Source organism: Phodopus roborovskii, unplaced genomic scaffold (assembly GCF_943737965.1).
Source record: "Phodopus roborovskii unplaced genomic scaffold, PHOROB, whole genome shotgun sequence".
NCBI classification, from domain to species: Eukaryota; Metazoa; Chordata; class Mammalia; order Rodentia; family Cricetidae; genus Phodopus; species Phodopus roborovskii.
Genome location: NW_026126517.1, coordinates 51,702,845 through 51,847,023, shown reverse-complemented (window position 1 = coordinate 51,847,023; position 144,179 = coordinate 51,702,845). Strand labels below are relative to the sequence as shown.

General features: G+C 36.5%; 1 protein-coding gene across 1 annotated transcript; it reads left to right on the top strand.

Annotated features, from left to right (window-relative positions):
* Positions 1-49,342: 49,342 nt before the first annotated feature.
* On the top strand, positions 49,343-140,209 carry Hcrtr2 (hypocretin receptor 2). The gene is made up of 7 exons (XM_051197969.1): positions 49,343-49,926; positions 114,140-114,318; positions 117,458-117,701; positions 122,263-122,378; positions 133,391-133,611; positions 136,741-136,862; positions 139,907-140,209. Exons 1-7 carry the CDS (start codon positions 49,704-49,706, stop codon positions 140,131-140,133), a joined length of 1,332 nt encoding a protein of 443 aa, XP_051053926.1. The 5' UTR covers positions 49,343-49,703; the 3' UTR covers positions 140,134-140,209.
* The last annotated feature ends 3,970 nt before the right edge of the window (positions 140,210-144,179 follow it).

Genomic DNA, 144,179 nt, shown 5'->3' with positions numbered 1-144,179 from the left:
TTCCTTGTTCACGATATATTAAAAACATAATTATTTCTATATTGTTAAATTGTGTAGCATTCATATTCTTTCCTATAACCACAATTTGCATAATTACATTCTCACAACTAGTCTCATTAGCATAGTGTAATATTTCTCTGTTGCTATCTTTTATGTGGTTAGAATTCATCATGAAATAGTCCTTTCAGAAAGGATTTGTAGACCTCCAAACTCATTGGGTTCTTTTATATTTGGAAGATTCTCACTCAGCTTTTAACCCAATGATCCTTTCTTGAGTGTCTGCAGTACACAAGCCATTACTTTCATGGTGTTACATGCATTAAGAAATGGCATTCGATGTGAGATACATATTGCTATGTCATGTGTCTAGAGTAAGAAAAGTGAAATGAGGGCAAGCTAAGTTCATGATTCCAGAATGAGGCTATGTCAAAGTTCCTAATTACAGCCCTTTCTTCTCTGAGAACTTCTGGGTCATGTTTACCCACTCTCTAGCACTGAACAGAACTGTTAGGGTATCCTTCCTCACACATGGTTTCAGTCACTTGTCTTGAAATTATGTAATTGTTGAATGTGGGGACTTTTACTTTTAAAAGTGAAACTCTCCATTTTCTTTTCCTAAATACTTGAAATGTTTTATTTTATTTTGTTCCTTCTATAATTTTTTTCTGATACAAATTTATTAAAATTTATTCTTATAAATTGAAAGCATGCTCACACATATTTGTTGCTTCCTACATTCATTCTGATAGCTGCAAGAAGATTCATTTCTCATCTCCTGCTTCTTCATCGCATCTCCTTTCTCTTCCTGCTCTTCCTCATTTATCTTTCTTTGTTTTTCATAGTCTGTTCGAAATTTGAGATTTCCTTTGCATTATAGAAATGTAACTCCAGTCCTGCTTCTATCTTCATGTGGATCTTTCCTGCTCCTCTGTATCTCAGGCCCCTGACTTCTCTTTCTTATAAGTCATTGGACTCAGTGACAGCTATAATTAGTGTAATTGCATCTGCAAAGACCCCGATTTCCAAAGGCCACATTCAGTGGTACAAAGATTATGGTTGAGGTGAATATTTTGAGAAAACTATTCCATCCACTACACATTGTGAACATTTTTATTGTTACTATTATTATTATAATATTTATATAGTTAGTACAATTTTGGCTATTTCTACCAGTATTGCATTTTCTTGACACAATGCAGTAGCACTTTGAATAAAAGATTACAGAAAAATTAATTGATCATGTTCTTGAGTTTTACATGTTTTGTCCTTTCTGAATTATTAGAAAACATGCTGCTTATGTGTCAGATACCTTCATTCTCCATTTGTATATGCTGTTTCTCCTGTCTGCTTCCCTAAATTCTTCATATTAGGGCAAACATTCATGTTATGGATGTGTTTTGGATGTGTATGTGTGTGTGAGCAAAGTGCCTCTGTGTGTGTGTGTGTGTGTGTGTGTGTGTGTGAAAAGAGAAAGAGAGAGAATTCCTGTGTCTATGCACACATTCATGGTATGTGTGTGTGTGTGTGTGTGTGTGTGTGTGTGTGTGTGTGAAAAGAGAAAGAGAGAGAATTCCTGTGTCTATGCACACATTCATGGTGTGTGTGTGTGTGTGTGTGTGTGTGTGTGTGTGTGTGTGTGTGTGCATGTGTATCCTAGTGCCTGTGGAGGCCAGAGTCAGAGTCATCAGGTCCTACTAGAATTGGCATTACAGATAACTGTGAGTCTGAGTCACCCAGTATGGGTGCTAGGACTTTAACTCAAGTCATTTGCTAGACTCCATATCTCCAGGCCCTTCTTTATGTTTTCTTTTTAAAAATGATTTGTACTATTTTTCTTAGTTCTTTAAGAGTTTTTTACAATGAGTTTTGATCATATTTACCCTTCCTGCCCAAACTCTTTCCAAGTCTTTTCCCTTTTCCCTTCCCATCAAATGTTGGTATCTTTTTATATTCCTATCAAGGCCATTTTTTTTTTGCCCAGTTATTCTTGGATGTGTGACTTTCCACTGGAGTTTGGTTGACTTATCAGGGAAAAAGTGACCTTTCTCTCCATACCACTAACATTTGTCAGCAGCAAGAGTTGGAAATCTGGATTCCAGGAGTTCAGGTCATTGTGTAGCTATGAGTGTCTGCTTCTGTTTCCATCAACTACTAGATGAGGGCTCTATGATGGCAGATAAGTTAGTCATCAATCTCATTAACTGGGAGCACATTTCCCATGGAGGGATACTCCCTTAACCTAGAAGCAGGAGAGAGGGCCTAGTCCCTACTCCAAATGACTTGACAGATTTTGTTGATCCCCCATGGAAAGCATAACCCTTCCTATGGAGTGGGGGGCATGGTATGGGAGAGGGTAGGGGGGCATGGGATGGAGGAAGGAAGGGAGAGGGAACTGGGATTGATATATAAAATTACAAAAAGTTGGAAATCTATCCCCAATATTTCTCTCTTTTGCTGGCATTTGGTATGGTTTTGGCTTGCATAGGTCTTGTACATGCTGTCTGTCACAACCACTGTGAGTTCATATATGCAGCTGCCTGTAGTGAGATATTTGTTTCTTCTGATCCTTATTAAACATCAATAGCTGTCCTTCTGTGTCGACACATATTATAAAAGTTTTATATCCTCAAATATAAGATATGGATTCATTATAAAATGTATAAATCTTTTCATGTTTTGATATGAGGATTTAATTTCAATATTTGCTATTTTAACTCAACTGTGGTATCATTTGTGGAAGATCATTGCTACGCATGCCTATGTCTTTCAGGTGATGAGCAAAGTATTATTTTTTCTTTTTTACTTTCATGCCTATTGCTGTGAGATTTTATATTGATTTTATTATTGTGCTATCATTATATATGTTGTAACCAAGACATTCAAATCATCTAAGTTCTCCATCTTAACAGTGTTTTGGCTCTGTATCTTCACATGTCTCTCTGTCTCATGTCTCTCTATGTCTTTCTGTCTATTACTCTGTATTGATCACTGTTTATCTTTTGATTAATCTTATATAGATTATACCCATATGGGACCCCATTCTGTATCTTGGAATTTAGTATTTCTGTGTGTGTGTCTATTTTCCTCCCATCTGGGAAAGCATCCTCCATCCCAACATTCCATAGGAACTTTGCCCTACAATGACAGATTCTCCAGACTCTCTGAAATAGGATCTATTAACTGAGTGACACCACAGACATGTCTACTAACTATGTGACACCACAATCTATCAGCTGAGTGTCACTGTAGATCTGTTCATCAATCAGCTAAGTGATACCACAGATCTATCAGATGAGTGACAACACAGAATTAGTATCCCATTTGCCAAGCTGAGGCTCAGGAATCTCATATGTCTGCTAATCCCCTTTATTCTGAGAGCTCACTCTCACATAGGTCAGTAAATGGAAAGCGTTATTTCATACATCTCTAAATTTCAGATTATGTGTTTCCTATTATCTTCTAATAACTGAAAATACAAAATTTTAGGTTCTGCATTGTTTATGCTTGTCTATAACCACTTTCTTAATTATTGCTCTGTCTTCGAGTTCCAAGCATTTTCAAGTACTTCAAGTACTTACATCTGGAATTTGTTTTGGGTTTCTTTAAAGCTTCATTTATGCCTCTCTTTTACTACAATGGATTCATCTGCTTCTTTTGTTGTTATGCTCCATAATGATTCCTTTCTTCTCTGTGGTAAATGAATGAGGTGGCATTATCTAAGCTTTGTTTCATATCAGATACTGTTTTGCTTATAATTACTAGAAAATTTTGTATTTGGATCACACACCCTTTTCATACTTGTAATGATAGCTAGAGTGGGGTTGCTTGCATGGTCATTCTATTTGATCATTACATCATAAAAACATTTTCTTGAAAAGTTTGCTGTGTTCTCTATATTGGTAAATACTTTTTCTCTTCTTTTTTTGTTGTAATTTTGAGCTTTAATCTTAGGCATCTCAGACTGTCTCAAATTTGAGGTACTTTTGTCTTAGAATCCTAAACATTGACAATATATAGCTATGTACCACCACTTCAAATTAGTGTTTGAGTAATTTTTTCTTTTTTACTTTCTATGCTTGTTCATGTATGCATGTCTGTATGATTATATACATCAGATCCCCTGGAACTAGAATTATAGGTGGATGTGAATTTTGAAACTTGAACCCCAGTTCTTTGAAACAGCATCAAGTACTCTTAAATGATAAGCCATCTCTCAAGCCCATAAGTACTTGCCCCATAAATACTCATTTCATTTTATCTACTCAAAAGTTTGCAGTGTAATTTATGTCTTGCAAGTAATAGTCTTTAAGTTTACACTTTGTCTATTTTCAACTCTTCCTGATCTGTAGTCCTTTTGTCTCTCCACCCAATATATATCCACTCAGTTTATTTGATTGAAGTATTCAGACTGAAAAGCACAATCACAGATGCCCTAATTCAGTCAATGGTAAAGTTAACACACACACACACACACACACACACACACACACACACACACACACACAAATCCTTCTTGTGTTCTTAATGAAAGTTTATTTGTTATCTTAACATATTTTTACTTGCATTAAGGGACATACATCTTACTATGATTTGGAAAAGTATTCAATTGTGTCCTTAATTATCTCACTTGCACAACTGGAACAGTTTTATTATGATTTAAAATTCTGACTCTCTCTTTTACTGATTCCTGTCTCAACAAAATGTTTGTTTGCTTCTTTTTGCTATTTTTCTTGGACCTTTGGTATGTAATCTCTACCAGAACAAATTTGTCAGTGCATTTAACACACAAAAATGGCCCACTGAACACTGACCAACTTTGTAAAGCATGACTAATCTTGCCTTTATAAGGTAACTTTATGATTCACATAGATTTGTCAAATACATTCAGAAAGTACAGTTACTTATTTGTCTTGATTTTGAGAAATCAAAATACCAACAATTAAAATGCTACTTTCAGTGGACAGTGTACTTGTATGTGCATCTGGAATGATGGGTTAGGGGAGACAAAAACTGCTTCTGCTTCATCAAAGATAACGTTTTGTTGTTGTTGTTGTTGTTTTATATCCTTTCCCTCCCTCTTCCCCTTCCTCCTTCCCTCCCATGCCCTCCCCGACCACCCTCCTATCCCACCCCCCCTCACTCCACAGGGAAGATGATGCTAACAGCTTTCCATTAAGCCTTGTGCTTATTTATAGTATTATCACAGATTGGAAGTCCACTCTATATTCTTTTGGGGCATGACGAGATTGTATTGATGCCTGTGTACTACAACTATCTCATCTCCTGAGCATTTATCATGCTTCTTTGGGCTGGAAAGACTGAGTTATTGGTAGGCTTTTGACTCCTGGGATCTTTCAAACTTACGAGAGCCTACGGCATCTCCATCTTGTGCTTTGATTCCATCTTGATTTAAGATTAGAGAGTTGAAGCTTGTTTTCACTCCTTCAGGGCCAATCCACAGGATGTTTGGGCCAACGTGTAGTTGCTGTATGTCTTCCTTACATAACAGAATGTTTGGCTAAGTGTGTGATTGCAAGATATTTTGCTCCTCAATAGCTAATAACAGGGCGTTTGGCTTCAGACATAGCTATTAGATATTTTGAGTGCTCTTTGTATCATGGAAAAGGAGTCTTTTTGCCTTCCACTTTGGCTTGGGGTATAAAAGGACGCTGAAAAATAAACTTGGGGTGAATTCAGTATTCATTGTAATGCCCTCCCATCTCTATTCTGTGGCCCTGTAATTTCTTTAGTATCTTTAATTTTCTACCTGCCATTTCTCAATCCACACTCCTCCTTTCAAGCACAGACTGGATTAGTTGGGCAGGAACTGACACAAAATAATATCACATGAGCCGCTGCACATTTATTTATTAGTGCTCTAGGCATTATTCACTTACAAGGTCTTTGGAGCCTTGTCTTTATTATTTCAAAATGACTATAGTCAGCCACTTTTGTAATCCTATGCCAGACATTTCAAATAATAAATTGTTCAGATCTTACAGATGAATAAGCATCTATTCAACTATTCCATCTAGACCTTCATTTTCAAAGGATCTAATTGTCTCCAACGTATATCTTTTCAGACAAAGGCTTTATAAAATGAAGTTCATTGGCAAAAAAGGAGAACAAACCACAGATGAATATCTTTTAGAACAATACTAGCCATGTAGACTCACACCATACTAATTACATTAAATAACAATTTAGGTGAGGGAAGGAAGGTGAAGAGGGGTTTTGGTTTCAGGTAATGTCATATTTATTATCAATCTAGATATTAGTGTTATATTTTTAAGTGAATAGTCTGTTTTTAGTTTTTCTTTACTATCATTAACTGGGGAGATGAAAACTGTGTGACTTATGTTTACACATAGACTGAAACATAGTCTTATGCAGTCTTGATGATCTGAAGTAGAAGTGTATCAGATTTGGTTAGAGAAGAAAAAGGGAAGAAAGGAAAATGAATGAATAATATTTTTACATGGTAAAAAGAATATTGAGAAATATAGACAGACATTAATGAAAAAATACAAAAGAATGCACTAAATTTAAATTGCAAAATAAGAAAACAAGGACACATATACACATGTGAGAGAAAGAGAGAAAACAAGAACAAAAATTAGATTGTTAACAAGAAATTTTCAGGTTTTTACAATGGAGAGACAATGAAAATAGTTTAAATATTATGGCTCAAGGCATATGATTGTCTCTATTGTTGCAGAAGCTAAATTAGAGGGAGTACATAGTTCTCTCTGGATATAGCTTCCATTAAAAAAAAATGTTTTTTTTCTTATTAATGTATTATTTTAACAGACTTTTTTTTTTTTACAAAGTTCAGGATTAAAAACAGGGTCTTAAAAGTGTTAATCATTCAATGTATTCATGAGCTACATCTCTAGCTCACATAGAATCTTTACATTAGAGCCGTATGCTCTTCCATTCCTCAAGGCTAATGTAAACTGTTAATAAAGGTGTCATAGGTTCTACATGATGATAGAAGATATAATTCTTGCTTTTTGGCTGATGTTCAAACAAATTTCTAATATACTTATAACAAGATATTTACCATTAAAATGTTAGAGCTAAAGTGGCACATAGGCAATTTTTACAATATTTCCTGATAAATGAAGATATCCAGAGCTTGAAACCTTGGAGGTAAATAAAAACATGTCATCATTGTCAATCTGTCAGATTAATGTATGAGATTTATGCTTCAGAGATACATTTAATTATCAGCATTCCTTCCTAAGAAGCCAAGTGCTCACTTTCTTTGGGTACTTGTAAGGATCTCAGTGTAGTTTCATGAATATGCTCATTTAGCATAGTTTAGTATGTGGTATTCTGAGAGCCTCTAATATAAAATTACAAATTAGAATAAAGCCACAGAATACCATTCTATCACTTCAATAACCCACTGAAAATTTAAGCTTCTTTCTGGATTAGCTAATGATATACAAAGAGAACCACCCTGAGCAATAGATGCAAAATGGAAGACTTTGGAATGCTCAGAGATCATTGCACAAGAGAGAGTGGAAAAATATGTGAGTCAGAGGCAATGGATGGCTACAACAAAAACAGTGTTTTCTAAACACAGCAGGGCAGCTGTAGATACAGACTCATGGTGTGACAGCATGCAGAAAACCTGTGGAAGCCCAATAACATACAAAATCGCACCATAGAGAGGGGAAGAGGACACAAATTTTCACACATATCTGAGAAGCTATTAGCAACTATTAGCTGCCGGAAATGGGACAGTCAATTTTCTTTAAGGGTTTGGCTCTTCATAGATTGATCATGATTCAACGGAAGGCAACATAGCCTAGAGCAAATGGGTAGAACAAACTATACTTGATTTCTTCGACTCCATCAGCTTCTTCCTCTTCCTTAGTCTCCTCCTTCTTCTTTTTCTCCTTCTCCTTCTCTTCTTTTCTTCCCCTTCTCCTTCTTCCTTTAAATGAAGATGGCACAAATTTCCATTGGTAGGAAAAAGGGGTGATACTGAAAGGAGTTACAGAAGGATATGATACATTCAAAATACATTGTGTTAAATTCTCAAAGCACTAACAAAACCTTGAAACAACAACAGAAGACCCTGCAAACTGTCTAGAATACATTTTTTTTGGCAGAGCATCCCCCTTTATGTGGAGGGGTGACAAAGCAGGCTCAGTGCTGAACTGACCTGGGTTAATATAATATCTGCAACATCATATCAGAGAACCAAAATATGTTATATACATGTATGAGAATATCAAAATGGAATCCAGGAATACACATAATACAAATATATATTAAAACACCCAGAAAAAATATGACTTTTTTAAATGATTGATTTAGGATCAATTATAAATTATTAAATAGTGTTATTCCTGGGCCAGTGATATGACTTAGTAGGTATGAGTGCTTGTTGATAAGCTTAACAACCTGAGTTTGATCACTAGCACCCAAACATGGAAGGAGAAATTACATTTCTACAAATTGTCCTCTAATGTCCATATAAATGTCATAGTATATATGAGTAAAGAGTTACACAACAGTAAACAAAACAATGTAAAATATTAAATTATTATTTTGATGAAGCAAAAAGGAAGCAGAATATTAGTAAGCAGAGGTACTCACTGAGGGTCCCCTTTTGTGCAAATGATGCTGGATGGTAATTACATAATCTATTTGAAATGGGTTTTAGGGAAACAATGAGTGATTTAATACTTTTAACATCATATGAAAGCAATTATGAAAAACGCTAATTAGTAGCCAACAAAAATAGTGTGGGAGGAAAATAACAGGTGCATGATTTTTTTTTTAATTTTATTTTCTGTGAAACTTAGGACATGAGCACTGTATCTGTATTACTTCAATTACCTTCTGTGTCTACTCCAACCCAAATTTATAGTCACTTTCTAATTTTAATTATATATATTCACTCATATATGTACAACTTGCTGAGACCGTTTAGCATTGTTCATGCTCATGTCCTAGGCATTGGGCTCTTGGCCTTATTTTCGAAAATTATTTTTATTATTTTGTGTGAATGAGTGTTTTCCTCACATGTATGTCTTTCTACGTGTACGTAGCTTACTTGGAGGCCAGAAGTGTATTGAATGCCCTGGGACTATAGACAGTTGTGAGCTACCATGTGGATTCTGGGGATCGAACCCAGGTCCTCTAGGTTAGTGCTGTTAATCACTTTCTGGCCCTGCTGGAGTTACACTTAATGACACTGACCTCATTCACAAGTACTCTGCCTTATGATATGAATAGTTCCTGGTTATCTGGCCCTCATACTACTACTACATTTGAGATTATGCTGCAGCATATACATTTTTAAAGAAACAAATCCTTAAAGCAGTGGTATGGTAGGAAATAGAGAGATTTGAGGGAAAGAAGATGTTTGAAAATACATTTAAATTGAAAGTATATGGAGATAGAAGTGCTGTAAACAAAATTTTGAATATTAGATGATACAACTTTGGGAAGACCAAATATCATAAAATTAAATGCTTGCAAGAACTAGTCAAGCCCAGGGAAGTATGGCAGGTTGTAAGACGGAAGAGCTTAATGCTCACCAGCTCTACACACTGGGACTTGGAGTTACCAGGTGCCCTTATTTGCCAACATAAAGAGAAAAGTCAGACATCATTTTTATTTGGATGGTGGTAAACAAATCAATCTTTAAATAAGGTTAACCCTGCTTGTTTGGAAAATTCCATTGATATATATTCTGCATAAGTTGTAGGGGGAGAGCTAATGATGCCAGGAACAGGGAACAGGGCTTTTTTTCTTAGGATTTGAGGCATTGCTGTCCATTAGTGGTTCTTGGTCTTGTTGGGACTTAGTGAGCTCCTATTTTACAACCTAAGAATGCAAGAACAAAGGAAGACAAACCCATTTGCATGCTTTTTCTCCTGTCTTTTGAAGTTCTAAATGTGTCATGCTTTTGAATGTTTTTTCAGGGCTTTTGTGTACAATTTCAGATGAACTATATTACATAACTAAGATACTGATCTTTTTCATGTCTGGCACAAAATCAGGAAAAGCTGTGATATGTATGCCTTGCCTTGATCTGTTGAGTGCAGCTAGACGCTCTGTAATTGTCTGGAAATGCAAATCCACTGGGGGCGAGGGGCAGCACTTTGTAGAAATGGAAACAAAAGGAACATTCATTCCTATGGGGGAGATTTTTATTGATTAAACAAATATTTGATTTTATAAGAAGAAGGATCAAAAGGCTATGTGGGTATGTATTGAAAGGTGTGCTTTCTTACTGTGTTGAGGGTCAATATGGAAGGTGCTCACCTAAGTGAAAAGATATATTTTTGTGATGATGGAATTCTCTCCCTGAGAGATAAGTGTATCGTTATGTGTTGCCATTAGATTCTTTTTAAACTGTGCTTCTTTTGTATTAAGCTCTGACTGTACACTTTTCTCCACATTGTTCCCCAATTTTATCATGGGCCAAAGTGGAGGCAAGCCACAGTAGCATCATGCCTGCCAGAGTGTTCTTAGTCCCTCTAGCAAGAAGTGTTATACTGTCCAGAAGAACAACAGAGTATCTTATATATTGTGTACATATACCTGATGAGTCTATCAATGCCTAAGGTGAAAGTAGTACCAAATTCTAGGTTCTGCTTTGAAGTTTCTATACAATGCCTTATGCAGAACCGTCAGCTCACTGTGTATTCAGTGCCTCCCCAATACTGGGCAAGAGTTTGTCCACCTTAGAGAATTTACTGAACCATGTCACAGATGCAGCTGCTTGTGATTTGCCTTGATGTTACAGGACTTGAAGAGTTCTAATGCATATAAACTCATGGAAACAAACTGTTTTTCACGGTTTCATACTGTGATGTGGTGGTCATAGAGGAGCCAGTGCTGCATTCTGAAAAGGTCGGGGCAATCAGCAGCCTCAGTTTCTTGCTCAAAATCTTACTGAAAGCAATCTTCATTGAGAGTTGAGCCACTCAAACTCATACAATATACCTGTTGGAGCTGCCTCCAGGAAATCCCAGCCGGAGTATACACTTCAAGTTGTATATTGATTTATTCTGGGCTTATGCATGAATTAACCCCCAAGTTACTAACTTACGAGAAAGATCATTCCAAATTTGAACCTAAAGTTTCTGTTTCTGTCTTCAATCTTTTTCAGTCTTTCAACTCTCCCCTCCCCCCATCTCCGGGGCTCCTCCTTTCTGTTTTTCCCTGTTAGACATTGAACCCAGGACCTCAAGTCTACCACCACTGTGCTTTATCCCTTGGCCTTCTCTACGTTTTATTTACATTACAGCTCAGGCTGTCCTTGAATTTGTGCTTCTCCAGTCCCATCCAGGAAACATGCTGGACTACCAGTCGTGACCCACTAGGCCCAGTTCTAGTGTACCCCCACCTAATTGGGATTATTTTGTCAATGGAAGGTTATGTAAAACAGAAGGATTATTATAATGTCTATGTGTTAATGGAAACAGTTTTGAAAAACACCCTCATTGAATTGGCCAGCTGTGGGCTATTTTACATACTTTTAAAATGCATGCTGTTATCCACTTCATATGGCTCTTGTCTCTTTATAACAAACATTTTCCCCCTTGGCAACATAATAATTCAACCTTGAGTTTCACAGCTCTTAACAGTACCTCCCTGAGCCAATCTCTCAGAGGAGAGGAAACTCAAGGTCAGTGTAGATAGGATTACAGATCAAGTTCCTGTAGAAACCACTCCTTTTGGCTAAATGAAAGCACTGAAAAGTGAATAGAGTGAAGGGAGGCATTTCTCATGAAATGGCAGCTTTTCAGCATTCAAGGTATATATTTAATCCATTCATTGTGAAATTTTCTTGCTTATTTAAAGATGAATTCATCAAATATTTGTTGAGTAACCACCACACTTGAGAAAACATCCCAAGGGCTGCCAGAAAATGCATGGGAGATGCTAGTCATTAAGCACCTAACATTTTATAAGTTCTGTTTTCTTATGCACCATCATGAACACATCGAATCAGCCCCAACAAAACTCAGCTTTAAACCCAGCCCATCCAATGCCAGTCCATGGTCAGTTCTGGATCTCCTTCCCATTGTCCTCATTCAAGCCAGTGCTGTGCACAGATACAGCTTTTTACAAAGTAACGCATTTGTTTTCATCTCAAACACATATGACCTTATCTGTAAGTCGAAGAGTCATCAAAGAACATTCTGTTCTGCAAGCTTTCTCCTTCCAAGGACCACAAAGTGCCCACAAATGATTTGTTTATTCATATTTGTTTCTAGAATAGATTTTCTGTTCAAGGGTACACATTTTTGCAATTATTTTTCAAAATCTATACCACTAATTATTGGATAATAAATAAAATAATATATTCTTAATTAAAAATGAAAATTAGCATTCACATGAAGATGCTCACATTACAAAGGGTTTTGATACAAAGGGAACATCCTTCTTATCTCCTATTCTTTGATCTCCAAAACAATTAGCTTCCTTGTTTCCAAAAAAATCTATATCCACAAGAATTTAAGACATCTTTCTCACCACTGCTCTCCATGTGAAAATAGATATATACCTGAACTGCATGAGTATATCCTTTTTATTTTTTCTTATTTACCTTTACTTTGTTCTTATTACATCCTCACAACACATTTTCAGAAACACAATTTAAAGGGAAGTTTAGATATGAGTATACAGCAAGAAAGAGAGCATGGCAGAGTGTTTGCTTTGCTATAGGTTTCTCACTCAAGACATCTAGTTCTCTATACACTAAGATTTCAGAGTGAGTAAAACCAATGTCTTAAATGCATGTCCCAATATAACCTTAATCCCCTAAATAGTGGCTCCTGTTACTTTGCACGGGGTCTGTGTATGGAGAAATATAATATAATAGCTATTGAAATATTTCAGAATTCTTCTAAATGACTTTCATATTATGCATATTCAGTGAGTTTTATGCTTAAAGCCTTCCTGTTTTAAGTTATCCATCATAATTTCAGTAGGAAATACTTTAATTTTGCCTAAACTATAAATGCTAAAAAATATTGATATCAAATTTGAAAATAAGGACCCATGTTAGCATTTGTGTGTTTATCAGTATGTTCATGGGGATGAGAGGTAAAATCAATTGTAATTGCATTTAAAATTATTTCATGATGGTAGTGAATTTATTAGGAAGGCAAGATTTTTTTTGATTGCTTCCCTGATAAACTTATTTTATACTTTGACAAACAAAACAACAATCTATCTCTGAGCATCCCCAGTACTCTTTCAGAAAGCTATATACTTTCTTTTCCACTCACTGACTCAGTATTAGTCAGCTCACCAGCGCTGACTCCTCCTCCACAGTGCCCTGACAGCAGCTTCCTGACACAACCCAGGTGACAACAGGAATTATCTAAACATTTAAATGCAGTTCATAAAATCCCCTCTGTATAGTGACAACACTCAACAACTTACAACAAAAAGAGAAGGAAATTTCTATTCTTTCTGTTGTCCATAACAGACTAATTTTAAAGTATTAATGTATTTTCTCATTCCCTTCAGAAGTGATAATTCCACAAGGAAAACACCTCATTCCACTGATGGCACACTACTGTCTTTAGACTTTGGCCTGAACTGTTCCAGCTGCTTGTATAATATAGAAATATGAGTATTTTCTGAAGGGATTAGAAGATGCCAACCCTATTGAAACACATGATGTAGCAGTGAAAGTGATGGTTAATTGGAAGAAGATGAGGGCAAGTGAATCTTTGCTTCTAACGCTCCAACTTACCAGTGACAGCTCCTTGCTTCGTTGAGATGCCCAGGCATAATTACAAATGAACAAGTCCAAGTCTTAGGAGGATAGGTCAGATAGGAACATAGGCGACAGTTCTCCAACAGTGGTATTGAATCTCTGTTGGTCATATGTACATACATAGTACCAGACATAGTCTTTAAAATGTAAGAAATATTTTAGGTGTTTAATCATTATCCAGTGAATTTTATTAAATGTAAAGATACTGTCATGTCAACATGACTGCTATGTAAAACACTGAGACACTGGCTATTTCTTAAATATTAAATGATAGTAGATGAATCACAAGTAGATGAAACATAAATAATACATAGAGATGTTAAAAATATTACTACAAGTTTGTGTTTAAATATATCATTTGTATTTTAAATTACTCATTTTCTTTTAGGTTTTTATTGATTTCTTCTTAATACATATATAATCATGTATGTATAAGTTGCTTCCAATCCCTCAATATGTTGCCACAGAACTTCACAATGCCTCAAAATTCAAGAATTTTTAATCAGAATTCAGAATTTAAACTGGCCAGAGATTATTTTGTGCTAAGATTTATTTCCAATTTTGGGTAAGTGTTAGAAAATGGCAACATGTTTATTTGTCATTTGGCTAAAATTAAAAATTTGCTTATACCAAAGAGAAACGGAATTCTTTGTAATGTGAGAAGCATCCCACCTGAATGATCTGAGTCCAGTACAGAATTATTTCTCATTGTCGACCAATGAAGCAGAGTTTGTCAGAGTTCAACAGGTATTAATCATCAATTTTGGGCATATGTGATCATAAGACTATATTGATTTCATTAAATCAGCTTACATATATACATACATATATATATATGCTTAATCATAAAGTATCTGATTAGTTCCAACAAAGCCAAGGATTAAATATCTAGTATACACTAGTATACATATACAATAGACATTAAAGCTAAAAGATCAAAATATGACTAGGGAGAAAGAGTGAAGGAGTAGGCAATTTGAAGGTGAAGAAAAATGAAGATGGCTTTAGAGCTCCTTCCTTGTCCTTTCTAAACAAACTATTTCTACTCCATTCCCTCCTTGGAAGGATTGGCTTTTCCTTCATCTCTCCTCGTGGCAACTGCCAGGATTTTGCCTAATCTGTACTATGATTTTTCTCTTAATATCTACTAAAATTCTCCCTGAGAAAAGTGGAAAAAGTGCAGAAGAGAAAAGGAGAGAAATAAGAAAGAGTAGAAAATAACAACACTCAATTCCAATTGAACATATGCCTTCCTGAAATAACGGGAATATAACTGATACAGAAGAAACTCTAATGATGCATTCAGTTAGATCTGGACACATGCTTCTGAAGGATCATATTTAAAAGTTAATTATTATGAATAGGATTGTAAAGGGTGAAAAAAATCAAACTCATATTCCAGTGGCTGCTGTTTATTCAGGAGCTGCCACTTGATGGCATTCTCTGAGAGGGTCTAAGAGTCTAAGTGATATGAGGTCCAAGTGCTTAAGTAGTTTCACAAACTATTGAGAACTATAATTGCCTAAAAAGGGAGAGTATGAGGTTGTAGGCCACAGAGAGCAGATTCCCATCAGAGCTAAATGGTTTTCTTTCTCATCAGATATTGTGCTTTAAATAAAGCATCACACAGACAGACTGGAACATCTGTCTACAGTTAAATATGAATGATAGACTCAAGCAGAATACATTTGCAATATGAGGTCAACTCATCAAATAACTTTATTAAACATATAGAGAATGGCTGCTCATGATTATTTTCCTAACGTGGGTATTGCTTAGACAATGTTTAAGAATTCAGATCTAAGTAGAAAAAATTTAAAGATAATAAAGTAGCAAAAATATGTTTAATTCTTATGTACAAAATTATACTTGTATGAAGCACCCTGAAAATATTTTGCTGCATTTGATATTTAGCATAGTTCTAAATGACAAATAGACAGGAACAGTATCATAGCTGTCAGTCATCATCTTATCTCACAAGAAAGAGACTGTGGTGCTGAATCTGGAATTCTAAACAAGGGATCAGTGTGATGGTTCATGACCCTCACTCAGATCAGTCATAATATTCTACCCTCTCTCTTTTTCACATGGATTATCTGTTGTAATCTTTCTATAGAAATGAGGTCCTGCAGAACCTTACCCCATGCTGCATGGCTTTCTTGGTACTGATTTAATAGAGTACAATTACCATAAAGAGCTACAGAAAATCCCACAAAATAATAGAGATTCAAGTGTCATACAATCTATGACTCCAAACCACCCACCTCTGTTCCAAGTTTGATGCTAAAACCCTCATTTCTAAAAACATTTAATGTTTTCTTAAGGTTTCTTCAACAACTCTGGTCTTTATGTTTTTCTTGTGACATGACAATTTGTTTCTCAGCCTCAACCTTAAAAAAAAAAATGTGTTCCTCAGTAAATCATTGGCCACTGCTTTGTTCACATCACTCACACAATTTTATCAATTACCCTACTTTTTGACTATACTTGTTCATGAGTCAAATATTCTCCCCAGTCCAAACATAGCCCTAAATTATCTCATTCACATCACAAAATCTGGATGATCCCCTTATCAAAATAATCTCAAAATTACAATGTTCAAAATTAAAATTTCTCACCAATTTATGCCACCATCTATAAACTTACCCCAATAGGTAAGTATAAAACATTTCTTATTCAACTGTACCTAAAATAAATGAATTTTGAAACATTAAGAGTAGTTACATAACCAAGGTATATTAGTTGTTTATTGCTGAAAAGAAATCTGACAAAAGCAATTTAATGATGCATACTTTTGGCTCACAATTCCAGGGTGCAGCCCATCATCACTGGAAAGCCATGCAGCCCGAGGAAGCTGTCCACACTATTGTGGTTTAATAAGGATCAGGAAAAACAAATAGGCTAAATAGATGTTTATTCAGGGAGAAACAACTTACAACAGAGACAGATGAACACCAGCAGGTTCCTGGTCCCAAGGATGCCTTCAGATGCTCTTCTGTCCCCATGCTGCAAGCAAGAGAGCTCTCAGGAACCCCTTCCCCAGACCTAGTACCTCCAGGTGTGGCCAGTGCCACAGCTACAGACAAACTGGATATCTCATTGCAATTCTCCTTTTAGTCTAAAGAAAAGATTTAGGTTTGATACAAAACTATATATAAAACAGTGAATTGTTAGGAGTAAAGTTTTTCCAATGGTCTGGTCCCACCACCATGCCAGCCCCAAATAACACACACAGACTCTGTATTTGATATTATGCTGTTAGCCAGTTACTAATTTCTTGTTGGCTAGCTCTGTCTTTAATTTTAACCCATTTCTATTAATCTAAGTATTTCCACGTGGTCTCATCTTACCAGAGAGTGGGGCCGTCGTTCTGCTCTCTCCAGTCTCTACATGCTGACTCCTCCTTACTACTTCCTTTCTCCTCCTTTCTTCTAGCCCCTCCTAATTTCCTTTCCTATTGGCCAACAGTGCTTTATTCATTAACCACTAAGAGAAACATATTTACAGGATGACATCTCCCATCAGTGAATAACAAGTGTGCACTAAGAAAAGGAAAATCAAGAACATACAAACTTAAGAACTAACTATCTAGTCCTAAGGTGAAGGCATAATGGAGTTTATAATAGTGTTGTCCTAAGCTGGAAAGCTTAAGTCTAGTAACTAATATATCTAACTAGGAAGAGAAAAGTAGTTGTGATAGTTTAATCTTCAACCTCATCAAAGACCTGAGAAGGACGATAACAATACTAGGGTAGGCAAGAAGTACAGATGGGCAACTTCCAAATGGTGCAGCAAGGACAGAAACAGCAGGCTACCTGGACAGTCACCCAAAGTCTCACAGCAATGTAGGTACAACCAGTTTTGGCTAAGGCCTAGAGTATCTGACAGAACACAGGAGGTGGCTGGCGGTCTAAATTAATTTTATGCTATCTATATTGCCAAGCTCCCCTGAATTCCCACAACCAGGACCAGAGGTGGCTAATCGTCCAAATGTCGGTAATATGATCTGTATGACTGAGAACATGCCAGATCCTTCCCAAGCCCCTTGAACTAATACAGCCTATCTCTAAAATCCACCTTCTTAGAAGAAATGACATGTACTTTGTGTTGAATTTCAATGTAATTATGTCTCAATGTACACCTGGGATTGTGCTATACCAGGAAACTTTTTTCCCAAACTGTACAATGTTTAAATATCCTGTCAATAAACTCCCTAAGTTTGATCCATTCTGTTGAAGTCAAGTTGAACCTAGATTTCATTCTTACCTCTTTACAAAGATTCTCTACCTGCCATGATACCCACAGGAACTGTCACAATTCACATTTTCAATAAGCATTGGTCAATTCTACTGACTTGTACACTTTCATCGCTAGCACAACATTACTCTAAATTATGAACTTCTATATATTTTGTATATAAAGTCTTCATTTGTGAATCTCAGAGGTACAGATTCATTGTGACTGACAGGAAGTGTATGGACTTTGTTTTTAATACTTTTCCTATTTCAGTGTTCTCCATGTGGGTAATGACACCCCTCTGAAGCCACTTGTAGTAAAGGAAAATAATAGACAGTATTGCTTCTACTTGCATAGAAATTATATATATCTATATGCATATATACATATATATGCTTTTATGTGATATAGCATTTCTTAATTTGATTAATATTATTTCTAGATACATCCATGTTACTACAAATGAAATAATTTCAACTTTTTTATGACTGAAAACATTCATTTCTGTTTACTTCCTACATTTTCTCCATCCATCCTTTTGTTTCTGGTCAGAAAGGATGGTTTCATAACTTTGCTATTAAATGGGGTTACAATAAGAATTCAGGTGCAACTCTCTGTTTCAATTCTTCAAGTAAATATATAGCTAGAATCAGTATTGCTAGCACATAGGTAAATATTTTTGTTGTTTTGGAGATATGGTCATATTAAGTGTACTATTTGATTTATTTTTTAGTTATTTATATATCATCGACACTATAGAAAACTAATAATTTTTGATAAATAAATATTCATCACATAGGTTTTTTTTCTAAAAATGCAAAAGTAAATGAGGATTTCTCTAATATAATTTGTGATAATAAACAGTCACAATAAAAATACAATCAAGTATACCTCATGCATTTTTGAGTTAACACAAAAATATTTTTTAAAACAATAAGAAAGTTAAGACTAACAGAAGAGTTTAGCCATGAATGACTGTCAAAGGTCATCAGAAATAATGATGCAGATTCTAAAGAGGCCGAAAGTGCAAAATGATGTGGTTATTGATTGTTTATCTATACTTTTGCTATACTTCTGACCAGTGTGTTTTCCATTCCTGGAGAAGTTTAACAGAATAGATAATGCAAGATAACCCTCAAGAACAGGAAAGTAGATGTCAGTGCTACCATAAAATCAAATGTGTGAACAATCATCCACTAGTGAGGAAGTTCAATACTACACCCATGCTTTTACTGTCAGCACTTGTGCCTGAGTTAAAGAAGGATATTGAAGTGCAATGAAAAGAGAAAGAATGTCTCTGGCGCAGAACAATACACCAATATCGTTAAATTCATCAGGTAAATAAACAAATATATAAAAGAATTTTGAAAGTGTATTGCTTTGTGTGTAATTAACATTGACTTTCATGAATTATGTTTTATGGTAGAAATAAAGCAATACTTTTTACATAAAATATTCAGACCCATGATAGAATTTTTTAAGTTATAGGAAAATTAGAATCTGTGTTTCATTGTGAGGATCCTACAGTTTTACTCTTATGTAAATCTCTGAACAATGAAATTCTAAATGTAAATAAGGAAATAAAAATTGTAAGGGTATTGGGTGTCTGGGCTACCTAGTTTTATGTCAATCCTTTCAAAGCTAGCACAGATAATAACTACAGAGGAAAGCCTCAAGTTCTGAGATCCACTGAGCTATAGTCCTCTTAGTTTGGTGGAATGACAATATGTGGCTAATTGTCAATAGATGAAACACATTTATGCTAAATATAAAATTAAATTCCTATATTTCTGGTTGTTAGCCTAGCCTTTAATGGCTGAGTCATCTATGGGACCTCTGACAGTGAAACCAGTATTTCTCTCTATTGCACAAATGAAATTTGGGAGCCCGTTCCCTGTGGAGGGACACTCTGTCAATCTAGATACACGGGGGAGGGCCTAGGCTCTGCTCCAAATGATATGACAGACTTTGATGATCCCCCATGGATCTCCCTGGGGAGTGGATGAAGGGTGGGCCAGTAGGGAGGCATGGGAGGGGGCATGGGAGGATGGGAGGAAGAGGGAACTGGAATTGATATGTAAAATAAGATTGTTTCCAAATTTAATTTTTTAAAAAATCAAATTCCTACCAGTATATGTAATGGTGGAGCTTACTTTAAGGTAATAATTTTTTTTCACCTTGGTAGAGCATGTTTGCTATTTCTTATCTCTTTGCTCCTGTGTTTTCATTCCCTTTGCTCATTTTTATGTATGCAAAATTGAAGTTGACAGGCATATTCTTACCACTTGCTTGCTTTCCATATTTGCATACATTTATATTTGTTGGGAAAAGGACATAGGTATACACACACACAAAAGTAGTGCTTATAACACAAAGAAAGCATACAGAGTGAATCAAAAATAACACATGCCCAAGTTAAAACTCTCCTGTCCCTCTGAAAGCATCCTTCAGTTGGTGCATAGTCATCTGAAATTCAGGAATAATTTATTGACTATGAACCCAAGGCTAGCATCTATTTTCATCCTAGCATCTGTTGGTGATGATCAATCACTGTAGCCCTAAGAACAATAGGAGCACTATTATTTATTTTTCTGTCTGCTTGCTACTTTTTAAATTCAAATACAACTTACAATTTCTAAATAAAATTAACTCTTAGATACTTAAAATGTCTCCTATTCAAATAATTAAATAATTTAAGTGAGAGTGGTAGATTCAGATATAGTCTATTTAAATGTTATCTGGTTTTATGCTATTACTTCAAACATCACAGAAAATTAGGTATTTAAAATCATTTTCTTATTCTGGAATTGTGAAATTTCTATTTACTCAATAGATCTAAATTTAGTAAGTAAATATGGTTTTCCTCATAAAAAAATTCAGAACTTTTGAGAATTCAAAATATTCTTATTTTTTCTTTGAGTTCATACTTCTTATGAACAATGTTTACAATGGTTAAAACTCTTTTTAAATTATACATGTTTCTGTAAGTTATAATTAAATTAAAATGCATATATCTGAGGGAAAACAATACACATAAACATTTGAAAGAACCACCACAATTAAGTTAATTAACATACCTATTATCTCACATAGTCACTATTTTAGAGTGTAGTGGAGGATAAAACAGATTATTTTCTCTTCCAAATCTCAGTTTATGGCAAAGCAGCTTCCTTCTCGCTCATCCTGAATGCCCCCCCCCTTTTTGGCATGTGCCCTGGTGTCCATGAGAACCCTTGCTGGCTGGTTGATCTTCTCCATCTGGAAGCTGAGGCCTCTTCAGCTGCTGAGGCAAGGGAAGTGCTCAGAGGGGCCTGGTAGCAGTAAGTAAATTCCTCATCATGTCTTCTCACAACCCATTATCCAGAAATAATCACATGAGCCAGAGGAGGGAAAATCAGATTGTGAGTGAGTGCTAGAACACTTCCGTCATGATGACCTTGGATCATAAGCTGAGCAGTTAAAAAAAAAAAAAAAAGACAAAAATCATGATGAAATAATTCCCTATAGTTAGATTTCCTGAAATTAATTTCTATCTTTTGACAGAGATGACAGAATCAAGAAATAAAAACCCTTTAGAGTATGCTATCAGTATTTAAAGTGCTGACAGCCTGACTGGCAGCCAGCTGAATCCTTCCTTCCATGGTAAAAATTTACATGCATCAGAGAGAGAAACAGGTAATGTCCTTCATGACAAAACAGGGAGAAAGAATAAACACAGAAGCAAGCTTGTTCATTAATTGTTTCCTCAAATAGCAAAATGTTAAGGACTCCTGAGATCTATTTTGATGCTTCAGACATGCAGAGCCATGTCTTTGTTCTTGTTTTTTATAATCACAAGAACTGGGCAAGGAGAAAGCCCAATATCATCTTGAACTCTGGAAGTATGTGCCAGTGAGTACATAAATGATTTTAACAATGTTACACCTTATCATCAAAGAAATCAGCTGTAAAAACAGTGTAAAAAATAACATTTCCTGGTCATCGTGAGGGGCCTGTAGTTTTAATCTTATGGAAATCTTCTCTGAGCTACAAAATACTAAATATAAATAATAAAAATTGTAGATGTTGCCACAAATGTATTGGGTGGCTGTGTTACCTAGTTTTATGTCAACTTGATACAAATCACAGTCATTCAAGTAAATAGAAGGAACCTCAACTTAGAAAATACCCACACTAGATTGGCCTGTGAGCAAACTGTAGTGAAAAGGAACCAGCCGAAGAAACACAGCCCGACCAGAGCCAAAGAAGCACATTTTGGCCCTGTAACCAAAGAGAAATGAACCCTGACCCTGAAACCAGTGCCAAAGAAACATGTTAGCACTGGAATCAGAGCTAGTGAAGGAAATATGCTGTGCCCCTGAAATTAGAGCCAAAAAAAGTCTAAAAGGGGCTAGTGAAAAGAAATATACTTTGGTCCTGAAGCAAGAGCCAAATCTGCCCCTGACCAACTAAGCAGAAAACCAACCAATCCCTGAACAGCATAAACAAATCAGTCTTTGAGCAGACAAACCAGCCAGTCCCTGAGCACAAGATCTAGTCAATCTAAGCTCAAGGGACTGAAATCCGACCAATTCCCACCCTGGAAATCTTCTTGGAAAAACTCTGTACCTAAGAAGCTTTATAAAAACCCTGTACATGTTCATCTTTTGGCTGTCCAGCTGTCTTCTTCCACCCTGGCAGAGGCAACCACTCTCCTAGAATCTTCCCTCCCAGTAAATTTCTTGATTGAGGTTTGGGTTAAAACTTTCACTGGGGAAACCTTACCCTACCAGAGTGAAGTTACTACACTCCAGGGACCCTAGCAGAACTGTAACAACTTTGCTGGGGAGACCCTTCCATGCCTGTTGCACTTTTCCTTGAGTAGGGGTATAAGCTGTTATGCTTTCTGTGACCTGTGGTATTCCTATGCTTTCTGTGACCTGTGGTATTCCTTGGTTCAGAATACATTTCCATCCTAGCTGTAATGCTTACACAAACCTGGAGGGCATTTTCTTGATTTATGATGATTGGGAAGGACCTAATTCATTATGGGCAGTGCTCCCCAGGGGCAGGTGTTCCTTGGTGTTATGAGAAAGAAAGCAGAGCAAACCTAAAAGAGCAAGTCAGTAAACAGCATTCCTCTGTGGCTTCTACATCAGTTTCTGCCTCCAGGATCTTGGCCTGACTTGATTCCCTGATGTCCTTCAATGGTGGACTACAAACTCAAAGTTCAAACAAACCTTTTTTTCTCTTTACCACAATAGCAATAAAAACCCAAGAACAGAAATGTAAAGAAAATGAAAGACCAAATCAAATTCTGTGAACAGTAATGTTTGGTAAGTGGCTTAGATAGTGGGCACTACCTTTGCTAAACTTCCATAATCAACAGTCATTCTCCAGGAACTAGCTTATTTCCTTACCATGGGTCACATCCATGAAGCATCTCCCACCTCCACTGAATAAATAGAGCTGTCTTGAGCTGCTTGGAATGACACAGGGCAGAACCTTACCTCCATTTGCGACTTCAATTGACTCCTTGGATCTGACAGACTCTGGATTGCAGCCACTGTCATTGAGGCTCCTCAATCATACCTCTCTGTTGTGAGAGGCCCTGGTCTAGAGGAGCCTGGAATTACATGCAGCTGTAATCCCCAACCCCCCCCCCCCATTACATCTTCCTCAGCCTTTCCTGGATGATGTGGAAGCCCCAGACTAAGTGAACAATATCCATCTCTTGCACATTTTCCTGTTGAAAAAAACAGCTTGCTCTAGGGACATGATTGCCAACACCAAGACAAGCTTAGTCTTTTTATTTGGCTATTTTAACACTAATACATTTTGTGAACTGTTGCTCAGTCTTTAGAGCCATTCTCATTAGCCTAGAACTTAGCTTTTATCATTTTTTTTTCTTAGAAAGTCCAGCTGAACATGCTTCTTTCCTTATTTGGCTTCAGGTGAGCCAAACAGATTTTTTTTTCTCCTTTAACCTTTAAAAAAAATCTCTTTAAGACTGTTTTGTAGAGAGGGACCTGGAGGCAGAACAAAGCACCCAGGTAACACTGCGATTTCTGTCTTGCCCCTGTACCCTCTGGGAGAAAGGAGAGGAGAGAGCCTTGAACCCATACCAAGCAGGAGAGGGAGAGACCCCAAAGTACCCACTGGAAGAAGATATGGGAAGGTGTCAGATAAAACACATCCAACAACAGACTATATGACACCAACAGAGTCTAAGGATTCTGCACCAGGAAGACCTGCACAACCCAACTCAGAGGAGAATGACATTAAAAACAAGTCAATAATAGGGGCCCTCAAATTCCTTAAAGAAATGGAAAAAAATAAATAAAAATGCAAGAAATCAATAAATCTCTTAAAGAAAACCAAGAAAAAATAAACAAATAAAGGAAAAAAATTCAAACAGTTCATGACCCGAAAATTGAAATAGAGAAGATAAAGGAAACCCAAACTAAGGGAATGCAGATGCAGAGAGGAAAGACAAGACCAGTCTACAGGAACCCACAGAGACAGCTGACCTCAACAAGGGGGAGCTAATGGATCCCCAGACTGATAGCTGGTAATCCAGCATGGGCCTGACTCAGATCCCCTGAACATGGGTCTCAGTTAGAAGGCCTTGGCAGTCTAAGGGACCTCTGACAGTGGAACCAGGATTTTTCTCTGGTGCACAAAAGGACTTTGAGAGCACATTACCCAAGGAGGGATACTTCCTTAGCCTAGAGCCTACTCCAAATGACTTGACAGATTTTGTTGATCCTTCCTGGAAGGCATCACCCTCTCTGTAGAGTGTGTGGGGAGGAATGGGATGGGAGGGTGGTCAGGGAGTATGAGAGGGAGGGAGAAAGGGAAGGAGGGAGAGGGAACTAGGATCGATATGTAAAATAAGAAAGAAAGAAAAAAAAAAAAAACCTCAAAGCTCACATAAAACCTCACACACTCATAGTGGGAGACTTCAACATCCCACTCTCACCACTAGACAGGACCATCAGACAGAAACTTAACAAAGAAACAAAAGAACTTACAAAACTAAGTCCCAATTGGATTTAACAGACATCTATAGGGCATTCCATCCAAATACAAAAGAATGTACCTTCTTCTCAGCTCCATATGGAACCTCCTATAAAACTGAGCACATACTCAGCAACATAGAAAATTTAAATAGGTACAAAAAAATTGGAATAACATGCTCTATCTTATCAGACCACTATGCTTTAAAGTTAGAATTCAACAACAACACAAATTTCAGAAACCTACAAACTCATGGAAACTGCACAATGTGCAATTGCACCATTCCTGGGTCAATGAAGAAATAAAGAAAGAAATTAAAGACTTCCTAGAATTCAATGTGAATAAAGACACAACATACCCAAACTTATGGGACACTTTGAAAGTAGTACTAAGAGGAAAGTTCATAGCACTAATTACCCACATGAAGAAACTGGAGGATAATCATGTTAAAGAATTAACAGCAGTACTGAAAACTCTAGAACAAAAAGAAGCAAACTCACCCCAGAGGATTAGATGCCAGGAAATAATCAAATTGAGGGATAAAATCAATAAAGTAGAAACAAAGAAAACAATACAAAGAACAAATGTAACAAAGAGTTTGTTCTTCTAAAAAATCAACAAACTAATATGGGCAAAAAGCTTGCCGGCGTCTGACACTTTCCTCTTAACTGGATCCACTCATTTATTTACTCATGTTTTATTCAAGATGTATTTGTTTGCAAGATATGTTCCTAGGAGCTAGAAATAGAAAACCAGGGGAGACAGGGAGTTAAGAATGAAATTGGGGGACTCTGAAATATACAAGTCTCTGTAAGGAGCTAACAGTCACAGGACCCAAACAGCTACACACAATGGAAGGGTATCATAAGAAGGTGGCAGCTGCATCTAGGAGAGTTTCAGGAAGAAACTCAGAAGCCCAAGTAAAGTTTACCAAACCAGCATAGTACCCCCCTACATTCTAAAGATCTGTCATACCCACAGGGAAATGTAGTCTTCACACTTAGACAAGGAAACTACTCTTTACAATAGATTTACAGCAAATTACAACCAATCAAAATGCACCATTGTGGATCCCCATTCCAAAGGATACATCTACAAAACAACTTCTGTACCTCTAAGGCTCAGGGAACATTGTAGAAGAGGGAGCAGAAAGATTGTAAGAGCCAGAGGATTCAGTTTGCTGTGAGACTATGTCTGCTAATAAAGTCTCACCAATATAACTTCTGAGACACAAGCTGAACTAGATCAACAATAGATGTGACAAACTGGACTGGGAAAAGACCATGAGGCGTCAACCCTACATAAAGAACTACAGGCTAATAGGGAATGCTTGGAATAGAAGGAAAATAATCTTCCCTAGGAAAGCACAAACCAGTTGATTACCCAATAGTCAACTCTGAAAACATACCAATAGATAGCATAATACATTTATTTAGGAATATATGTGTATATACATTTATTCATGTAATAACAATTAATAAAAAGAAACTTTGAATTGGAAGAGAGCAAGGAGTCATATAGCAAGGTTTTTAAGGATGACATGGAGGGGAAAATAGTGTAATTATGATCTCAATCATGACAATAATAATAATAGACCAGGGGGAAGAAATAAGCAGACACTGTACTGGGTAATGGAATGAAGGAAAGGCTGTGAAGTTCAGATTCTGGTTAGTTCTGGTTAGAACATGTAATATCTGGTTAGATATTAAAATGAGAAAAGGCCTGAAGAATATATTCTGGAGGTCCTCACAGTTCATGATGACAACAGTGATTCCCTCTTTCTATTGAACTAGCTGGCCATTGGCAGTTTGGAAGTAAGGGAATGCGCAGTAGGTAAATGTGTGCTTGAAAAACAACACTGTCTACAGCGTGAAGAACAGACTAGGGAGACTTGGTGTACAAGTAGAGCCAGTAGAGACAGCCGCAACAAGACAGAGCCCATCTTCTTGTACAGAAGACATCCAATGATTGTTACTTGTATGGGACTGGCATAATAAAATAGTCAAAGGCTGGAAAGTCCCATTTCTATATGACTAAACTTTGTGTCTGTTTGATTATGTTTACTTTTCCTTAATGAAGCACACAAGTTCCCAAAACAAAGTCTTTGTTCTACTTTTCAGTAAAATAGTGTCTGGCTTCTCCTCCACATGCAATCCTGCAGGATCAAAGGAAGTAATGTACAATAAAAGCACTGAGTAGACCAGAAGTTTTGAAGCACCATGTTGTAAGGTGCAAGGCATTATTATCCACAATATTAGACCTGATTTCATTTTCAGCTAAATCTTCTTATTTTCTCTATATTGGACAAAGAAAAGCAAGCAACAAGCTAAACCACAGGAAATCATATTACTTAGTCCCCCAACTAAAGTAGGTGGAATCTAATGATCATTTCATATTTTTTCCATCCGAAAAACATGTTTCTTTGAAACTCGGAAGGCACAAAAGTGACCGATTTTGAAATACAAACAGCTGTTGAGATAACTTTTTTTAAAATGCTTTCTGTGAGATATCAACCATTATTTTGAAAGCTGGGGTATTTTACTTGACCATCACTCCAAACCTTCACATTCCCACCTATGTCCTAGCCCCTTGGCCTCCTTTTGGAATGATCCCCAGAGCAAATGCAATGGTGCTACAATTTCTAGAATTTAATATAGATATTTTTGATTGAAATTAGTATCAATAATGTGTCTCCATCAGTCTCCCTAGAACAAAATGAATAGCAACAATGAGTCTCTGCAGGTCTCTTTATTTTACTGTCTTTCTACCAAGTCTCTGTTCTCAGTGTATTTTAAATGCTAAAGCTTACAACCAAAACAACTTACTGGTTGTGTCCAGCATTTGGAGAACTCCAGACTACTAGGTTATCCCTTGTTCCAGTGTTTAATTGATTCCTCAGTTTTACTCCAAGCACCTAACACAGATTTTGTGAGGGTTTATTGCGGGAAATTAATTGACAGAGGAAAAAAATCTTTACAAAAATAGACAGAGGTGAAGAGAGAAAAGAGAAACTCAGCTTTAAAAATATTGCTATTATCTTGAAACAGCAACAGGTGCCTTAAATCTGAGCTATTCAAGAAGATTAAGTAGTTAGATTGTTTGATATTTGAGCTTTGAGAGTTCAGGATCAGCCTGGAAAATATACTGAGTCCATCTGTAAAAGTAAGACACACAGACAGAGGGAAGCAGGGGTGTTCCTCTTTACTGTCATCAAGATATACTTGGGGAACATTAAAGCATATCATTTGTAAATATAAGTAGCAATTGCAGACATTTATATTTTGTGTTTTATGTACTTTCTATCTTTTAAAAATATGAATGAGAATTAGTTTTTGCTGAACAAGTATGAGGACCTGAGTTTGATTCCTAGAGCCCATGTAAAAAGACAGACAAGGGGTGCTCGTAATCCTAAGATTGGAAGGCAGAACTTTGAAGCTGACTGGTCAGCCTAGCCAAATCAACCAGCTCCATATTCAAGTAAGTAACTACATCTCGTAAAATAGTTTAAACAGTGCCCAAGGGGTCATACTGAGGTTAATCTCTGATTGCCATACGCAGCATGCACAGACTACACACTCTATGAACAGCTTAACTACTTTTTAGTGCTACAAAAGTATACTGTGGAACCTTAACAGGTCTTTTAAGTCCAAGCTTCTCGTATTGAGTCATAGTTACCTAAAAAAGTAATAGAGCCTCATAAATGTTATTTATTTTCTTGGATACAGATCTATGTAGTCAGCATTTTAAAGCTTTAATATATAAGCTCACATAAATAGTTGAGAGAAAAAATATTTTTTCTTGTTTTTGCTGTAGTACTTCAAGACTTTAATTTAGCATCTTTGGAAATTTTCTTAAGATTTCTTTAATTTATTGTGTATGATTGCTTTGCCTGACTGCAAATCTATGCTCCATGTGCATGATTAGTGCCTGTAAAGGTCAACAGGAGGCATCAGATGCCCTAAAACTGGAGTTATATGTAGGTGCTGGGAGCTGATCCCTAATTCTCTGCAAGAAGTGCTCCTAACTGCTGATCCCTGAATTTACCCTTTTTAAACTAAAGATATTTCACTGGTTCCAATACATACACAAATCTGGAGCAATAGTACATTTTTTTCTGGTGGTGTGTTACCATAACTCAAAGGCTTCCGTATCATTTTTGTTCAAAGAAACACCCAATAACCAAGTTTATTAAAACGGTCAGCCTGAAGAATGAATATGCCAGGGTGTAGAAATAATAATTTTGAGATGTACTACGGAAAATCTTTCTGAATATTTTTTATCACTGATTAATAAAAAGCTGACAGTTTGGTAGCCAGACAGGAAGCTAGAAGGAAAGCTAAGCTGGGAATGATGGGAAGAAGGAGGGCAGAGTCAGGGGACTTGCCAGCCAGACACAGAGGGAGCAAGAATTTAATGTGCCATTCTAATAAAGGTACCCTCATGTGGCAGAGCATAAATATGGAATATGGGTATACTTAAAATATAAGCACTAGTTAGAATAAGCCTGATCTATCAGCTGAGAATTTATAAGTAATGGTAAGTATCTGTGTAGGCTATTTGTGACTGGTGGTTGAGTTGGCAAAGAAACATCCACCTATAGATATGCACATATTTTATAACATATTATAACCAAGATACAATATTCAAACAAATAAGTAGATAAGGGCAGACCATAATTGATAGATGAGTTCATAGATGATTTGTAGATAAAGTAGACAGGTGATAGATATATAGATGATGATAGATAGATGATAGAGAGACAATGATGAAGATAAAGGCAGAGAAATGCCCTTAAATTACATGCAGAATATTATATAAAAATTACTTTATTTCCAGAAAGGTTTACAACTGTGAAACAAAATAATACCCTTTATAAATTTCTAAATTAGTGAAATCTCAGTTTCTAATATTTATCAAGCATTCTTAAGAAATATGCTAAATAACTTGGGAGATCTGCCCCCAAACTCTCATAGAATGTTCTAGATACTTGCCTTTCTCGTTTAGAAACTGCCCTCCTTGTTTATAATGTCTTTTATATTTTTCCTGAAATCAGAATAACTTGATGACCAGTTTCTGTAATTATTTCACTACAACAGATCCCACAGAGCCACTATTTGGATCCTACATGACACTTTTATTCCATTGTTCTAGGACCTGGTACTGGGGTTTGATCTCTGGGCCTTTAACCTTGAATGTGCTAGCAAAGTCCTCCATCCCCAGCTTTCTTTCTGTCTCTTTTAAGCCTCCACTTCCAAATGTTTCATGATGAAATTGAATTTGTAAAATAAGAGAGAGGATCTGGCTTGTTGGTAAGTGTTTTTTTTCTTTACATTTGTGTTATTTGGAATTGTGGGTGGAGCCCTTTAGAACTCGGCAGAATTCCAGTCAATCTGAAAAGCATTTATTTAGAATAAGTACTATTTATTTTATATATTCGTAAATACATTTATCTTATATGTGTATATATACATGTATATATGTGTGCATATTATGCATGTATAACCAATATACAAACTCAAGAAACCTGGCACCTATAATTTGTTGCTTAGCAGCCTCTTCACAATTATTAACGGGATCCTGTCTCAAAACAAACAAACAAACAAACAAAAACAAATAACAAACACAAAACACCCCAAGTTCAAATGGCATTGAGTCTTTGAGTTAGTCATTACCAGTTTTTTGTTATCATATCAGTGCTTTTCCATTGCTTTTATGTTATTTTCTTCAGCAATTAAACATCACATTTGGAAACACTGAAGTATATAAGATGTCTGTTGGCACATCTCATCTTAGTTGTGAACACAGTGTGATACTATGTTCCTTGACACTATTTCTGGAGAGAGTTGACCAAACAAAGAAGGAATCAATGACAAACCAAAGTAACCTGCCTTAGTCTGTTTTCCATATGATAAACACCATGACCAAAAACAACTTGAGGGACCAAAAACACAGTGTAAAGGAATGTTCTACAACATGTCACTGTGATTGGCTTAATAAAAAGCTAAATGCCCAATAGTGAGGCAGGATTTTCGGATCTGAGAGAATTCTGGGAAGAAGAAAGAGAGTCACCATTCAGAGACTGCAGAAGCAGGAAGACAGCATGAACAGGACAGAGTAAAGATAATAAAGCCATGAGTTAGAAATTAAATGAATAGAAATGGGTTTAAAAGTGCTACTTAGAAACAAACCTAAGCTATCAGCCAAGATTTCATAATTAATAATAAATCTCTGGGGAAGACAGAAAAATATACCTACATACCTCCCCAGATTTGGCACCACTTATTGTGAGTTGGGCCCTTGTAAACAGAAGTTTCCTACCCTGACTGCCTGGTCCTAAATAACAAACACAGAGGCTTAATATTACTTATAAACATTTAGTCAATAGTTCGCACTTATTACTAACTAGCTCTTAACATTTTAAGTTAATCTATATTCGTTATTTATGCTCTGCCATGAGGGTACCTTTATTAGCATGGAATGTACATCTCTTGCTCCCTCTGTATCTGGCCAGCATTTCCTGACTCCATCCTTCTCCTTCCTATCATCCTTAGTTTGGTTGTCCCACCTATACTTCCTGCCAGGCTACTGACCAATCAGCATTTTATTAAACCAATTCAAGTGACAAATCTTCACTGTGTACAAAGAGGATTATTCCACAGCAGGCCCTCTCCCATTAAGGTTGACAAAAACAAGCACAACACCAAAATCCAACTTGGTAAGCCATTGTCTTTTATTTGAGTTATCTACAGAAACATGGGTATGGGGTTATTTAACCACAACAGAAATGACTCAAAGACAGCTGCTTCCCCATAGCCAGCTTGAGCATGGATGGGAGGAGGGCAGTGCCACAGGTTTCACTGTATCCTTGCCAGGTAGCTCATGTGCTCTGAGCCTGCTCGGGGCAGCTCAGATAGTCTCTGCTTCTCCTAGGCATTTCAGCTTGTCTGAAAAGTGTCACTCCGAAGTCTTCATTTCTTGCATAAGCTCGGGGAAGGAGGAGTCTGGTGTAGCTGGTCAGTTTCAGGGAAATCCTGAAGGAATTGAGATGTTTATTTCCTGAGCTTTCAGGATAGAATGATTTACTTCTTAGATGATCCTGTTCTTTTACCTCTCTTTTAGCATCTTGTATCATTGAGCTTCCTCCTTAGAATAGCCTGCTGTTTTACCTCCTTTAATAACAATAGCTCTAATAATGGCACTGTAAGTCTTTAAAAAGTGTGTCTGTAAGATAGGAAGTTCCAATGTTACAAAACATGCTACTCAGTCCCATGCTGCGATGTCCTCACTGCAGCACTTTCCTCAATGTCGTTTTCAAAAAATATTTCTCCCCTGTGCTCTGTAAACGTCTATAGCCCATGAGCTCTTAGGCTCAGGACTGCTCCCCACCAATTTCCTGATGTTATGAGCCATTCAGCATCTATGTGCACCAGTGATGTTGAGGTTTTTGATTCTGTGAGCAAAAGAATTGGTATGTATCACTGTCTTCTTGAGCCATAAGGTAATCATGGAAGCATTAAACTCACCAAGTCTCCTTCCTATCCAAATTTTCTGTTCTGTTGTCTTTCAGCCTCACCTTATTATATCACCCAAAAGAAAAGTCCCCAGGATGTACTTGGTCTATCCCATGCTTCACATTCTTAAAGCCACTCCGCCTGTAACCTGACTTGATGTTATTGCTAATATACTTTATGTCTTTATATTCATCTGTGCATATTGTAAGCCTGGCCCAAGTCTCTGGCCCCGAGGGAACCAGGTCTCTCAGGGAAATAAAATCTGACCCAAGACCACAGTATGTTATCTTAACTCCCACAACATACAATTATTTTATGGCTAAAGTTCCCCCTTAAAATTTTCTCTTTATGACAGTTTACATGTTGTAGCTGTTTCCTTTTCTCTTAATACTCTCCCATAACTGGTACTCTCTCGACCAAACTTCAATCAGCCTGTAAAAAGCCCAATTCCATTTGGCACTGCTGATCTCCTTTCTTTCAGAGACAGCTGGGCAGTTCGCACCTAAATAAAGTTTCATCCTCTGGTCTTGGTGCAGCACTGGTGGTCTTGCTTTCCCATTAACTTTACACATATATAGACTATCATGACAAACACCCAATTGGCCCTCTTTGATTATTTATCCAGACCTGTTTCATTTTTAACTTTGAAGTTTTCTTTCCAAAGAAAGTTTGGTGTGGTACTTTCTGCAGGAATGGACAATTTTTTAGTGACATCTATCTACCATTACAGAATCTTTTTTTCATTTGAATACTGCATATATGTATACAATGTATTTGATCATATCCACCCCTCCTTTAATCCCTTTACACTTTTGACTATTTCTTTTTACCCACCAATTGGTACTGTCCTTATATGCATTATCAGGGGTTATCCTCTGGGACATGGGGACCTATCAGTGGCCATATTTCTACAGGAAAATGATTTCCTCCTCCTGTATGCTCTTCTCCTAGGGCTGGGTCTTTGGGTGTCCCTTCCTGTTACATGCTAGAATTTTTACCTTGCTTACTGTGTGTTGATCTCGTATAGGTGGTCATAGCTGCTGAGTCCTGTGTGGAATAACCATGCTGCTCCAAGGGCAGCATTTTACATAGTTCTTCCTAGTGTTCTGTCTCTCATATTTTTCTACTCCTTATCCCTAAGGAGTAGGGATGCTCCCTAAGTTTTGTGGGAGTAGGTTTATACAAATGTGCTAACATGGCTGAGCTCACAAAGTCACATTTTCCCCAACACTTGGACAGTACTGTGTCTCTGCATTAACCACCAGCTACTGTGGTCAGAAGCTTCTCTGGAAAAAAAGTTGGAATCATCACAAATCTATGGGTATGAACACAAAAGTATAGAAAGCAGTTTGATCTTCAAAGATTCGGTGACTTAAATTTCCAATTTAGTGATATATGGCAATAGAAGTGAGCCTTTGCAAAAAATAAATAAATAAATAAATAAAACAAAAAACAAAAAAACAAAAAACAACAACAAGAAAACCTTCCCTGTAAAAGTTTTGGTGCATAATAGGTATTTCACAAACATTATAGAACTAATAATGGATCAAAGATGGGGGATAGTGATTAGATTTGCATGGCACTGACATATATATATATCTCCAAAAGAACAATCTCAACTAAGATATCTAGTTTGAATACAAAATAATACAAAATAACTTGAAAAGAGTACATTGGCATTAATGTAAAAATAATAATTTATCATTTGATGGCACAAGTGCAATCTTGCTATAAAATTTACATTACAATACAGAAAACAGTTTGCAGACATTAATTTTCACAACATGATCTATAAAAAAACCTAGCAATTCAAGGTCAAAATGCTAAATGGATTTTGGGGAAATGGAAGATACTTTATTGGAAAGAGGACTAAATAATTAACATTGCAGATAAAGTAACTGATGTTTGATTAATAATATCTTTCCTTCTTAAGATTGGGTTGTAGCCATTTTTTATACCAATGTGTCTGCGAGAATTAGTTTGTATATGTTGTCCCATTTGGGATTTTTTATCTTTCAGATGTCATACAATGTGATTCAAGCTTCAACAAGAATATGAATTACCTGGGATCCCACTAACAACTGACTCAGACTTGGTAGTCTGGAGTGGCCCTTATTTTATTACATTGCTAGCAAGTTCCTTGGTGGCTCCAATGCTTTAGAGGCATGTACCACACATGAGATAAGGAGAGTTTAGGGCAGAGGCTCAAGTTTTGCTGTGCTCTGGAATAATCAAGGGATCTTTACAAACTACTGATATTTTCTCAGAGTTAATTGGGTTGGGAATTTTCATTGGCTTTGGGATTTAAAAATTGCCCAGATTTTCAAATGAACTGATAGCTTGAGAAACGATAACTTAGAGAATATTTAAAATGATTGCAAGTTATTTTCTCAAAACTGTTAATGACTTACTTTTATTGTTTTTATTATAAGTATATGAATAAAATAATGTGTTTGCTATTTTATTTGTAGTTTATCTATGAATTAATATTTTGGCAAAAATATAAGCTAATTCATTATTTTTCACAAAACGTGTACATACTTGATTAAAATAAATGGTATAGTACAATGGCTCCCTTTTAGCTAATGTACACAAGGACTCTATATCAACAGCATTTAGAAAGAATATCATAAATTTACACATGTACAAACACATATATAGTTACTATTTGATGAATTTATCATCTTGGGTCAGGAGATTGTAAGTGCTTCAAAAATAATTCACAACAACTCATACCAACTTATAAAATAGGTATTGTTATTTTGAAACTATCACACAAATGTCTATTTGCTTCAGGTATGTAACACAACTAGCAAGAGGTCAAACTAGGACTAAAGTAAGAGTGGATTAGCCAGTTGCCCACTAGGACTAATGTAAGAGTGGATTAGCCAATTACCCACTAGGACTAATGTAAGAGTGGATTAGCCAGTTGCCCTCTTTAAATGATTCATTCTTTTCACAAAGTTGCCCTGTTTACCATTTTAATAATAATACTTAGGTGGAATTCATACTTTAGATCTCCTTAGATTATTTACCTTTTTATTTTTTTATTAATTTATTTTTTATTTTTATTTTACTTATCAATCCCATTCCCTCTCCCTTCCTCCTTCCCTCCCTCTTTCCCTCTCTTCCACCCTCTCATGCCCCCTCGCCATCCTCTCCTCCCAAGCCCCTCCATTCTACATGTAGGGTGATACCCTCCAGGAGGGGGTCATCTAATTCTGTCAAGTCATTTGGAACTAGGCCTTCCCTCCTGCCTCTAGGTTAAGGGAGTATCCCTCCATGGGAGATGTGCCTCCAAAGTCCTTTTGTGTACCAGGAATACATCCTGGTTCCACTGGCTGAGGTCCCTTAGACTGCCCAGGCCTTCTAGCTGAGAACCATATTCAGGGGATCTGAGTCAGTCCCATGCTGGGTTCCCAGCTTAAATAATTCCTTTTAATGCTCTGTCCAGTGCACTTGATGTCACCCTCCCGCCCTCCCCCCGATAGAACATCTCTTCAAATTTAGTACTTAACATAGTAATACATGGTTATGTGTAGTAAGGAAAATGCTTGCTTTGTTTCTGCTGTAAGAGTAGGTAGCTTAGGTCTGGTGAAGATATTTCACGGAAATTACCATGGAAGTTTCATTGGATATAAGAGTCTGTAAAAGCAAGGTAGGTAGAAATCTTTTTGGATCATTCCTTTTTTTTTTTTTTTAATAGAAACAAGGAATGTATGTTTCCAACATTGAAAGTAATCCAAGGTTTGCAATAATTGTATTTAATATTAAAAAATATCCTCCAACATTATGGGACTGATTTCAGTGGTAGATTAGTGCAGCTCTTAGACCTCATGAGAGAAGTTTCCTGTGTAATAGGTGGTAGTTATTCAGACCTGGTAGAAATATAGACAGAATAAGTGACTGGAGTTCTCAGTCACAGAAAGGTTATCTATGTCACCTCTCCCCGGGATTCAGGGACCATTACAGAAGAGGGAGAGGAAAGAGTGTAAGACTTGGAGATGGAAAGGATTAGAGGCAAATAGTATCTTCACAATATGGCAGTACCACTGTACTCATACCCTCACACAGCAGCTGCACTTATCTGCATAAGATATGTACAATCAACTGTCAAATTCTAGCACAGAGTGAGAAGGGAGCTCATGGATACCCCCATCTGAGGAGCTATGAAGGGCTGATATCTTCTGGGAAAAGACAGAGTCAGTTTTCTTTAGAGGTGTATTATGATAGATGGTCCCACACCCAGAATATATTGACAGAACAAATTGGAGTTGATGAGATTTTAAGTTTAAAAAGGAGAACATATAATTGTAATGTTAAGGCTGATCTTGGAAGAGTTAAGGGGTGGATTTATAGTGAACATAATCAAAATATATTGTATAACATTTGGAAATATTTTAAAAATATTTATTAAAATATTACAAAATGAAGGGAAGCAGTGATGCACACCTTTAATCCCAGAGCTCAGCAGAAAGAGGCAGATGAATCTCTGTGATTTTGAGACCAGCTTGGTCTTGGTTTACAAGAGCTACTTCCAGGACAGCCTCCAAAGCCACAGAGAAACACTGTCTCAAAAAAACCAAAGCAAAGCAAAACAAAACAAAAACAATAAAACAAAATAAAATGTTACAAAATGGACATGTTACACTGCTCAGTGGTCAAAAGCTTGGCTAGAATGAGTCACCTCCTATATAGAAATATATCTATGTATTTACATGTAAATATTTACATGTAAATATTTATGTTTACATAGATATATTTCTACATAGAATAGTGTATGTATCTAAATAAGAGTATATATGCATTCTATTTGGAGGGGATATAATAAGCTTCTTAAAGTAAATTCTGGCTGAAAAACCATAGGCCATACATTGTGGTACATTAGAAGATGGTTCAGTGTTGAAACTATGAAATGAGAGGTGCCACTAAAGATGATGAAGAGGATAATGATACTTGTCATCTCTATAGCATCTCTCTTCAGAAGCACTCACCTGGATCTGGAATATCAATTGCTGACTTTAAATCACAGGATGTGTATCATTGCCCTTACATCCACTGGCTGTCAGGTAATGACCTACAAATCTCTCCTCTCCTTTTGTTATCTAGGTACTTACTACAAACTTGCTTATTCCAATTTTTGTAGAGCTCAGTGACTAGGATAGCCATTATGATGGGTGATAAGAAAGCCCACCTCTGGGTAAAAATGGAAAGTTAAACTCCTGCTCCAGTGAAATCTGTGGTGACTTTTTTCTTCTTCTTCTTCTTTTTTTTTTTTTTTTCAGTTCTCCTTATGGAAAAATCCTGTCTCTCTAAGGTTCTTCAAATCCTGTACCTGACTAGGCTGAGACTATCAACTTGAAAGTTATGAATAGGTATCACAGAGTATGACACATATTTATATGAACATTTTAATGGGGGGTAGAGTTCATTGTATGTCATTAAATGTACCAACTACCAGACTTTTAAGAGACATGGATAGGGAAAGCCAACTTCATTTCAATTCAATTTTGTAGAGAAATTAAATTCTAAGAAAGAAAAATGGCTATTTCTGGTAGATGTATTCTTTTTTTTAAACCTTATTTTATTCTTTCTCTGTGAGTCTAAAAACTAATCATGACGTCAAAAAATGTCATCAATTGTTCAAAATATTTACATGATACTTACAACTTTGGAGCAAGGTTATTCCTCATCTGGTTGATTACTCTAGTGCAATTGTAACCAAAGAAACCCAAAGAGGAAGTTCCCATGCCAAAGAGACAAGTTCAATTGATTATGTTTGCAATTCCTTCAAATTCTATTCTATATCATAATTTTTATTCCTGAGAAAAGTCATGTCAACTGAAGGAGTGAAAGTGCTCATAATCATTGCTGTGTTTCAAAAGGCATCCTCAGTCCATTTAATGTCTGGACCAGTGTGGACATTCAATAGGCTTGAATAATGCACAGTGGGAATTTGCTCTGACATTGTGCAGCTGTTGCAATGCAATTTCAATATCTTACTAACCACAGCAGTTGCTCAGAACTATGGGTAAGAAGTGAGATGGACAAATTGTCATTACAATTAGTATCAGCTGATGGGAAATGTCATCTTGTAAATATTTCTCTTATTGGTTAATGAATAAAGCCCTGTTAGCCAATAGGAAAGCAAGATGGGTGGGACTAGGAGACAAGGAGAATTCTGGGAGATGTAGTAGAAGAGAGTCAAGATGTAAGAGCTTGAGGGAGGAGGTACAGACCCTCTCTCCAGTAAGATAAGACCATGTGGAAACACTTATAGTGATAGAAATTGGTTAATATGTGTGTTATTTGGGGCTGATGTGTTTATGAAACCATGTTGGCGGGCAAATTGATCGTAACAATCAGCTGTACTTTCTCTTCTCTTCTTTTGATAAACCAGGAAGGACCAACTGAGGATAAGATGGAGTATCTCAAGAATGCCAAACAGATTGTCTAAAGATGAACAAGGATTTAAAATTTAAAGGTGAACGTTTTATTGTAGGCATTTTGAATGAAGTATGTCAAGCAGCATTTATATCATTTAAGGATGTCCTAATATAAATACCAATTCTATTAGCAGTTTAAAAATAAATTTAAATATACTCTAAAAGGGTGTTTACCTATCCTTGTTTCTTATTTATATCTGGCCCAGTATTTGCAAAATGTAGAGTGTACTATTTTCAAGAAATGTTGTATACTACCTTAATAAATTAATCTGGCTTTCAGAACTGGTTGGAAAATGTTTAGAGGATTTGGTAAGTTTGCACTATTTTGGTGTTGTACCTCACTAACATTTAAATTTGTTAATTTGAGAACATTTTATCAAATATTAAAAAAGAAGGGACAATTAAGGGAGAAACCAATTGTTTTCTAATTGTATTTGAGTCTACATTGCAGGAGAGGATTCACATCTGGTATATAAACTTTCTCAAAGGCTCATAGCTATGGAGGTCATGAGGGTAACTTCCTTTTGCTAAGTTGACATAATATCAACCTGCCCAAAAAAAATATCAACCTGCCTTCTGAATGTTTATGAATATAGCTATAAACTAATACTTTTTTGACCCCTGTCAGAGAAGCTTTGATTGGAAGTAATTAATGAATAATGAAGAGACAAATCCCTATACATTTTCATGAATAAACTCAGTAAAAATAACAATTTAAAACCATGTAATAAATTCAGTCAATTTTCAGCATACAAAAAACAGTCTTATCATAGAACCTACATCTAGCAACTGATGGGAGCAAATGCAGTGATCCACAGCAAAGCACTGGACTGTGATCCTGCAGTTCAGTTGAAGAGAGGGAGGAGGAATCACATGAGAAAGGGGGATCAAGACCATGATGGGGGAAAACTAAAGAGACAGTTGACCCAAGCTAGTGGGATCTTGTAGACTCTGTATTGTCAGCTGGGATACCTGCATGGGACCAAGCTATGCCCTCTGAATGTGAGTGATAGTTGTGTGGCTTGAACAGTTTGGAGGGCCCCTGGAAGTGTGACAGGAACTTATCCCAGGTCCATGAACTGGCTTTTTGGAGTACATTCCCTGTGGTGGGATACCTTGCTCAGCCTTGATACCTTAATTTGGTATGCTAGAGAGGAAACTTAACCCCCTCTGAGGAGTGGATGAGCCAATGTAATGGGGGATGTATAAGAGGAAGGAGGGGGAACTGGGGTTGCTATGTAAACTGAAAAATTTGTAAATAATAAAATCAATGTACAAGAATCTGTTGCATTCCATTGTGATAATTATAAAACTATTAGAGTCTGAAATGATGTAAATTCCATTTGTAATGACATAAAACACACACACACACAAAACACTTCCAGGAAAAGAAAGGTTTATATAGTGAAAACTGTAAAACACCAATGGCAGAAATGATAAACATACATGAAGAAATTAAGTGTTAGCATATTTATACTACTTCAAACAATTTGCAAAAATTGATATGAGTTACACATATTTAATTCCTATCAAAATACTAATGATTTTTAACAAAAATGGGAAAAATCAATGAACACAATATGTATAAACCAATAAAATGAATACATGGCTTAGTTACCAATTTATGAGTTTCTTTTCATTTTGTTTTCTGAAATTGTGTTCTTTGCATTTTAAGACATATTCCCTATTTTTTTTGCATTCAATAACAAACACTAAAACCAACAAATGTATTTTGGTTGTTTTTAAGAGTTAAACTTGCATTTAAATAGCATTCTGTGTTAGCACAGAAAACAGTCAAGGATGTTTAAATTTATCCCAATTCACATCCTTATTAATAAATTAAAACTTCAGACAATGATTTTGGTCTCATCTTTCAGGAAACATATTCAGCATTAATGTTAAATGTTTTATGTAAGTGTATGGTATTTTATTTCAGAAAATACTTGTCTGAATTGCCAAGGCCTGAATGCTATTCACTGTTAAAGTATGCGGGGGTGGTGGTCAGGTATTTTCAGCAAGCACCATGCCAGTGACAATTCATTTAAGCAGTAAATAAAAGGCTCTTAAGGAAGTTAATTTTTAAAACAACAGAAAGGTTAATTTTATGGTATTAGAAGAAGAATAGATTTATTCTTAATCTTATTTTAATTTAACCAGTTGGATATTTGAGAAATGCTTATTATTTTGAATAGTGTGTGAAAATATGATATAAGTAAAAAATGATTCATTTCTGTTGTTTAATACTATGTCATAGGATAAACTGTTATTTGTAACTTTTTAGATGTATAACATTGCATCACTTATCCAAACCTTGCACCCCTTATCAGAATTTTAGTTACCATATTCTCTTAAAAATTATGGAGATAAACAGTCCTTTGATAAAAGTGTTATAAGATAAAATGAGCTAATACATATCAAGAGCTTGGGCCTTATTTTGTGTCTCCTTTCATACATATTCTCTAAAATATAAATCTTTTCCCATATTTATTATTACTAACAATAGATTATTGTAGCACAACTGGGAAGGTTGTGCCTGATTTCAAAGATGCTATGACAATGAATAAAACCAATTAATTATAATAATCCTAATTAATGGACAGCTCTTTCCCAAACTTCTGTTTGTTATTTTTCTTATGCTAATATTCCCCATAATATTACAAATTATTGTGATTTAAAGTTAACAGACATATGGAGTGATTAACCCCGAAAAGATCAATCGACATTTCTAAATCATCAATTAAATGTTCCATATTCAGACATTCAATGAAATATAAAATTGAAATAAAAACCATAAAACCTTTCCATGAGGCTAATGCTCTGCTGTTTTTAAAGCCAGTTAAACATATGGCTAGAGAATGACTGAGTAGAATATCTTATGAAGGCATATACAAAGCCATCAGAAATCATGAGCTAATGAATATAGCAGAACATTAAAGACATCTATGACGTGAAGAAATGGGACTCATCCAAGGAAAGCAATGTTGCCTAAACTCATAAAATGAACCCAAGTAACATGCCATAGTAAAAACTGTAAATAACTCATGAACATCACAATGGTCATAAAACAGTCTGACAAAGCAAACAACTTTTCATGATTAAGCAACAGCAACAAACAAAAACATTCATCAAAATTGCATAATAAAAAGGGACATGACCAAAACAACCTCAGCAAAAATCAAATTGTGATATGAAATATTGCAACAGACCCCAATAAGATCTGGACTAGAAAAGGAGGTTCACAAATTATTAGCAACATTATACATATTGTTTTAGCCATTAGGGATAAAAAGGAAAAAAATTGTATAGATCTAGGTTTTTGAAGGGAAAAAATAAAATTATCTCTGGGAGATGCCATAATCACACATACACACACACACACACACACACACACACACACACACACACACACACACAGAGTCACAGTCACACATACAGATATTATTATTAATGAGTCATATAACAATGTAGGACATAACAGCCATACAAGAACACACATATTTCTACACATTATCAGGGAGCAATATGAAAACAAAAATAAGAACATTTCAATTCCAATAGCATCTGGAAAAATAAGAGTTATAGAACTAAATTCAATGTGTTTCAATGTGACTAATATAAAATATTTTAGAAGATAATAAATTGAAAGTTGATGGGAGATGTTATTCTGTAAATATGTTTCTCATACTGGTTCATGAATAAAGCACTGTTGGCCAATAGGAAAGCAAGATAGGCAGGACTAGGACATAAGGAGGATTTGAGGAGGTAGTAGGGAGGAGTCAGCATGGAGAGACTGGAGAGAGCTGAACCGCTGGCCCCCTCTCTCTGGTAAGGTAAGACCACGTGGAAATACTTAAATTAATAGAAATGGGTTAATACTTAAGACAGAGCTAGCCGACAAGAAACTAGTAATTGGCAACAGAATTATATCTAATACAGGGTCTCTGTGTGTTATTTAGGGCTGGTGCGGCTCTGGGCCCAGGTCAGCAAGAAAAACCTACTCCTGTTTCAATGTGACTAATACAAAATATTTTAGAAGATAATAAATTGAAAGTCCTAAATAAATTGAAAGATCCCATGTTCATAGATAGGAAAACTTAAGATGGCAATTTGTTGGAAATTAATCTACAAAGACCCTATTAAAACTTCAAATACTTTTTTGTTTGACATGGACTAGTAGAGTCTAAATTCAATATGGATTTTTAAGGACTCATTAGTAGCAAAATAGCCTTAGAAAGAAAACAAGTCTGGCAGACTTACACTTATCATAAAAATGTGTGACAAAGACACAATACTTTAAAGATTGCAATAAGTAGCATAAAGGTAGACATGGAATAGAATGGAGATGACAGAAATTAACCCATATGTCTATAGCTAATTGATTTTTAACTAGGAGTGCTCACTTTATTAAGTGGGGTATGAAAAATATTTTTGATAAGTTGATACTGGAATAAATTGACATGTAAGCAGGGTAGCTTTAATTCTTCTCCACACCATATACAAAAATGGACCCCACATAAATCAAATATCCAAAGAGCTAGAAATATTAATCTTTTAGGAGGGTACATCTATAATTTTTCATGACCATATATTAGGCAATGATTTCTAAAACATGACACAGAAAACAAACATTTTTAAATGGGTTAATTACACATCGAATGATATTATAAAGAATTCAAAGGGACAGTTGTACATCAGAGAAAATAACTGAAAATTAGGTAGAGTATATTGTCTAGAATACACGTTAAATATAAATACACAGAAACAGAAAGCAATTAATTTATTTTTAAAAACAAGAACATAATTTGAATAATTGTTTAACCAATTTAAGAAACAAAGAGCCAAGTAACCAATGAAAAGATATTCAGTGTAATATGTTTAGTCACAAGAGAAATGAAAGTTAAAAGAACAGTAAACACTATCTCATGACAATCAGGATAGCTAATATCTAAGTTAGAAAACAGTAGAATGAGAAGGTATAGCTGGTAAGATGGTTCAGCTGCCAAAGGTTCTTGCTGTCAACCCTGGTAACCTGAGTTAGATCCCTGGTTGTGCTCTGACCTCCAAACATACTTGATGTCTTACATGTGCTACTCCCCACAATATAAACAAATAAAAAACTGTAATGAAAGATTTAAGAAGAAAAAGGTATGAATATGCCAAAACCATTACAATGCTTGTAAAGAAGTGTCTAATGTGTAATAGAGTGTGGTACCACCTCAGTTACACATAGAGTTTCTATATAATTTTTAAATTTAATTAGCTAATTGCTGATTGTCTTATCTGTGTATAAGTATGTGCACTAACTGCATGCCTAATGCCCATGGGATCTAGATCTGATCATGTGTGATTGGCGTTTAAAATAGTTATTAGTGATTATGTGGGTGCTGGGAATCAATCCCAGATCCTCTGAAAGAGTAGCCACTTATCTTGACAGCTGAGCTATCTCTCCAGACCCTTAGAACTACTACATAAAACTGGGCAATGTGTTTTCTGTGGAAACCTAAAAGGATGGCTTATAATAATAAAGCATGGGGACTCTGTATCCAGCAAGATTTATCATGTCTCATCCAGTGCCAGAGCTGTTTCCACGTAGAGGGTCCAGCATATATGCACCTAATTTAAAGTCTTTCTTGGTTTCTTTCTTCATGTCTGTAGCCAAGATTTCTAGGAAGTCTCCTGATCAAATCTGATCTTTATTAATTTTTAAGAGAGCTATGACTTTTTGTTTCCTGTAGAAACAAAGCTATAATCTCTCCCACAATGCAACATATTTTCTGACTTCCATTTTGAAGTTAAAACATTTTTAAATTATATAGGTTGCTTTGATTTAGAAGTTTCCACAATCCAATCTGTCTCAGTAGTTATTGTATTTTGCACATTAGTATTTAAAAAATTCAAGTCAACCAAACGCCACACAAGATCCAGACACCCTGTGTATTTCCCATCTTTACATGGATTATTCTTTTTATGTTATTTTTTAAAGACTTTACTTATTATTTTAAACAATTTTTATGACTGTATCCATTTTTCATTTATTTAGCATCTAAGCACATTTTTTTTAACATACTGTGCCTTTTTAGAGGTTTTCTGTGTCTGGACATGGCTTTATGATACACTTTCAGTGTTCTCTAATCACATGAGACAAACTTTAAACTGCTATGTCAGCCATTGTGTGGCTCATCTTAGCACATGACAGTGGTGGTTGGCTCTAGCCTACAGCAAGCAGCTGGTGGCCGTGTCTCTGCACCACCAAGCACTGGCTTGCTTGAGAGACTGCAGGACTGGGAAGCCATATCTGGCTCCTTAGTCAGAACTTTCCTCAGCTTTCTAAGGCTCTATGTTTGGATATTTAAGCCCTACATTGGTGGCTTATATAAATGGATTTTTCTTTAGGCTGCCAGCTCACACACAAAAAAAGAACAGGGAGACTTCTTATTAGTTATAAAAGTTTGACCTTTATCTTAGCTAGCTCTTATAACTTAAATTAATCCATTTAATCTACATTCTATCACATGGTGTTAGAATCTTCCATCTTGCACCTTCTGTTTCTTCTTCATGTTGCCTGGATTCTCCTGTGTGCCTAGATTCGTCTTCCTCTTCCTTTCTCTTCCCGGACATCCTGCCTATACCTCCTTCCTAGCTATTAGACATTCAGCATTTTGTTATACCAAATATCCCCCAACAATCATTTCCATGAAAGAGTCATGCGGTAAAAAGCATTTAATAATACAGGACAAGAGGCAAAAAGGAACACAGAACCTTCTGAGAATCAAAAGGGTGTGAGAAATCTTAGTTGTAAAATTCAAAGAGACCATGTGGGAAATGAGATAGAAGCTTCCTTCAAGCTGTATGGCCTTCATAATGCCCAAAATTTCCATGTGGGCTTCTGTGGAAGGAAAGTCAGAAGTCTTTTCCACCTTTGGATCTTGAAACCTGCAATACCAACTTGCCAGGTAAGAAGTGCTTACTGGTGCAGTAGTGGCAAGAATATTTCTGGTTATTCTGAGTCTCACCCCATTTGAGTGAGTTAATACCTAATATTGGGAACCTGGTCAAAGGTTTATGGCTGGGAAGGCCATAAGCACTTTGAGTAAATTGACTACTTTTGTTTCCCTAAACAGACATATTAAACAACTGTTTCCACAATATTTGTATTAATAACTATAGACTGTTTCAGTTTTCAAAGAAGTTATCATTTGCAGTTAATTAATATAGAGACCTAGAGTCAAAATGTGGAGAATATGTGACTGTTGAGTATGCAGCCATACATGGGACACCCACATTCTCCCTTAGAGAACATAGTGGAAGAGGGATTGGAAAGAATGTAAGAGCTAGACAATAGGGAGAAAAACTATGAGATGCTGTCTTTTGAACATGAGATGGCCATGACACTTATGAATCCACAACAGCCTGCAGAGGACTTAAACAAGACTCCAGTCAGTTTCCACAGCCTGGCACAGCCTCTTCCTATAGCACAGCTTTGCAGCTTTGCTAACCCCTCTTTTCTGTCTTTTCAAGATAATTGCTACACTCTTACCAATGATGGTTGCAAAGCCAACCTTGCTTCATTTTACCCCTTTGCTTCTGGTTTTCCAATTTCTTTTGCTTGAAAGCCTTCCTCTTTAGTCATTGGGTGCCTTCCTCTTTGTCCTTTAAGGAGACAGCTGGAGGAATGTTCTGAGGACAAAGCCATCCACTCTTGGTTTGTGCTCGCTGACTGACATATTCCTTCATGACCTTATAGCATCATGTGCTTCTTTCTATCCCAACAACTCAGAGACTTGAAAACCTAAACATTTATCACCCAGTCAACTAACTGGTCACTGCGGGTGATCTTACTCATATCTATGGCATTTGTTTCTAGACAAATTGCTATAAAGAGAGTAAATACTCAGAAAAATATACTGGAATGGATCCATAAGGTTATGTAGGCTTGAAAAAATAAAAACAACAAAATGGTTTCATTCTAGAAATAAGAAAATAGTATATGGAACAGAAAGTGTATTCTGAGTTTGCTGAGCAAGCTAAGTAAAACCACTAGGAAATAATTTTTAAAAAACCTGCTTTTGTGAGTTATTTTCCCCACCCTGACTAATTTGTAATATATTCAGGTCACTAGGAGAGTCAACGATATCTAATAGAAACTATTCTGAGTATTAAAAAAGACATTTCATTTTTATGGAGAGTGTTAATGCAGAAATTTATATGTACAGCAAATAATATTTGTGCTGAGAAATCATATAATTTACTCTGGGTTTTAGACCAAAAGCAATGAAATAATACATCTTAAAATATTATTTTAAAAGCAGATTCATATTACTTCCAAATGCAAGATATTGTTTTGAAAATATTAATTAATTTAGAGAATTTAATGTGGCAACCTTAAAATAAGAAATAATATTGTGTCTTGATATTGGATTGACATCAAATCTTATTCACAGCAGAAAGATTTCAAAGTGAATGGTAGCCTGAGAAAACTGCAAAAGATGTCAGCAGGCATAAAGAAGGGCCCAGTTGGTAACAGTAAGAAGGACTGAGATATTAATCATCTCTCTTGTGCTTAGAGAAATGGAAAGAGCATTATAACTAGGACATTTAGGTGGAATTTTTATGGCATTGGAGTAACACAGACTTTAGCGAAAGAATCTGATAAAGCACAGAGAAGAGGAAATGGAATGTTCTTCGACTGGAGATAAATCTAGGCTTGTTACAGCATAAGGCACACATTGGAATAAAGTCTTGAAGATGCTCTCATCTCTTCCCCCCACTGACAACTGTAACACATGGGCATGATTAATCACAGCAGAAGACTTTTAAATGGAAGACAAGTATAGACAGGTTAAATGCTGTGCAATGACAGCTAATGACAATAACTCAGAAATGGCAGATGGAGCCCGTGTTTATAGATCATCAATAGAAAGGAATCTGCAGACACTAACAAATATAACTCTAATCAAAGGTATTAAAGGTACAACACACCTTCACAGTTGAAATGGATAGTGTAGGAAAGCAAGATTAAATATTAATAAGTCATAGGAAGACACCAGCCCTCAACAGGTACCAGATTTGTATCAGTGGATTTGAATGAAGTCCATAGAAGGCCTGCTCCCCTCTTTCATGGAGGCCAACAGTTCTGGAGGAATGGATGATTCTTTGGATGATAACATTAGCATTTAAATCAGCTCCTTAAAACTCTAACAAAATTAAATTTATACATGAATACATCATCATTTTATTAGTTCTTTGAGAAGTTTGTACTTATTTTTATCGTATTTACTCCCCCTTCCAACTTTTCTAAGAGCTACCCTACATTGCCTACATACCCAAATTTATGTTCTTCTTCTTTTTTCTTTTTTTAACCCATCAAGACTAATTTGATCCCAGATATTTTGGGATACAGAGTCTTTTACTGAGGGTGGGCGCCTTCCAGAGGGTACAGTCTTAGGGGGGAAAATGACCCTCCTAGCAGCTAACAGCAGCCAGTAAGTCTTCTGCAAGGATTGGTACTTTGTATCCAGCTCTCCTCTCCATGCTGGGATTTGTTCTGGCTCAGATTTGCACGGGTCTTGTGCATGTTGTCACAACTACTGTGAGTTCCTATGTGCAGCTGCCCTGCTGTGTTCAGAAGACACGGATTCCTTGCAATCATCTATAGCTCCTCACTCTTGCACTCTTTCAGACCCCTTTTCCCCAAATGATCACTGGGCTTTGGGAGGAGAGGTTGTGTTATAATGTGTTCCTTTTAGGGCTAACTATCTTGCAGTCTCTGATTCTCTCCACCTTGGACAGTTCTGGGTCTCTGCATTAATTGTCTACTGCAAACAGAAGCTCCTCTGATGAGGGTTGAGAGATACATTAATCTATTACGATAATAACTCATTAGGAGTCAGTTTAATACTACATCCATTTAGCAAAGTAATAACAGGTTCTGCTGTTTTGTGACAATTGTCCTTGAAAGTACAAATCCCTGTTAAATACAACCTTCAATTAAAAATGATCCTCTCCTCACTTTTGATAAGGAGTGGCAGGCAGTGCCTTAGCAATCCACCCACTGCCAAATTGGCACATGATAAACAGTGCGATGCTATAATAAATATTAAAATATTTGGATTTCATGACTTTTGCACGGGCTGCTTGAGACTAGAGGGGCTCATGATTATTTCTACATTTGCATAACAAAGACAAGTGGAGCAATGGATCCGTGTTAACCATGTGCTGACCTTTCAGCTATGACCACAGGCTTACGCGTGCCAGTGTATATTATAGAAATTGTATGTAAAACAGGCGGGAAGTAATAGAAAACCCACAAAGGGATCCACAAAGAAGCAATCTAAGGCAATTCTCCTTATCCCCCTCCCCTTTTTTTCTTCTTCAGCTTCATCAGTCTGTCCCTCAGCCCTGGGGAAGGCTATGCGTTGCAGACTCACTGCTGGAATGAAGAGTGATTGAGTTGGAGCTGAGGTCAAGGTAAATCTCTGCTCCCAGTCATTGCTGCAGCCTCCCCTTCCCTTTCCCTAGCTCCTCAGCAGCTTCCCCTGGTGCAAATCCCCTGCAAAGACACCGAAGCAGCCGCTGAAGTTGCCGGGCGCAGGGCTCCGGAGACATTGGCTCAGGAACTTTTCACGTCATTCCCAGCTCCGGAGCCCCTAGTCGCGGCGGCGCAGCCTTTCCCACCGCGGATCCCCGGTGCTCATGGGGCAGGCAGAGACAAGCTTGCAGCAGTAAGCCGAACCGGACCAGTCCGTGATGTCCAGCACCAAATTGGAGGATTCCCTCCCTCGTCGCAACTGGTCATCTGCTTCAGAGCTGAATGAAACTCAAGAGCCGTTTTTAAACCCCACGGACTATGACGACGAGGAATTCCTGCGGTACCTGTGGAGGGAATACCTACACCCAAAAGAATATGAGTGGATCCTGATCGCAGGGTACATCATCGTGTTCGTTGTGGCTCTCATCGGGAACGTCCTGGGTGAGTCTGGTCGTGGGCAACCCTCCAGAAGGGCTGTCACCTCCCCTCCGCCCAGGCTGCAAGGCTGGGAGACCCCTCCCTTCTCCTGGGGTGCAAACAAAGAGGTCGCTGCTCTGGGGTGAGGTGTCTAATAAAAAAAAAAATTGGTTAAGTTTTCTGATTTTACAAACTAGGAAAGCTCTCTAGCATGATTTTTGTGTTTGCCTGCAGAGAAAAGAGGGAAACTGTTTCTGTTTGAGAACCTAGATTACAACAAGCCCAAGGAGAGGGACAAGGACCTCCAGGTGGATTTGCTTAGTGTAGGGGAATCTGTAAGGCTTTTGTGCAGGTTGGGTGGGTTTACCGGGGAGATGAAGTCATGAGGCCTTCATGAGCTCTGTATCATGCTATTTAGCAAGGAGATTTAGGCTCGGGTCAAGAGGTGGTGATGAAGGGACAGAGTGGAGGCAGAGGAGTGCGCTCAATCACAGAAGCAGGGTTAAACAGAAGCCTCTTCTGGAGCAGCAGGAGGAAGGAGGAGCGTCCACGAAAAGTGCTCCGGAGCTAGTCCTCATCACCCATTCATTCATTCATTCATTCATTCATCCATCCATCCATCCATCCATCCAACCAACCAGTACATATTCGCCCCAATGAGTGGTTGTTACCAGTTTCAGAAAAATATTCGCACCAACTGATTCCTTTTTCTTACAATGAGACTAATCTTAATGTCAGAGTCTGTCTAGGTCTGTGTGAACACAGGTTTCCTCGCTCGCTCACTGCTGTTCTCCCCACCACATTTTTTGAGGTACAAAGTGAAGGGTAAAGAAACTACGGGGGCTGTGATGGTGGATTCATTAGGACAGGGGGAGGATCCCTTTCAAGAAAGGGAGCTTCCTTCTGGAGAAGGCTACGACTTAAATTGTGAATGGAAGGAGTGTGTACCTTGATGAATGGAGAACAGGAGGCTTTTCAAATGCAGAGGGCAGTGTGGAGGAAGTCTGGTGAAAATGACAGGAGGAGGCAGGCAGCCTGGAGATGGTGCTATCTCCCCAATAAAAAGGGGAGAGCTGAGCAACATGAAGTGGACTGGGGAGCTGGGGAGAAAAAGGCAAAGATTGTAGCTGCAATGAAGGACAGTAGGGAACTCAGTAGGCTCTCAGCACTACCCAGCTTTACCTTCTCTTCCAATTCACAGTGTAGATAAGCTGACAGTGTGTGACTGAGAGGGGCTCTTTAGGAAGAATGTTAGTCATGAGACGAGAAATCTCTGAAAACTTTAGTTTGCTCTTTATTGTTTTAGGATATTTTGCTGTTTTGATTTTTTTAAGATTAAAAATAAAGACCATCTTCTAAGTCCCCAATGAAAGAAAATGGACATGTGAGGTGATTCAGCCTTTTGCTATAAGAATAAGTCTTTCAGTGGTTGTGTCTGTTCAGTTTCCCACCTTGTCATCTCCAGATTCAGCTATACACAGCACTATGAGCATAGCAGCAATCATTGCATGTGGCCCATACTTATTGCTAAGTGAAATGATCAAAATTGAACATGCATTGGGTATCTACTTTTGCAGAACCACTTGACATATACTCTATTGCTTAAATCTTAAAATAAACCATGCCAGAAGATAAAACAATGATGCCTCATTGGAGGACATGATTCAGATTCATCCCCATTTGTTCTGACCTCAGAGCCAGAGTTCTCAATTGTTATTCTACTCTAGAGCTAGAAAGCATGTAGAGAATAGATTCTCTGTTCTGGGTTGTCTGCAAAAAGCCTATTGGATGGGCTTCCTTTTCTCCTCTAGACCCATGTTCACTGCCAGTAAAGTTCCACTGTCATTCACTTCACACACACACAAATCCCTGTCTAGGAAGGGATGTTACTACTCTTAAATTCAAGAAACATAAATCTTAAAACAAGCAAGAATAACTATAAACCATCACCAATTTCCTCCCCCAATTTTATTTTAGATGTAATATCTGTGATAAATGTGTCCTTATTGATGTATTCAGTTTGCTTTGCATAGACTCTGTGATAAAGTCTTCAAGGCCTGATTGCATAGTTCAGATATATATATATATATATATATATATATATATATATATATATATATTGTTTACACTGGAGTTACTTCATAATGTCAGTGAAGACAGCACTGTCCACAGCCTCAAGTCTTTAAATACCCAGTTCCATCAGTTCCATTTAGCTTAAAATAAAGGTTTACCCAAAGAACTCTAGTCTCTAGATACTGATCCCTCAGGACTGAAATACAACTGAATAACACTGAAATCTCTTGGTGAACTGAAGCGCATGCTTTACTGACATATTCCCTGAAAGATGGTGAGGTTTGGATTTGACATTTAAACAAATGAGCAGTGCCATTACTTACAGACTTCTTGATCTTTGATGTCACTGTCAAATCTGCAAAATGGATTAGAACAAGAATTACCTTCATGCCTCATGGTACAAATAGCTCTATTTCTGGTATCAGGAGAAGTGACACTACTCATGTAAGATTAAGGGATGCCACGTGTATGAGGGAGACACAGCACAGGCAGCAGATGTAATTATTGACCCTCAGGTCCATACAACATGTGCACTTTCATGTAACTGATTGCTTGGAAAATATCAACCTTGTTGAACTTGCAAATGCAAGCCATTAGCTAGAAGTCTTTTCTCTACAATGTTCTTTTATAAAGTGATGCAACAGAATATTGTCTAAGCATAATAGCAAAGACTTGATCACTCAGCCTCTTCTTTTTCCTCCTGACAATCTCTCACCATCATTATGTCCCCCACTTCATTATAAGGATGCTCCTTGCAGAGATAGAAAGCAGTTTCCTGGAAACAAATGACAAAGTCATTCACAAAAAAGGTACAATTACTGTAAATGGGAGTTGATGAGTGTTTGTGTTCCAGCAGAAAGTCATATGCATGTCTAATTATGGAACTTTAAGTCCTAGGAAGCAGTAGGTGGTAAGGTACTATATCTTATAACTAGGTCCACTCATCTACTTATTTAACTGATATATTTTGAGAAATACTTTATTTATGAAATGGAGGTAAGAAGAAAAATGCTTTGAAACACTAAAGTAAATAAATTAGATGTAATCATTAGTCCTTATTCCTTGAGAAGAAAATATTCAATTCTCTGCTTCTTTTCCTCCATGTTCCATAATATTGTTTCACCTGGGAAATTTCAAACTTCCCTATCATTACCTCAGTATGGAAAGAAGAAATCACCCAAACAATGGACATTCACCTAGTTATGCTTCCTGCTGTCTGTGTGTGTGTGTGTGCTATCAAGTTCTGAACTCTCCAACACTCCCCCCCTTTTCTAATTGCAAACAATTGATAATACCTGCTTTTTAAAAGTCATATCACAACTAATACATAAACAATTTCCCCTTGTATAAAGAGGAATGTGCAAACATGTTTTTCTTGAAATAGTAAATACGGATTAATGTAATTTCTTAATCCTTACCGTTCCTTTACTTCCACTAGTGAAGCACTCCCTGTTGAAGTTTGTAAGCATCTTCTGCTGCCATAGCCTATCTTGATCCATGTGGCTCTTTGGCCTGTGTTCTCATCCCATTCCTTAACAGAATGTTTTTCTAAAAGAAATGAGTAAAATGGCATTGGCCACAATACTCTTCCTTTGCACATGAGATCCATATATCCACAACTTTGGTATTGTCTGCTTAACATTGCCTTTCTTTCATTCCATGAAAATCCTTCCTGATTTTTTTAAAATCACAGATTATACTTACTTGCAGCATATCTTCTTTGTTTGTTTGTTTAGTGTAGATGCTGTCAGTAATTAGGTCTATTATTAATAATAATCTAAATAATTATTTATAATATTTTGATTCAATGAGGTTAACTACATTGTCACCTAAGGATTTAATCAATAAGAGTTAAAACAAATTCTATTCATGAGGTGGTGGCATATATGTAATGGAGTTGCTTTCTAGAGTTAATTTGTATATCCGAAAAGTGGTACTGGAAAAGCTACAACTCTATTCCAAGCCACCTTTGCAGTTAATAACAATGTGATGTTACTACATGAGACCCAATTGTCATGAGCATGTGTGTCATATTATATTTTGGTGAAAGAATCAGGATATTGTTTTCCCTAGTCACTCTTGTCCTACCATGGAAACTTTAGATTTACACATCAACTTACCTGAAAATCAAAATTGGGAAGATAAAGCCAAATAAAGAAAAAAGAAATCTATAAGGATGCATAATCTAAAAATTAAACACAATGTTTTAGGTTTCTGTTTTTTCTTTCTGATTTTAGTAGGAGATCATAACTAATGTAATTAAAGAATTTTCCTCATCCAGCATCTCTATTATGTTTGAAATTTTCCCATGATAACATTCTAGCTCACTTAGTTCTCACTGGGTTCTTCACAGTCAAAGCTACCCCGTGCTGATGCTTCTTCTCTAATGGAAGAATATCCATTAGGTTCAGCATTCCAGAGGTCCTTGCTCTGCTAGGGGTATTATCTTTGATAAATAATGACTCACTGGGATAGAGCTGTCAGTAAACATGTGACACGTATGATTAGTGAGTTTATCTCCCATTCCTTTTCTCACTGTAAAGGAAAATGACGACTATTTATTGAATACTCTGAGCCAAGCCCATGTGCTGGGCTCCACTCACATATGTTTCAATGCCATTGTACAATCAAATTAAAATGTAGAAATCAATAACTGTTTAACAAATGAGGTGAGTGGGGAACTGCAATTTTAACCAATCTGAAAGTTCAGTTACACAGTAAGTAGCAGCTCTAAGTCTCAAATATAGATTTGTCAGAATCCATCTTCTAGTATGTCACCTGTCCTCTTTATCATGGGAAGCACTGGAGACAGAAGGGAACAGACAATGGCCCGGTGCCCTCTAGAGAGCTTACAGTGCTGTCCTGGCATGTTGTCACACTGTTTCTCTGACTGACTACACTTCAGCTCTGAGGATGAGCTCACTTGATAAGCCAATCAAGGTCAGGGTAGGGTTACATTACAAGAGAAAGTTTCAAGGTAAAATAGGTACTGCCAAAAATGCTTTTGCCTGCTCTGGAGAGCTGACTCACTGGGGAAAAATGTTAGATAATTATGGCTAAGGATTTTTATGTTATTGAAAGTATTGTTAGACATAACGTAAGACAAAAAACACTTAAAACCTGATATAATCCAGAGAACCTTGTCCTTTTTCTTTATTTTTAAACAGTCATGCTTTTAAATACTAATATTTTATTGAACAGATATTAGTTGTTATTAATTTAACCATGCAGATTTGATAGATATTTTAATTTACATTAAATTCCTATTGTTAGATCTGTTGCCTCGTAAAAAATCTAGCTCCTCAAATTAAATGTCTGTTTTGTTCCTTATTCTCATTTAGCTATCACTGTGATTGAGTCTTTGCTAATAATTTGTTTTCAATAGTAAATGCCCAGAAACCATGTTTAATATTTACAAAACATTTATTCTTAGAAAATCTTACTATATTCTTTTGTTCATTACACATCAGAACACCTTTCTGGGGTAGGTTGTATTTAACTTAAAAGATTGAATTTCTCGTAAATCTCTAAGGAAGAAGAACATGGGACATAGAAATACCCTGTAGGTGTTTGCTCAGAGAACAACTGCCCATTTCCTCTCGTTCCAGAGGGCAAGATCAGGAGCATAGTGACCCTGTCTCAGCCTTCTGTCAAACCATCTCTGATTCCTGAATTTGTCAGTAGGGTGGGAACACATTCACATTTAATGAAACTCAATAACTTGTCAGAATAAGACAAGGATTTCAATGTCTTGTTGTGAAGTAAGAAATATAAGTCCTTTAAAGACCAAAGTCTCTCCAGTCCTCAGTCTTTTTCTGCAGGCAGATTAACATGAAGAGTTTTGCCTTAGTTATTTTTTATTGCTAAGGCAAAATGCTGTAACCAAGGCAGCTTAAAGAGGAAAGAATTTACCTGGGGTTTACAGTTTCAGTAAGTGAGTCCATGACCATCATGGTGAGAAACATGGCAGCAGACAGGCAGGCATGACATGGGAACAGTAGCTCAGAGCTTATATCCTGATCCACAAGCGTGAGGCAGAGAGTGAGAGAACTAGTATGGAATGTTCTGAGGAAAAGAAACCTCAAACCCCACCCCCAGTAACACGCCAACAAAGCAGCACCTCCTAAGCCTTCCTAAGCAATTCCACCAACTGGGGATCAAACATTCAAATATATGAGCCTGTGGAATCAATTTTCATTTAAACCACTTTCAGCTGTGATGGGAATGAATAACCAGGTCCTGCCGTAATAGCAAATAAACCCTGACTTTTTATCTGCATGGCCCTACAAAAGCTTATTGTTTCTTTTTCAGAATTTTAAAACTGTTTATGTGTGTGTACGCCTTTGTGGGTTTATATGTATCACAATGTATGGGCAGGTGCCCTCAGAAACTAGAAGGTGATGCTAAATCCTCTGGGGATGAAGTCACAGGCTTATTGGAAGTGGCATGTGATGTCAGGAACTAAATCCCAGTCCTCCGTAAGAGCAGTATATAATCTTAACCATGCAGCCATTTCTTCAGCCCTGTGTGTATAATGCAACAAACAATGCAGGTTAGAAAGTCCATTACATCCAATGACTCATGGTCCAAGCAGCCACTGTTTGCCACATCCAATACCTGGCATGTGAGGCAACCAGCTACCAAGGTAGCTTCTGATACCCCTGCTTCCTGGTGTTCATACCGTGTCTCCTAAACATTCACATCATCCTTGTTTGGGTCACGGTGGAAACAGCATCCAGAAGATGAGAGAGCATGCTGCTTCCAAGATTACATTTTAAAAGAATAGAAACTTCAGCTAGAGTGCATATTTTCTTTCTTCCTCTGAAGCAAGCCTACCTGTTGTGGGATTAAACTCTCCACCCACAAGATAGAGAGGAAATGAAGATGATTAACAACTTTAGCCACCACATGGTTTCTGGGAATTGAACTTGACCTCTAAAAGAGCAGCCAGTGCTCTTAACAGCTGAGCCATCTCTCAAGCCCCACTTGACTGAATCTTAATGACAGACTCAGAAGCAGAGTTTTCCATCCAAGCTCCATGCCAAAATTTGGCCCCTCTGAAATCCAGAATACACTTTGATTATTTTAAGCAATTAGGTTTTAAGGTAAGTTGATGCGCATATCCTAGTTTCCATGGTATGACAAGAGTAAAGTAAAATAAATAAATAAATATAAAAAAACAGATTTATTTCTTTTTAGCCAACATATGATTTGACAAAGAAACACATGATTATTGAGCATCATCTAATAACATCGCATTGCATCAACCTAATTGTTAAGAAGGCTAGGACTTGTGCATGTCTGTCACAGGAAAGGTATGATACTAAATGATGTTTTAATTTGCATAAAGTCAGAGTAAGAGAAATGAGAGAAATTCAGTACTCAGTGGCACAGCAATAGAGTTAGCAAAAAATATTGAGAGGTTTGATGCATTAGGATCGAGGGTACAAAGAAGAAATCTGAGAGGCATGCACCCCAGTTTAAGAGACAGACATACAAACCATTTCAGTACTATGTGGCAAGAACTCTGTTGGGTGAGGGTGCGTAAAGAAAGAGAAACCCACAAGAAGACTGGTAAGCACCTTTGCATGTTTAGATAGAGAGCCAGGAGAAGAAGACATCTCACCTGAGTTTTAATGAATGAATTCAAGTTACCCGGATAAAGAATATTGGGCAAGGATGTTCCAACCAGAGAAAACAATGTAAAATCAAAGAGACATGAAATAACATGGACTGCAAAGACAATAGTAGCCAGTAACTCCTGAGTAAGCACAGGTAAAGAAAGACTGGAGAGAAGTCTAGGTGGTGATGCATGGACCAAGAATAGCCTGTGCATCACGCCTAAGATCCAGGAGTCTTGATGAACACTTCTCTCTTGGAGAGCAATGTTGTATACTTTTAAATTTCTGAAATCAAGAATAGTTAAAAAAAAAAAAAAAAAAAACGTTTGCTGTTCTTGGTTCATAATGAAAACACAGCAATGATTAAAATTGTACTATCCCAGGTATGTGTAATGGCTCAGTGGGTAAAATGACCAGACCCCAAGCTTGATGACCTGGTTCAGTCTCTTGACTCCACATGGGAAGAAAGCACTGACTCCCACAAGGATTGACCTCTGTGTGCACACAGTGTCAAGTTCACAGCCATATACAAATACACATCAACATGCACACAAAAATAAACATGATGTTATTATACAATTGTAATATTCTTCTCTAGATTTTCAAGGTGTTGACGTTCCCAAACTCAAGGGGGTATTTTTAATTATTACCAGGGTGAATGAACTAACCTTTAAGAAAGTAGAAACACAGAACTTGGCAGTAAGACCCTATTTCTGAAAACACCATATACTTGAATCAGGGAGCATGGAGAAATCAAGTTGCTGCTGGCCTGGAAATTCACCCTCACTAGATAGCTTCCATGGTGAATTCATAGCAGGTGTAATACCTGCTACTGGAGGATAAAAATAAGCAATCTTATCCACCTGAGTGTTACGGTGATAAAGTCCCTCTCCTGGCTAAGAATTACTAGTAATTTATAGCTATAGGGAAAGAGTTCTTTACAAGTGTAGGCCCTGAAAACTTGACCACATTCCAATGCATGTTCTCACACCCAGGAATATATAAGCAGCACAAATTGGACTTTATGTGTTTATTAAAAAGAAATCTGAGGACACAAAGTTGGGCCATTATAGAATGGGCAGTGGATCTAGAAGGAGTTGGATGGAGGAGTAAATGAAATAAAGAAACAGTATGTTAAATTCTCAAAGAATTAAAAAAAAAAACACCTAAGAACACAGAAAAGAGAAATATATACGTTGTATTTATTTATTTATTGTGTTAGGACTGAACTTGGATTTCTACAAATGATAGAGTATAAACTCTATCACTAAAAAACCTCTCAGCCTTACTTCTGTTTCGTGTTTTAAGAAAATATACATATAAAAAGAATTGCATTATATATAAAGCAATTATTGACAGGTACCATTAAGCATCTTTCCCCAGCAGTACAAGCCCTTCTGCAATGCTTAGGGACTTATCCAGGAAACCATCTTGCTCCTCTAGGAAACTTTTAACTGAAATAGTTTAGGCTTTTTTTTTTTCAAGAAAAGTACACCAAGATCTTCCTAAATAATATTCTATATTTCTGCAATATTTGAGGCTACATAATGTACCAAACCTTCACTTAAACTATCTTTGTTTCAAAAATAATCCCTAGTTGCCTTTATGAATCTACAGATACACTTGAGTTCCGTGTTCCAAATGCACGATGAGAACTGAAACCAAATGTCACCATGACTCCAACATCCTGTCAGGCAAGCACATCTTTACCTGAGGACAAGGTGTTTCAAGCATTCCTACAGAGTCTTAACTTGGGAAATACTTCATTATGTACCTGTGTCACAATTAAATCAGACTAATTGTGAATTTTTCATTGTGCAGAAAATTGAGAAAGAGAGAGAGAAAGGGAGGAAAGAAGGGAGGGAAACTAAAGAAATAATTAGAAACAGCTCAAATGTCCAGGGCTCTAATTCCAAGCTCAAGCTTAACTAAAATAGAGGAAAAGGAATAAAAGAAAAAGAAAAATCATACTTCTGATGAAATATAAGCCCAATGTTGATAATTTCTTGATGGTTCCAAAAGTTATTTTTAATGCAAATACAAAACCAATAATGTTCTGACTGATTCTGGTTCTTCATTCCCTGAAATTATATATATATATATATATATATATATATATATATATATATATATACATTCAAAGGTGCAATTTTATCCCAAGAGTAGTATTGCCACTAAGTCTAGCAGACATAAAACAATCAGGACAATCTTCTCAACAATGTTTGTTGTTACTAGTCAGTGAACTCCATTAAAATCTATAGAATTGATTGGTGGGGTATTATATTGCCTTCATTATGTAATTCTCCAATAGAGTGTTTGTAATAGTCTAACTTAGTCCTGCAGCCACAAGTATGACAAAGCTATTACTGGCCCTTCCCTAGGTGGCAACATTCAATGTTAGAGAGTCACTGGTATGTTAGATTTCTGAGTAATTTCTCCTTCCTAAATGGGGACTAACCTCTGCATACTGTTCTCCGGTTTTATTCTTATATATATGTTAAGTCTAAAAAAGTTGAAAATATCCATTGACTTTAAGGAACACTTAAACTGCTTTGTGTATTTTCTTTTAGTATTAACTGAAAGGTTCTTGAATTCTATAATTACCATGGGCTCAGTGATCTATAATTGACTGATTACCTGTTCATTGGTTCTAGAGGAGATGAAGATGGAAAGACAAAAGAGGGTTAAGCCAGAGATGCTATTTTCCATCTTGGACAAAGACCTCTCACAATGACTTTAAGTGCTGTGCATTAGCAACAATGGAACCCTCTAAAGATTATTTGTTTCTAGTTATAAGAGCACATATTTATCACCCAAGTAGAAACAAAAGCAGCAGACTCAGTCTTATGTAGAAGTGAGAGACAAACAGAAAACACAATGTCTTACAGCAACATGGTGATTTTCTAGGATTATTTAATTTAGAACTATTTCATTTTCTTATTTCATTCAGCAAATATGTTTTGAACAACCACATTTTGTAGAGAAAATAGAAAAGTTAATGAGATATGATCCTTACCTACAAGGAATTTCTGATTGTATGTTTTAGTATAAGCTATGAATAATAGAGTGTAATAAGGCAGATTTTGAAGAGGGAAATGTAAAGTCAGAGTATACAGAAGATCTGATTTGGGGTCAGATAATTCACTGAAAAGGAAATAAAAAATGTTTGATTTGTTGACATAGAAGTGTAATTTTGCAAAGTTCTAAAAGTACAAAGACATTCCATTAAAGCTGGTAAAGTAGTAAATGTACCATAGCTTGAAAATATATAATAATTATATATAAACCTTGCCAAAAGAGTGATTCAAAAATCCCAATAAAGCCTTGGTCTTCATATGTTTTCTGATAAATTTAGCATAATACTTCTTTTGATTCTTTGAATTACTTCTTTTGTTGTTTTGTGGGTCTTTATTTTGTGTTTCTTGTCTGTAGCATTGGCTAATGATAGATTAAAAAACAAAACTCCTGCCATTTTAATATCTCACAAGATAGACTTCAAACCAAAACTAATCAGAAGAGATAGGGAAGGACACTACATGCTCATCAAAGGAAAAATTCATCAAGAGGATATTGCAATTCTAAAAATTCTCTGGAGTTGTTTTTAAATGACTTTGTTGTCAAATGTGAGAGTATTTGGAAGGAAGATCAATTTGAGGCATGGTAAGAATGAAGATAAGAGAGCTCTGAAACTGAGAAACCTTCCCAAGATTCTCCAGAGCAATGGTTGGTTATTGGGGTAAAGTCCACACAGCACAGCAGAAAATAGAAGTAAAATGAAACAAATACTAAAGATATTATGGAACTGGAAGTTGGCAGGTCATCAGATATGAGGCTTAAAAGGGAGCTTAAAAAGCACCTGATAGTTAATGGAAGGTTTTAGCCAATAAACTATAGTTCTATCTTACTTTGTCTTTTCATCAAGGAGAAGGAAATCTGCAAAGAAAATAAGGTGGTGGATAAAAGAAGAAGAAACTTGGCAACGGGTTTTTATCACCATTGCTAGAGTGTAAACATGGTGTCATCTAGCTTCAGATGAGTTAGTTTCACTCCCCATATGCCATCAACAGTACATTCGTACTCTATTTTACTGTGGTTGTACTGTGTATATATTTTATATCACACATATACATTTGATTCTTACATTAGCTTAATTGTAAAAAATACATGAATTAGGTGAATATGTGTATTTTTAAATTATTCTTTAATTCGCATAAAAAAGTAACAGGATTCTTGTGATTTTTCTTCTTTTTCAATAACATATTCACCAACAATTTCATGCATAAATTCAATGCATTTAGATTACATTCACCACCTATATTTTCTTATGTCTTCTTATGCTTTCTATCTCTCCTTTCCTTCAAGTCCACTTCCTTCTTCTATGTCATTTCGATTTGATTTTGTAACTCACTTAGGTGAATCAAGACTGTCTGTCATATGTGCATGTGTATGGATCTACCCACTAGAGCATAGGGTCCATCCAAGATTACACCACTGAAGAAAATGATACTTCTCTCAGTATCCATCAACAGTCAATAGTTCTCCAGAGGGTGATATGGTTTCATAATCTCTTCTATTTTCCATGACTGAACATTGGGATGCCTAGTGCAGAGAACCATAGCTGCTGTCAGTTAATAATCGTAGCATCTGCCATACAAAGAAGACAGGGCTTCAAACCCTTCCTTCCAATTATCTGGTTCTTACATTCTTTCTGTCTCCTCTTTTGTGATGTTGACTGATTCCTGGAAGGGTAATATTGGTGTCCCATTTAGAGCTGCACACTCAATGGTGACTTATTCTCAGCTCATTGAACAGCCAAAAGACTTTGCATTTGCAGACACTGTTATAAAATGGAGCTTCTCTGTTCAAAGCTGAGAACAACATGTATCTAAGGATGTGAATATAAATATTTAGAAAGCAATATAAACATGTCCATTTTATACTATAGCAATAATAAGCTATCCCTAGACTCTGTGACCTCCCCAGTCATGAATATGTGAATTTCCAATAACAGGCATGAAGTCTCCCTAAAGGAGCAGGTCTCAAAACCAAGCAGGGAGTGGTTGGTTAAGCCCATAATGATCATTTCACTGTTGTTCTAATAGGTACAACTTGCCTGATAGGTTCATCTTGTAACACTCTAGATTTATTGATGAGTAGTATTGTTCATGACTTTTATCCCTCAGCTGTCACATAATGTTCCCACAAGAGCCAGCTAGCAGATATGAAGCTTCCAGATCAGTTTTGGCTTGATTTCCCTATCACTTATGATAAAGGTTTGTGGTGTCTTCACCAGTAGAGTCTTATCATCTAATTTAAGTGAACAATCAAAACCAGTGTCAATAGCCTAATGTGGAGGTTTATAGGACATTTCTGATTACCAACTCATACAGAGGTAACTTAGACCTCACACTGAGATTTTCATTTGGTCATTTATGACTTCTGAAATTAGCATTACCCACCCATGCAGAATACCTACATTCAACTGAAAAAAAAAAAAAAAAAAAAAAAACGATTGTTAATTAATTTAAAGAGATGGTTTCTTTTTTAACCATTTCTTCAATCTTTAGGTTTTAGTTACCGCTCACAGTCACCCCCTCCTTTATTCTATTCCCTGACCTTTCCTGTTTAAATCCTACAATCTCCCACTTCCCTCAACTCTGTTTATTCCTTTTGAATGCACTATATATACTATTCTCACTTTGTTTTCGTCAATTCTCCACCATACTCGCCTCTTTTCTGCATTTTCTGCAGCTGTCTCTTGTTTATATACTTTTGCCCCCAGTATTCCCCTTTACATTTTCATTTCGCATGTGTTCTATTATCCTTTCTTACTCCTTCCTTCACCACCCCTCTCCATATGCCTGTCACGGTTAGATGTAATTGTCACTCAGCACCTAGAAGGCACACCTGTGAGGAACAATTTAGATGAAGATGGGCCTCCAAGAAACTCTATTGATACTTTAATTGTGTGGGAAGACCCACCGTAACTGTGGGCAGGACCATTTCCTGGGTGGGGATCCTATACTGCATAAAGTGATGAAGGCAAACTGAGCATTAGCACATATGCATTAACCCAGTTTGCTCTGCTCTTGAATGTGAATGAAATGTATTCAGCTCCCCCCAAACTTCTATTGTTTTTTCCCTTTCCATGATGAAGTGTGACCCAGAACTGAGAGCCAAGTAACCTTTTCTTTCATCTGTTGCTTTTGTCAGCAATAGGAAAAGTAACTAAGATGTTTATTTCTGATTTCACGACCTATAACTACACTCACTCCCCCAAATACATTTAGTACAATATTTTTCAGTTCCGTTTTTTTTTTTTTTTACCAAATATTTGTTCTTATAAGGATGAATAAAACTCATTATGTATATATACCACATTTTCATTCCTCTTTCCTCTATTGGTCACAGTTTCTTGCTATTTACAAATAGAGAACAATAAAACAAAAAAATATATCTAATACAATATAGGATCCACTGAATATATGCCCAGGAGCACAACTGGGATACACATTTTGAGAAACATCACCACTGATTCCTATAGTGCCCGCATCAGTTTACACTACCATCAGCAGTAAATAAGGGTTCCTCTTTATCACACTCTCACTAGGGGTTGTTTTCTTTGTGATAGGAATTCTGACTGGAGTGAAATACTCTCAAAGTAGTTATAATTTTCATTTTTCTCATGGCTAAGGATGTCGAATGCATTTCAAACTATTGACACCTTGTGTATCTTCGATTAGGAGCTGTATATTCAGGTCATTGGCCCATTTATTGATTGGCAATGTTTGGTTAGTTTAATTTTTGCAGTTCTTTATATATCTACCCTCTTTTTAGAATGCACACGATAAATATTGTCTCCCCATTCTGTCTGCTGTCTTTTTCACTCTGACGGCATTTTCCTTTGCTGTATGGGAGATTTTAAATTAAACTGAATCCAATTTGTTAATTCTTGAGGATTAACTTCTATTCAGAATGGTTTTTTTTTTTTGTTTTTGTTTTTGTTTTTGGTTTTGGTTTTTTTTTTTTTTTCCTATTCCTATATCTTGAAGTGCTTTCCTAGCAAGTTTTCCTCTAGCAATTTCAGGTTTTAAATGAACATCTTTGATCTGCTTTGAATTGATTATTGCGCAATGAGAAAAAAGTATCTTTTTTTTTTTGCAACTGGTTCTCTGATTTAAAAGTACCTTTTTTTGAAAAACCTGTGTTTCCCAGTGTATTGTTTTTTTTACACTTTGTTAAAATTCAGGTGGTCATAACTGTCTTGGAGTACAGCTGGATCCTCAATTTTTTTCATTGGTCTGCATATCTATTTACTTGCTAATCCCATGCTGTCTTTGCCACTATGATTCTATTGTATAGTTTGAGGTTAGTAAAATTACTAGCAATGTTCTTTCTGTTGAGAACTGCCTTTGCAATATTTGGCCTTTTGTGTTTATACATGAATTATATGTTTTTTCCCCTGGTTCTGGAAAGCCATTTGGATTTTGAATGAGTTGTATTTAATCTGTGCATTAATTTTGTAGCATAGCAATTTCCAAGATATTAATCCTGTCAACTAGGGACAAAGTAATGTCTTTCTACTATTTAACATCTACTTTGTTTTCTTTTTTAGTGTCTCAAAGTATTTTATTGTATAGATCTTTCACATCTTTGGATAGGGTTATTCATGAGTAGTTTTAAATACTATTGAGGGAGAAACTTTTTCCTATTTTTTTCTCAACAATTTTATTACTAATTTTGGTGAGATGGTTACTGAAAGTGATGATCATATCTAAAAAAAAAAAAAAGCAGACTCTGTATAGTATAGATTCATGGCATCTACAAATACAGGTAGCTTGACTTCTTACTTTCTTATTTTCAACTCTTTTATATTTTTATTGCCTTTTGCTAAAGTAACACTTTAAACATTAGATTGAATAAAAGTGAGCAGAGCATGGTATTCTTGTCTCATCCCAGATTTTAGAGCAAATCCAATTTTCTCTATATAATATAATTTAGGCTATGGTTTTATAGTATATATCCTATATTATGTTACTATATATTCTATCTCTTCCTGGATACACCAGGATGTTTTATCATGAGGGCAAACTGAATGCTGCCCAAATCTTTTTCCTGTATCTTTTCAGATGGTTATTTAATTTCTGTCCTTAAGTCTATTGATATGTTGTATTACATTTTTTGACTTTCAGATGTTGAAAATACTTGTGTCCCTGTGGTTAAATTAATTTGTCATGATGTACAATCTCCTTGTTGTACTCTTCAATACCATTTACAAGTACACAGTTAAGAATTTTTTCTTTGTTCATCACATAATTTGATCTCTACTTCTGGCATATAACTTTTGGTTGTTTGTATTTGTAAATTATCTGCCTCTTATAGGTTTTCCTGCTGTGCAAAAGCTTTTTAACTTCATGAAGTCCCACATATTAACTGTTCATCATAATGACGAACAAAGTTTTCTTCCAGTGCCAACGACTTCAAACCTATTCTCCACTTTCTATTTTATCAGATTTAGGGTATTTGGTCTTATGTTGAGGTCTTTGTTCCATTTAGAATTGAGTTTTCTGTAAGGTGATAGAAATGATGTATTTTCATTCTGCATTCTGTCATGTTTTTTCTAGAGTTCCAATCTCTTTCTTGATTAAGCAATGTCAGTGCTCTTTATTCTTTTTTTTTTTTTTTTTTTTTTTTTTTTTTTCAGCCTTAAATTCTATGACCTCTGTCCTGATGTCTTGTCTTCCGCTTTCCCCTCCTGGCAAGCTCACTGAATTCATGCTCACTGAATTCAGCCTCTGATTGGTGTTTCAAGAATGCAACCGCCCCCTCCCCTACCCCCCCCCACAGCTCACAAAGACTAGTGTTTTATTTTTCTTATTTTACATATCGATCCCAGTTCCCTCTCCCTCTCTCCCTCCCTCCCATGCCCCCTGTCACCCCCTCCTGTCCCATTCCCCACCCACTGCAAAGGGAGGGTGATGCCTTCCAGGAGGGATCATCAAAATCTATCAGGTCATTTGGAGTATGGTCTAGGCCCTTCCTCTTGTCTCTAGTCTAAGGGAGTATCCCTCCATGTGGAATGCCTCTGGAGTTCTTCACCAAGTTACTTGACTGAGTCTAGCTCATCATTAGCAGTTTGGTGTGGGTGGTGGTGCAGGATGGTTTCAGTATGGAGAAATTCTTGACTAGTCTCATTCTGGTTTCTGTAGGCTATTCTTTTATTTCTCAATGATAGCTTTTTTATTTTCACTTTCTTACATCTAAACTCCCTATGCATAGTGATTCTTCTAAACAGCCTTCTTCTTCTTCTCCTTTTATACTTACTTAAGACTTGAAAAGAATCATCTTGAATCATGTACTTTTAAAACATCCAAAAATAAACCAGTGCTAAATTCACATCAGAAATCTAATTTCAAACCCCATACTTCAACTCTTTAATCAGAATTCCAAGGGCTGGAAACTTATGAATTTACAACGTCTAGGGTCTTACACGATAAAAATTCTTGCCATAGGAAATAGTAAATATGTACTTCTGAGTGTTAGATATCAGATGACTAGAATTAAAAATGTTTCCACCTAAAACAAAAGTTCATTATACCAATAGTTTCCAAGGGGAGAATTTGAGACCTATTTTGAAATGAAATTAGGCTAGAAAATAAGGAAATGTAACAAAGGGACCAAAAGGAAAAGATGGAGGAGATAAAAAAAAAAAAGTTAAAGGTATCAGACCTTTAAAAATTTCTTTGGTATGAAGTTTCAAGTAATATTTTCATATCCAACTAATGTGTAGCTATAACTGTGGATTTTAGCATGCCCTGTTATGTCATAGACAATCAACATATGTTTTATTATACAACATCACACCAGAAAAGAATCATTTGATAGCAAAATAGAATTAGTAATATAAAATGTCTTTCAGCATTTTCTGCATAACAAGTCTGTTTTGACAAATTACAATAAAGTCACTTCATTTTATTGTGTCCTTTGAACTGTTAAATAAATTACACACACACACACACACACACACACACACACACCACACTGCTTTTGCAAAGTAAATTCAGTTCATCAGTTAAGTCATAGAAAGAACTAAAGTGATGATATGAAAGTTAAAGGGGTCTTACAATAAAAGCCCTAAGAAAGCTGAGCTCTGAGTCATTCTTAGTGGCTCTGATTTATTAGGTCATGACTTTCAGCAGTCATTTGTCACATATTGGGATTACAAGAAATTTGGAAAGCATTAAAAGTTTTCAACAATAATTTTAAATTGTGAAAACACTGGAAGAATAACTTAAGATGAAAAATAAAAATTTGTCTAAGGATCTGGCCATATCAAGGTTTTAGAAATGAAATTTTCACCCAAAGATTTTTATTTTTTTTTAAATGTTATAAAGGAAGGAACAAGATCTTAACCAGATCTATCTAATCTAAACTTTTTCTTCAATTTTTTTCAGAGTTTGTTAATATTATTCCTCCAAAAGGTAATCCTTTGAGAATTATGAAGGAAGATGTACAATCATAGAATTATACCAGTTATACTTAAGTTAGAGAATTATTTTGTTTTAAACTAAATAAACTCATTCAGATTTCAACACATCTAATATTCCTATATGTTGCATAATATATGTGTGTGTGTGTGTGTGTGTGTGTGTGTGTGTGTGTTTCTCTGCACTTTAAAGAAATGCCAGTGCAATTAATAGTATTTTTAAGCTTTCTTTTTATTTATTCTTCTCGCGTGTCATATCATGCATCTTGATCCCATTCATCTCCCTGTCCCTTCCTATCTTCCTTCTGCCTTTATAACTCCATTCCAAAAATAAAATAAAATTTAAGAGCAAAGGAGAGAGAGAGGGAAAATCTCATCATGGAAGCTGTAGTATAACCCATTGAGTCACCCTTTAGTCCATATGTCTTTATTTGCAAGCATTCATTGCAAAGAATCACTGGTCTGGTTCAAGGCCCCTGGTTTCTGCTACACTATTGATATTGGACCTTCACTGAGACTCCTTTTGGATATCCTATTATTGCCCTGTGCTGAGCAAGAAAGGTGCAGGGTCTATTCTCCTGAATATTGTAGCTAGTGAGGATTTCGGTCAGCTCCCTCACCCCACTTGCCACAGGGGTGAGGGGAGAAGAGGGGAAGGCATCTTTTCCTCATCCACACCACCACATGGCAAACCAGGAAAATGGCAAACCATTCTCCCATTCTTTCACCCTCAATGCCAGCTGGCCCATGCTCTCTCAAATAGGGTCAACTATAGTGCTGCCTAGGTAAGATAAGGAGCCGCTCTCCTGAATGCTGCAGCCCATGAGGGGCAAGGCCTGTTGTAGCCAGTGAGGGGCAGGGACAATTCTGTGTAGTCCTATCCTTTTGGACTTCGGTGGCATCAAGAGCCATGGACATCAACACAGATCATAGCTATGGCATGGCCACAGGCCGAGACATGCATGCTGGCAGCAGCCCAGACCCACATATCACCATGATCCCTGGTGGCAAGCAAGCTGCCCACCACAGCCTGCTCATCATAACTTCCACCTCTTCAGATCTGCCTCCTTCCACAGGACATGAACCATTCTGTCTCGCTCTCTCTCTCCCATACATTTTCTCACCATAATAATCCTCAACTACGTGGTACTGCAAAGCTGACCTGTGTTTTTTTCCGTGATGCCTAGGCATTCCCCAGGCATGCATGTGGGTCTCCTTGTCCTTCTTGGTCAAAACTATAATATTTTTAAATGACATGTTTCACTAAGTAATAATGTCTGAAGTTCCCATTACATTTCCACAAATAATAATGTTTTAAGCTTTTCTTGGCTTTCCCTATGAAAGTTATTTTCAACATAATTTTATGCCCATTAGATTACAATTTATTGCTTTGTGTTAGTTTTGGTATTGGTATTGACAACTAAAATATTTAAATGTCTTTATTACCAAATATAATTGGCTTTCTTTTCTGTAGACAATCTCTAAATGTCATATATTCATCCACAAATCCAAATACAGTACAAGAGTTGAATGTATGTGATTCTTTTAATGGCCATTTTCTTCATCAGTATGATAATTAAAACTGCAATGCTCATCATGAGTACAAGAAAAGATGATCTGTATTCAGATCTGAGAACTGGGGAAATTGCTAAAAGCTTTTGGATATAAAATCAAGGTCACAAGAACTGATTTCCTTTGGAAACTTGGGGGTAATCATTTTATCAATAAAATATTTTATCTCACAGCTTGCATCCTGATGTTCTGCTGAGACCTAAATGGTGGTGTGTCTCTGTCAAGTGCATATAAAATAAATCTCAAGAACGTTAAAATAGTCATTCATCCTTGATGAGACCACTATGGAGATCCTAGTATTAGAATCTTCTTGACATTAGAAGCATCAACTATCAAAAATAAATCATCACTGACATTGAGAAATTAGCAGCTTCATAGTGAAGACAGAGAAGCAATAATTAGAGGAAAACACAGCAGGGTGTCTTATGTGATATTTTGATCATTATCTGGCAAATAAAGCTTGCTTGGAGTCAGAGGGCAGAACTAGACACTAGCCAACCAAAATAACCACAGAAGTTTTCCAGGAGTGTAGACAGATAGGACAGGAAGTAGTAAGGCAGAGCAGAGAGAATCTCTGACCTTTTGGAAGAAGGAGCTGAGAAGGTAGGAGAGGACTGGTGGCTTCTCTGATCCTTCAATTCTTACCTCAATACCTGACTCCCAATTTTTTATTGATAAAGAATAATTAATGCTTCAATGTCTAGTCTTAGATAGAGAGCTGAGACATGAAAGGTGAGGTGAGAGAAAACTCAAATGATTCTTTAGAAGCTTAGATACAAGCCATAATTTCTCTACCTACAATTCTTCATATCATATAAGTAACAAGTTAAAATATTTTCTCCTCCCCCATTGCAAGTATAAAACTGTAGTGTTTGTTTAACTTTAGCAAGCACCTTTCACCTATTTGTTCACCTTTATAATGTATATGACACTGCTGGAAATTGGGTTGTTTGCAAGTTTACCTATTAAAAAAATCACACAAGAGAAAATAGTTCATGCTGCTCTGGTATGACAACTTCTGGGAAGACACAAACAAGTTAATTAAGGGTATCACCAAAGATGAACTAAGTGAACCAATTTGTTTCATTGAACTTACAGGAATGGGGGGTATTTACAGGCTCAGAAATGATTCAGATGCAGTTACTGTACCAAAACCCTGTCCCATCATAGATGGTAGCTGATGGAAACTGGAAACCTGGAATACAATGCACAACCTACATGCAGCTCAATACACTGCAGAGTATCCTTTGAAATAAAATGAAAAGTTTGTCTGAGCATATTCCAGAAAGCCCAATAGGTCTCTCTGCTTTTGTCAGACTGCTTCTGTTGAGCTGTTTCCTACAGGCAGCCTAGCTTGTTTGAGTTCCTCTCAGCAGTTCTCACAGCTTGTATATGTTTGAGGAGAGGGCGACTTGGACCATCTGGTAGGTTTCATGAACTTCCTGGAGCTTTTGAAGTGTTTATTTCCTAAATTTAAATGGCTTCCTTCCAGGGTGGGATGTTTTGTTTATCTCTTTGGAATACCCTATTGTTCGACCTCCTCTCTAACATCCTGAGACTTAACAAGCATTCCTCAAAAATGAGATCAAAGGGTTTATTTAGTTCAGTGTGAGTTTCTACACAAACAGTTGCAAAGTAATCATTGCTTTAAAAGATGATGACATTTCATCCTGGATAAGGTAAAAGAATTTGAGTTTGTTTGCAAGTGTATTTTCGTATTAAAATCCACTCAATTTGAATAAGAACAAGAGTATCACCTAGAAATCTTGATCATATAGTAAAAATTTGATAAAAATTAATTAATAAAAATTTGAATGTGATTCAACATACAATGGTTAACCTATATCTCCATTTTCAAATTTCAAATACATTAGTTGTTTTTTGCCAAGGCCAGTACAGTTTGGGCATCACAGGGACCTGGACAGGAGAGTATAGTTAGACAGAGACACAAAACTCTTGATTCACTGCAAAGGTGAACAATTTTTATTTCTTCCAGTTCTATTGATATATTATTTCTCTGGCTACTAGAGATCTCACTACAAATAGAACTAGAACAAACAGTCCATTTGCTCCCCTTCTCTGAGTTCTTCCTTCTGCACTTCCCTACCCTTGTGACCTTGTCTTTTCCCTAGAGGACATTATGCCTTATGTCATGCCTGGAGTTTTCCATAGTTATGTGACCACATATAGGTCAGGGCTTATGCTTTAGAAAGGAACTGTGATCATCTAGACCCCAACTATGTAAAATGGTAACTCATTTCATCATTTAATATATATAATATATGTATGTGTCTGTGTGTGTGTGTGAATTTCTACTTCACTCTCAATAATATAAGACTCAAACTACTGATTTTGGAGTTCAGAACTTTCATAAATGCATTTAACAGCATCATGAGAAGTTCTCAGAGTTTTATTGATCACTGTGATGTTCTGTTTCTGCACACATGTGTCTCTGTCACTAAGTAAACCCAGAGTATGACACCAAAACATCTCTTTATTATTAAGTCTGATGATTTTATAAACTAAATAGATTAACCTTTTAGAGTATTGAAAAAACAGAGCATGTTTTAAATGAAATGGAATCCTATGGACAGGTAATTTGCAATTAAAAAACAAGATTGGAATGATTTATAATATATTTTATACATAAAAATATAAACAAAGTCTCACTTTATTTTCAATATGTCAGATTTTCCAGAAAAAGAAATCACTATCAATACCACTATGATATCAGTAACCAAAGAGTCATTTTCTTCCAAAATAAAGAATGGACAAGGAAAAGAAAGAATGAAGACTCAGAAACAAGATAGAACAAAATATTAAATGAAAATTAAATAAACCAATAAAAATTGACTTAACAAAACAAAGCACTAAAGTATGAAATACCTCAGGGAGAAAAAAATCAATGCAAGACAATAAAATGAAAAGAAAAATGTAAGAAAATGACTTGACTTTTTAAGTGAATGTAGATAAAAATATCATGAGAAATATAATGTGTCAAGTTTCCTTGAAGTTAAAACTAGATGATAAAGCTTAAATTAAAGACAGCAAGATAAACAACATACAGGGTGAAGAGGAACACGGATCCAAATGTCTCATAAATATCTACAACATCAAGGGTTTTACATGTATACTCTAGTATGAGAATCTAGTCTTTGTCTTCCTGGCAATCATGTCCCCTCTGCTCACTTTCTCCTGTTGGTCCTATCTCTCCTTTAGGAAACAGTTCCTTTACTATACTCTGTGGAAGGATGATGGAGGTGCAGAGATGAGGGTAGACTTGAATCACTATCCTCCTTCCCTTATCTCAAGAGATCAGACATCATCAAAGAGAAAATCACAGTGTGCTACATTCTCACAAAGCTATGAAAAAACAGTGCACATTTTTTCTTGTAAGGTTTTTGCTAGCATGAATCATTGGTACAAAAGATGACCAAGACATTGTTTCTTTTCTACCTAAAAGAAATCACCTATAGTAGTACGGTAGTATTCTCTGATGGTTATCTGAAGCTCCAGAGAGTGGGAAAGAGAGAATATCTCCTGTGTGTACATATTTATATAGTAAAAGAAAAGTCAGGAGCAGTAGAAGAAAATGAAAAATCAGGAGGAGGAGGAAGGGAAGAATAAAGAAGAAAAAAAGGAGGAGGAGGAGAAGGAAGAAGAAGAAGAAGAAGAAGAAGAAGAAGAAGAAGAAGAAGAAGAAGAAAGCTTATCAAAGATCTCAGCATCATGCTTTTCTCCACTTATGCTGCTTCATTTAGAGATAATTATTAAGTAAAATTGAGTGTTATATACATAAGTACTGAGATCCCATGACAATAACCCAATAATCTTGACTTCTAAGTAGCTAACAAGCCAGTGGAATATATAACATGTATATGTTGGGTAAAGGAGAAATTTTTCCATAAGGGTGGAACAGAGTAGGCTGGTTTGGGGCTTTGCCATGCTCCAGAATGAAAGAATTTAAATATTATAAATTATATCTAAAATTTTCTGCTCATTATTGGCAGAAATTGGCTTCAGATAAGCAAAATAGTGAAAATTAAAACCATAGGCATATGGTCATCACAGTGGAGTCCCATGAGTACAGTTTCTGGAGGTTAGGGGAAAGCTCAAATGAATGAATTCATAGATTTTTGTCAGACAAAGGCTTTTCTGCCTTCTCTATTATACAAACCTTATTTGGTTTATTCTCATTAGATTTGCATGAATATACTTGAAGGTGATAATTCAAATAGGAACAATGGTGTGTTATATTTATAGAAACAAAGAAAAAAGAAGGTAAGGGTAAAGGAACAAAGAAGGGAGATAACTAAGAAAACGAATTTTCTCTCTATTAATTTGTACTCCGGAGAGACTGAAATAACTGTATCTAATGTATGTGATGGTTACACTGGAAGTATATCTTTTCCAGCCTTTGATTGATGAATGGATGTAGTTATAGTCTACAGTCTACCTAGTATCTTAACAAAGTTATAGCACTGACACTACTAAACACAACCCCACCTACAGCCTGAAGTGTTCACTGATACTGAACCTGTAAACTTAGGCCTCCACCTAGCTTTAACCCCACAACACTAATTTAAATACTATCTGCTTCTAATCTGACCATATAAACAATCTGAATGTTAAAACTAAGTCTAGAATTAACCACAATGCTTCATGTCATTAATTTGAGATGAACCTGGAACAGTGGCACACTCCTTTAATCCCCACACTCAGAAGGCTGATTCAGGTAGATCTTTATGAGTTTGAGTTCAGCATGGTCAATGTAGTGAGTTCCAGGCCAGCCTAGGCTACATAATAAAAAATAAGTAAAATAAAATTTAAAGATGAGTCTAATTTTTCCTTTAAAAATGTGGAGAATACTAAACTCCTGCCCATAAAGGGAACTATGGATAGAATGTTTTGAAGAACATAAGTCATGCCTTCTGTCTCAAGTTAGGCAATGCTTGCTAGTAAACAATTTCTAGGTTGTTGTTTTTCTTTGTAGAGTTTATTTCAATCTTTGAAATTGTTTCCTATGTTTTTCTAGTTCATAAACTGCCTGGTCAGCATTGAGAAAATCCACAGAAGTATGCATCTAGTGCTTGATCCTGTTTAATGTTTCATTTTTTAATAGTACACTAGTAATGACAATAGAATTATTTCACTTTCCCCTTCCATTTCCTCTTCCCCTGTCCCCACCAAGTACATCTTTCAATTCTTTACATGACTCCACTCCCAAAACAATAGCCACCTTTTCTTTGACTATCATTGTTACATGCGTACATATGCATGCATATCCTTGAGAGGGGCTAATTCTCCCTCTCTCACCATCCATTAATTGCCTATAGTTCTTTTGCCTTTGTTCTTTGTGAAATCTTCCTGCTTATACTTTAGCACATCTATGGACATCGTCACTGTTCTGGCCTTGCTTATAAATCATTTCTAGAGAGACTATTTTATAGCAGACTTTTGGTATTCTGGCTCTTACAATATTTTGGCTCCTAATTCCCCCATTTTCCTGAGACATAGATGCAAAAACTGTGATGTAGACGCATCCACCAGGCCTGGACTTCCCACTATCCATTGATGTCTTCATTATACTTGGCTGTGGTTTGCTGTGAAGGTCTCTATGTGCTGTAAAGAAGAGCTTCAATAATAAGGGTTGATAGCTACATTTATCTGTGAGTATAAGGATAAAATTTAGAAACTAGTAAGGAATTGTGCTGGTCTAGCAAAGTGACAGTAGTATATTTTTTCCTAAGGTCCTTGACCTCACTAGCCCCAGGAATTTGAATAAGTTTCTAGTACCCAGCAAGGTTTCCTTCCTGTTGAGTGAGCCTCAAGTCCATGAACACAGATGTTGGTTACCACCAATATGTAAATGCCATTTGTACTTTTGAGGAGATGGTGCCATGCTGGTCATTGTTGTGGTTCATAGGTTTTGCATCTAGGTGAGACTATTAGTCGCCTGTCTTGACAGCTGGCATAGACTTTTCGGATACCATAGTAACAAAACAACAGTAAGGAGACTTTCAGGTTACATACAACTCAAAATTTTTAGTGTTCCTTATATTTGCTCCAAAATAATTACATTTGTTTTATTTTGAGAAAAAAAATGACAAGTAGATATAGTTTGAGGATAATTTCAAGATGAAAGGAATAGAGTTTCACTGTAATTGAGGATTTGACAAAGATACCAAGATGTATTAAAATTCCAGGTTTTTTCCTGTCCGAATGAATAAAATGAAAAATTCATAAGAAGATTTAATGACTCAGTAAAAAAATGTAAATCCGTCAGCGTGTGATTCATTGCACACCACCAACTGCTCAGTACCTGAATGAATATATCAAAGAATTGTGTGTATTGAGTTCCAAATGTAAGGTAAGATAGGCACAGGGATTGAATCCTGGGCTTTGCTGTTAGAAAGGCCTTCTCAATGTTGTACTTTGCCCAAGGGAACATCACTGCCTAGTAGACTTGTTCATTCCATTGCAACAACCAAGGTAGATAGATGCACATGGTATGATCTATAAAAACATTTTCATTTACATTACAATTTCTCATTTTCATTTGTTTACATATTCTATTGTACCTATTTTTTCTTACGTTATTTTTTAAAGTACAATTTAGTGATTTGGAAGCCAGCACATCAACTACTGTGTAAAGACAGCCACTGGTTGTTCTTCCTTAAACCTGCTGTTAGCATTGAATGATTCTGTATATTTCTTTAAAATTTTCTTATCTCATTATTAAAATTTTATAATGTAATTTCAGATTATTGCTACTTATAAAATATTTAGTGTAAATCTGACTCCATAACTATAATTATAGTGTCAATACATTTTATATAACATTATATATAAAGACTCTATACGTATTTTAAAATGCATGTTGTTATTCAGTTATTGAATTACTTTTAGTATTGAACTGCAGTTTATTCAATTTGTCTTCTATTGTCATCCTGGGTTTTGATATGTGAATTGATTTTGTGTTGTAAAATTCCCTTATTCTATTAGGGAATGGAATTCACAAGTGAGTTAGCCTAAGGTTGATTGGACATAAGATCCTTTATTCATAAAATTTTAAATCTTATTCTGTATCTGTTTGCCCTAAGGTCTTTGCACTTCAGTGATGGAAGAAAATTATTTTATAAAGCACTGTTATCTTTGCTCGATGACAGTGACTACTTTTTCTTCCATTTCTTATAATAATTCTTATCTCAAATTTTATGAATCTATTTTATTTGATGTATTATATTTTTAAATGTGTATTTTAGAACCGAAGAGATAACTAAGCAATTAATAGCACTAGCTGCTTTTCCAGAGGACCCAGATTCAACTCCCAGTATCTACATAGCAGCTCACAATTATCTTTAATTTCAGTGCTAGGGGATCTGAAACTTTAATACCAATACACATAAAATAAAAGTTAAATAAATTATTTTAAAAGTGTATTTCTATTGTTTTCTTGGTGCTAAAGTTTCTTCCATGGTATATACTTTTTTCAGGTAAGATTCATTATGTGGGCCAGGTTTGCCTGGAACTTGCTATCTGAACAGGGTGACTTTAAAGTAATAGAGATCCACTTGCCTCTATCTCCTGAGTACTAGGATTAAAACCATGTGTTATCATGCCTAGTCTTAAAACAGTACCTTTATCTGTATTTTCCATTATCTTCTCCTGAAGAGTTACATCTCATTATATTCCAGAATGCTTATGTTTTTCTTTATAATGTTTAGCCTAGATTCTATTGCCCTGATTTATATGTAGTCATCCCCCAACCCTTATGTCTTTGAGTTTCTATTGCTGTCAGAAAACACCATGACCAAAAGTATCTTGGGGAGGAAACCCATACACATATACGTTAAAAATCAAAATATTAGGGGTTGTCAAGAATTGACATGGGCTCTGATCTCAAGTTTGAGCATGAATTTTCAGTCAAACAACACAGACTTGCCCACAGGCTGATCTTATGGGAGCACTTTGACCATTGAGGTTCCTTCTTCCAAATGACTCTAGCTTGTCAAGTTGACATAAAACCAGATGGCACACCATTATCTCATGAAAAAAAAAAAAAAAAAAAAAAAAAAAAAAAGCTTTCCCTAAGGTAGTTGATGATTTGCACAATACCACAGTAGGTAATAAAACCCCAATCTTCAACTCATTTGAAATTTTGTAGCATTTTTCACTTCTCACCTGGAACTATTGTAGCAAATTGGCTGGCTTAGACTTCTTCACAATGACTCTTGTTCAGTCTCCTCTTAGGCTTTGCTACTTTCCAATATTTATTGGAGTATCTTGGTATTCTGGTTTTTCTTTTATTTGTTCACATATATATAGTGGTGTCATCTACTTGTCACTTTATGTTAAACATGCTGAGCTTGTTTGGTTTATTTTGTTTTGATGTTTGTTGTGAGAGTGCCCTGATCATTGTGGGTGGTTGTACCCCTGGGTTGGTGGTCTGGAGTGCCATAAGAAAGCAGGCTGAGCAAACTCTGAAGAACTAGCCAGTAAGTATCCATTCCCCAAGCCTCTGCTTCAGTTCTTGCCTCCAGACTCCTGTCCTATTTGAGTTTCTGCCTCCACCTGCCTTGGGAAAGACTATGTTGTCGAATTACAACCTAAAATAAATGCTCTCCTCCCTAAGTTGCTTTTGATACAGTGTTTTAACACAGCAGTAGAAACCCAAATAAGATAGAAGATGGTAGCAGTTCATGTGATATTGCTGTGACAGGCATGACCTTGTGTTTTGAGAAGGATTGTGAAAGGACTTTGAATCTTTGGGCTGCAAAAGCCATTGAGTGCTCAAAGCTTAATGAGCTGTAGTGGTAAGTTAGGAAATAATGCTGAGAGCAGTGCAGACGATGGAGGCTGGCAAAGGAGCAGAGGGAAGTTTGTAGTGTCTAAAGACTCTATGGGGACTATTCATGTGGTACTGTGAATTAAGAAGCGTTACAGTGAAACCTTTGCTTTTCTGATACAGTGATACTAGTCATCTGGGGCTAAAGAATAATCTGTAATTAAGAAGAGAGCAGCATTCCAGAGGCCAAATCTTCTAGAAGAGTTTCCTAAGCAGTGGTGAGAACGGCCAAGGCTGTACCTTGGGCCGGTAGCTGGGTAGCTGAATTTGGTAATAAGTTTCTCATGTGGTATCAGATTTGTGGGAATGAAAGGGTCATGTGAATCAGCTGAGGCTTTGCACCATGAGAGACTGTGGGGGAGGGGGGGGCTACTGATGAATGTGCACCTTCCTTTGAAATACAAGCCACAGGATTGAAAAGATAATGGAGAAGAGTTGAAGCTTTGCCCAATGTGACAGTTCAGACTCACAGAAAAGAGAGCATGGAAGGCTATTATTGAAGACACAACCCAGTTACATTAAAGACCTCTGCATTTTGGAGATGCCAGTGTCATGAGATGACCATCAAGGACAGCAGCAGATGAGGAGTGGAGGTGACCTGAGGCTACTAGGGAAGCTGCCTGTGCTGGTAAATAGAGAGCTGAATAAACAAAGACCCATGGAACATAAAGGATAGTGATGGCCCAGACATCATGCACCTAGCTTTTTAATATTATTCAATTTTGATTTGCTTTGATTATTCCCTGGCTATTCTGTCTGTGAGTAAGAAAACATTCAACTTATTTTTTGTTTCTTTTATTTATTTAAAGCATATGGGTCTTTAAAGAGAACATAGAGTATTGAAGAGACATCGGAGTATTAGATTTGGGGTGTTTTAAGAGACTAAACTTCTAAAGTGTTTGCCATTTTAAAAGACTGTGGGACTTTTAAAAGTTGTTCTGTTTTACAGTGTGATAGCAGTATTAGCATGAGCTATTGGAGATGAACAAGAAAGAAAGGCCACAGCTTAGCAGTGATGATGTGTCTGTGTGATATTGACAACAGATCAACTGTGCTGTCTAGTTTTATGCCAACATGACACATTCTAGAGTGATTTTGGAAGACAGAACCAATCCATAAAATGCTCCTACCGGAATGCCCTATGGGCAAGCCTTTGGTGTGTTTTCTTGATTGGTGATTGACAATTGATTTGGGAGACCCTGCTTATTGTGGTCTGTGCCACCCATGATCTGATTGGTACTCTAAGAAAGCAGGATGAGAGAGCCATAAGGACCAAGCCATTATGAAGCACTCCTCCATGGCCTCTGCATCTTCCTCTATCTCCAGGTCTCCCTCCCCCCAGTTTGAGTTCTTGTCCTGACTTCTCTCAGGGTAGACACTGATTTGGAACAGTAAGTTCAAGTAAACACCGCCTCAACAAGTTGCCTTTGGTTATGGTGTTTTAGCACAGGTATAGGCCCTTAAGATAAATGGGGAATGATAACTAGAGTAGATGCAATAGAGATAGAAAGGAAAACGAAACAATAATGTAGATAAACAATTATTTCAGTGGTGGCAGGGTTTGAAGGGCAGAAGACACTGAAAGTTCTGATTCTTAATGGTGGGCTGTTTCATATCTTTAAAGTGAGATTATTATTTTTAGTTCTACCCACAATTTCATCATGACCTGATATATCACAAACCTAGAGTTTGCTTAGCTAATATGTAATGGATGGAACTAAGTTACACCTGAAAGTTTTTTTTTTAAATGCATGTGCAAGAGCTATACAAATTACTAGTTAAAAGCTTTTTAAATTTTTAATTGACACATGAAATTGTATATATTTATGAGCTATTTATTTGAATTCTTCAGGTAGAAAACATTTACAAAGAAAAGTAGAGAAATGTTGATGGTAATTATAAAAATGTAAAATTGTAAGATAAATATAACTAGAAGAAATGTCATGCTTAAGATAATACCTCATGGGTTTCTGCATCACATTTGAAAGGAAAGTATGTAATCTACATTTCACTATGCATTAGCCAAAGTAAATGTAAGGAAATGATAAAGGTTTTGATGTAGAAACTATGGTCAATGGAAACTGTGACACTGTGTGTATCATAAATAGTTAGGGATATAATTCAGTGGTAATATTTCTCTAGTGTACACAAGACAGGTTCAAATCTCAGATCATAGAAACATAACAAACAAAAAACACATGTTTTGGTAAGTATATGACTTCTTCTGGGGGAAAAAATGAAGTCCAGGGAGTATGATAAAATTACTATCTGCTAATCAAAACTCATTAAACCACCAATTCTTTTTTTAAAAAAATACCCTGTAAGGAGAATGATAGTTATGTCCCTGGCCTTTTTCTAACCAGATAATAATTAATGAATGGAAATATCATGCATAACATTTGTTGGAAACCTTAGTGGTTTGTATATATTATATATATCATTATAGATCATTATTTTTATCCTTGCCTACTATACAAAAAGGCCTGGATGTAATACAACAAATAAAAGACCCAGAGACAGATATTATGGTTCAAGCTAAAGATCAGAAAATCAAAGCAGCTTGACACTAGCTCTTACTCTACCTCAGACTGAAATGGCTGATCCATGTACTCTCCCAAATCTCAGAATGAAGAATCCCTTCTCCATTGCCTGAGAATCCTAAGACTTCAATGTCTTCCTATCCTCAATGTGGCTGGAGAATGAATGCCTGATACTGACTACTGAAGACCCCGCTCCTATCTTTTATACCTTCTAGTGCTAGGATTAAAGGCCTGTGATCCCAGGTGCTGAGATCAATTTTGTGTGAGCTGTTTCTCTTTAGGACTGGATCAATCATGTGTAGATTTAGGTGGCCTGGAACTCAGAGAAATCTGTCTACCTCTTAATCCTGAGTCCCAGGATTAAAGGTGTATACCACCACCTCCTAGCTTATAGCTGCTGGGACCAAAGCTATGTGTCACTTCTATAGCTTGTGGCTGACTTTGCTTTCAGAATCCTCAGGAAAACTTTAATAAGTCATAAATAATATACCACTATACCTAGGTTTAAAACATAGTACCATAAGAAAAGAAAATTATAATTATATTAATTTTTAGAAAAATATTAATATGTTGTCATATTAAAATATTATGCCAAACAGAAAAGATAAAAATAGTAGAACAATTGTAGTGGAATGTATTTTGCAGATACTTTGTCATTGAGTTAGGTTAATTTTCTGTTTATGACTTATCATACAACAAAATATTCACATGTTTAGAATACACATCCAATTATATTTTTGTCTTTACAAGTAATTGATTGTGTGACCATATAAAATAAGTTTATCCTTCTCAACCTTTGTTTAATTTTCTATGAAGTAGGAAGACTGAAAATAATTTTCAATTATTTTATTAGCTTAAGAATCCTTGTTTTTTTAATTTTTTTATGTATACAGTATACTGCCTAGAACTCTTGTTTTTAGATATGAAAATTCATAGATTACTGAAGTTGAGCCCACTCAATCCACTTAACAATAGGACTGTAAATACATTCAGATGTCTATCTAAATTGCATTGGTCAATAAATTAATATAACTTAAATTTTATTGTACACAAGTTGTTTTTAATTTGTAAAAATAGAGTCAATGCATGTAAGAGGTATGTGCACATGAAAGCAAGTGTCTACAGAAGTCAGAGATGTAAAGAGTCATAATGAGTTGTAACAACAGGCAGTTATAAGCCAACTGATGTGGGTACTAGGAATCAAACTCAGGTCCTCAGGAAGAGCAGTATGTGCTCTTAATAACTGAGCCACCTCTGCAGACCCATAAAGACAGTTATTAGAGAAAGCATTTGTTGATGTATTAAGTCATACATGAATGTCTTCCCCCCCCCACATAGGTTAGAGTTTGTTATTTTCCACAAATACAATAATTCCCTCTCTTCTCAATAGCTTTCCTATGGAGTTTCTCTATATAGACTTGATTTGTTTCAAAGTAGACTGTCTACTTGAAATAAACTTAAACAAAGAATCAGATTGTGAGCATATGGGTTATACTAGTTAAATAATAGGAAGAAAAATGATCCTTACAATAGGAAAGAGCATCTAAGAACTGTAGCAAAAGGTGGAAAAAGAGAAGCATCATAAAAGCTTCTAAACACATTGAATACTTAGGTAATTTACTGTACAATTCTGATAGTACTACAGATTTTCTGTCATGAGTGAAAGATTGGATAAAGTAACCTACACAATTTATAACTATAGTGAAGACAACAGAACCCCCTTTACTCTGTCTCTGATGTGTATGTGTTAATAATGGAGCTATGTAATAATTTTATTAAAGACTGTCAAAATGCAATCTGAACCCATTTTTTTAAAATTCTCCAATTACAATAGTAGAAGAGTTTACAATATTTGTTAACCTAGAACAAAACTAGCATTTATAATGAAGTCATGTTTACTTCTTTTAATAGATCTTCACTGGAAGATGAAGCACCTTGATGACATCATTGTATGATATGGCTTAAGATTAATATCTGGAACAAATATGGATTGCCAACTAGTGGGAGTGCATTTGATCTATTTTTAAATTTTATATATTTTTTTTTAGTTTACATGTCGATCCCAGCTCCCTCTCCCTCCCTGTCTCCATCTCTCTTACCCTACCCCCCCCACATGCACCATGAAAACCACCTCCTTCCATCTCCCCCACCCACATTCAACATATAGGGCTATGACATCCAGATGGGATCATGTAAATCTGTCAAGTCATTTGAAGTAGGAAATCTCTCCTGTCTCTAGGTTAAGGGACTGTCCTTCCATGGGGGATGTGTCCACAAGGTCCTTTTGTGCACCAGGAATACATCCTGGTTCCACTGTCTGAGGTCCCTTAGATTGCTCAGTCCTTCTAGCTGAGACCAATATTCAGGGGGTCTGAGTCAGTCCCATGCTGGATTCCCAGCTATCAGTCTGGGGGCCCGTTAGCTCCTCCTTGTTCAGGTCAGCTGTCTATGCGTTTCTGCAACCTGGTCTTGTCCTCTGCATCTGGATTCTACTTCAACTCAGTGTTTAGTTATGGGTGTTTGCTTCTGTTTCCAACAGGTAGTAGATGAGGGTTCCATGATGGTGGATAAGTTAGTTATTGATCTCACTATCGGGGAAGGACATTTATAGTAGCCTTTCCACGATTGCTCAAATTGTTAGTTGGCGGCAGTCTTGTAGTTCTCTAGACCTTTCTTTAGGTTCAATTTTCAATTTTCTCTTCAAACAAATAATGGCTCCCTCTTTTATGTTATCTCTCTCTCTCTCTCCTGTCTTCTATTCATACCATGACTCAATCTTCCTAGTTGCAGGTGCTTTCCTCTCTTCCCTTTCTCTTTCTCCTACTTCTCTCTCCATTCACTGCCTCCCCCGACTTCCCATGTGCTCTGGGGAACTTCTCCCTTCCCGGTTCTGTGAGGGAATTTATATGAATCTCTTAGAATACACCTTGTATCTTAGTTCCTCTGGTGGTATGATTTTATAGGCTGGTGATCCTTTACTCTAGGTCTAAAATCTGTATATGAGCGAGTACATACCATGTTCCTCTATTTGGGACTGAATTACCTCATTCAGCATTGTTTTTTCAAGTTACATCCACTTGCCTGCGAATTTCAAGATCCCATTATTTTTTTTCTGCAGAGTAGTATTCCATTATGTAGATGTACCACATCTTCTTTATCCATTCTTTAGTTGAGGGGCATCTAGGTTGCTTCCAGGTTCCTGCTATTAAAAATAATGCTGCTATGAACACAGTTGAGCACATGTCTTTGTTGCATGGATGTGGATCATTTGGGTATATGCCTAGGAGGGTGATTGCCGGGTCCTGTGCTAAACTAATTCCCATTTTCCTGAGAAACCACCATACTGATCTCCAAAATGGCTGTACAAGTTTGCACTCCCACCAGCAGTGGAGGAGTATTCCCCTTTCTCCACATTCTCTCCAGCATAAGTTGTCATTGGTGGTTCTAATTTTAGCCATTCTGGCAGGAGTAAGGTGGTATCTCAAAGTTGATTTGATTTGCATTTCCCTGATAGCTAAGGATATTGAGTACTTTCTTAAGTGTCTTTCATCCTTTTTTATTTCCTCTATTGAGAATTCTCTCTTAATAGGGTTATTTGATGTTTTATTGGATAGTTTCTTGAGTTCTTTATATATTTTGAAGATCAGCCCTTAGTCAGATACAGGATTGGTGAAAATCTGTGGGCTGCTGTTTGGTCTTGTCCACTGTCTCCTTTCCCTTGCAGAAGCATTTAAGTTTGAGGAGGTAACCATTTATTAATTGTTGATCTCAGTGTTTGTGCTACTGGAGTTATGTTCAGGAAGCAGGGGTCCTATACCAATTTGTTCAAGGGTACTTCCTACTTTCTCTTCTAAGAGATTCTGTGTGGCTGGATTTATGTTGAGGTCTTTGATCCATTTGGACTTGAGTTTTGTGCATGGCGATAGACATGGGTCTATCTGCAGTTTTCTATACACCATCATCCAATTGTGCCAGAACCATTTGTTGAAGATGCTTTCCCCATTGTATTCTTTTAGCTGTTTTTTTTTTTCCAAAAATCAGGTGTTCATAGGTGTGTGGGTTAATATCAGGATTTTCGATTCGATTCCATTGGTCTACCTGTCTATTTTTGTGCCAATACCAGACTGTTTTCAGAACGATATCTCTAGTAGAGATTAAAGTCAGAGATGGTGATGCCTTCTGAAGTTCTTTTATTGTACAGGGTTATTTTGGCTATATTGAGTCTTTGTTTTTCCGTATTAAGTTGATGATTATCCTTTCAAGGTCAGTGAAGAATTGTGCTGGGATTTTAATGGGTATTACATTGAATCTGTAGATTGCTTTTGGCAAGATTGCCATTTTTACTATATTAATCCTACCTATCCAAGAACATGGGAGATCTTTCCATTTTCTGGCATCTTCTTTAATTTCTTTCTTTAAAGCCACAAAGTTCTTATTATATAGTTCTTTCACTTGTTTGGTAAGTGTTACAACAAGATACTTTATGTTGTTTGTGGCTATTGAAAAGGGTGATTGTAGTGAGATATTTACTTTGTCTCCTTCTGTGGCACTGACCACGCCCATTGGGGGGTGGAGTGATATTTCTCTGATTTCTTTCTCAGCCTCTTTGTCGTCTGAATAAGTAGTTCTACTGATTTTTTTTTTTTAGTTCATATTGTATCCTGCTAGTTTGCTGATGGTGTTTATCAGCTATAGGAATTCCCTGGTAGAGTTTTATTGGGTCGCTTATGTAAACTATCATATCATCTGCAAATAAAGACAGTTTGACTTCTTCCTTTCCAATTTGCATCCCCTTGATCTCCTTTTGTTGTTTTATAGCTTTAGCTAGAACTTCAAATACAATATTGAAGAGATATGGAGAGAGAAGGCAGCCTTGTCTTGTTCCAGATTTTAGAGGAATCGCCTTAAGCTTCTCTCCATTCAGTTTGATGTTGGCTGTTGGTTTACTGTATATTGCTCTTACTATGTTTAGGTATTTTCCTGTTATCACTGATCTCTCCAAGATGTTTATCATGGAAGAGTGTTGAATTTTGTCGAAGGCTGTTTCAGCATATAGGAAGATGACCATATGGTTTTTCTTTTTCAGTTTGTTTATATGGTGGATCACGTTGATAGATTTTCATATGTTAAACCATCCCTGCAACCCAGGGATGAAGCCTAATTGGTCATGTGGATGATTTCTCTAATGTTCTTGGATTCGGTTTGCCAGTTATAATATATATATATATATATATATATATATATATATATATTTTATATAACCAAGTCCATTTAAATGAAAACAAACATTTATAGACAATATTTGGGAATTTGGACATAGTTCTTTCTAAACTACTTCCTGCTGGTAAGGGGCACTGTCATGGGGGATTCTAAGAAGATGCAGAAATCCTGGCTGTGGTCTGTAGGGCTGATTTGTCCAGCTGTTTTGAATGTAGAATGAACCTGCTACTCTGTTTCAGGCAGTCTGGCTTGATCAAACCACATTAGTCTACTTCACATGACCTGTCAGATCTACATCACCCCAACTGGATGGCATTTCCCTACATATGGAATTGGGGTGGGGGGATGGGAGGGGAGGGTGATTAGAGTGCAGGTGAGAGGGCAGCGAGGGTAAAAGAGAGGGAAGGAGGGACGGAGGGAGAGGGAATTGGGATCGACATGTAAAATAATAAATTAAATAATAAAAATGCTTTGTCTCCAAAATTTAAGTTCAAGGACAAGTTACTGGGGAAAAGGATTTCTAATTTTGTTTCCACAAAAAATGAAAAGCTGAGAATTCCTTCCAGGTTTGCCAATATTTTATTGAGTATTTTTCCATCGATGTTCAACAAGGATATTGGTCTTTAGTTTTCTTTCTTAGTTGTGTCTTCGTGATTCTTGGGTACCAAGGTTATTGTGGCCTCGTAGAAAGTGTTTGGTAATGAACCTTCTGTTTTTATTGTGTGGAACAATTTGAGGAGTATTGGTATTAGCTCTTCCTTCAATTTCTGGTGAATTCTACACTGAAGCCATCTGGCCTTGGGCTTTTCTTTCTTTCTTTTTTTTTGGGGGGGAGGTTGGAAGGCTTTCAATGACTGCTTCTATTTCATTGGGGGTTATAGGTCTACAGGTTGTTTTTCTGTTCTTGATTTAATTTTGGTAAGTGATAGTTATCCAGAAATTTGTCACTTTCCTCTGAATTTTCAAATTTTGTGGAGTACAAGTTTTCAAAATATGACTTGAAAGTTGTCTAGATTTCCTCTGTGTCCTTTGTTATGTCCACCTTTTAGTTTCTGATTTTGTTAATTTGCATGTTCTCTCTCTCTGCTTTTTCATTAGTTTCAATAAAGGTTTGTCTATCTTGTTGACTTTCTCGAAAAACCAATTCTATGTTGCATTGACTTTTTTGTATTGTTTCCTGTTTTCTATTTTAATGATTTCAGCCCTCAAATTGATTATTTCCTGGCATCTACTACTTTGGAGTGAGTTTGCTTCTTTTTGTTTTAAAACTTTCAGTTGTGCTGTTAATTCTCTAATGTGACTATCCTTTGTATTCTTCATATGGGCACTTAGTGCAATGAACTTCCCTCACAACACTGCTTTCAAGGTGTCCTATAAGTTCGGGTATGTTGTGTCCTCATTCTCGTTGAATTTTAGGAAGTCCTTAATTTCTTTCTTTATTTCTTCTTTGACTCGGGTGTGATGCAATTGCACAATGTTCAGTTTCCATGAGTTTGCAGGTTTTCTGCTATTTGTGTTGTTGTTGAATTCCAATTTTAAAGCATGGTGGTCTGGTAAGATACATGGGACTATTCCAATTCTCTTGTATCTGTTGAGGTTTGTTATGCCACCTAGTATGTGGTCGATTTTTGAGAAGGTTCCATGTGGAGCAGAGAAGAAGGTATATTCTTTTGTGTTTGGATGGAATGTTCTATAGATGTCTGTTAAACCCAGTTGAGACATAACTTCTGTTAGTTCTTTTGTTTCTCTGTTAAGTTTCTGAGTGGAGGTCCTGTCTAGTGGTAAGAGTGGTGTGTTGAAGTCTCCCACTAAAAGTGTGTGAGGTGGTTTTATGTGAGGTTTGAATTTTAGGAGCATTTCTTTTACGAATGTGGTTGCCTTTGTATTTGAGTTATAGATGTTCATAACTGAGACTTTGTGTTGATGGATTTCTCCTGCGATGAATACAAAATGACTGTCTTCATCTATTTTGATTAATTTTGATTTGAAGTCAAACTTGTTAGACATTAGGATAGCCACACCTGCTTGCCTCTTGGGTCCATTTGATTGGAAGATCTTTTCCCAGTCCTTTATACTGAGGTAATGTCTATCTTTGAAGCTTAGATTGGTTTCTTGTATGCAGCAGAAGGATGGATTCTGTCTCCGTATCCATTCTGTTAGCCTGAGTCTTTTTTTAGGTGAGTTAAGACAATTAATGTTGAGGGAGAGTAAGGACCATTGATTGTTAATGCCTGTTTGTTTTAGATTTGTTGTTGGCAGTGATACTGTGAATATATTTGTCCTGCTTTACCCTTGGTTTCTGGTGAAGTGCAATTATCTGTTGCCTACATCTTTAAGAGCGTAGTTAAATCCTTGGGTTGGAGTTTTCATTCCAATACTTTTTGTAGGGCTGGATTTGAAGATACATACTGTGAAAATCTGGCTTTGTCATTAAATATCTTGCTTTCTCCATCTATAGTGATTGTGAATTTTGCTGGGTATAGTAGCCAGGGCTGGCATCCGTGGACTCTTAGTACTTATAGAACATCTATCCAGGACCTTCTAATCTTGAGGGTTTACGTAGAGAAGTCAGGTATAATTTTGATGGGTCTGCCTTTATATGTTACCTGTCATTTTTCCTTCGCTGCTCTTAATTTTCGTTCTCTATTCTGTATGTTAGGTGTTTTGATTATTATATGTTGAGGGATCTTTTTTCTTTGGTCCAGTCTATTTGGTGTTCGGTATGCTTCTTGCACTTTCATGGGCATGTCCTTCTTCAGATTGGGAAAGTTTTCCCTGATGATTTTGTTGAATATGTTTTCTGCACCTTTGAGATGGGCTTCCTCACCTTCCTCTATGTCTATTATTCTTAGGTTTGGCCTTTTCACGGTGTCCCACATTTCCTGGAAGTTTTGTGTTAAGGATTTGTTGGATTTACAATTTTCTTTGGTCGATGAATTTATTTCCTCTAGTTCATCTTCCGCACCTCAGATTCTCTCTTCCATCTCTTGAATTCTGTTGGTTATTCTTGCGTCTATAGTTCCTGGTCATTTGCCCAATTTTTCTATTTCCAGCATTCCTTTTGTTTTGTGTTTTCTTTATTGTCTCTATTTCAGTTTTTATGTCTTGAACCGTTTCCTTCACCTGTTTAACTTGTTTTTTTTTTCTGTACTTTCTTTAAGAAATTTGTTCATTTCTTCCAATTTTTTGTTTGCTTTTTCTTCCATTTCCTTAAAGCATTTCCTCACATCTTCTTTGAGGGCTTCTATAATTTTTATGACTATACTTTTTAAGTCGTTCCCTTCTGCTTCATCTGCTTTGTTGTGTTCTGGTCTGGTTGGCATAGATTCCCTAGTTTCTGGTGGTGGTATGCTTGTCTTTCTGTTGTTAGGTGTTTGCTTGTATTGCCGTCTTCCCATAGCTTCTTCCAGTAGGTGTTGTAGGGTCTTTCCCTCTATCTGTGGCACTTTCCCAGTGGGCTTAGGTGGGTCAGAGGTTCGATGTCTGTAGCTCTGGGTGGTCCAAGCTCTCTAGGAGGTCTTTCCACAGGCAGGGGCGATGGGAATCAAAGATCAGGCTCCAGCAGAAGACTGGTGATGGGAGATGGGAATTAAAGTTCTCGAAGGCTGTGGCTCAGGATGTTCCATAAGCTGATAAGCAGATCTAGCCTGGGCCTGGCACTCTCTAGCTGAGGCCTCTTTGTCAGAGGCCCTAGGATGGGGTTCAAGCATCCAGCAGGCAGGAACTCAGAGAGGTCCTGTGGAGATAGTCAGATCTCTGAGAGGGGCCTGGAACTCCAGTAGAGGACCAGTGGACCTGAGGTGGGGGTCAGAGACCAGGCAGGTGGAAATTGTGGGTGGTCCTGCATGGCTAGGCAGGTCTAGTGTGCTCAGAGCAGCTCCAGGCAATTCCCAGAAGGTGGCTGGATTGTTGGCTCCACCCTCTGTTCCATTGCTCAACCAGAGCGGTGGGACAGTGGGCAGGGTAGGGCACAGGGTAGGGCAAGGGCAGGCTCTCAGTGGGGTGAGTGGGGGGGCGTATCAGAGCTCCAAGAGCACTCACGATGGGGACAGGACACAGGGGCAGGGAGATCTGGGCCAAATCATGGAGTTCCCAGGGAAGGGTGTTAGGGAGAGTCCACCCGAATTGGTCCCAGACTCACCTCCAGCCAAGGCCTGGCGATGGGGGCTCCATTTGATCTTCTAACAAGAGCTACTTATTAAACAACAATCAAAAAAATGAAAAAGAGCAGGACTCTGAATTTTATCTGTAAACCTCCGTTGGAGACTGTATTACTATAAATTTGTTCCCTTGATGTTTAGACTGAACCCTGCACTGCATGGGTTTTTGTATGAACAGAAAGGTGTATTAGGAAGGTGATATTCATATCAATGCTATCTATTGATTCATGCTTTTATATCTGGGCATAGGTCAATATTACACTTTGAGTTGCTATAAATCTTCCAAATTTTTTGATGTGATAAGTACCCAAGACATTCAGATTATATTTGTAATGAGATGAATACATCAATATTTCTGGGTATTGTTAGATGAGCTTGATGAGTTATGTTTTAATTAGCACCAGACTTATGCAAGCCACATAAATAAAAGCACCATGTAACTAAATGATGTTTGTGTAACAGTATTATTTATTAGAGTTCACACTGAGCTATCAGAGTACTGGAAATTAAGAACTGTTTTGAATTGTGTTCCTGTCTAATCATGTCTTTAGGCTTTATATTAAGATACATTGGTGATCCCGGTCTCAAAAAAAGATAAATATTAAAAATATAAAATTTAAAAATACTGATTTTTTACTGTTATTACAAATATATACCATATTATGTGATCATAGCATAGCAATAAAGGAAACTAATTTTTTTTGAAAAGCACAGACAGGACCACATGAGGAAGGAGTTAGGAATCCTTTATAGAAATATTTAATAGAGTCATTGACTCCAACAGACAATAACTGACACCAATGGAACCAGGCCACAAACAGTACAAAAAGTACCAATTTTTACCAAGAAATATCTGCATGTTGTAGTCAACATTTTTGTGGCAGATATTCATTTATAAGATTGTTTTCCACATATATTTTCTGTTTCTACAAAATGATTATTATAATACACATAAACATATATGTATTACTTTCAGTCAGGGCCATGGAAAAATAGATAATTTGAGATTACAGTTATGCATTAGTTCAGGTTGTAAAAGGTAATTACATGGGAAATTCAAGGCAAGTAAGGTAGCTTGTTAAATTGGTCTCTTACAGACAGGTTAATCAGACCAGATGAGTACACAGGAGGCTAGCAGTCTAAAGTATCAAGTTAATAATATACTTTGGCTGTGAAGTCCAGCAAAATTTCCAGTCTCTGAATGCAAGGTATGTTTATCATTATACATCACTACAGAGTGGGGAAATGAGTCCAAAATAAAGATTGAAAGCAAGATCTGAAAAAAAAAAAAAAAAAGAAAAAAATCAAAGTTTAGAGGTCAAAAATATTTTATGTGAGACTTAGAAATAACTAAGGTTTTAATAAGGAAAGAACAATGTTTTTCATGTTAAGCCTGAACATCAGAGTCTAATTCTTTGCTGTGTCATTGTGGCTTGCAATGCAGAGCAAGTTGTAAGGATGACTGCATCTTGAAGCTCTTGATATATTGCAAAGTCAGGGCCACAATATTCTTCATGAGCATGCGTTTTCATAGGAAACACAATTTCCTCAGCAATAATGTCTGCAGACACAAACCAAGAAAATTCCAATAACATGTTCTAGTGATTTATAGAAATTGAACTTGTAGGCCCTCAGACCTTATCACACTCTGTCTTTCTATGGAGGTCTTGTTTAACCATCTATATTATGTAAAAACAAATTTGTTAGAAAATCCATGCATTTGCTTGCATTCCTAAACTTTTTGGTGTTTGCCAATCTAATATTCTTATGGTTTTTATAAAATGACCTTTTCTTTAATGGGCTCCTTTTCAATACATACTCATTTTTTAGGAAAAGTAGCTGACACATTAATGACAGAAAATAAAAAGTGAGGAAAGGACTTACAAAATTCTCTACATAAATTACCAGCACTTTTATAGATAAATTTAGAAAACAACTCTATATTGCTATCAGTCATATACCTAGTAGTCTTGCTTGTGTTACATGGTCAATACAAATGCAGGTGAGGGAAATTTACATGGTAGACTGACAATGGGATAAATTTCAACAAATCAAACCTACAGTAAGGCACTGTTCTATGATTTTATGAGTTCTGACCTATTTTTCAACAGTTAGCTTACAATAACACCATACATTGTATATTTTACCATTTTAAATATTTAATGTAGTTTATGTTTATTAGTGTGTATCCATTTATAACAATTTTCAAAAAATTCACTTTTATACCAATTAATTAGGATGAGTAAATGTTATTTAATCAATTGGGTAATTAATAGACATGACAGTTGCACATTCACTCATGGGAATTCACCCCACAACTCCAAATTCGTTTGCAAATATAGCAGAGACTATGAGGCACGAGGTTTGAAGTAGTGTTGATTATGTCTTTGCTGTTGCTCCTCATGTCACTGGTTACATGACAGCCCCTCACCTCTTGAATACAGTTGAGTTATTTTTAATCAATATATCTCCAACATGATGCTTAAAAGGATGATATCTTACCTCAGTCAATGAGAGCTCAAAAACTAGGGAGTGTCTCAAGGATCAAGTTTTAAAACTGAATACAGAAAAATTCATCAATTAATGTTCTGAAATATTCAGTGATAAAGTCTTCGCTATCAAATGCCAGAGATTGCTTACAAAGAATCCCGATATATTTTGCTCTTTTGGAAATATACATTTTTAATGAGTATCTATCACAAATTTACACAGCAAGCAGTCAGAAATCCTTTCTTCATAGAAACAGCTCTATAATATAGGTACACATACCCCACCACTACACATGTTAAAACTGAAGCACAAAGAAGCAAATAAATTTTGTTACCAAGCCATGTCATATTTTTGCAAAAGGTTTAAGCAAGCCATCTTTAGGGAAGATGCAAATACCTGCTAATCTCAATTATTTATTCAGCTATTGCAAGCACATTCAAGGGCAACAAGACAACTTTTATTTTCAATTAGTAAAGTTAATAAAGCTAGACATGTAGTACTGAAGGTAATAAATAATTTTGTGTTCATTGAATACAAATCAGTATAAAGCACAAACTAATGTGGTTTATGGTATGTACAGGAACTTTACTCTGTGACAGAAAGCTTCTCCCTGTCCTTTGATGTGTCCCATATTCTTATTTAAATGTTAGTCTTCTATTTTCAGCCTTCAGCTAAGATACTCTTTGACATTGATTAATGGGTTTATGTGTGTAAAATTATCTAAATTGCAAAATTAGAAAGGGTAGGTATTGTGATTTACTTATAGTAAGTTATTTTTCTCTTCTGAGTTGGACATTTGTGATAACCATTCTAGTATATAAAGGACAATGAGGCCACATGGGTGCCACACGATGTCAGCCACTGAGCACTCACTTACTGGCCATCAACTAGATTCTTTTTGTATATAATATTTTTATTTAAATTTGCAACAAGCTTGTTTTACAAGTAAATCCAAGTTCCCTCATTGTCCCCCTCTTTCCCTGTCCCCCTTCCAACCCCCATCTTATCCCCTTTCTGTTCCCCAGGAAGGGTGAGGCTTTCAATGGGAGATCTTCAAAGTCTGTCTTATCATTTGGAGAGGGGCCTAGGCTCTTCCCCATGTGTCTAGGCTGAGAGAGTATCCCTCTATTCCAATGTGAAATGGACTTCCAAAGTCCATTAATATACTAGGGATAAATAAGGATCCACTACTAGAGGTTCCATAGACTTCCCAGTCCTCCTAACTAACACCCAGTTTCAAGGGGTCTGGGTTGGTTCTATGCTGGTTTCCCATCTATCAGTCTTGTTCAGGTCAGCTGTTTCCATGGGTTTCTCTAGCCTGGGTTTGACCCCTTTGCTCATCACTCCTCCCTTACTGCAACTGGGTTTCAGGAGTTCGGCTCAGTGATTAGCTGTGGGTGTCTGCTACAACATTCTTAGCCATCAGGGAAATGCATCTTACTTCTATCAGAATGGCTACAATCAAAAACACCAATGATATTTTATGCTGAAGAGAATGTGGAGAAAAGGGAACACTCCTCTATTGCTGGTGGGAGTGCAAACTAATACAGCCACTTTGGAAATCAATATGGCGGTTCCTCAGGAAAATGGGAATCAGTCTACCAAAGGATCCAGCAATTCCACTCTTAGGCATCTACCCAAAAGATGTACATTCATACAACAAGGGCATGTGTTCAACTATGTTCATAGCAGCATTACTTTTAATAGTCAGAACCCCAAAGCAACCTAAATTTCCCTTACCTGAAGAATGGATGGAGAAAATGTGGTACATTTACACATGGAGTACTATTCAGCAGGAAAAAAATGGAATCATGAAATTCACAGGCAAATGGATGGAATTAGAAGAAACCATCCTGAGTGAGGTAACCCAGTACCAACAAAACAAGCATGATATGTACTCACTCATATATGGATTTTAGACATAGAGCAAAGGATTATCAGCCTACAATCCACACCGTCAGAGAAGCTAGGAGGACCCTAAGAGAAATATATATGGTCTCCTGGAGAAGGGGGAGGGAACAAGATCTCATGAGAAAATTAGGAGCATGGGGGGGGAGGAGAGAGTTAGGAATAAGAGTGGGGGAGAAGGGGGATGGAGAGGAGGGCATGAGGTACCAGGAAGATTGAGTCAGGGAAAGAATAGAGGATAGCAAGTAAAGAGCTACTATAATAGAGGGAGCCATTATAGGTGTATAAAGAAATATGGCTCTAGGGAAATGTCCAAAGATCTACAAGGATGATCCCAACCAACAATCTAAGCAATAGTGGAGAGGCTACCTTAAATGCCCTTCCCTGATAATGAGATTGATGACAACCTTATATGCCATCCTAGAACCTTTATCAACTAGATTCTTAAAAGAGTGACTGACTAATGAAAATAAGACAATGAAAGATCATTTATTTAAAAATGGCATGTAAAATCAAAGGAAAGCCAGACAATATCAGGGATATAATAAATAATACTCAAGATAAAAATGTTTGCAAGATACTGTGTAAAGGATATTTAGTTTTAAAATGGGTCTAAATATAAATAAACCTAGAAACCAACATGCTAATTTAAAAGGAGTCACATCCTCAAGTAGTCATGAAGCACCCAACAACTTTTCACAAGATATCTCTAAAATGAGACGTACAGCGTAGTCTCCTAACCCATTCTCAAATTTCCAATAAATAAATAAAAATTAAAATCAATAGTAAATAAAATGAACTAAATTTGCTTTTAAAATATCAAACAAATACCTATAGCCTTAAAAAACACTCTACAGTACTAAACATGAGTCAGATACAGAGAATGACTGCATTTTGAGATTTTTCCTCCCACATGCTAAAGAGAAAAAAGACTCAACTGTAGCAAGCACTGCCATTGACTGTTATGCAGTAATGATAGTCTCTTTCATGTTCTGCAAAAGCATTTTATTCATACATATAGTAGATATCTACCTACATGCATGTAGAAAGGTAAAACAATAATGTAGACACTGCCTGTGTATATATCCTAAATTGGAATAATTCAAAATTTTTATCATAGTTGAATGGAATGGTGGTAAGGTAATAACATTATCTCGGTATTTTATTCAACAATCCAAATAATGGTCCTTAAGTTATTCATAGAACATGAATGGTCCTGCAAATATTGTAGAGTAAAAATCATAATGTATACAATGACACATACATTTTTATTCCATTTAGATAAATATAAGAACAGGAAAAATTAATCTGTTGTTTTGCAAATTAGTACATGAGTTTCTTTTTTGCTACAGAGTACATGTTGTTAGAGATGACATAAGGTCACATCTTATTGATGATCATAAGTTACTTCTTAGTCTGAACAGTGGTTACAAAGAAGTATTCCTTTCATTACATTTTCCCCAGTAATATACGTGTACATATGTGATATGACTACAATTAAAAGGCTTTAAAATGTCAACAGCAATGACAGCAACAAAGGCCATCTGTAAAAATATAAGTACACAAAATGACATTTTCAAATAGATGCATCAAGGAACCTGTCATATTCTTTTGATGATGCACTTTAAGTAGTATATACTATCAACTTCTTAAGTTTATTTTTCTGGTTATTATTTAATACAAACAGAACTGATTTTTGCATATATTTTGTGACATATATGTTGACTTTTCATTGATTAAAACTAAAGTGTTTTATAGCTTTACATGTCTGAAGTAACAAGCTTGTGATGAAAATTTTATTAAAAAATATTCATTCACTTAGGGACAGAAAGTGACAAAGAGAAAATAGGAAATAACCTGGGTACCATGGTCTGTTTTGAGGGTATATCCCTAATCCTAAATGTCTCTAGAGGTGTGTATGTGTGTGCGTGTGTGTGTGCGCGTGCGTGCGTGCGTGCGTGCGTGCGTGCGTGCATGCGTGTGTGTGTGTGTGTGTGTGTGTGTGTGTGTGTGTGTGTGTGTGTGTATTCTCCCATAAGCTGTTCTCATTAAAGGCTCCATAACATCCCTATTGAGAAAGTTTTTATCACATGGACTTTGGGGGATACTGAAAATCCCAAGCAAAGCAGTTTCACTTTATACTGAGTAAGTGCAGTGACTTAATACTTTAAAATCAATAGTCAAGGCGCTATCATGCTCAAGACCCTGGGTTCAATCCCTAGCACCATGAAAAAAAATATATTAGTGTAGAAAAGTACTGCTACAATTTATGCTTTCTAAGTTCTTAGCTTAGTGATAAAGCCTTTCTTCTATACTTCATTAAAAGTCACTGTTCCTTCTGGTTATTGCCTTGATGATGGTCTTCCAGTAGCAAAGAGACAAATTTTGAGATCTGATCATTTAGAAGAGACTGGACTGGGTGTGTATACATTGGCATGATCCTAGGTTTCATTGTAATAGCTTCTAGATGTCTCATGCAGGGTGTGTGTCTACAGCATACTTACCTCCCACTACATGGAAAATATCTTTGCCTGCAATAACACAACAAATATGATTTCAAAGGACAATTGGCATTTTTTTGAATATTCCCCAACTTCTGGATGACTTAGGTCCTTACTATGTTATTTGTATTCTGTGCTTGGTTGGTCTTAGCCATTCAACAGCTTAATCGCCACCTCTATTCCAGTGAATCATAAATATTTACCTCTAAATGAAATATGCCTCCTGAAAAACAGAACTACAAGGTCAGGTGTCAACTGGATGTTGACAGCAGGATATTGTCATGTGTTTTCAAACCATATGTACATGGTTGGATTTCTCGTCTTATATCCCTGCTCCTAAACACAGCCTCTTAATTCTTTCTCTGCTCCTCAGTGAGTATCATGAACACCTCCCCAGCTGTTGCACACCACGTGTAGTAATTATTATCACATCATGTTCTGCTATCCATTACCCACTGAAACATTCCATTTCAGCTCCATCATTAACTTAGTATCATTAATGTTTTCCAGTGTTTTATCATTAACTTATTTAATTGACACATAAAAGTAGTGTCAACAGAAATAGCTGACCTGAGCAAGTGGGAGCTCATGGACCCCAGTTAACAGCTGAGTAACCAGGCCCCTTGGAAGTGGGAATCAGTTGGGGGCCCTGGCAGAGGAACCAGTATTTATCCCTAGTGCTCAAATGGGATTTGGGAGACCGTTCCCTATTGAGGGATACTTTTTCAGCCTAGGTTACATGGGGAAAGGCCTAGATCCTGCCCCAAATGATGTTTAAGACTTTGATGATCCTCCATGGGAGGGAGGCCTCATCCTCCCTGGGGAGTGGATGGGTGGTGGAATGATGAGTTTGTTGGGGACAAGGGAAGACAGGAAGGAAAGGGAACTGGGATTAGTATGTAAAATAAGATTTTTTAAAATTTAAATAAAACTTTATGTAAAAGAATAGTGTCAAAACTGATCCTTCCAATACTGCATTAAAGTCACATATAATTTTCAAATACTCCTCCAACTTACTTTTTTGAAAACTACAAGCAGGATATTGTCATTCTTTTGTTTTAAATCCTACACTCATTTTCATAGTCTGCAAAATGATGTCTTAATTATAACATCTAAATTGTAGAGAAAAGACTTGAGGTCCAGAAAGTGAGAGCTGCCCAGAACTAGAGTTAGAAATTTTGGTTGTAACTGTTAGTGTATTAGAGAGCAACACTAGAGTTATGGGGACTGACGACAATCACTAAGGAAAGAGCAGGACAGAAGGAAATGAGGCAATTCAAGATTACATATATTTTATACTGAAAGAATTCTTTTCTATAATGTGATCAAAATATGAGATCTTTCAGGCAACAAGTTGAGCATAAGCCAAGCGTCACTAGAAGGATCTATTGCTTGTGTGTGCCAACTCCTGAGTACAGAAAGATCAAATGAAAACTGACCATTTGCCACTGAATAACCCTGGAACAGGACAGAAGGGCAAGTGCAGTTCTGTAAGGCCACATTAGAGCAGGAACTCATGATGATCTATCTGTAAAGAATGAAGAAGATAGATGTGAGCAACACAAACTCTACTGAAGTGACTGTACCCACACAGGCACTACCACAGCTGCAGGTACTGACCACCAAAGCTTCAAGCGATGTTTTTAGAGGGGCGTTAGATGCCAGCTCAACCTCATTAATAACTGTGGCAGATTTTACCCAAAGGATGTAGAGCCTGTTCTGATTCAGTACACCCACCCTGGTTAAGAATCAGGGTGGTACTGAGAGACAATTGCTAACCTGTTTAATGCTGTTTGGTTGGTTGGTTGGTTGGTTGGTTCATTTTCTCTTTATAGTAATTTGTCGCCAGGCAGTAGTGACAAACACTTTTGGTCCTAGCACTTGCAAGGCAGAGGCAGGTGGATCTCTGTGAGTTCAAGGCCAGCCTGGTCTTCAGAGTGAGTTGGAGAACAGCCAAGGCTACACAGAGAGACCATGTCTCGAAAAAAAAAAAATGTTGCTAGACTCTCCCTCTTCCCCCTGCCTTCGCTCCTCTCCCCACACTCTTTTCTCCCCTATCCTCTCTTTCAGTGTGTGTGTGTGTGTGTGTGTGTGTGTGTGTGTGTGTGTGTGTGTGTGTGTGTTTACTGTCTAAGTATCTTCCCAGGAAAATTCTCCCAATGGTGTGGTAATTATACCCACACTGCTTCACCCTGGTATCAGCACCATGGTGACAATATCTGACCACTTTCACAGTGAACTTGAGATACTTGTTAACTTACAGACCTGTGTTTTCTTAAATAAATAAAAACTGAAAGTGATTTTAAATATCTATTTATAGTACCTTGTTTTTTTAAAAAGTTTCCTACCTATTAATATTAGTTAACCTTTTGAGTGACAAATTCATAATTCAGTGGTGTTTATGATAGGATCCCAGCCTTGAAGCACGTAAACAGGGAAAAAGCATGTTTGTGTAATGTTTCTGAGCCAGAAAGATGTATGCACTTTGCCAAGGTGTGGAGGGGGGAAGACAGGTCTATGAGACAAGCCTGTTGATGTATAGAAAGAGAAGGCAATAAAATCAAAAGCAGAAATAAAGAGGACCAATGCCACACTGGTGGATAGAGTAGAGATGGGCAATGGAAAGTGCCTAAGTGGTGTTTGGATTTAGGGACATATTGATGGCTTACTTCCTGGACACTTAGATATACCTTATAATGATTCTGTGAATGATTCCACACAGGACACTAACGAAAGTTAGCTGTTGATTCCCTACCTATGTTTCATTGCTGGCTTTCTTCCTTTCATTTTTCAACATAGAAATGCATTATTTCACCTCATTACACTGAGAGTGCATTGGATGGTTTACTCTTTCCTCAGCACACTGTGTCATGTGAAATTTGACTTCAGATGAACAAATTAATCTCCAGATATGATGTTGAAACATCCCTGTAATGTCAAGTTAAGTGGCTTCAAGGCTTTCGCTGACACTCTGTGGTCCTGGATGGAACTACACTATTTTATTTTTTGACAAGTTTCGTAAAAGGGTTAGTATTTTACATGAGTGTAGAAAGGAAACTGACTTCTTAAATATCTGAGTGCATATTCTATATAGTGCTTCAACTTAGAAAACAGTAAACTCAGTACAATTATTTCATTAGTATATCTACATTGCAATATGTAAATACCTAAACTGCCAATCTATGCTGCAATTTTAAGGTTTCAAATAATTTTTTTTTTTTTTGCTTCAAGGAATACAAAGAATCTTTATATCATCCTCTGTTCTGAAGTTTCATTAGCATAATTGCACTGTAATTTTTAATTTTTAAATATGTTTTAGTTAAAATAGGATTATGTAATTTCTCCCTCTCCCTTTCCTCCTTTCAGCCCCTTCCAGCTATCCGCCCTTAAGCTCTTCCCAAATCCCACCTTTGAAGTTGATAGCTAATTTTATTTATTATTGTTACATATGTGTATGTGTACACATATATGTGTATGTATAGCTATATGTGTGTGTGCCCTCCTGATTCCATTTTTTTGATGTTTGTATGTTGTTTCAAGGCTGTATGAACCACAAATAAGGAGGTTCATCACTGGGAGAACCAAAGGGGTTTATGAATGAAGGGGGATCCCAGGTACAGGACTGACTAGGTTTGTGGGTTGGCAGATGGCAGTGGGTCTGGGAAAAGGGAAGGAAATCAGCCAGGAAAGGTAGAAAGGAGGCTGTCACACAAAGAGGGTTTTCTGGCCCTGTGTATGCGACTGGGCTTATGGGTTCACGGGTGGCAGAGGACTGGGGGAAGGAGCTAAAAGGAAGAGAAAACTTGCCCAGGGAAAGAATGCTCTTGCACAGGAACTACACAGTTTCAGCTCCTAGGAGGTCTGATGTTTCCTACAATTCCTACTGCCAACAAATATCCAAAGAAAATGAAATCAGGCATCCAAGATATGTGTGCTGCTGTATTCATTGTGTAGCCATTTGCATTGTCAAGAAATAGAATCAGCTGATGTGTCCAACAACTGAGGAATGAAAGGAGAAAATGTTATATGAGCAAAATTAAATACTACAAATGCTCAAAACATGAAATCCCTTCGTTTGTGACAATGTTAACATTATAACAAGGGTTTAATGTTAAGTGAAATAAGCCATGAACATAAAGACAAATTATATGATCTCACTCATATGACTAATCTGAAAAACAAAGCTGGTGTCATAATCAAAGAGAATAGGATGGTGGTTCCAGGAGCTAGAAAGAATAGGGTCAGAGTGGATGAGGGAATATTGTTCTGTGGTTACTAGTTATAGTTGGAGGAGCACAGTAAGGCAGAAACAGGGAGCAATAATTTCTATACCTTTAAAAAAACTACAAAAAAAGGATTTCAAAAAATTTACAAAAATAATAACTCTATAAGTGGACAGATATATTCATATTGTTTTAAAAAAATTATACAGTAATGCATACATTTAAAGTACTGCAACATCCCTTTATTATATTTAATTGTTAATTTATAGTTAGTTTAAAGTAAGATGTACTCTAGTAGAAAAATGTCATATAAAATTTGCAGAAAAATATTATTAAGTTATAAAAACATTTTTATGACTTTTCTTATCATGGAAGGCAATTCTATAAATTGTGATAAAATATCTATAACATAAAATGTACCTGCTTAAATTTAAAATCTTCCTGCTGTTTTTGTTTTCAGACAAGGTCTAGATATGTAGCCCAGGCTGCTCTGAAGCTTACAATCTCCTGCCCTGTCCTCTTGTATATTGGAAACCTGTTGAGTAATGTCCTGTGCACAAAATATGCTTGCTTAAGTGGCAAGTGAGATGCCAAGCATTCTCTGGTGCTCTGGGTGTTTCCCTGGGGACATTGTTATATGCAGACAATTCCCACTGGAAAGGAAGACTAACTGAGAACTCCATTCTCCCTCTGTCTGCAGTCCCACCTATTACTCCTCCAAGAATCTGCATTATACTGTTTCCATCCTGAAGAGCTTGTAAGTCTCCAGACACACTTGCTCTTCTGACTGCCTCCCAGTCACACCACCAGCAACCTTGCTGGACACTCTGTATCATGTGGAGTCTAAGGAGAACTGCCACCCAGATGAGAGTACTCTAGACACTCAAACCAACAAACCAAAATAGAGTGAACACTAAACAGCATTCAGCTGTCAACAACCTGGCAGGTTGGGATAATACTACACAAGGATTCAAATAATCACTCAACACAGGAAAGAACAAATGTCCACACCAGGAAACACTCATAAACATCCAAGTCTAAACACTTAGTACCAACCCAGCCCTGCTAGAATCATTTGACTTCATCCTTCTTGCCATATCCCTAACCTCCAGCCCCAGTTCAACTATATATACATCTTGCCCTAGGGCTCAGCCTGGTGAGTCCACCTGATCCTACCACCAAAAACCCTCCACAATACTAGGATCTAACCCAGGTCCCACATCCGGTGTCCAGGCCTGTTGTGTTGAGTCATGTTCATGTGGCCTCCAAGCTCCCGACATGGACACACATCCTGCATGCCAGTCCCGGACTTCTGTGACCACCTGACTCCATTCCTCCCATGCTGCATCCATCCCTCATGTGCAATCTGTCACCAAATAACTTGCACCAGGGCCCAGGCTAGTGAGTCCACCTGACCTATATCTTAGGTCCAGCCCAAGTTCCATATCCAGATTCAAGAATAATCTAGTGAGCCCTGTCCACACAGTCTCCAAACTCCTTGCTTGGGCTAGGATTCACATAATCAATGTCTACCCAGCCCACTGTGTCTAATTTCACGCCCCTTCCTCAGGCTTTATCCAGCTTCCAGGTAGACTGTGACTTGTACATCCCCTGTTAAGTCCCAGTCTGCGATGTTCACATCAGACACAGAACCAATAAAAGAAGTCCACAGGACTAGATCTCATCACAAAATACAAATAGTATGATCAAGACAGTAACCCCCCCAAAAAAATCAATCAGTCCTGTAAGAATGTTCTCCAATAAAAATTATCTACATAAACCCGGGGACACAGATCTTACAAGAACAATTATAAAGCTCATGAAACATATCAAGGAGTTTTTTTTTTTAATCACAAACAACACAATAAGCTTACAGAGAATAAACTCAAGAGATAAGCCTCTGAGTGGTATCCAAGAAAAATAAAATAAACATAAGACTGGTTTGCAAACCAAATACGATAAAAAAAAAGTACAAATATAAAGAGAATTCAAGCTAAAATGAAGAGGGAAGTGAAAACTACATGGTGCTAGAAAATTCAAGGGAAAGCCTTGCAAATAGAATGGATTGAGTAAAAGACAAAATATCAGGACTTGAAGATAAAGTAAAGAAATTAGACCATTTTAGAAAACATTATAATTTTCTAAGCACGGGAAAAGATCATACAGAAACTTAGAGATATGAGGAAAAGATAAAGTCTTTGAATTATAGACATAGATTAGAGAGAAAAATCCAGGGTCAATGGCATAGGCCATATCTTCAGTAAAGTCATGGAAGAAAACATCCCCATTTTAAGGAAATGCATACTCATATAAATAAAAGAAATCCTCAAAACACCAAATAGAGAAGATCCGAGAAGTAATACAGCATAACATAGTTAAAACACTAAATATACACAACAAAGAAACAGTATTGAAAGCTGAAAAATACCCACGTTTCCTATAGAAGAAAAACCCATTAGAATAGCTGCTGATTTATCAGTGGAAACTGTAAACAATGTGTTTCAAGTCATAAGAAAGAATGTATGTATGCCAAGCTATACTGCTAAACTGCTACACCTAGAAAAACTAACTACCGTAGTTGCATGATACAAGCAAGCTAGAAGAATTCAAGTCCAGCAAACTAACATAAAGAAAATACTGGAAGCAATATTATGGAACCCAGAAAGGCATTTAAACTATAGAAACAAGACAAACAATATTATAATTATTGGAACATAAATTGCAACTAAAAAAATTGAATAGCAAAAATATAAGTGACTTAAATATACACATACCTTTCATCACTTCAAAACGGCTGAATGGGTTAAGAAATTAAATCCATCTTTCTGTTGTCTTAAAAATACATTTTAGCTTAAAAATAGGTACCACCATATAGTGAAAGGATGAACAAAATACACTCTAATCTTATGGAACCAGAAATCAAGCAGAAGTAGTTGTCCTAATATCTGACAAAATAGACTGCAAATTAAAATGAATCAGAAAAAATAAAAGACACATTGCTCTAATAAAGGTCACATTTAACAAAAACAAAAAAATAAAAATATTGCAATCTTAGACATACATACACCCAACTCAGTAGCTTCAAATTTTTACAAAAAGGGTATTTAAATTAAAGAGACAGAGCAATGTCACCAAATTAACAACAATGGGTGATTTAGATATCCTACTTTATGGTCAGTTCACCAAAAAAAAAAAAAAAAACTAAACTTAGAAACTTGAGAAATAAATGGCATCACACATCAAATGGACATAACAGATATCTACAGAATATTCCAACAAATATTTCATATTTGATTTTTGACTCAAATAATGCACATTCTTCTCTGCAGACCATGGAAGCTTCCTTAAATTAGGCCATATCCTAGAAACAACACACATCTTAACACATTCAAACTAGGTAAAACAATTCCATGTATCCTATCTGATCATAATTCAATGAAACTTAAAACAGACAACAGCAAATCTCTGGTATATACACAAAATCACAGCTATTAAACAACTTATTTATGAATGCTGAATTGGTCAAAAGGGAAATCAAGGAAGATTTAAAAATAAATTAAGTTGAAAGCACAGTACAACAAATCCTCTGGAGCTTATGAGATGTAGTCCTATAAGGGGAATGTATAGCTCTAAGTGTCTGTGCTTTAAAAAAAAATCAGAAAGTGATTAAAGAGATGGGGGTTAGGAGCACTGGAGGCTCTTCAAGAGGACCTAGATTTGATGCCCAGCACTCTCATGGTGGTTTACAAGCATCTATAACTGCAGATCTAGGGCTTCCAGAGCCCTCTTCCAGCCTCCATGGGCACCAGGCATAAATACATGACACATAGAGTTATATGCAGGCAAAACACACACACACACACACACACACACACACACACACACACACACACAAAATTACAAAAAAGTTCAAAACTCAAAAAGAGTGGCAATAAATAACTTAATGATGAAATTCAAAATTTAGAAAAACAAGCACTAAACAACCCAAATCTAGTAAATGGCAAGTAATAATGAAAATTAGAGCAGATGTTAATTAAATAGAAACTAAGAAAACAATACAAAAAAATCAAGGAATCCAAGAACTGTTTCTCTGAAAAGACAGATTATATAAACAGAACTTTGGCTCAAATAACCAAAAGAAAGATAGGACCAATAAACAGAATCCAAACTGAACAGGGAAACATTACAAGGAACACCAAACAAATTTATAATACTACAACAGAACACTTTAAAAATGTTCTCCATTAAGTTGGAAAATATAAAAGAATAGACAAAATAATGAACAATTTTCTAGATTCATCCAAACCTGTTAAGCCAACGGCAGGGGAAATCTTAGTTCTGTAAATAACAAAGAGACTGAAGCAGTTAAAAAAAAAAAGCCTAACAACTTAAAAAGTGCAGAGACAGATTTTTAGCAGCAGAATTCTACTATAATTTCAAAGAAGATCTATAGCCATCACTTATTCAAAAAGAAAACCTCTAAATTTTTCCTAAGAGGCCAATATTACTCTAATACCAAACCAGGTAAAATTATCACCACCACCACCACCACCACAACAACAACAACACCACAGACCAATGAACATAGATTTTAAAATCCTCAATAAAATATTTATAAAGATTCTCACAATCTAGTGGGATTTACAACAGAAATGTAAGTATTAAGTAATTTTATAAACTGACCTAAAGATTAAAAATGTTTCATGATCATCTCAATCAACGCAAGAAAAGCATTTGACAAAATCCAACACTCCATCATAATAAAAATCTCATAGAGTATAGGACTAAAGGAAGCATACTTCAACAGTAACATTTATGTATGACAAACCCAGCATAGAAAAACAGTAAATGCCACAAAAACATGGAGGAAATACTCAAAATAATACCATTAAAATCAGCAGTACAACAGGATTGTCCACTGTCCCCATTCATTTTCAATATGGTACTTAAAGCACTATCAGGAGAAAAACAGCAAGAAAAAGACATTAAAGAAATACAAATAGGAAAATAAAGTCAAACCATTTCTATTTGCAGATAGAGTCATATTATACATAAAAGATCCCCAAATGTCCACCAGGCCTCTATAAATGTTCAACACTCTCAGCAACCATTAACCTTTGTATATACTACCAACAAGCACTCTGAAAATGAGACTACAGACCCTCTTGCATTCGCATTAACATCAAAGAAAATAAAATATCTGCTAATAAACCTAACTGAGAAGATGATAGACCTCTACAATGAAAATGTTAAATCTCTGGGGGAAAAAGAGGTTGAGAAAGATACTAGAAAATGGAATGTCCTCACATGGTCATGGATTGGTAGAATTAATATAGTCAAAATGATCATTCTCCAGAAAGTATGTTATAGAATAATGGAATCCAAAAGAAAATCCCCATAATATTCTTCACAGAAATAGGAGGAAAAAAAAAAAATAAAATTCACATGGAAACAGAAAAGACTCTGGAGACCCAAAGCAATCCTTAACAAAGAAAAACAAATAAAAAGAAGCATGCAAAGTAAAACAATTCTAGATGGATTACCATTTCAGATTTCCAGATGTGCTACAGAGTTATATGTAACACAAATAATAAAAACCCAGAGACCGACGTTGGGGTTAAAGGTGAAGACCAGAGAAGCAAAGCAGCCAAGCTACCAGAGGCTGAGGTGACCCTTTCCTCAACAGGACTGAAGACTAATTGACTAAGACTGAGTGCCAGCTCTGAGACCCTGCTCCTGGCTTATATACCTCTCTAGTACTTGGATTAAAGGCATGAGCTCCCTTTCTTTTTTAGACTGATTCACTCTCATGTGGCCCTGGGTAGCCTTGAACTGACATCGGCCTCTGTCTTCTGAATCCTATGATTAAACATGTGTGCCACCACTGCCTGACATCTGTGGCTAGCTTTGCATTCTGGTCTTCAGACAAGCTGTATTAGATCATAAGCAATATATCACCACAGCTATACTACTAAAAACCATTTGATGTTGGCACAAAAACAGACATGGAGGATAATGGAACGGAACCGAAGACTCAAATTTGAGAACAAATAACTACAGTGATCTAATATTTACAGAGGACAAAAAAAAAAATACATTGAAGAAAAAGATAGCAGGGTTCTGGAGATGCTAGGAATAATAGATATCCATATATAAAAGAATGAAATTAAAGTCATATCTATCACCTTATACAAAATGTAACAGTAGATGAATCAAAGACATCAATGTGAAATTTGAATCACTTAAAGTGCTAGAACAAAATATAGGCCTTACCCCACAAGATATATGGTGAAAAATGACTTTCTTCATAGGACCCTGTTGCCCAAGAATTAAGGCGAACAATGACAAATGAGAACTAATAACACTAAAAGCTTTTGTACTACTAAGGAAACCCTTAATTGAGTGAAGAGGAATTTCAGAGAGTGGAAGAGAATACTTGCCAGCTATATGACTGACAGACAAGTAAAACTCAGAATGCATAAAAAAAAAAAAAACTTAAAAAAAAAAAAAGATTCAGGGTGGTGGGGTGGGCATTTAAATAATGGACTATAGATCTGAACAGACAGTTTTCAAAGGGAGAAATAAAATGGCTACGAAGTATCTCAAAAGATGTTGATCCTTAGTAATTAAGTAAATGAAAATTAAAACAACATTGAGATTTCATCTTATCTCTGCAAGAATTATCTAAGATCATCAAACTAAACAACAACTAATGCTAAAGAGAGTATGAGAAAAGGGGAACTCTCATTCACTGTGGCTTGGATCGTCAACTGGTGCAGCCACTCTTGAAATCAATGTGTAGAATTTTTGAAAAGATAAAAATAAACCTACCATACAATCCAGCTGTATCATTTCTTATCCCAACGGACTCAATATCCTACTTTATAGACATTTGCTTAGCCATGTTTATTGCCACCCTATTCATAATTGCTAGGAAATGGAAGTGACAATTTTAATGTTCTTAAACTGAAGACTGATCAATGAAATGTGATACATTTATACTGTTGTATACTCTACATATGTAAAGAAAAATGAAATCTGCAGGTAAAATGATAGGGCTAGAAAAATATTACACTGAGTGGAGTTACATAGATCCAGAAAGGCAAATGCCACAACTTTTCCCATCTTTTATCCTTGAGCACTAAATCTTCAGATGCGAGTATATAAACTAGAGTAACCAAAGAAACAAGAAGGTAAAGAAGGGACCTTGGGATAAGGAGAATGCTAAAGAGAGGAACAGAAGGGTTCACTTGCTATGAAGGGGAAAATGGAAGAAAAGTGGGTGTGGCAGGAGGAGGGAAGCATTTATAGAAAAATAGAGGGGAGAGGGATAAGTGGCATTAAGGTTGTTTGCAAAATAATCACATTATTTATATTTTTCTAAGATTACATAATGTATATATTAGTATATATGTTTACACACACACACACACACACACACTTTCAATAAACTAATTTGGAGTGATAATGCTCCCCTCAAGAATCATAGACTAAAAAAAATGCTATTACCAGATACAGGAAAATGCTTTTTGAGTTGTTGGTCAGATTTGTCCAAGAGACTCTCCAAACAATCTTTCTATATCTTCTGTCCATGGTTATCTCCTAGAAGTTGAGGGTAATTTCCTATTTCTAAAGACACTGTGCATTTCAAACACTGAACTCAAAAGAGTAAGTTGGATAATACACAATCTCCTCCCTAAGGACTGGCTTTCACTACACAAGCTGCCAAAGAAGGAAAGAAACCAGTTGTCCTTGCATAGCTGTGATGCCTATAAATATAAACTACAACAATGACCTCTATGACAAGATATCCCTAAAGGCACAAGAGTGGTATTTGTGTCTAATTGTATTTCAAGTCTACTTAAGCAAGACAGAAATCACACCTGGTACTGAAAACCTAGTCAACTACCTGGGACTACCAAGATCATGAATATCAGAGAAGAACCTACCATTGTCACCTTCATAAACTAGTATAATTTCTAAGTGAATTCTAAACACTCTCTTAACTCACAGATAGGTCTAGCTCTCACCCCCTTACCAAAGAATTACCTTTTTGTAGCAAAAAAATCCTTAAAGAAAGCTACAAAGTGGTCAAAATACAGAGAACAAGTGGTCATGTAGTTCATAAGACAAATTGACACCTCAATGGCAGAACCCCATTCCTGAGGCTGAAGGAACATTTCAAGAACTGTGTAAAGATTGCAAGAGCCAGAGGATTGGGAGGTCTGCCACGCTATCATATCTTCTAAAAAATGACAAGGAAGCTATACCCATAATACCTTATTAATATGGCTGCCTAAACAAGATATGAAGAATGACAATACCAACAGATATGTTAACATGGAAGGGGAAAATATAGGATCTCACCCTTAGATGAAGAACTACAGGCAGGCCAAAAAAAAAAAAAATACTAAGAAAGAATTACTCTTCTAGGTTGAACCCCCAGTTGATTATCTAATATAATGTGGTTGCTCCCCCCATCATATATATTCAAGAAACATTAAACACACTCAGTGTGTTGTATTTACATATGTATACATACATGTAATGCTAATAATTAAAGAAAAAGAAGCAATGAATTTGAGAAGGAGCAAGGGGGATGTGGCAGGAGTTGGAGGGAAGTATGAGTAAGAAATTACATAATTTAATATTAATTTAACAAAAAAAGGCCTGACTAAAGATTTCCTATAGAGATGGCTCCTGTGAAAATCAAAGAGTTGATGTAACTAGAGTATGAGACCAAAGAACACTCTCCATAAAGGTCAAAGCAGATGTCATACCAGAGCTGTCTGGAGGGCATGACATTGCTGGTGCTAATGGTTACAGTGACACTGGATGTTTACAATAGAAGTAGAAAAAAAATGTGACAGATGGGAAATATTTGGGGAATTTATCACTGTGGAAGAAAGGAAGTATATTACATTTCAGAGAAATAGAAAATCTAGGCAAAAGGTGTGAACCTAGCTTTTGAATTTGGCATGCCATGGAAGAAGAAAATGATGACTGCTGTAGCTTTGGTCTTGAATGGGTGAGTAAGCAAATACATTAGTGCACAGATTTAGGAAGTATAGCTGCAGGGTTGTGTGTAGTTTGCAGGCCAATTAGAAAGAGTTTTCACAAGAAAGGCCAGGGCAAAGAGAGTGGAACCCCCTGCTGTGTATAAGAAGAATGGTGAAAGCTCATGGAGAAGCAAGTCCTGTGGGTAAGCAGAGTCATAATCTATAAATATTTGAACAGACATAATGCAAACTCTATACTTGTGTTTAAGTGACAGAGTCACACAATCTCACATAAATCTCTACTTTAACTGCTCCATTACTCTCCAAATAATGTTCTTTATCGATTTTTTTTCCTTTTGTTACCTCTACTGGATAATAATGTGTGATGGCTAAAGCTGATTTTCCATTTTGCAGCATTTAGAATCACCAGAGACAAGCATCTGAGAGTGTCTGTAAGGGATTTTCTCAATTATCTTAACTGAAATGAGAATACCCTCTTCAGTGTGGTTGTCAATATTCTATGGTCTGGGGTCCTATTTTTTTATTAAAATTTATTTTCACACATTTTGACCATCCTTTCTCCTTCCCCAACCATCTCCCTACCCATTCAACTTCATGTTCTCTGTCTCTCTGCATCTATCTCTGTGTCTCTAACTCTCTGTCTGTCTGTTTGTCTCTCTGTCTCTGTTCTTTGCTCTGTCATACTACACCTAGGAGCACTGCATTTGCATATGGCTCATTGAGAGTCATTATTGATAATCTAGAGGTTCTTCAGAATACAAGCACCAGAGTGACAAATGACACAAAGTCATAGTTATATATGAGAGTCTTAAGAATTTATGTGGAGAAGAAAAGACTGGGAGAATGGACATAATGACAGTCTTTAAACACTTATTCATTATAGCCACTGTTTAATTTTACCCCTTACCTCTAGAAGATGGAGTGAAATCCTAGTCTCTATTATCTCAGACAGTGACTTTCTTCATAAACATGTATTTTTAAAATTTTTATTTCATATGTATAGGTGTTATTCCTGGGTGTATTTCTGTGTGTCACTTACATGTCTGGTGCCTGAGGAAGCAGGGGGCACAGATTCTCTGGAACTGGAGTTATAGACAATTGTTAGCCACTGATATGTGAGAGCTGGGAACCTACCTAAGTTATCTTGAAGAGCAGCTAGTGCTTTTGAATACTGAGATGTCTTCCCAGCTCTCAAAGGTGGCTGCCTTTAGAAATGGTGTCATTGAAGATGTAATTTGTGAAGATAAAGTGTTATACTGCAGTGTAACCCCATATGAATGTGATTCTTGTAAGAAGATAACTATACAAAGATATAGACAAGAAGACTGTCATGTGATCACCAAGGCAGAGATTGGAGTTACACCAGTAAAGATTTCCATATTCATCCATGATTGCCATCAGACCACGAGAAGTCAGGAGGAAGCAAGGAAGGACATTTACCCAGGTCTAGAAGCACAGCAGAACTAATTGCATTTTCAAGTACTATGTTCTTTCTGGATTTAAGTTGTGTACAGTTTTAGCATACATTAAAAAGTACCACAAATATTAAATGATTTCCCATTTTCTATTACAGAGTATAATACTATGTTCTTTCATTGCTATGATCTGTGTGTTTCAAGTATTTGTGTGAAATAACTTATTTGGCAGTATCACAAGTGAAAACATTTTAGTGTATCCTAATTAAAGCCACCTGATGCTTTTGCTACTACACAGCTGAAACTAAAGCACCATTCTAAGTTCTCAAAATTAAATCTTCCAAAATATAAATATTTTATCAATTTATCAATTTAGAGCTGGTAGCCAATTTCAGCCTTAGGAAATAGTGAAAGTATTTTTTCCAAGCTATGAAATTCCTAATGATGGGTGATTGTCAAAAATAATCATTCCTTGGGTATTTAAGTTTGACAAAAGGTATTTTCCCTTCTATCCTACTTCTTAATGTTACCCATCACAGCATCATGTGCATACCAGTTCTGACAGGCTAATGACACACTAGAAACAATCATAGTTTCATTTCCTGAATCCACTAGGAAATGAGGCTAGAACTGTGTGTGTGCATATGTCCTACAGCCAGTGTTTTTCAAATGTGTATGTGCCAGACAGGTGGAGAGCATAAAATGTAGGAAATTGGTATTCTTTCAGTAAAAATCAGCTGAATGGGCTAGCACAGCTTTAAACAGGGAATTTCCCACAATGCAGTGAAAAGGCCAACCATGCTTGATTTGAGGGTGATGTTCAGAGGCCAACAAGAGTAATGAAAAGGAGAGAGATTGTAGAATTTTAATACATTCTGTTATAAACTCTTCATTTTCAAAAAAAATATGCTTAGGTGGAGTAAGTACATCACTTGAAATTAATAACCATCATTAACTGTTTTTATATTTTATGAGCTCTTAAAAAGATCCAATAAATACCCTTGTCTCAATTATCGCACATATGAACTATGGCTGCTGATGTCTTTCTGTAAGATTTGTCCACATAAAATAATATAAATATGTCAAATGTTTGGCAAAAGTAGGGGTTGGATGATGGCTTAATGGTAGGAGGTTTTTTATTTGTTTGTTTTTCTCTCCCATGGTTAAATTTTTTCCTCTGTTGGGTGTCCACCAAGAAGATTTGTGGGGAAAAAATGGATCAAGGTCATGGATGGACAATCACAACTCTAATTCTCCTCATTTAATTCAGACTTAGCAGATATTTCATCTTTTTTCCTTCCTTTCTTTTTCCTTTCATTCATTCTCCTTCCTTCCTTCCTTTCTCTCTCTCTCTCTCTCTTTCTTTCTTTAAATTTTTGTAGGATTTCATTTTGTAGGGTTTCATTCAATGCCTGGCTGACCTGGATGGAACTCACTATGGAAACCAGGCTAATCTCGAACTCACAGTGCTCTGCCTTCCTCTGCCTCATCCAGGGGCTGAGGCTAAGACTAAAGACATGTACTACTATACCCAGCTCAGCAACTATTTCTTGATGTTTTTCTACATACTAAGTATTGAAACAATAGGAAGATCAATGAGGGACTGCCCTTCGGCTTGACATGCATCTCAAAAAGAGCACAGCCCTTGTGAATAGGAAATAAAAAGTGTCATGTCAATGAGCTCATCTTAACCTTAGAAGCCAAATTGTCAGAGATTAATGGACTAACTGGTGTCATTGAAGATGTAATTTGTGAAGATAAAGTGTTATACTGCAGTGGCATGAACCTGTAACCCCATATGAATGTGATTCTTGTAAGAAGATAACTATACAAAGATATAGACAAGAAGACTGTCATGTGATCACCAAGGCAGAGATTGGAGTTACACCAGTAAAGATTTCCATACTCATCCATGATTGCCATCAGACCACGAGAAGTCAGGAGGAAGCAAGGAAGGACATTTACCCAGGTCTAGAAGCACAGCAAAACTAACTGCATTTTCAAGTACTATGCTCTTTCCTGGATTTAACAGTACAGCCTCAAATTCTCTCTCTTTCGGCACACATGTATGGACTTTTCAACAGTGTTAATTCTCTTGATTTTCCTCATCCCTGCCTAGTCTTTATATTCATTCCCCATCTCTTTCTCTTTCTATATCAGTCTGTGTGGCAGTGTGGAAGAACCACCACATGAGGACAGTCACCAACTACTTCATAGTCAACCTTTCCCTGGCAGATGTGCTTGTGACCATCACCTGCCTTCCAGCCACCCTCGTTGTTGACATCACTGAGACCTGGTTCTTTGGACAGTCCCTCTGTAAGGTCATTCCTTATTTGCAGGTAATTCTTTTCTGGGCATTTTTAGAAATTATCTTGAATTTTTTTCAATCTTTAAATGTTTTCAATTATCATCATGACCGTCTTGTAAAATAGTTAATGAACTAAGAAATAAATGTAAATATTCAGAAAGTAAAGAGCTTAATAAATTTGCTAAATAAATGGGTTCACATCTAAATAAAAATGAGGCAACAATGCTGTTAATTATTTCACAGTCTTCACCACTAAATATGTCATTTGAACAAAGTAATGTTTAAACCTCTCCTGGCTCAAGTAACCATGAGCATTTTTTTTCAATAATCAATAATATCAGAGATTTTTTTTCCAATGATGCTTTTTCATCCTGAGGAATTAAGAGGTATGTAGTCAAAGAAGGGCAAGTTGGGGCATCATTTCTGGCTTTGGAATCTCTAGATAGTACCCTATCAAGTGAAGTATATAGACTCTTGTCAATTCACTTACTAAAAATGGTAATTTTAAATAAGATCTACCTCGTATAGCTGTTTTGACAGATTACTTATATCATTTACCAGAGTCTCTTGCTCTGTGGTTAATTCATCATGAACTTCAAACAATGCATTAAGAGTAAGAGTTAGTGACAGTATCATCATAGGATGTTTCAGTGGTAAACCGTGAATGCAGTCTTTCTGTATCTGTTGACAAATTAAAAAAAAAAAAAAAAGAACAAATACTTTTTAAAGGATCATTTTCTGGCTGTATTTATAAATGTAAAGTCTTTAATAAAAAGTTTTCTGATAGTGACCACATCAACACAAGTCTAAGAGATGTGTTCACCTTAGGAAGTGGACAGTGAAGGAAAACACAGATGTGTTCCCCTTAGGAAGCAGATAGTGAAAGAAAAGGTCAGTGATACCTCTGTTTCATCCCACAGTCCCCATCTACCTTTGTCCTTGGTCCCTGCACCATTCTAGGTAGAGATCACAATGTTTCCAAGAAGAAATAATGGGCCTCACAAAAGAGAAATTTGGAAGAGATCACAAATATCCATTACTAGAAATGGCTTTATTTATTCTTTAGAAACAAAATGTTAGAGACTTTTCCATTCTGCAGCTCCTCAGTAATCTCTTAGAAGTAATATTTTTAAACAGCTGACATCACTTACAGTATATATGATGATGCCGTAGAAATTATAAGCTACATACAGACATTATGTTTAATTATAAGCTTTGTTGGCTAGCATGCTGACAGCCATCGGTGGATTACAAAATAAGCTGTAATAAAAATTTTGGAGAAATGGTAAAATTAACAACAAAGAACAAACATCCTCACCATAAACAGGTAGAATTTATGGTTGGATTTACATACAAGAATGGTTGAGTTTGCATACAGTAACTTGAAAAAAAATCAAAAACAGAAGAAAATGCTAGCATCTGAATATCCTTCTTGTGAATTCCAGTAAACTGTGTTTCTCCCAGCTCCACTAATCACCCAAGGGGAAATGTCTACTCTCTTTGATTTCAGAGTAGTTTCAACTGCCCAAATCCTCTGTTGCTTGACAACCTTCACAGTATCTATCTTGTGAACCAGATGTTTTGATGGAGGGCGTGATGGAGTGAGAAAGTATCACCTGTGCCAGGAGTGTGTATTTTGGCTCTGATACAATCATAGCTTTCTGTGCCATGCTGCTCCAAGTCTCTGGGGAGGCCAAAACAAAAGTTAAGAAGTAGCATTAACAGCAAGGGATGTAGGCACCAGTGGCTCTTAAAGCTACTGGCATTTTGTTTTGTTTTGTTTTGTTTTTTTTTTTTTTTCATTTAACACAATCCCAAATGTCAAAGGATAGAGATTCTGACTCCTGCATGAACAATGTCTAGTTCATCCATCTCCACAATAGAAAACCAATGTGTATTAACAAACTTGTAAAAATCTGTATTTGTCCTGTAACTTATTCAATATGACCTCTTGTCAGAAGTGTGCCAGAACAAATACATAGCACTTTTGTGGAAGCCTTGAGTAATGCATTTTGCATCTCAGTTAACTCAGTAATTCCATAACCCCTAGTTCTAACCTTATTAAGGATAGCTTCATACATTGATTATATGGGAATCACCAGGGTTTAAATGTTTATTTCCTTACATTTATAAGCTTAACAATCACTTAAGTGGTTATTTGTAAGGAGTACGGTTTTTCTGCCCGCCGCCTGGTCTTGTCCAGCCACCGCACCAGTCCCAATTAATACACAGAGACTCTGTATTTGATATAATTCTATTGGCCAGTTACTTGTTTCTTATAGGCTGGCTCTGTCTTTATTAACCTATTTCTTTGTATTTCCACGTGGTCCTAGCAGCGAGAGGAGGCTGGTGATTCTATTCTCTCCAGACTCTCCATCTTCACTCCTCCTTACTACTTCCTCTTTCCTCATTCTCTCCTAGTCCCTCCTATCTTCTTTTCCTATTGGCCAACAGTCCTTTATTTATTAAACAGTATGAGAAACATATACAAAATGACATCTCCCATCAGTTATTCACATACAAGTCCATACTGAGAGGACCTACATGTTTTTTAAGAACAAGTTACTGTCAGTGAGCAAACTATAGCACATGTACTCATGTACAGAATTCTCTTTTAATGTTATCTAGACTTTTATTTGTATGCAATGCATTGAAAATAAATTGGACCAGATAACCCTTGTTATTACAAATGCTGAAAAAAGATACCCATGGTTTATTTATGCTATGAAATGTAACCAGTGAAAACCTACATGGTAACTTAAAATACTCATGCCATGACATTCTTTTTGATTGAAAGAGAATATACCCATATATAATTTATTTCCCTCTGAGAATACTATTTACACTATCAGTGGAAAAGCTACAAAACAGAGTAAAGATAGTAACTATTAATGTATTATAAGTTGAGCTTTTAATGTGAGAAAACAGAACCATATCAAAGCACTTATTTCACATCTGATAGGAAATACAAAGTTTCCTGATGCCTTTCTAGTTTTCATCATCCACTTTCTTAACATGAAAGTCGTTTACATGAATACGTAGAGTGGGTTGCCCTGAATTCACTTTTTCCTGCTGTTAACAACTTGGCTGAGAAAGCAAATAAATGTTCTCATGTTATCTTTCTGACACCTACCAATTCTCTTGAATCATGTTCCCTTTTTCCCCTCCAGACTGTGTCAGTGTCTGTGTCTGTTCTTACATTGAGCTGCATTGCCTTGGACCGATGGTATGCAATTTGTCACCCTTTGATGTTCAAGAGCACAGCCAAACGGGCTCGAAACAGTATCATCATCATCTGGATTGTCTCCTGCATCATAATGATTCCTCAAGCTATTGTCATGGAGTGCAGCAGCATGCTCCCTGGCTTAGCCAATAAAACCACCCTCTTTACAGTATGCGATGAGCACTGGGGCGGTAAGTAGTTTTTGCTCGGATGCTCATATTGACAGTGTATCTGCAAATATTGGGCTAGCATCACTGTGGCTGAATTGGGCTTATATATTTAATTAGTACTTGTTAAAAGAGCTCAGCAAACGGATGAAAATAAAGTTGAAGCACCACACAATTTCGTAAATAGCTCCCATCTTTTGGAAGTGCTTTATGTACATAATTTTTACAATGAAAATGATAGAGGACTTTGGATAGTCAATGACTCATTTTTAGTTATTGCTTAATGTTTTTTAAGTAAATGAACTAATCACTGAAATCAAATTATTCACTGTTTATAAAAATCAATATGAAAGTTTCTCAAAAAATGAAATAAAGAGATTATATATGATCCAATTGTCCCACTTCTGGGCAAAATCCTAAAGGACTCTGTTTCTTATTTCAGAGATACCTATGCATTGATGGCTAATGCTACTCTGTTCATGATATTTAAGAAAGAGAATCAGCGTAGGTTTCTGTTAAAGTGGTACATATCACAATTGAATTTTATCCAATCTTGAAGACAAATAAAATATTCAGGAAAATGAATGGATCTGGAAAATATTACATGAAGTAAACCAAGGCCTAAAAAGACAAATGCTACATGTGTTCTCTTGTGTGTGTGGTGATACATTATTTATGATTTAATAAAACTGTGAATCAGAATGAAAAGCCAGCCACACTACTTAGCCATAGAAGCTGAGCAGTGGTGGCACACATCTTTAATCCCAGGACTCAGGAGATAGAGGCAGATGGATCTCTGTGAGTGCAGGACCACCTAGGGCTACATGAGAGTGAATCAGTCTAAAAGAGAAACAGAGCTCATGCCTTTAATCCAGTGCTGGAGAGGTGCATAAGAAAGAAGCAAAGAGTCTTATGTGAGATTTAGTTTCCAACCACAGGGAAGACAGGATATCCATTTTAGCCTTAGTAGAGATAAGAGCTACTGGCTGGCTGCTTTGCTTTTCTGATCTTCAAAGTGAACTCCAATATCTGGGTATTTATTATTCATGCCACATGTGTGTATCTTAGTATCTAGTTTTTTAAGATATGAATTTTGTGCAATGAAGGAAGATAGATACCAGGAAACTAGAAAAGAGCCTATGAGAGGAGAAGAAAAAAAAGGTACTTTAAGAGAGAGGAGCAGGAAGAGCAATAGAACACATATACTTTAAAAGTGGAATGGTTCATACAGGAAATGGGAAGGGAATAGGTCAGAAAACGGGGCTAGGGAATGGAGGAGGGAGGGGAAAGTGAGGATGTGGCCAACCCAAACTAGGAATGCATTAAAATACCATAAGGAAATCTGCTATTTTACATGCTAAGACTTTGAAGAAAGAAATTTTAATGTAGCTTTAGAAATTAAGTATGTTTGCTTAAAATTTTAAGAAAACACCAGTAAATTCTTACTTTCTTGTGTAAAATAAAAAGGTATTTATAAGCTGGTTCAATATTATGTTGTCAGAAATTCCCAGTTTCCTAATTGCATCCAATGCAATGAGGTCTGTGCTTGTTTGTTATTTTCAGTTTAAAACTATGCTCTGAGAACATCACCTTACCACAAGATGCTTAATCACCGAGTGAGAAATTGTATAGTTAGAAATCACCTTTGGTTGGTATACACCTGTACACAACTGCACCCCATGATAGTAATATATAAACAATCAGAATTCTGGAGGCCTTCTGATTCTTTGCCTCAAAACTTTTGACTAAGAGAACATGGCTATCCACACATGGCAGAGACACAGATATGGACAGAAAAGAATAATAAAATAAAAATATACCACACATTTCATTATGGCATATACTAGTTACACGCAGAATTTAAAAGGATCAAACTTGCCTCTTCTAGATAATTGCACTGCAATTGCTCATACTTGGAGAATTTACACACCAGGAAAGAACAATTGTTAAGTAGACATGCAGTCATACTTGTTAGAAAGATGAAATCAAGCCAAGTGACCCTGAAAGCTCAGATTGGTGGACCCTGAATCCTAAACCAAACTGAGCTGCACAGTGATACTCAGTCTTAGAAAAGATCAGAATAACCAAAGCAAAGCAAAACAGAGCAAGTAAAATTTTACAATTTGAATGTCCTGTCATTCAAGATGTTAAATATCTTTCAATGAGTTTTACTTTTCTTCTCTAATACTGTTATGCTTTTGTATTTGTTTATCTATCATCATTTTTAATAAATGTCCCCTTTAATAATACAGTCAAAAATAAACCGAATGGAAAGTTCCTAAATATTTTCTGAAGTATCCTATGTTCCATTTACTTAATGTTCAAACAACATCTTGAGCATCTAGAGTGTGCTAGGCATTGTGCCTAAGAGAACACATTCCCCAATGAGGCTGATAAACAAACCACAGTATGATTGATGGACTTATGGACCCAGTTCTAGGGACACAAATGAGAGGGCAGTTTTAGTCCTAGACATTTGAGCAAATGTTTACAAAAGAGACGCTAATATTTCAGCAAATTATTAAAGGTGAGTGTGAATTCTTCCAACTAGGAACAGGGAAGGGATATCCCAAGGAAGGAGAAGATGTGTTATATAAAGTAAGAAAATTCACTCACTAGGCCCAATTCTTAAGGAAGAAGGAAGAAAGAGAAGGCATATCCCCCAGGGAATAGAAAGCCTGAAGAAATTACTTTAGAGAGTTGAAGTTTCTTACATGATTTATTTATACTAAATTATAGCTGGAAAACATCCTGCAGCCTACAGCCTAACTCTTCTTAATTCATGACTATATTAATTCCTATCTGTTCAAGATTATAAAGCAGTGTGCACATATCAATTGCAAGAGTCCTAGTGAAATGCGGAGATCATTTGTAATTATAAAAAGGGTCATTAGAGAAAATACTTAGTACTCAGTAAATGCCAAGTAAGATTTCCTAAGGTATTTTGGAAATGAGTTTCACTTACATGTTCATGGAGTATAATATAAATGATTACTCCCCACATAAATCAAGCATCATTAATTAACTCCACTAGTAAAAATATTACCAAACTATAGAATCCTCACAATCTATCAATAAATGTAATTAAGTACCATGTTGGTTGTATTTTTATAACATCTTTGATCAATAAACATAAATAGACAAAATTTATATCTATTTCTACCATTTTATTATCTAGCTTTTATACAGATATTCAAGTCATTGATAAAACTATTTGATAATAGCCCACAATTACTTTCCCCTCCTCTTCCTCCTAACTCCCTTTCCCCTCCCCCCATGCTTCCAATTTGCTTGCTCTGAGAATTGCTGAGGTCACCTTCAAGTTATTTTGAAATTAGCCATGCAATTCCTGTTCAGGCTGCTGCACTTCCAATGGAAATGCTATCTGCTACTCCTACAGTACTTGAATTCTATCACTCTTTATTTAATGGGCTGTTTTACAAGATAAACTTAAAAGGAAGTTAGAAGTGAATAGGGCAGATGAGTGCCTCCTGACCCAGTAAGAGACTAAAAATAACACCTCCAAGCAGCCTCTGTACCATGATGTTCCTTCTACAATACCTAAAAGAGAGAGAGAAACAAGATAATTTCAAAATAAAAATTACAAAAAATATTAGACTCAAATTCAATCAGTTCCAGATAAGAAGTTATAAGTTTAAGATAGCAGGGGCCATTAAAATTATGGATATGTTTAAAACATAACCACTAAAATAACTAAATGCAAGAGTATGGTCATTAATGCACTTATTATGATACATCCTAAATACAAATTTCTCTTATGATCAATTTAATCAAATATCCAAGGCTCCATCCTTTATATCCTTTCTTAATTAAATGCAGAGGTGATAATTCCACAGCTATCTTAGTCACCTTTCTATTGCTCTGAAAAGACACCATGACTAAGGTAACTCATATGAAAGAAACATTTCACTAGGGGCTTGCCCAAAGTTTCAGAGATTTAGTTCATTATCATCGTATTGGGGAGCATTGCCACATTCAGGCAGACATGGTGCTGGACAAATAACTAAGCTATAATATCCTGATTCTTAGGCACAGAAAGAGCCTGGGTCCTGGCATGGGCTTTCGAAACTTCAAAGCCCAGTCCCACTGACACATTTCCTCCAGCAAGGCCATACCTCCTAATCCATCTAATCCATTCAAATATTTCCACTTACATTCTAATGAGAATAATTAACCGAATTTACATTTAGTACTTGTTTAAACAAGGATTTAGTCACTATTTTTTTTTTAATAAAACAACACATTTTTCCCAAGTCTCTTTTAGTAAATCATCATATAAGACAATTCATAACAGTATATTTTATGAACTAAATGCAGGCATGCCAAATAAAGAGCCATTTGATACATAAATTTCTTAATCACACCCAATTTAGAAATAACTAATTGTTATTTCTCTGAGTGTGTTAAGTGAAACATTGGGAAAGTATCTTCTCATGTATGCATAAAATATACAAGTGAAGTCATAAAAAATATGCATTTATACTTTAAAGGAAAAAGCTGAAGTAATCCCTTTTCTAAATCCCTTATTTTAATGTCAGATTTTATGGTTTGACTCTCATCTCAGGTGATGTTTACCCAAAGATGTACCACATCTGCTTCTTTCTGGTGACGTACATGGCCCCTCTGTGTCTTATGGTATTGGCTTATCTGCAAATATTCCGTAAACTCTGGTGCCGACAGGTATGTAATATCAAATAATTTGCTTGTGTCTTCTTAAGATGTACATAAAAAACAAAATTAAAAATTCATTGAACTAATGTAACATATTCAATACAGGATTGTTTGTTCTAAAGTACTGAGCTCTAGATCTGAAAATACCCCTTGACTATTTCACTGGTATTTAGCAAATGTCTTAAATTCTGGCTTAAGAAGTCTACACATCTGATAAAAATCTCAATAATTAACCAAGTTATTCTGTTTTAATCTGGGAGAACCATTTTAAATTTATTGTTAAAGATTTACTTATTGTTATTTTTTACACAGTGTTTTGCTTGCATGTATGTCAGCACACTGCATGTACACAGTGCTCTCAGAGAACAGTACAGGGCACCGAATGCCCTGGAATAAGTTACAGATGATTAAGAGCCTCCATGTGGATGCGGGGAACCAAACTTGGGTCTTCTAGAGGAGCAACAAGTGTTTTTAACTGCTGAACCATCTCTCCAGCAGTTTAATTTTATTTTTCATTATAAATAACAAAAATTAATTCCAGTTCCTGGAGAGTATAAATATAAATGGTTGTACTGTAAGTGAAAATTTTGTAGCACATTTGACATATGGGTTACATCTTTAACTTCAATGACCTCATTTATAGTAGATTTAGAGAATGAGATAACTCAGGGTTGTTTTCCTCTGCTCCCCCATCACCCATCCTACTTCCCCCCTCCCATACCTAGTATAATTAAGAATTTTTTGAAGGAGTTTTAATTCCGATTTAGGGGTTATTGTGATTTACTAGAAAATGATACCATCCATGGGATTTCATTCATTATCTTGGTGATTCATTTGCCATGCGTAATTATCGCCTGCCTGCTAGCCTTAAACTAAACAACCAGTTTATGTGATCAGTAAATTCAGTCTTTAGAAAGGATATGATCAAATGCATAGTGGAAACAGCCTTTTTCATACAAGCACAAGGTACCCGAGCTTAGTGAAATGTATGGGGGAGGGGGAAACCTCTAAGCCTGGGCTAGTAACATTTGAGTTAAATCTTTATGACTTGAAAGAAATCAGCAAATGTGTGGAGAATTGTAAATATGCAGAATGGATATCACTCAGCTTCTTATGTTTAGTAAGTTATACCATATGATAAAGACATATTCTAACCTTTAATCCTAGCACCCAGGAGACAGAGAATGTCTTTGAGGTTGAGTTTGAGGCCAACCTGGTCTACAGAGTGAGTTCCAGAACAACCAAGGCTGCACAGAGAAATCCTGTCTTGAAAAGAAAAAAAAAGTAATAAAGACGTATTCGTTCCTTCACTATAACTATGGCCAGCACACTGAATTTATTAAGCTTGTAGACTAGCATGTTGCTGATCTCTTTTCTCTATTATATTTTATCAATAAAGAACTCCCTGAGTTCATCCTAATTCATTAGGAGCAATTCCCTTTGTTTTGTTTTTAAGTAACATTATGTATTTTGATTGTATTTACTCACTACTCATCTCCCTAGTCCTCCTAGATCAGCACTCCTCCTCTTGCAAAGTCATGTCCTCTTTTTATTTTTATTGTTTTATAATCAAATGAGTGAAATTTGTGATTCTCACTAATTCATGGACTTGAGGACATCCACTGAGGTATGGTTAACTACCTAAGGAGCTACACACTTAAAGATAACTTATTTCTCCCAACCTCCACTCCTACTCATCACCATCAACTTTCTACCTCTCATATAGGAGTAGGAAATCCTGAGCCCCTCCTACCCACATAATAGAGTGTTGATTGGCTTGATCTAGTGCATGTCTTATAGAGGTAATAGAGTGGTCCTGTCATTTCCAGAAGATTCTGTGTGGCCCCAGTTCTTCACAATCTTTGGCTCTTTCAAATCTCTCCATCCCAGTTCCTCTTCCACACATCTCTTAATTGTGAGAGTAGAGGGTGTGATAGATAAATACTGTTTGTGACTGAGTACTTCACAGGCACTTATTAGGCAACTTTCTGAATTAACTGCCACCCATAGCAATAAAGAAACTTCTCTGACTAGGTAAGACCTATACCATCTGTGGTGTAGAGGCAGGGATATTTTATTCAAGGCCATATTCCATACGAGTTTCCTCTTATAAAAATACCTGGCCAAAAAATCCAGGGCTGGGGGGCTCATTAGCTCCATGGATAAATAATTACTATTGTTTTGCTAAAAAATTTTAACTAGAGAGTAGTTGGTTATCTACATGACCTTTATACCATTATTGCACCCATGAATGTGTCTAAGATACCTATCTTTATTGTAGCTCAAAGGTCATAGCTGAATAAGACTGCTGATGAATTTTCTCCCCCAGTACCTACATAGCAAGGAAGCTTCCCTGTCAGTACCACCTTTATTTCTCCATATCAAAGTGTGTAGTGTTGTCAACAACAATGTCTTGCCATCAAATTATGTAGGGAATGAACAATTTCAATAACCTGCATTGTTTTGTGTAGTTGATGGAACTTTCTTGGCCAATAATTCCACATTTGGCAAGAGGCTTTTATGTGGCAACTTGCAGCTTCTGGGAGGAGAGCTATTTCCTGACTAACCCCAAGTAAACTCTTATATGAATATACACATATATGCAGATACATACTATTCTATTTTATAAGCTTCCATATATTTATTGAAGCTTGTAAAATACTAGATTTTTAGTCAGCATGTTCAAACATCCTTAGCATTAGTTATCTTGCATTTTTGAGATGTCTTATTTTGTCCTTGAGGATGAGTCTTTATTTGTGTTGTATTCAATCCTTGGTATTCAAACCACCTTTTCAAGACCATATTTCACTGATTGGAACCAAACAGATTTTACAATTTTGAGACCTGTATGCTGCACAATTCTGTTTTCTTCTATTTTCAGAACAAAAGTTTTTCTTTTAATAATAATTATTTCATTATGCTTACACATATGTTAATATATTTTATATTTGCATATTTTATTTATAACTTCTGTGACATTTTTATAACCAATAGTAAAGTCATGTTCTGTTCTCCAGATCTTCTAATTAAAACAAAAGAAAGAGAACAAAGTAAAATGCATGAGAAGTGATTTGTTTCATGCCCAGCAACTATTTTCTCAGTCTTTTCTAAAGTCCATGGCACATTTTCTAGGATGTTGTGTTATTGTAACATCCCACTTCCTCTTATGTGTTATGGTATCGGCTTTTAATAGGCTTCTGGACTATCAAGGAAGCATGCTGGTCTCAGCAACAGTTCTGTCTTACTCTCAGTTCCTGTCAGTGCCAGGACTGGCTGATATCCCACCAGTCTATGTGAGTGGTGCTTTCTGGGACATGGCATTCTGGGTATTACAGGAAAAACAGAGGGGTTGGAAAAATATCTACTACCTCTTTGTAATTTCTGTTGTGAACATGCATCATGTAATCTTTCATTATCCCCAAAGCCAGATACACAAGTCACAGGGCCTTTGTCTCAGAAGCTTTCTTCTCAGAAGTTGAAAGCAGATGATATGGAATATCACAACATGAAAACGTATTAAACAGAATTACAGTCCAGGTCAAGAATGCATGTGTTTGGCCTCTGAGCATGCTACTGAATATTTTCACAAAGTTTGTCATTGACCTCTGTGATTTTCATCATCTTTAAAATTTTTATTTTTCCAATTATATGTGTATGTCTAGGGATTGTGTGTATACAGTGCCTGGAGTTACTGGGATAGGGATGACAGAGAATTGCCAACTGTCATATGTTTGCTTCAGGAGAGCAACCAATGTCCTTAGCCACTGAGTCAAATCTCCAGCTTCACTTGCATCACGTTTAAAGCAGGGTGGCACAGCTCATAAATTCCTACACATTAGGTGGACTAAGTAACTAAATCATTGATATAAGCACCCAAATCATCACATAAAGCACCTCAACAGTCTATGCTGTTAGCTTGGCTTTCAACTAATTTACATAGCTAAATTAGCATGTGCTGAATTGTTGTCTAAGACCTTTGTCTTCACTTTCTTTTTTCATGCTAGAGGATAAAACTCAGGGCCTGCCCATGTTTTGAATGACATCTTTGCCACTGAGGGACATATCTTGTGACTGAGTAACATCGCTAAAATTGACTATTTCATGGGTCTTTAGAACAGCCTGTAATGATTCTTCTGTTTCTTAGGCCATTAATTGATGACAATCCATAGTAGCCCAAATCTTTTTATTCTTCTAATCATCACATGCCCAGATGAGTACAATAGAAAAACAATAGTGAAAAAATTTTAAAAGTAAGGACATACAGCAATCTCTTATCCATCCATTAAGAGGAATGCTTTTTAGAAAAATTTGGAATATGACAGTTTCTCAAAGAAGAAACAATATTAATGTACAATACAGCTATGCAGATGTTATAAGTATAAATTGTAATTCTAAGGGGCATATTTATACATCAAGATCATCTCCCATTATGTAGTTTTACATACATTTGCATATTTACTTGTATAAAAGTTAATGTACCTTTAAAACTCGTTAAGAGTAATATGCAATTTGTCTTGTTACCATTGTGTCTACAACTGTTACCTGTTGCCTTGCACAAAGAAGGGAATTGAAAAATGTTCTCTAATGTGTAAATGACCCTTAAGCCTTAAACAATATGTTTATTTATTCTTTAATCTTATATTTCTCAATTTCCAAAACTTTAAATTTAAATTGTATTACAGGCTTAGAAGTAATCTACATTTTTTGATGAAATATCCCACTTAGTGCAATCCACATGATTTAAAAGAGTTGCAGTAAAATGCCTGAGCTGTGAAACTAAAACATTTAAAAAGCAGATTGGAATGGAAATTGGCAAGTTGAGCTGAGCCCACTTTACAGCTGTAATAAAGAAAATTGACCCCAGATGGATAATTAAATAGAACTCTGCTTGAGCAACTTTTGGCTTCTGTTACTGCCTCTAAACAGAGTTATCAGGCATGGCATTTGCTATAGGCCACACCAAGAGAGCCATCAAGCAAAGGGCCTATCCTATTTGCTTAAAGTTACAATGATGCATGGATCCTGGTTTGTACTTTTGAATTGGCAAGTGTAAAATTATTAGTGAGCAAATTGTTTGCCCTCATTTGACTTTGTTAAGAGCTTTAGTTGCCATTAAAAGAAGTATCTATTGTCTTGCTTGAATTGGTTCCTTCTACTTCCCTATTCCTGTGACAATATGATTCTAAGAATTCATTGGCAATGAAACTGCAGATTGGTCTTTCAAGATCCTCCTGTTCAGAAACTTCGTAAGCTTGACTCACTTGTCTTCTTGTGCATACTTCTGTGCTTAGTCCAGTTCCGAGCCTTCTGAGAATTAATCACAGATTGTAGTTTGTATGTAAACTTCTGTCAATACAGTCCACGGATATTACTAAGCAAAGCACTCGTATGCCTATACTATGTGAGATAGTAGAGGTGAACAACAATATACTCTTAAGTCAGACAGGATTTTAAGTTTCCAAAGACTGAAAGACTTTCCATTTTATGATTGTGTCCATGATCCTATCTACCTTTTATTCACCAACATTTTAGATAAATTAGAATTCATGCAGTGAATTGAAGATAATCAGTCTAGTGTGAGAAAATGGACAGAAGGTCATAGAAGATGAGGAGATGCAGGAAGACAGTGAACGGTCAAGCTCAACAATGAAATAAAAAAGCACAAGTAAATGTAACCGCTTAGATATATTAAAAATTGCTATAAATATATTTTATTTGGAATTTATTTCTTTGTATTCAGACTGATATACAATTGTGAAAACAATAAAACTGAAAATTCATCTTATAATGCATAAGCACAAAACTTATACAAAAGATGAAGGCAGTGTGCAGTGATATTGAAAAAACATACATTTACATGTATTAAAATTTGATTAATATTAACCAGTGTTCAAATTATACTGTTTGTTGTAACCACTAGAAAAATACTTTTTTCAAAAAAGTACCTAGTGAAAAACAGTAAGATTTAGATGTTATAATAGAAAACAATAAAAAGAATGCTAATGGAGAAATAAAGGAACACAATAGATAAAATAGACTTATACAAAACAAATACCAAAATTACAAATATTGATCAATGTAAATTAGAGAATATGAACAGGTCTATATTAGGAGGCAGAATGAGTAATTGAGATTCTACAAACATAAAAAGTGAGGAGCCACATATGAAAAAGAATGTGTGATTTTTTTTGACTTTCTGAAACTGAGTAACCTCAGTAACTGTAATACTTGTCAGTATGTGTTCCCATAAATTTCACAGTTAACTTTTCCTTAACAGCTGGGTAAGGTGCAATTCTCTACATGTATCACACTTTCATTATCCATTTTGTTGTTGATGATGATGGGCATTAGGTTGGTTCCATTCCCTTATTATTGTGAATAATGCAGTGACGAATACATATGTGCAATTATGTATTTCTATGGTAGGATATGAAATCCTTTGCTGTCTCTGGGTCATGTGGCAGTCAGAATTGGGCATTTAAAAATAAAAAAAAATTTATACTGATTTCCATATCGGTTGCACTAGTTTACACTCTCACACCAGCAGTGGATAAGGGCACCAACATTTTTTTGTCACTTGTATTTTTTGTTTGTTTATTTTCTTGTCAACTTAACACAGCTAGAGTCATTTTAGAAGCAGGAAGCTCAACTGAGAAAATGCCCCTACCAGACGTTCCCACCAGAGTGGTAATGTCAGTGTTAGCATGCCTGGTGCACTTTTCTTGACTGATAGCTGATATGAGAGGGCCCTGTTCACCGTGGGTGGCGCCATTTCGCTGGTGGTCCTGGGTGCTATAAGAAAGCAAGCTGAACAATCCATGTGGACCAAGCCAGGCAGCCCTCCCCCCAGAACCCCTAATTCAGTTCTTGCTCATGCACCTGCCTTGAGTTCTTGACCTAACTTCTCTTCATGATGGACTGTGACCCCAGGGGAACTTACCCCCCCAAGTTGTTCTGGATCATAGCGTTTCATCACAGCAATAGAAGACTAACGAAGACAGTGGTCACTCTGATGGGGGTGAGGAAGATTTTCAAAGTAGTTTCAACGTGGTTTTAATTTACATTTCCCTGATAGCTGAGGGTGTTTAACAGTTTTGAAAACACTTGTGGGCCATTTTTGTTTCTTTGAGAACTGACTGCGCTTTTCATTAACTCATTTATCACTAACAGTTATATGGTTTCGGTATTTAACTTTATAGTGCTTTATTTATTCTATACATCAAGCTCCCTATGTGAGGTATAGCTGGCAAAGGCTTTCTTCATAATCTGTGGGATATCTATTTGTTCTGCTAATGAGTTTCCTTGCTTTGTAGAAACTTTAAATTTTCATGAAGTCTGCTTCTTGATTCTTAGACTATGCCCTGAGATATTAGAAATCTATTCAGAAAGTTCTTGTCTATACCATTGGCAATACCCAAAACAAGTGTATTCCCTATGTTTTACTTTAGAAGTTTCAGATTTAAATTAAGGCCTTGGTGTCAGAGAAATGGCCCAGCTTTCAAAAGCATGACATAGTCTTCAGAAGACCTGAGTTCAGGTCCCAGCACCTATGTTTCGCAGATCACAACTGTCTGTAGTTCCAACTCATGGCTCTGTGGGCATGAGACTTCACACACACACACACACACACACACACACACACACACAGTGAAAAATAAAAAATTATACCTGAAATTAATGTTCTTGAACATTTTAAATTGACTTTTGCAGAAGGCTAAAGATGTAGATCTAAGTTCATTCTTCTGAGTGTTATATGTTCAGCTGTGTCACTGACATTTCTTAAAAAGGCTGTCCTTTTCCATGAATGTTCTTGATGCCTTTTTCAAATTTAGGTACCCATTGCCATCCATTTATTTCTGGGTTCTTTATCCTGGTTATTGCCCATTTATGTGCCGATACCATGGTGTCATATTTACTATGGTTTTATATTATAATCTGAAGTCAGGCCCTATGATACCTCCAGCAGTGTTCTTTCCATTTAGGGAAAGACTATCTATGGTCAGTTGTGTTTACATGTGATTGTGACTTTTTGGATTATCTTCTAGTTTCCTGAAGAGTATCATTGGAATTTTGATGGGGATTAAGGCAAATATGCAGATTACTTTTATTCATATTGTCATTTTCATAAAATTAACTCTGCCAGTTCAAAAACATGAAAGGCATCTCCCCTATCTGGCAGCTTATTTAATTTCTTTTTCAGTATCCATCATTTACATGGTGTTTTGAACTAATAATTATTGTTAACATTTCTTTTATAGTACGCTTTCCTATCAAAGATTGTTTACACATTTCATTCACAGTATGGTGAACATGCCATGCCTGTGATATGCTTTCCACAGTTAGATATTATGGAGCCCTCAGTGACATATTGGTAAAAGACCATCCATAGGAACAAACCCTTGGAATTTATCTTTTCTGATACTTTTATATCATTATTGCTACTTTCATGTAATAAAGCATGCATTCAAAATTCAAGATTCAATAGCTTAGTCTGCAAATTGCCTGTCTTACAAGCATGAGGACAAGACTTTAATACTCCAACAGTCATGCAAACAATCTGGATATCACAGAACATACTTGTAATATCAATGCTTGCTTGAGAGGAGGAGCCAGGAAGATCTCTAAAGTTAACCAGCCATACAACCTGGTCTATTTGGCAAGTTCCAGGCCAATGAGAGACCTTGACTAAAGAATAAAATGGATATCAACTAAAGAACCCTAGCCTATGTTATCTCCTGATCTCTATTACATGTGCATGCACATGCACGCAAACAAAGCTGGACTCACACAAGCATGTGAACACACATGAATGCATACATGCATACAAACATACACACAAAAACTGCTTACTCTCTTGCATGCAAATTTTCCAAAGAAAACTTTTTATAATTGAAAAAAATGTGTTTTGAAGTTCTGTACAAATTAAATAAATGATCTGAAATAGTCTACTTAGCATCTTCTCTGTCAAAATCTATAAAATGAAGTTTATAATTTACCTTTAAGGACACATTGAGCAAGACTTAAGGTCATGTGCCATTCTTGAGTATCAGCTGATATAATGACTCTGAATGAATTTTCTGCTGTCTCTTTGGGCTGTTCAGGTTCTCTGTACAGTATATAAGTGGAGAATGAGTTGAAGGCATAAGCATCTTCTGCCTTCAGGTCCCTATCTGGAAATAGCATTGCCACATTTCTCTTTCTTTTCATTGCAAGGGCCACACCTCGGCCCCCTGTGGCACTTTTTCTTCAAGGGAATGTTTTTGATACTTGAAGAAGTCACCAGGCAGAATACTGGTTCTCTCCTTCATGGGAACATTCGAAAATAGAATGGCCGGTATGGTTTGATTTAGAAACCACTTCAAGAACACTTCGCAGGCACTTAGCAGCTTTTGGGATAGAATTCTTCTGGAACGTTTTAAGTCCATTGCTACTTCTGCAAAAGTTGTTTCTAGAACTACTTTTGAAAGAGAGATCCACAGGACTGGAGAGATACTCCGCAGTTAAGAGCACTGGCTACTCTTGAAGAGGACCTAGATTTAATTCCCAGCAGCCATGTGACAGCTCACAACTATCCAATTACTTCCAGGGAATCCAATACCTTTTTCTGACCTATGCAGTCACCAGGTACACAGATATACAAGAGAGCAAGATGCTCGCATACATAAAAGTTGAATAACCTCCCTTTAAAATTTGAAGAAGAGAATCACAGAAGAGGGAGAATTTTTATCTCTCTGTCCCCCCAGCGGTTTGGTGAAGAATCCCTGCCCAATTGTGAGGAGTTTTTGTTTCAGGGCAGGTTTTCCTTTGTATCCTTGACCTCTTTAACTGAGAATATATATGGTCAAGTGGGTCTCATGTAATGAGACTCATCTGTTTGGACATCAAAGCAAAACTCCATTCTCAAATGAAAAGATTCTCTAACTGACTTTGATCTTGTAGTATAAACAGCCATGGGTTCCATGTAACCTTCATTCTGAGGAGGCCAAGAGATCACACTGCTCCATACAGTGTGCAGCACAAAGATAAAAGTAACAGCTGAATAACTGTAACAGAATCAAGCTGTCCCAGTGGTGAACTTATTGGCACATCTTATCAAAAAGGAAAAAGGCACATGCTACATTTTAATGTTTTGCTAAGGTCTAACAATTTCCCTGAGATTATAATTAAGAAAATATTATACTTGGCAGAACTTTCTGCTATTATCAACTAACCGAAAATCAAAAGAGAAGCATATTGTATAATATAATTGCTGTAAATTGTAGCTTTTTAGAATATTAGTGTAAGACCTGGAAGGATTCTCATTGTATGTGTGTGCTTTCTGGAAGGACAAATTGCAAAATTAGTTTCATGCAATTTTGTAAATGTGAACAGTAAATCACGGAGAATACTTTGCTTTTATTCCCTCTATACATAGATTAATTTTGTCTGAATCTGAGGCACAAAACCTCATTTAAAAAAAAAAAAAAAAAAAAAAAAAAAAAGCTTTAATAACTAGTTGGGTGCTATGTCTCTGTATGACAGCAGATGGCAGTATCGATGCAGCAAAAATTCAAGTTTTTGGGGTTTGGGGTGTGTGTGTGTGTGTGTGTGTGTGTGTGTGTGTGTGTGTGTCTGTGTGTCTGTGTGTGTGTGTGTGTGTCTGTGTCTGTGTCTGTGTCTGTCTGTGTGTTCCCATCCTGTTTAAACTTCTGTGGTTCCTGAATCTAAAATTTGTAATGAGAAACTATAGTCAGAATTTTCTTAGCATTCTTCTCTCCATATTTTACTTCTTTTTTAAATAAGGGTATGCATTCTCTATTGTTCTCCTTAGACCTTGAAAAAGTTGGCATGCTTCAGCACAACAACAACCAACGCTTGTTTTTTTTTTTTTTTTTTTTTTTTTTTCCCCATTTGACTAGATGAATGCTAAGAAAACACAGGCCAGTGTGCCTGAGAGTTTGGAATTCTACACTCCAAACTTCTGTTTCTTAATCTATGTGCAACTTTGCTAAGTACCAATGAGGGATACCCTCTCCTTTCAGATTCCAGGAACTTCTTCTGTGGTTCAGAGAAAATGGAAGCAACCACAGCCAGTTTCTCAGCCGCGAGGGTCCGGACAGCAGAGCAAGGCCCGGATTAGTGCTGTAGCTGCTGAGATAAAGCAGATCCGAGCCAGAAGGAAAACAGCCCGGATGCTCATGGTCGTACTTCTGGTCTTTGCAATTTGCTATCTACCAATCAGCATCCTCAATGTGCTAAAGAGGTAAAGCCCATGTATTTATTTGAAAATGAAGCAGCTGCAGCTTGACATTTAATTAAGAACTCTCTTCTTCCTAAACAGACAAAACCCTCTCCTAGTGATGTAGTTGTCAAAGCACTTAAGGCAACATTAGCCTTCTAGCATGCTCAAAAAATATACACTTGCTCAGTCAGTGAAGATGGCAGATGGCAGATGACAGTTACTTTCCTAACCTCTTGGGGTTGACTGCTAAGCCTTAGATGGAGAAAACACCCCACTAAAAATTGTGTTTCAATAACTAATTTCATAAATAAATAAAAATCAACTACAGTTCTGAGTTCTTTTTCATGAGAATAAATGGGTTTTCCAACTTTGTTCTCAAATATATAAACAACCATACGACAATCCTTTCTGTTAAAAATAAATACTTTTCAGAATTAAAAAAAGAGATAAGAATACTTTGTTTGGGGCACTAAACAAGAAGTAACGAAGCAGATATTTGGTGTTGAACATTAGACCGAAAAAAGAATGCCCATTTCTTGAAGTCAATGTAATAATTTCAGTATCAATGCTAGTATCATGTTAGTATTATGTTAATATAATATAGTATAACATATTATGTTATATATGTTACATATTAATATGTAACTATAACATATAGCATTTTTACAGTTAGCATTAGTGCATAATTTGTTACATTTTAGACAAAACTATGACATTTTTAAAAAAAATTTGTCAAGTGACATGAATAGCTAGCTTCATTGGGAAATATCAAACCCATTGCACAAAGACTGGTCCCAGGGCAACATTAATTCTGTTTATAACAAGTTTCTAACTCAATCTGGAATCTCTCCTGTCCCTTTTCCCAAAGTCGGAGTCAGCATCCTATTCCTCACAGCTGGGGACCTTCGGGACAGGTAGGTTTGGCTAGAGTCAGGCAAAGGGTGGTGTAACCAACTGCAGAGACTTCTTCCCTTTGGCCACTGGTTTTGATTGTTTAAAAGCATTTTTGCTAAAGAAGTAGAAAATGAACTTTTGTTCAGAACCATTATAGTATAAGGTCATGAAAGCTCCTGTCCTTGAGATATGTGTCCTCTCACAAGACATAATTTACGCTCTGCTTCTGTTAATTCCTCACAGAAATCAAATACAAAAATATTAAGAGCTTTGCTGTTCTGTTTTCTGATATTAAGAACATCATAAACATGAATGACACTGAATGGATTCCTCCTTCCTCTCCCCCTCACCCTCTCCTCCATCTCCTACCTCTTTCTTCTCCTCCTTTTCCATCCCCCTCTTCCCCCTCCTCAAGAATCTTTTAAATTTTTATCACTTTGTGCAGTGCAGATTTGAATTTCTTCTATCTCTACTCTAGTACCTCCCCCCCTCTAATCATTTCCAGATGCCCTCTTGTCAATAATATTTATCTTATTTTTCTGAATTAAATACCATCTTTTCCCGGATGGGGGAGAGGGGGACTTTAAGTTTAATTTAAAACATTTTTCAAGTTTTGAGTAATTTGCCTGTTTGTGTACACACAAACATTTAACGTAATCTTAAAATTGTTTTTACTGCATACAGTCTTTAAAATATGTATAATCTTTAATTTAGCCTTGCCTTGCATATTCTTGTTTTTATCTGGTTGGTTAAAGCTAACTTCCTCAAAGCAGTATCTATCTCCAAGATTTTAAACTAGCACTTGTATCATATTGCATATTTAATTTGTCCACATTCTTTCACTCTGTGTGTGTTCCAAGTTTCTACTACTCTATAGAGCATCACTTCATCCCAGAAATTCATATCTATTATGTACCTTTCTCTTTAGAAAGATACAAATCACATAATTATTGACCACACCTCTAGACAGGATGAGACATGTTGTCTCTTCATCCTGGGACTTAATGAGTAGCTGCAAGTGTGTGGGTAGGTTAGTGGTCACCATTATTGAATTCTTCAAAAGAGAGAGAGAGATCTAATTATAGAATACAGTGGGTTTGTTTTTTGAGTTTTGTTGTTGTTGTTGTTTTTCTTTTTACTGCTGTGTGTGTGTGCTCTGTGTGTGTGTGTGTGTGTGTGTGTGTGTGTTATTGTTGTTGCACACATATCATACATAGCACAGGTATGGGGGTTAGAGGACAAGAGGAAAACTTATGGAAGCCAGTTCTTGCTTTCCATGTTTTAAGACAGGATCACTCTTGATTTCCACAACTGTGCTGTATACGCCAGGCTAGCTGGCCTGTGAGCTTCTAGGAGAGTCTACTGTCTCCACCTCCCATCTCACAATATGATCACTGGGATTACAGACATGCACCAATATATCAGAATTTTATGGGTGTTCTGAGAATCTGAACTCAGGTCGTTAAGTCTTCACAGGAAATGTTTTTACCCCCTACCTAATCTCCCCACACCAAAGAAAACAATCTTAACATTGCTCAAAATTGGCCTTTGAGGTTACTGTAATACATTTTTAGTTTAATATATTGTATGAAAGCTTGAAACTCATGTACCTAAGGATTACCAGAATCTTATCCATGGAAACCAAGTTATTGTCTGTATACAGAGACATTCATGGCAAATTTCAACAAGGCTGGGAGCTTTAGAATTGAGGAAATATACATTCATCAGTACAGAAGTGGAAGTAGGAAGAATTTAGCAGTTCTGGGTCTGGGGAGATGGTTTAGTGGGTAAGAACAGTGGTTGGTCTTCCAAAGGACCAAGTTTCAATTTCTATCACCCGCACGGCTGCTGACCACCATCTGTAACTCCAGTTAAAGATGATCTAGCAACCTCTTCTTACCTCTGTGAGTACCAGGCATACACACAATATATTCAGGGTACCACCTGTACACGTAAAATATTTTTTTAATGGACATTGCAGAATAGCAACAAGGTTAGTTAATCACATCTAGAAACAAGATGACAGAAGGGAAATTCAGCTTCTGTCTTCATCACATTTCTGATTCCAGCCTTTTCCTCTGAGCTGATTCAGCTTTTGATTCACTGATGGGTACCCAAAACCATTCTTAAGAGGAGACTAGGCTGTCAGTGCCTTCTAGAATTCAAGGCTGGGTTATTGCTGTGATGTTTGTTCAACTTTGGCTTCAATTATTTAAAAATCACTCTAATTTTCTGTTTCTGTTTCCCTCCCTACAGAGTATTTGGGATGTTCACACACACCGAAGATAGAGAGACTGTCTATGCTTGGTTCACATTTTCTCATTGGCTTGTATATGCTAATAGTGCTGCAAACCCAATCATTTATAATTTTCTTAGTGGTAAGTTTTCAGTATTTATTCATTTGGCCTCTCCTCAAGAGTGGTACAGTTCTGAAGTAGATGCAAAAGTTAGTTTCTCTTTGAGCTATGACAATCCCTTTTAACTAGTACGGTTTTTCCGCCTGCCGCCGCCCGGTCTTGTCCTGCCGCCGCTCCGCCAGCCCCAAATAATACACAGAGACTCTGTATTTGATACAATACTGTTGGCCCTGTTAATTGTTCCTTATCTGCTAGCTCTGCCTTTAATTATTAACCCATTTCTGCTGATCCATGTATTTTCACATGGCCTTCTCTTACCGGGGAGGCGGCTGGCATCCAGCTCTTTCCAGACTCACCATCTTGACTCCTGCTTCCTCCTTCCTATTTCCTCCTTGTCTCCTAGTCCCTCCTATCTTCCTTTCCTATTGGCCAACAGAGCTTTATTTATTCATTAACCAGTATGAGAAACATATACAGAATGACATCTCCTATCAGTCCCTGACTAGATGGATGTAACTAGGAAAAAAAAAATCCTGAGTGAGATAACCCAGAGCCAGAAAAATAAACACAGTATGTACTCACTCATAAGTAGATATTAGATGTAAAACAAAGGATAACCAGACTACAATCCACAAACCTGGAAAAGCTAGGTAAAAAGGAGGAGGCTAAGAGGGAAACACATGGAGGGCCCCAGGAAGGGAAAATAGTTAAGAGCTCCTGGGTAAACTGGGAAGGGAAGTAAAAAGGAGGGGGTTGAGGATAGGAACAGGAGGACTCCAGATGACCCAGTTGGGGGAGGGATGGAGAGGGAGAGCAAAGAGATATCTTAATAGAGGGAGAGATAATGGGATTAGGGAAAAACCAGGTTTTATAGAAATTCCAAGGAATACACAAGGATGACCCTAGCTAAGACTCAGCAATAGTGGAGAAGGTGCCTGACCGAATAATCAAATTGGTGACTACCCTAATTGTCATAGAATGTAATCCAGTAACTAATAGAAGCAGATGCAGTGATCCCCAGCCAAGCACTGGGCTGAGAGCTCTTAGAACTTAATTGAAGAAAGGGAGGAAGGATAATATGAGCAAGAGGAGTTAATATCATGATTGGGTGACCCAAGCTAGTGGGAGCTCATGGACTCTGGACTATCAGAGAGCCTACAGGGATGCCTGCATGGGACCAAACTAAGTGCTCTGAATGTGAGTGACAGTTATATGGCCCCCGGCAGTGGGACCAGGACTTATCCTGGGTACATGAACAGGCTTTATGGAGCCCATTCCCTATGGTGGGATACCTGACTCAGCCTTGATACAGGGTAAGGACTTGATACACCAGACTTTGTTGACCCCCCCCAAGGGAGGCTTTATCCCTTCCAAGGAGTGGGTGGGGGTGATTTAAGGGGAGGATGGAGGACATGAGAAGGGGAGCATTAAATGGGAGCTGGGTTAGAATGTACCTTGAAAAACAATTTGTTTTGCCAGTAAATAAAAAGGGAAGGAAAGGAAGGAAGGAAGGAAGGAAGGGAGGGAGGGAGGGAGGGAGGGAGGGAGGGAGGGAGGAAGGGAGTGAGGGAAGGAAGGAAGGAAGGAAGGAAGGAAGGAAGGAAGGGAGAGAGGGAAGGAAGGAAGGAAGGAAGGAAGGGAGAGAGGGAGGGAGGGAGGGAGGGAGAGATGGAGGGAGGCAGTGTGTGAGGAAAGAAAGAAGGAAGGAAGGAAGGGAAATGAATACATGCTGCCATGATCTGATCTGTTTTCTTGTGAGTGTGGGCCATCCACTGGAGCTTGGGAACCTTCAAGTGACCACATCAGAACTGTGATGCTGTTATCTACTTTTTTGTATTATTTTGTTCCCAATTACTTGGCTATTTGTTTACTTCCATTTCTAACTATATAGTCATTTTTATATGCCAGAAAACTATTTCCTGTACATTTAATAAATAATGTTTGTTTCCAATCTCATATTGACTTTTTGGCTTTCATGGTTTGTCTCAATTAGGTAGTTAGATAGTGATAGACTTGGTGGGAAGATAATTACAAATAGAAGGATCTATTACAGATCTCAAAAAGTTAAAAAATGATCAAAGTATTTTTAGTGTTTTTGCCATGAATATGTAACAAATGCTTGCATCTATTTAATTCCATTTAAGCTTTAGTAACTACATACATTTATTGGAAATATAACCTGGCACACCAGATATATAATTTTCATGATGCCGTGTACTTAAAAAGTTTAATTGGTAAAAGAAAAGCACAACCAATTTTTTTTCTGAAAAGTAAGTTTGTCACTTTGAAAATAAGCGCTGCACACTCTCTAGAGCTCTGACCTTGTTCTAAAATCTGCAGGGAAGTGAAGAGGCAAGTTTTGAAGCAGAAGGCATAGACCAAGGAAGAGTCCTCTTGCCAGGCTAAGCAAGTCAGAGGAGGCTGGCCGTTGTCCTAGGCCTGTGAACAGCCACCACACTTGGTCCCGCAGTAGCCTAGGGAGATAATTTAGGCACAGAGAGAATAGTTTCCAACATGCCCATCAGTCTAATAAAGATGATCATTCCATCTTCTTAAAAGCCTAAGATCTCACTAAGAGTTTAAAGAGAAGGACTTCCTAAGATTTCTCCGGTGGCTTTCTTTTCCTATCTTGTCACACATAGATTGTGAAAGAGGAATTTTTCTTAGGTACTTCAATGTCTTTTTCCTGTCTTGAACTGCTATGTTACCAGAATTTTTATACACACCTCTGTTTATTTACTTATACACAATGTACATGCCATTGCTTTTAAAGCAATTAGGTGTGTGCGCACTTTTCCTAAGAGCCATTTAGCATTTTTACGGGGTTAAAAACTAACAAAAACACAGGGGTTTTGACTTTAAAGAAATAAAACAAATGCCAAGTATTAATAAGAAAACACTTCATCATTTAATTTCCTTTCTCTATTTCCTTTATTGATGCAAAATGCTTCACCTCACTGTTCGTTTGTCTCAAGGGAACGACTGATTTGTACCCTGTGCACTAGGTGTTGAGCTGTTTATACATAATTCACTTTCCTTTCCTTTCTTTCTCTCTGGTCTGCCAGGAAAGTTTCGAGAGGAATTTAAAGCTGCCTTTTCTTGTTGTCTCGGGGTTCCTCATCGCCAAGGAGATCGGCTCTCCAGGGGACGCACAAGCACAGAGAGCAGGAAGTCCCTGACCACTCAGATCAGCAACTTTGATAATGTATCAAAACTCTCAGAGCACGTGGTGCTCACCAGCCTAAGCACACTCCCAGCAGCCAACGGGGCAGGACCACTTCAAAACTGGTAGAACATTTATTGCTATGAGGAGGATACACGACTCAACTATTCTTTTATACAAACTTTGTGAACGGAAGTTTCAGTATCCAGTTGATGTAAAACTAAAATTACTTGTCAATCCTTTTTTTTGTTTTTTTGATCGTTCACTCTTCGGAAATAAGTAAATTTGAAATATTTCTTGAACCATTTCCTTGAACATGTTATATGTTTAAAGTGCAGCTGGATTTATTTTAGGCTATTTCTTCTTAGTTCTATGAACTGAAGTTTGTGGCAATTAAGGGTTTGAACATTTCTAATTCTTTTTATAACCCCTTGACATTTTAATCTCACAACTCAAAATGGTTGCTAAACTCACCGAAAATTAATCATTTTCTTTTTTGACTGGTAAAAGAAGTAACAATAACTAACTCTCAGTTAACAGCAAACATATGTTAATTGACAATATATATATATTTTTTAATTTCACAAAAACTATCATTGCAATGTGCTTACCTGGGAGACTATTTATGAGTCAATAGCATATAATTAGTATAGATTCTAAATCTATCTTTCCAAATCCCATGAAATATATACTATCAAGCTTAATTTGCCACTAATTTTATTTGTAATTTACTAAATGTTCTCAGGTTTATAACCTTATCTAAGAATTTTTTGTGCAATACAGAATCAAACTGGCTGTATTAAAGTAAAAACTTTGCAGCAACTACTAATACATAATCATTTTCATCTCTGGGGAGGATTAAACATTTAAATTAAGAGCTAAAAATCAGATTATCCTATTCTTCAAATTAGGGACAATGAGTTAGTGAGCCTTGCTGGAGTCAGAATATGACAGTGTAGTAAGTCAGAGGAAGTGAGGGAAGGCCAGGGTTTGAAAAGGGCTGTAGTCCAGTTCTGGGGTAGGGCTGACTAGCCCAGAACTTCCTTAGTGGTTTACAGTAGGCTACAGTTTAGTCGTCATCACTGAAAACAACCAACAAATAAATGAAACAAGGCTTGTTGTAGTCTAATAAGGGAGAAAAGCTGAGGGGCATAGCAGAGTAGTCACACAACTACCAAAGACAGTGGTCCCCACCACAACACTGGCAGTACTGTTACAACCCCCACTCCATCCCCATTTAGATATAGTATGCTCTCTGTGTTTGTAATTCTAGCATGCCTGAGGCTAAGAGATGGGAAGTTAGGAAAATAGAAGGCTTGCTACTTACTCATGCACAAATGGAAAGGACAGAATATATTTTGCACAAATGTAAATCATGGGATTGAAATGATTTATTATTTCAAATTTGTTCTCTACAAAGTTCTTCTGATGCAAGTATCCATTTCTAAACTAAATTAGAAGTTTAAAATTATACTTACAAAGTTGTTCTTCATCTCATAGTGAGCAGTGGGCACTCTGATTATATCAAAATGGGACATATTAATATTTAAGAGAGATTTTATTTGAAAATAATTATATTGTCATTTTGCCTTTTGCTCAACTCTTCATCCTCAGAGAAAAATAATACCACCAAATTATCCATACTTTCTTTTCCAAAGTTTAGGATTTTGTTACCATGTGCCTTTTAGTACTCTAAGCCAGGACTACCCTCTTATACGAGGCGTATCACAGTTATATGGCTGAATATTGTGATGTTCCATATCTATGAACATGACACTTTCAATGTCTCCTTTCTCCCCTTTGAGAGCTTTGTCTGACACATGAGAGAGCTGTAATTTTCTGATTGTGATGACAGTTAGCACTTTAATATTTGAAGATAACTTCAAATCCTCTTGGTAATAAGCCTTAATAGTCTTGCAGCTCAATAAAGATGATATAATGGTCTTACCCAATATAATTGAGCTTCATTAATTCTAAGTCGTTAGACAGTATTAGATCCTAAGATGCCAGTTCTTGTTATATAAGCAAGAGGAGAAGCCTTGAGAATGGAGGGTGGAAAAGTGTGGGAAAAGAGAGGGGGTGGGGAAGTGAGAAGAAGAGAGGGAGAATGGAGAAAAGAAGCTGCATTGGTATGGTCAATCAAAAGTCAGAATTTGTTTGTTCTAAATTAATAATCCTAATGTGATGTAGTTCCTGAACTATCAACATCTGCATTTTCAAGGAACTGAGATTAAACATGTGTTCCAAACTTACTGAACCAAATCACTTGGGTTCGGTATCCAGGAATGTGTGTGATTACAATTCTACAGGCAATTGTGCAGCTCTTTAGCTTTGAGAACCTCTGCTCTAAATGGTGTCTCCTGGCATCAACTTATTAACCCATATGAACTAAAGTCTTTTACTGCACAGGTATCTACAACAGGGAGTACCGTCTTCACTGCTGTCGACCTGGCTGGAGGTCTGAAAGAAGAAGCTGAGTGTCCATGTGGAATCTCACCCATGTCATCTCAAAGAGATAATGGTTTACAAAACAGTTGCCACTGTGTTCTTAGTGTGATGTTAAAGAAGATGGATTTTAAGGCACTTATGTGTTTCATAAGTGACCTAGATGACTTGAGAGTTTGTTAAAACTTCCCAATTACCAATTTTATTTGCTAATGTTTCTGCTTTATGGAAGCACTTCATTTGCAAGAATAACTATTGCCTGGAAGAAAACTGATGAATAAAACTGGTACATAAATGAATCTCTGGGAAAGGAATCATGAAACATGTATACATTTCTCAACATTAGGGCCCATGAATCCTGAGCAATTTGGATTAATATGGTGACCTTCATAGGACAAATGGTTGAAAAACACAGGAGGCCCCAAAACAGCAATGTTATCGGGGTGCTTAACTATTTACCTCATTGTGTGCTAATAACACAAATGAGAAACTTCATGGGAAAAGTTTATTTTGGAGCTGAGTTATGCTGATCATTGGACATTTATCTGCCTTTATTTCTATTGTTACTCAAACTTTCAATGTGAGATGTTATTGTCATTAGTTTTGTCACTAATAAGGATGTGTAATAATTTTACCAATATATATTTGAAATTAATAACTTATGAATTTTTATAATATCATAAAAACCTTGATGTTTTGAGTTCATTCATTTGGGGCTAAATATTATCCCAAGTTGGTGTGAAAAAAGTGTGACTTCTAAATTTTCCACAATGTGGAATTACTAAGTAGTAGTAAACTATAGACAAGTTTAGTGAAAGGGTGTTAGGCACAGTAATACTCAGTTTCACCACAGTACGCACTGATTCAGGAAGAATAGTAACTATGCTTATAAGTGACAATGTGAATGTGTATAGACATGATACTGATCATACCTGAAATGAGGGCTATTAGCACTTTGATACAATGTAACAATATCAGGTTTGCATTAGCTGTGAATCAAACAAAACTCAAATGCATTCCAAAAACCATGGCTAGTCCTTACAATTAGAAACATTTCAACAGAAAGTACATTTCAACAAGCAAAAGCATAAATTCTATTAGATTATTTTCAAATAGTTTTCACATTGCTTGAAGCAAGTAATGGGGCTTGGGGGGGTCATTAGATAAGTAGAAAAGTATTAATTTACAACCCATCGTATTGCTTCACGCACAGCAGAAAACAAAGAATAGGAACATGAGAAGCACTGTTAGTTCTCCAAGTTCAAAGGGAATGTTTTTTCTACAGCTTTCTGCTATTGAAAATGGGAACAAAAGACTCCCCAACTTGCCACGTATTTCTATTCTTTTAAATTTTCTCTGTAGGCTTTGTAGTTAGAAAATCTAGGTTTTTCATGAAATGTGTTTCTCTTATTGTATCCATGTATGTATCAGCATGTCAGTTGTTTAACATGTATACATTCAAAGTCCTTTATGCCTGATTGTACTGTGTGTGTCTTCATGAAGATCTTTCTTATCAAAACAATGTGATTCTATGTCTCCCAGTGTGAAGGTTGAATTATGTAGTTTTTAAGTAAAATATTACTGAGAAGTCCGAAATCACATCTACATTGTCCTGCTGTACTATGTGAAAAATTATATTGTTGTTCAATACATAAATTGGATATTTGCTCATAATTATTGTCAAATCTTTGCAGTTAAGGATTGAATTAACCCTGATGCCATACTTGATG

Bases quoted from the DNA above. Each gene is read 5' to 3' on its own strand.
- Hcrtr2 (XM_051197969.1), top strand. From the start codon at position 49,704: ATGTCCAGCACCAAATTGGAGGATTCCCTCCCTCGTCGCAACTGGTCA. The intron at 49,927-114,139 runs GTGAGTCTGGTC...TTTCTATATCAG, and splicing joins TCTCATCGGGAACGTCCTGG to TCTGTGTGGCAGTGTGGAAG. The intron at 136,863-139,906 runs GTAAGTTTTCAG...CTGGTCTGCCAG, and splicing joins CATTTATAATTTTCTTAGTG to GAAAGTTTCGAGAGGAATTT.